Below are 144,179 nucleotides of genomic sequence, written 5' to 3'. Positions count from 1 at the left end.
GTGGCGTACGCTAGCAAGAAACTGCTTCCTCGAGAAAAAGCATATTCAGTGATGGAAAAAGAATGCTTAGCCATTGTATGGAGTGTACGAAAATTTGAGTCTTATTTATATGGACGAAACTTCACGTTGGAAACTGATCACCAGCCGCTTGTGTTTATGCACAGAGCGAAATTGTCTAATGGGCGAATTATGAGATGGGCCCTGGCTCTACAACCGTACAAGTTCCGAATAGAGGCGATTAAAGGCAGTGAAAATGTAGGAGCTGATTATTTAAGTCGAGTGTAAATAGGACCCGTCACGGTATGGAGAAAATGTTGATACATTATTCTTTTAGAGGGGAGTAAATGTCACAAGTGACATAAAGTTGTGTATATATTTTGCAAGTCATTCTTACTTTTCCTTTTGTTTTCACTATTTGAACCTTTCTTTTGTTTTAGGAAGCTATTGTGTGAAGCCAGTGGAGCAGAGTTGTTGTGTTGCAGAGAAGGATTGTGTGGTGTTTGCTGATTGGAGGAGAGGTATAAGAGTTAAGTTAGTGTGTGAGTTGCTGATTGGTGGAGAAGGATAAGGTGGTGATATGTGGATAATTGAGGGAATTTTGAGGTAGATGGAAATTGAGAGGAGACAGAGAAGGAGGGCTATGTTATGTTAAGCCAGAAAGGGATAGGTGAATATTGATATGAGAAACTAAGACGTACAGGAGAAGAAGTAATTGAATTATGGTGATATAGAGCTGAAGCAGAAAGGAAATAAAGAGATATACATGAAGTTAATAAATTGTGAGTTGGAGATAATTATGGTGATATAGAGTTGAAGCAGAAAGGAAATAAAGTGATATACATGAAGTTAATAAATTGTGAGTTGGAAGTAATACTATAAGGCTGTACTTAAATGTAGAACTGTTAATTGTTGAGATTACTGCAGATTAATTGAAATTGTGAAGGTAAATTGACGGAAGAAATAACTGTTGGAAACAGCCGAAGTTGTTGCATGTAAAGAATTGTTTGGAAATATTGAAGAGTAACGGGATTGATACTGATATTATTTTACGTGGAAAAGGAGAAAGAAATAATTGGTCGGGGAGCGGATTGCAGGGCAGAACGACATCAAGAAACATTTTAACCTTATATTTGATTTATTTATATGTCAGAAAATAGGAAGAATTATAATTGATAATACAAGCAGAACGGGAGCAGAGGCGTGGGAGTTGTTTATTTGCAGAATCGTTTTAACTTTTATCTTTCTAATTTGTTTTGTGTCAGCGTAGGAGAGAAGGCAAGAAGGAACGATATTGTGGACATTTATTATTGTTTAATTATTCATCTTGTGATAGTATTGTATTTGAAAGGGGGGTTTCGGGGATTTATTTAAAATAAGAAGATTGTTGATATTTTGTTTGGAAGGATTGGGAAATTTGGGGAATTGCATAAAGTTTGTGGGGAATAGGAACACGGTATCATTGTTTGAGAATTGGTTGGGTTTTTTTTTGTGGGTTTTTTTTGGGGGGGTTTGAATTATAAAAGAAAGAATTGGTTGTCGAAGATTATTATTAAATTTTACTTTTTACATTTATATGTGTACAGTTGTGGCTATTTACCGTTGTTCACCGTTGGTTACCAGCAATTACATGTCCGAAAGAGCCGTAATTGCGGCTGTGTGACAATACTGTATAAAAAGAGGGGTGAATTTGTGTGTTTTTTGTATTGGTTCATGCTTTGATGTAGCCTGACTTGCATGTAGGCCCTAGCATTTATTCTTTTGTTATTATAGACACAATATATATATGTTACCAAATTAATACCATTAATAAAATTAATTACTAAAATAAAAACGGAATATAAGCGTTATTTCATAGACAAAAAAATCTAAAAATAATGCATGAACTATAGGAAAACGCTATACAAAAGATACGCGCGCGCCCTCGGCGTGCGAATTCTTTGACACAAAAATGGCTTCTAATTTTCAATGTCGTAACTCTTTATATATATGGCTCTGGCTCCAGTGAGTGATGCCCGCCCTCATAAGGGCGGATGTATACATACTAAATAAGACTTGATTTAATAGATATTATACATGTCACATTAAATAGAATTATGATAATAGTTTTTGCAATTGTAAACTATTTTATAATACATATTTATTAACAAACTAGTGTACATTCACTTTTACAGACAATTATTTACTAACATGCTAAATTAGTTCACAAAAAAAGCCCAACACAGCAACACCAAAAATCAACGAATCGTCACCCAGCATGGCCTATTCTTTACCATTGCCACGTACTACTCTACGCCCGGTAAATTAAGTATTGTTTTTATGATATAAATTAGTATAAAATACATGTTATTAATAGGATACAATGTTAAATTTCATTAACATTTATTTGTTTGACCAGAAACAAGTTAAATATAGGAATATTATTAAACTATCCTTCGTGAAAACGCGTAAACACCTACACGCCCGGTCACGCTATCGTAGCGCCCGGTTGATGAAGCGAACTGTTTATACGGCAGTTTTTACTAAATAAATTGCAAGAAACGAACAATTAAATATCCAAACAGCATTTAACATGATGTTGGCATGTAGTTGATAACATTTTTTATCATGAAAATACTACCGGTGGTCCAGCCTTTGATTAGTGAAACCGTCACAAAAAGTTGTATACATCCCAGATACATCCACACTTATGGCGGCGCCCTACCACAGGGTGTATAGAAAGCGACGACCTCGAATTGGACGACCCCAACGACCCGGGCGACCTAGAATTGGACGACCTAGAATTGGACGACCCATAACACGAAACCGACGACCCCTATAGCCTAGCCTAGGCGTTAGGCCTAAGTGTAGTATAACATCCCGAAGCCGAACATAGCCAAAGATCTTTAAACTATACCTTATATAATACTCGCAAGCAAGCAATTGATTGAAAAAATACAGAAATATCGCCATTTGATACTGAATGTGTCGAAACGAACAAACGAACAGATATGGAACGCCAAGAGTGCATCATTAAAACTGCATTCGACTCGATTAGCACACGAAATATCATAAACATGGAAAACCAGGTCAAAACGGCCCCTTTTTCAGCGGCGGGTAAGGTTTGCTCAGTGGATTGGTCATTGGTTGGTCATTGGTATTTCGACAAACATATTAAAAAGAAATTCAAAGGAAATAAATATTATACATTACATGGTTAAACCATGGACGTATAATTACATCTTCTTCATATAACGAACACTATAGGCCTACCAAGCAGCGTGTTGCGAACATGTGCATGGGGAGGGCCATAAGAAAGCTTTACATTTCACATATGCATTGTATACGGTCAAACCTTACTCGCCGCTGAAAAGGGGGCCGTTTTGACCTGGGTTGCCATGTTTATGATATTTCGTGTGCTAATCGAGTCGAATGCAGTTTTAATGATGCACTCTTGGCGTTCCATATCTGTTCGTTTGTTCGTGTCGACACATTCAGTATCAAATGGCGATATTTCTGTATTTTTTCAATCAATTGCTTGCTTGCGAGTATTAAATAAGGTATGGTTTAAAGATCTTTGGCTATTTTCGGCTTCGGGATGTTATACCACGCTTAGGCCTAGGCTAGGCTATAGGGGTCGTCGGTTTCGTGTTATGGGTCGTCCAATTCTAGGTCGTTCAATTCGAGGTCGCCCGGGTCGTTGGGGTCGTCCAATTCGAGGTCGTCGCTTTCTACACACCCCCCTACCACATGGACAATATTACTGTTACAGGGAAAATCGCGGAATACTCATTCTTGTGATATATATTCTTTGAAGTCACCTATTATGGACAGAGCCATATATATAAAGAGTTACGACATTGAAAATTAGAAGCCATTTTTGTGTCAAAGAATTCGCACGCTGAGGGCGCGCGCGTCTCTTTTGTATAGCGTTTTCCTATAGTTCATGCACTATTTTTAGATTTTTTTGTCTATGAAATAACGCTTATATTCCGTTTTTATTTTAGTAATTAATTTTATTAATGGTATTAATTTGGTAACATATATATATTGTGTCTATAATAACAAAAGAATAAATGCTAGGGCCTACATGCAAGTCAGGATACATCAAAGCATGAACCAATACAAAAAACACACAAATTCACCCCTCTTTTTATACAGTATATGGCTCTCTGTGTGTTTTTGACACAAACTTTTAGAGACTCGTTCATCATTTCATTTGTAATAATTTGTCTTTATTATTTTAATATTGTTCATACCCTATTCAATATATTAACAAATATATCCACGACACTTTATTATTTTATTTAGTCATCAAAGCATGCATTATGAATTGAAAATATTACATAATTGTTATTAATAGGACGTAGTTATGGGATGTTTCGTTCCAAAATCAATCAATCGAACTTTATAATGTATTAGCGCACGCGCGCGCAATATTCTTTGCCGCAAGTACTTCTGTACGCTGTGCACATCGATATTTCACCGTAAAATGTGCAATTACATTTTTTTAAATATAAGAAAAAGTTTAAAGTATTTTCTTGCTCCTATACTTTACACGCAATAACGGAGACAAGTTTGACACAAATTGATCTGCATATCACGTGACTATAATCCAATGTCGTAACTCTTTATATATATGGCTCTGATTATGGACAAACAACAGCGCCCTCTAGTCCCTATTGTGGACAGAAAGTAACCTATTATGGACAGAAAAGTAACCTATTGTGGACAGATTTCACCAACCCTATTGTGATTTTAGGATTTTTTAGAGATAAACATTAATTGCGCCCTCAATAAAGTATAATAAAGTACGTCCGTGTGTGTGTGTACTGAAAACAAGTAGGCCCTAGATATTTTTCATTAATGTTACCTTATTTATTAACTTAACAACGATATTATACGAAATTCTTTAGAATGGCAGATTATATTCTTTGATCAGCATGGTTACACCTATCTTGGCCTAGGCTAGTAGGTAATTCGATATATCTAGGCTAGTACTATAGCTAGGCCCTAGGCCTAGTACTAGGATAGGCCCTAGTACTAGGATTCAGGGACGATGCGGCCCTGAGACGATTCGGCCCGGAACTATTCGGCCCACTTTTGATGGGACGATTCGGCCCACAAACGTCTCACTTTAGGCCTAGACCAAATTCATATTCATTTTTTTTGGTATTTATCAAGTTTTTAAAAAAGGTGTTTAACAATCCGTATTTTAATTTTATTGATATTGACAAAGTTGATATAATATAGGCCTATATAATAAATTACTAAAAAAACGTAATTAGTTATCCGCTTGGTATACCAAGCGGATAACTCCTTGTTATTGTATGGGATCAATAGTTTTTTGGTTATCCGCAACTTAGTTGCGGATAACCCATGTGATTGTAAATATCTTTTTTTTCATCTTCTTCTTTGTTGGTTATCCGCAACTTAGTTGCAGGATAACCCATGTGATTGTAAATATCTTTTTTTTTCATCATCTTTGTTCTTCTTTCTTTCCTGGATTTTTGTGAGCAGCATATCCCCTATTGCTTATGAATATATCTTTTGTATAACTTTGTCATTATATGGACATTTACCTGAAGTTGTGCACCTCCATATTTTGAATGACGTCAGAGTTGCGCAACGTGACTTACGCGCGATTTTATGAATTTCAATGATTAATCATAGGATAAAAAATGAAAGTAATTTTGTATTGACATTTGGTGAATATTTAAGTCATATAAAAGGCAAACTTTCTATGGATTAAAAATGGCATGTTTTACAAGAAGTTACGCGCGCACGCGCATTTAAAGTTTCAAAATGCGCAAAATTAATTTCTAATCAACTTTCTGCGCTGATCATGACATTTTGAGCATGTCAAAAATTCCCGCGCGTGCGAAAAATTTTGCGCGTAAGATGCGCACGGAGCATGAAAATCATGTTTTTTCTCTTGAATTGTGATTTCCCAGCCTTTCCTAGTCGTTTTCAAAAAGATTGACATAATTTCAAATTAAAATGACGTCATATGAACACGTTGATTTAGACAATTTGCGCGCGTTTTTGTTTAAAAAGTTACAAAATATTGTCAAAATAATGCCTATTTTGAATCTATTATAGCTCTTCAGGATCGAAGGTGACCCCCAATTTTTTTAACTTATTATGCAAGAAGATAAATTGTAGAAATGATTTCATGCAGAATTTTTACCTCTCGGATGTTATGACGTCATCGTATGGCCACACGCATGTAAAATATAGGATTTTTGTCTCTTTCGTTATTGCTCATCACATTCAACAGAGCGCATCTCGCTTATACGTATTCCATTTCCCCCAAGATTTTATTATTGTCTACGTCAATCAACTATTTTTCGCATGAGTTAAAAATATTTTAATTTTTATGACGTCATCATGTCTAAAAATGTAAATAACGTAGGACACTTATTTTTATCATTACAGTAAATTTTAATCTGTTATAGCTCGTCAGAATAAAAAGTGATAATCATGATTAAAACGTTTTCTGGAAGCTATTGGATTGTAGTTACGAATTGATGTGAATATTTTGCCAATTAGATGTTGTGACGTCATCATATGGCCAGTTTAATTCAAAAAGTCATATTTTCATCTCTTGCGTAAAAGTTCATTGCATTTAAACGAGAGCGCATCTCACTTTTACGTGCCCAAAATTCTTCAAATTTGTATTAATGTAATTATTTAGATAATCAGCTTCTAAAATAGTTATGTTTATATGTCAATTTGATGACATCATCGTGTTAATAATTGGATTTAAAAGATGGGTCTCGTAATTTCGTCTATGCTACACTGTATATAACATATACAGTGTATTCTGTAATATGCTGTATGCTACAAAATAGGTACAATTCAGCACTGTAAACATATTCATTTCATGTCATAGGATGGCATAGTAATTGTCGAGGTTCATAGTTTAAAGTATGAACCATTTGCGCGGATAACCCGAACTCGTCAAAGTGACGAGTTCAAATCTAGTTTTTCATCATCTTTGTTCTTCTTTCTTTCCCGGATTTTTGTGAGCAGCATATCCCCTATTGCTTGTGAATATATCTTTTGTATAACTTTGTCATTATATGGACATTTACCTGAAGTTGTGCACCTCCATATTTTGAATGACGTCAGAGTTGCGTAACGTGACTTGCGCGCGATTTTATGAATTTTAATGATTGATCATAGGATAAAAAATAAAAGTCATTTTGTATTGGCACTTGGTGAAAATTTAAGTCATATCAAGCGCAAACTTTCTATGGATTAAAAATTACGTGTTTTACAAGAAATTACGCGCGCACGCGCATTTAAAATTTCAAAATGCGCAAAATTAATTTCTAATCAATTTTCTGCGCTGATCATGACATTTTGAGCATGTCAAAAATTCCCGCGTGCGCGAAAAAAATTATGCGTAAGGTGCGCACGGAGCATGAAAAACAAGTTTTTTTCTCTTGAATTGTGATTTTCCAGCCTTTCCTAGTCATTTAAAAAAGATTGACATCATTTCAAATTAAAATGACGTCATACGAACACGTTGATTTATAACATTTGCGCGTGTTTTAGTTGAAAAAGTTACAAAATATTGTCAAATATATGCCTATTTTAAATCTATTATAGCTCTTCAGGATCGAAGGTGACCCCCAATTTTTTTAACTTATTATGCAAGAAGATAAATTGTAGATATGAATTCATGCAGAATTTTTACCTCCTGGATGTTATGATGTCATCGTATGGCCACACGAATGTAAAATATAGGATTTTTTACTGTTTCGTTATTGCTCATCACATTAAATAGAGCGCATCTCGCTTATACGTATTCCATTTCACCCGATATTTTAATACTGTCTAGGTCAATTAACTATCTTTCGCATGAGTTAAAAATATTTTAATTTTTATGACGTCATCATGTCTAAAAATGTAAATAACGTGGGTCACCTATTTTCTTCTTTACAGTAAATTTCAATCTGTTATAGCTCGTCAGAATAAAAAGTGATAATCATAATTAAAAGGTTTTCTGGAAGCTATTGGATTGTAGATACGAATTCATGTGAACATTTTTCAAATCAGATGTTGTGACGTCATCATATAGCCAGTTGAATAAAAAAAGTCGTATTTTCATCTCTTGCGTAAAAGTTCATTGCATTTAAACGAGAGCGCATCTCACTTTCACGTGCCCAAAATTCTTCAAATTTGTATTAATGTAATTATTTAGATAATTATCTTCTAAAATAGTTATCTTTATAAGTTTATTTGATGACGTCATCGTGTTAATAATTGGCTTTAAAAGATGGGTCTCGTAATTTCGTCTATGCTACCACTGTATATAACATATACAGTGTATTCTGTAAATACTGTAATATGCTGTATGCTACAAAATAGGTACAATTCAGCACTGTAAACATATTTAATTCATGTCATAGGATGGCATAATCATTTTCGGCGTTCATATATTTTAAACGTATGTGCATGTTGCGTTTGCGCGGATAACCCGAACTCGTCAAAGTGACGAGTTCAAATCTAGTTGGTTATCCGCAACTTAGTTGCAGGATAACCCATGTGATTGTAAATATCTTTTTCTTCATCATCTTCTTTGTTATTCTTCTTTCTTTCCCGGATTTTTGTCTACAGCATATCCCCTATTGCTTGTGAATATATCTTTTGTATAACTTTGTCATTATATGGACATTTACCTGAAGTTGTGCACCTCCATATTTTTAATGACGTTAGAGTCGCGCAGCGTAAGTTACGCGCAATTTTATGAATTTCAATGATAGGTCATAGATTATAAACCAAAAGTCATTTTGTATTGACACTTGGTAAAAATTTAAGTCATATCAAGGGCAAACTTTCTATGGATTAAAAATGACATGTTTCACAAGAAGTTACGCGCGCACGCGCATTTAAAATTTAAAAATGCGCAAAATTAATTTCTAATCAACTTTCTACGCTGATCATGACATTTTGAGCATGTAAAAAATTCCCACGCGCGCGAAAAATTTTACGCGTAAGGTGCGCACGGAGCATGAAAAACATGTTTTTTTCTCTTGAATTGTGATTTTCCAGCCTTTCCTAGTCATTTAAAAAAAGATTGACATCATTTCAAATTAAAATGACGTCATACGAACACGTTGATTTATAACATTTGCGCGCGTTTTAGTTAAAAAAGTTACAAAATATTGTCAAATATATGCCTATTTTGAATCTATTATAGCTCTTCAGGATCAAAGGTGACCCCCAATTTTTTTAACTTATTATGCAAGAAGATAAATTGTAGATATGAATTCATGCAGAATTTTTACCTCTCGGATGTTATGACGTCATCGTATGGCCACACGAATGTAAAATATAGGATTTTTTACTGTTTCGTTATTGCTCATCACATTAAATAGAGCGCATCTCGCTTATACGTATTCCATTTCACCCGATATTTTAATACTGTCTAGGTCAATTAACTATCTTTCGCATGAGTTAAAAATATTTTAATTTTTATGACGTCATCATGTCTAAAAATGTAAATAACGTGGGTCACCTATTTTCATATTTACATTTAATTTCAATCTGTTATAGTTCGTCAGAATAAAAAGTGATAATCATAATTAAAAGGTTTTCTGGAAGCTATTGGATTGTAGATACGAATTCATGTGAACATTTTTCAAATCAGATGTTGTGACGTCATCATATAGCCAGTTGAATAAAAAAAGTCGTATTTTCATCTCTTGCGTAAAAGTTCATTGCGTTTAAACGAGAGCGCATCTCACTTTCACGTGCCCAAAATTCTTCAAATTTGTATTAATGTAATGATTTAGATAATTATCTTCTAAAATAGTTATCTTTATAAGTCAATTTGATGACGTCATCGTGTTAATAATTGGCTTTAAAAGATGGGTCTCGTAATTTCGTCTATGCTACCACTGTATATAACATATACAGTGTATTCTGTAAATACTGTAATATGCTGTATGCTACAAAATAGGTACAATTCAGCACTGTAAACATATTTAATTCATGTCATAGGATGGCATAATCATTTTCGGCGTTCATATATTTTAAACGTATGTGCATGTTGCGTTTGCGCGGATAACCCGAACTCGTCAAAGTGACGAGTTCAAATCTAGTTGGTTATCCGCAACTTAGTTGCGGATAACCCATGTGATTGTAAATATCTTTTTTTTCATCTTCATCTTCTTTGTTATTCTTCTTTCTTTCCCGGATTTTTGTGCGTCGCATATCCCCTATTGCTTGTGAATATATCTTTTGTATAACTTTGTCATTATATGGACATTTACCTGAAGTTGTGCACCTCCATATTTTTAATGACGTTAGAGTCGCGCAGCGTAAGTTACGCGCGATTTTATGAATTTCAATGATTGATCATAGATTATAAACCAAAAGTCATTTTGTTTTGACACTTAGTGAAAATTTAAGTCATATCAAGGGCAAACTTTCTATGGATTAAAAATGACATGTTTCACAAGAAGTTACGCGCGCACGCGCATTTAAAATTTAAAAATGCGCAAAATTAATTTCTAATCAACTTTCTACGCTGATCATGACAATTTAAACATGTCAAAAATTCCCACGCGCGCGAAAAAAATTACGCGTAAGGTGCGCACGGAGCATGAAAATCATGTGTTTTTTTCTTGAATTATGATTTTACAGCCTTTCTTAGTCATTTTAAAAAAGATTTGCATCATTTCAAATTAAAATGACGTCATACGAACACGTTGATTTAGACCATTTGCGCGCGCTTTAGTTGCAAAAGTGACAAAATTTTGTCAAAATTATGCCTATTTTGAATCTATTATAGCTCCTCAGGATCAACCGTTACCCCCAATTTTTTTAATTTAATATAGAAGCAGATATGTTGTAGATATGAATTCATGCAGAATCTTTACCCCTCTGATGTTATGACGTCATCGTATGGCCACACGAATGTAAAATATTGGATTTTTGACTGTTTCGTTATTGCTCATTACATTAAATAGAGCGCATCTCGCTTATACGTATTCCATTTCCTCATATATTTTAATACTGTCTAGGTCAATCAACTATCTTTCGCATGAGTAAAAAATATTTTAATTTTTATGACGTCATCATGTCTAAAAATGTAAATAACGTGGGTCACCTATTTTCATCTTTACAGTAAATTTCAATCTGTTATAACTCGTCAGAATAAAAAGTGATAATCATGATTAAAACGTTTTCTGGAAGCTATTGGATTGTAGATACAAATTCATGTGAATATTTTGCCAAACAGATGTTGTGACGTCATCATATGGCCAGTTGAATTCAAAAAGTCATATTTTCATCTCTTGCGTAAAAGTTCATTGCATTTAAACGAGAGCGCATCTCACTTTTACGTGCTCAAAATTCTTCAAATTTGTATTAATGTAATTATTTAGATAATTATCTTCAAAAATTGTTATCTTTATATGTCAATTTGATGACGTCATCTTGTTAATAATTGGATTTAAAAGATGGGTCTCGAAATTTCGTCTATGCTGCACTGCATATAACATACAATGTATTCTGTAAATACTGTAATATGCTGTATGCTACAAAATAGGTACAATTCAGCACTGTAAACATATTTAATTCATGTCATAAGATGGTATAATAATTGTCGGCGTTCATATATTTTAAACGTATGTGCATGTTGCGTTTGCGCGGATAACCCGAACTTGTCAAAGTGACGAGTTCAAATCTAGTTGGTTATCCGCAACTTAGTTGCAGGATAACCCATGTGATTGTAAATATCTTTTTTTTCATCTTCTTTGTTATTCTTCTTTCTTTCCCGGATTTTTGTGCGTCGCATATCCCCTATTGCTTGTGAATATATCTTTTGTATAACTTTGTCATTATATGGACATTTACCTGAAGTTGTGCACCTCCATATTTTGAATGACGTCAGAGTTGCGCAACGTGACTTACGCGCGATTTTATGAATTTCAATGATTGATCATAGGATAAAAAATAAAAGTCATTTTGTATTGACATTTGGTGAATATTTAAGTCATATCAAAGGCAAACTTTCTATGGATTAAAAATGGCATGTTTTACAAGAAGTTACGCGCGCACGCGCATTTAAAGTTTCAAAATGCGCAAAATTAATTTCTAATCAACTTTCTGCGCTGATCATGACATTTTGAGCATGTCAAAAATTCCTGCGCGCGCGAAAAATTTCGCGCGTAAGATGCGCACGGAGTATGAAAATCATGTTTTTTCTCTTGAATTGTGATTTTCCAGACTTTCCTAGTCATTTAAAAAAAGATTGACATCATTTCAAATTAAAATGACGTCATACGAACACGTTGATTTATAACATTTGTGCGCGTTTTAGTTGAAAAAGTTACAAAATATTGTCAAATATATGCCTATTTTGAATCTATTATAGCTCTTCAGGATCAAAGGTAACCCCCAATTTTTTTAACTTATTATGCAAGAAGATAAATTGTAGATATGAATTCATGCAGAATTTTTACCTCTCAAATGTTATGACGTCATCGTATGGCCACACGAATGTAAAATATAGGATTTTTTACTGTTTCGTTATTGCTCATCACATTAAATAGAGCGCATCTCGCTTATACGTATTCTATTTCACCCGATATTTTAATACTGTCTAGGTCAATTAACTATCTTTCGCATGAGTTAAATATATTTTGATTTGTATGACGTCATCATGTCTAAAAATGTAAATAACGTGGGTCACCTATTTTCATCTTTACAGTAAATTTCAATCTGTTATAGCTCGTCAGAATAAAAAGTGATAATCATAATTAAAAGGTTTTCTGGAAGCATTTTTCAAATCAGATGTTGTGACGTCATCATATAGCCAGTTGAATAAAAAAAGTCGTATTTTCATATCTTGCGTAAAAGTTCATTGCATTTAAACGAGAGCGCATCTCACTTTCACGTGCCCAAAATTATTCAAATTTGTATTAATGTAATTATTTAGATAATTATCTTCTAAAATAGTTATCTTTATAAGTCAATTTGATGACGTCATCGTGTTAATAATTGGCTTTAAAAGATGGGTCTCGTAATTTCGTCTATGCTACCACTGTATATAACATATACAGTGTATTCTGTAAATACTGTAATATGCTGTATGCTACAAAATAGGTACAATTCAGCACTGTAAACATATTTAATTCATGTCATAGGATGGCATAATAATTTTCGGCGTTCATATATTTTAAACGTATGTGCATGTTGCGTTTGCGCGGATAACCCGAACTCGTCAAAGTGACGAGTTCAAATCTAGTTAGTTATCCGCTTAGTAGCGGATAACTCCTTGTAATCGTCCTGTTACTTTTTTTTTTTTTTTTTTTTTTTCTTATTTCTTTCTCCCTCATTTTTGTGTCTCACGTATCTCAAAAACTTGTAAACATAACATTTCATAACTTTGTCAACATATGGGCATTTACGTGAAGTTGTGCACCTCCTAATTTTGAATGACGTCATAGTTGCGCAACGTGACTTACGCGCAATTTTATGAATTTCAATGATTGATCATAGATTAAAAACCAAAAGTCATTTAGTATTGACACTTTGACAAAATTTAAGTCATATCAGGGGCAAACTTTCTACGGATTAAAAATGGCATGTTTCACAAAAAGTTACGCGCGCACGCGCATTTAAAATTTCAAAATGCGCAAAATTAATTTCTAATCACCTTTTTATGCGTTTCTTGTTCTTATTTCTTTCCCGTTTTTTTGTGGCTCACGTATCTCTAAAATGTGTAAACATAATATTTCATAACTTTAACAACATGTGGGCATTTACGTGAAGTTGTGCACCTCCTATTTTGAATGACGTCAGAGTTGCGCAACGTGACTTACGCGCGATTTTATGATTTTTAATGATTGATCATAGCTTAAAAACCAAGAGTAATTTTTTTTTTACCCTTTATGAAAATTTAAGTCATATCAAGGGCAAACTTTTAGTTAACTAAAAATTGCGTGTTTTACAAGAAGTTACGCGCGCACGCGCATTAAAAATTTTAAAATGCGCAAAATTAATTTCTAATCAACTTTTTACGCCGTTCATGACATTTTGCGCATGTCAAAATTTCCCGCGCGCGCGAACAATTTTACGCGTGCAGTGCGCACGCAACATGAAAATCATGTTTTTTTCTATTAAATTGTGATTTTTCAGCCTTTCCTAGTCATTTTTAAAAAGATTGACATCATTTCAAATTAAAATGACGTCATACGTACACGTTGATTTAGACCATTTGCATGCGTTTTAGTTGCAAAAGTTACAAAATATTGTCAAAATTATGCCTATTTTGAATCTATTATAGCTCCTCAGGATCAACCGTTACCCCCGAGTTTTTTAACTTAATATGTAAGCAGATATGTTGTAGATATGAATTCATGCAGAATTTTTTCCTTACGGATGTTGTGACGTCATCGTATGGCCACACAAATGTAAAAAATAGGATTTTTGTCTCTTTCGTTATTGCTCATCACATTCAATGGAGCGCATCACGCTTATCCGTCTTCCATTTTCTCCGAGATTTTAATATTATCTCGGTCAATCAACTGTCTTTCGCATGAGTTAAAAATATTTTAATTTTTATAACGTCATCATGCCTAAAAATTTAAATTACGTGGGTCATTAATTTTATCTTTATAGTAAATTTTAATCTGTTATAGCTCGTAAGAATAAAATGTAATAATCACGATTAAAACGTTTTCTGGAAGCTATTGGATTGTAGATACAAAATCATGTGAAAATTTTGCCAATCGGATGTTGTGACGTCATCATATGGCCAGTTAAATAAAAAAAGTCGTATTTTCATATTTTGCGTCATAGTTCATTACATTTAAAAGAGCGCGCATTAATATTTCACGTATTAAAATTTCTTCTACACGTTAATATGTTGTTGCTGAGATAATTTCCTTGCAAAATTGCTACCTTCGCATTTCATTTTAAAACCGTCAACATGTTAAAAATTGCAATAAATAGCGGGTCCCGTAATTTCACCTATTCTACATGTACACTGTATGTGATACGGATACAAATTATACTGTGTATACTATATATGAATCAAAACAATAGAATTCAGCAATAACAACATATTCTTCAGTTCAGGTCATAATGCCATAATCTTTTTCTGTGTGTAATATTTCAACGTATGATGTTCACGTGGCGTTTGTCGTGCGGATAACTAACTCGTCAAAGTGACGAGTTTCATGTCTAGTTGGTTATCCGCACTTGGCGGATAACCCCTTGTTATTGTCAGGATCTTTTTTTTTTTTTTTTTTTTTGGTTATCCGCAACTTAGTTGCAGGATAACCCATGTGATTGTAAATATCTTTTTTTTCATCTTCTTTGTTATTCTTCTTTCTTTCCCGGATTTTTGTGTGTCGCATATCCCCTATTGCTTGTGAACGTAACTTTGTATAACTTTGTCAAATGATTGGGCTGCAGCTGTAGATGTGCAAGAAACTTCATTATATGACGTTAGAGTCGCGCAGCGTAAGTTACGCACGATTTTATGAATTTCAATGATTGATCATAGATTATAAACCAAAAGTCATTTTGTATTGACACTTACTGAAAATTTAAGTCATATCAAGCGCAAACTTTCTATGGATTAAAAATGGCATGTTTTACAAGAAGTTACGCGCGCACGCGCATTTAAAATTTCAAAATGCGCAAAATTAATTTCTAATCAACTTTCTACGCTGATTATGACTTTTTGAGCTTGTCAAAAATTCCCACGCGCGCGAAAAAATTTATGCGTAAGGTGCGCACGGAGCATGAAAATCATGTGTTTTTCTCTTGAATTATGATTTTACAGCCTTTCCTAGTCATTTTAAAAAAGATTGACATAATTTCAAATTAAAATGATGTCATACGAACACGTTGATTTAGACCATTTGCGCGCGTTTTAGTTGCAAAAGTGACAAAATTTTGTCAAAATTATGCCTATTTTGAATCTATTATAGCTCCTCAGGATCAACCGTTACCCCCAATTTTTTAAATTTAATATAGAAGCAGATATGTTGTAGATATGAATTCATGCAGAATCTTTACCCCTCGGATGTTATGACGTCATCGTATGGCCACACGAATGTAAAATATTGGATTTTTTACTGTTTCGTTATTGCTCATTACATTAAATAGAGCGCATCTCGCTTATACGTATTCCATTTCCTCATATATTTTAATACTGTCTAGGACAATCAACTATCTTTCGCATGAGTTAAAAATATTTTAATTTTTATGACGTCATCATGTCTAAAAATGTAAATAACGTGGGTCACCTATTTTTATCTTTACAGTAAATTTCAATCTGTTATAACTCGTCAGAATAAAAAGTGATAATCATGATTAAAACGTTTTCTGGAAGCTATTGGATTGTAGATACAAATTCATGTGAATATTTTGCCAATCAGATGTTGTGACGTCATCATATGGCCAGTTGAATTCAAAAAGTCATATTTTCATCTCTTGCGTAAAAGTTCATTGCATTTAAACGAGAGCGCATCTCACTTTTACGTGCTCAAAATAAGTTAGTTATCCGCTTAGTAGCGGATAACTCCTTGTAATCGTCCTGTTACTTTTTTAGTTATCCGCTTAGTAGCGGATAACTCCTTGTTATTGTAGTGGATCATTATTTTTTTTCTGTATTATTCTTATTTCTTTCCCGTTTTTTTGTGGCTCACGTATCTCTAAAATGTGTAAACATAATATTTCATAACTTTGACAACATGTGGGCATTTACGTGAAGTTGTGCACCTCCTATTTTGAATGACGTCAGAGTTGCGCAACGTGACTTACGCGCGATTTTATGATTTTTAATGATTGATCATAGCTTAAAAACCAAGAGTAATTTTTTTTTTACCCTTTATGAAAATTTAAGTCATATCAAGGGCAAACTTTTAGTTAACTAAAAATTGCGTGTTTTACAAGAAGTTACGCGCGCACGCGCATTAAAAATTTTAAAATGCGCAAAATTAATTTCTAATCAACTTTTTACGCCGTTCATGACATTTTGCGCATGTCAAAATTTCCCGCGCGCGCGAACAATTTTACGCGTGCAGTGCGCACGCAACATGAAAATCATGTTTTTTTCTATTAAATTGTGATTTTCCAGCCTTTCCTAGTCATTTTTAAAAAGATTGACATCATTTCAAATTAAAATGACGTCATACGTACACGTTGATTTAGACCATTTGCATGCGTTTTAGTTGCAAAAGTTACAAAATATTGTCAAAATTATGCCTATTTTGAATCTATTATAGCTCCTCAGGATCAACCGTTACCCCCGAGTTTTTTAACTTAATATGTAAGCAGATATGTTGTAGATATGAATTCATGCAGAATTTTTTCCTTACGGATGTTGTGACGTCATCGTATGGCCACACAAATGTAAAAAATAGGATTTTTGTCTCTTTCGTTATTGCTCATCACATTCAATGGAGCGCATCACGCTTATCCGTCTTCCATTTTCTCCGAGATTTTAATATTATCTAGGTCAATCAACTATCTTTCGCATGAGTTAAAAATATTTTGATTTTTATAACGTCATCATGCCTAAAAATTTAAATTACGTGGGTCATTAATTTTATCTTTACAGTAAATTTTAATCTGTTATAGCTCATAAGAATAAAATGTGATAATCACGATTAAAACGTTTCCTGGAAGCTATTGGATTGTAGATACGAATTCATGTGAAAATTTTTCCAATCCAACGTTGTGACGTCATCATATGGCCAGTTGAATAAAAAAATTCGTATTTTGATCTTTTGCGTCATAATTCATTACATTTAAAAGAGCGCGCATTAATATTTTACGTATTTAAATTTCTTCTACACGTTAATATGTTGTTGCTGAGATAATTTCCTTCCAAAATTGCTACCTTCGCGTTTCATTTTAAAACCATCAACATGTTAAAAATTGCAATAAATAGCGGGTCCCGTAATTTCCCCTATTCTACACTGTATGTGATATGTATACAGATTACACTGTGTATACTATATATGAATCAAAATAATAGAATTCAGCAATAACAACATATCATAGTCTTCAGTTCAGGTCATAATGCCATAATCTTTTTCCGTGTGCAATATTCCAACGTATGGCGTGCACGTGGCGTTTGTCGTGCGGATAACTAACTCGTCAAAGTGACGAGTTTCATGTCTAGTTTTTTTTTTTTTTTTCTTATTTCTTTCTCCCTCATTTTTGTGTCTCACGTATCTCAAAAACTTGTAAACATAACATTTCATAACTTTGTCAACATATGGGCATTTACGTGAAGTTGTGCACCTCCTATTTTTGAATGACGTCAGAGTTGCGCAACGTGACTTACGCGCAATTTTATGAATTTCAATGATTGATTATCGATTAAAAACCAAAAGTCATTTAGTATTGACACTTTGACAAAATTTAAGTCATATCAGGGGCAAACTTTCTACGGATTAAAAATGGCATGTTTCACAAGAAGTTACGCGCGCACGCGCATTTAAAATTTCAAAATGCGCAAAATTAATTTCTAATCAACTTTTTATGCGTTTCTTGTCATTTTGAGCATGTCAAAAATTCCCACGGGCGCGCAATTTTTTACGCACGCGGTGCGCACGTAGCGTTAAAAACATATTTTTTTCTCTTGAATTATATTTTTCAAGTCTTTCCTAGTAATTTTGAAAACAATTTAGACCTTTTCCAGTTTAAATAACGCCATACGAACACGTTAAATAAGACAATTCGTGCGCGTTTTTTATGAAAAAGCTTAAAAAATCGTCAAAATTATGTCTTTTTTTAAACAGTCATAGTTTCTAAAGTAAACCGTGAACCGTTTATTTTTATTACAAAATCTAGAAGTTGATGAGTTGTAGATATCGGATCATGCATCGATAAGGCTAAAAAAACATTGTAACGTCATCGTATGGCCACACGAATGTAAAATATAGGATTTTTGTCTCTTTCGTTATTGCTCATCACATTCAATGGAGCGCATCACGCTTATCTGTATTCCTTTTTCTCCTAAATTTATATATTGTGTAGGTCAATCAACTTTCTTTAGCATGAGATAAAAATATTTTAATTTTTATGACGTCATCATGCCTAAAAATTTTAATTACATGGGTCATTAATTTCATCTTTACAGTAAATTTTAATCTGTAATAGCTCGTAAGAATAAAATGTGATAATCACGATTAAAACGTTTTCTGGAAGCTATTGGATTGTAGATACGAATTCATGTAAACATTTTGCCAATCGGATGTTGTGACGTCATCATATGGCCAGTTGAATAAAAAAAGTCGTATTTTCATATTTTGCGTAATAGTTCATCACATTTAAAAGGGTGCGCATCTATATTTTACGTATTCAAATTTCTTCTACACGTTAATATGTTGTTCCTGAGATAATTTCCTTCAGAAATTGCTATTTAAGTGTTTCATTTTGATACCGTCGCCATGTTAAAAATTGGAATATATGGCGGGTCCCGTAATTTCACCTATTCTACACTGTATGTAATATGTATACAGATTATACTGTTTGCATGTATATACTATATGACACAAATTGACAGAATTCAGCACTAACAGCATATCATATTCTTCAGTTCTTGTCATAATGCCATAATCTTTATCTGTGTGCAATATTCCAACGTATGACGTGCACGTGGCGTTTGTCGTTGTGCGGATAACTAACTCGTCAAAGTGACGAGTTTCATGTCTAGTTATTCTTCTTTCTTTCCCGGATTTTTGTGCGTCGCATATCCCCTATTGCTTGTGAATATATCTTTTGTATAACTTTGTCATTATATGGACATTTACCTGAAGTTGTGCACCTCCATATTTTTAATGACGTTAGAGTCGCGCAGCGTAAGTTACGCGCAATTTTATGAATTTCAATGATTGGTCATAGATTATAAACCAAAAGTAATTTTGTATTGACACTTGGTAAAAATTTAAGTCATATCAAGGGCAAACTTTCTATGGATTAAAAATGACATGTTTCACAAGAAGTTACGCGCGCACGCGCATTTAAAATTTCAAAATGCGCAAAATTAATTTCTAATCAACTTTCTACGCTGATCATGACATTTTGAGCATGTCAAAAATTTCCACGCGCGCGAAAAAATTTACGCGTAAGGTGCGCACGGAGCATGAAAATCATGTGTTTTTTTCTTGAATTATGATTTTACAGCCTTTCTTAGTCATTTTAAAAAAGATTTACATCATTTCAAATTAAAATGACGTCATACGAACATGTTGATTTAGACCATTTGCGTGCGTTTTTGTTTAAAAAGTTACAAAATATTGTCAAAATAATGCCTATTTTGAATCTATTATAGCTCTTCAGGATCGAAGGTGACCCCCAATTTTTTTAACTTATTATGCAAGAAGATAAATTGTAGAAATGATTTCATGCAGAATTTTCACCTCTCGGATGTTATGACGTCATCGTATGGCCACACGCATGTAAAATATAGGATTTTTGTCTCTTTCGTTATTGCTCATCACATTCAACAGAGCGCATCTCGCTTATACGTATTCCATTTCCCCCGAGATTTTATTATTGTCTACGTCAATCAACTATCTTTCGCATGAGTTAAAAATATTTTAATTTTTATGACGTCATCATGTCTAAAAATGTAAATAACGTAGGGCACTTATTTTTATCATTACAGTAAATTTTAATCTGTTATAGCTCGTCAGAATAAAAAGTGATAATCATGATTAAAACGTTTTCTGGAAGCTATTGGATTTTAGTTACGAATTCATGTGAATATTTTGCCAATTAGATGTTGTGACGTCATCATATGGCCAGTTTAATTCAAAAAGTCATATTTTCATCTCTTGCGTAAAAGTTCATTGCATTTAAACGAGAGCGCATCTCACTTTTACGTGCCCAAAATTCTTCAAATTTGTATTAATGTAATTATTTAGATAATCAGCTTCTAAAATAGTTATGTTTATATGTCAATTTGATGACATCATCGTGTTAATAATTGGATTTAAAAGATGGGTCTCGTAATTTCGTCTATGCTACACTGTATAACATATACAGTGTATTCTGTAAATACTGTAATATGCTGTATGCTACAAAATAGGTACAATTCAGCACTGTAAACATATTTATTTCATGTCATAGGATGGCATAGTAATTGTCGAGGCTCATAGTTTAAAGTATCTGCATGTTGCATTTGCGCGGATAACCCGAACTCGTCAAAGTGACGAGTTCAAATCTAGTTTCTGTATTATTCTTGGATCCTTCCTTCCTTTTTGTGAGTCACGTTTCTCTAAAATGTGTAAACATAACATTTCATAACTTTGACAACATATGGGCATTTACGTGAAGTTGTGCACCTCCTATTTTTGAATGACGTTATAGTTGCGCAACGTGACTTACGCGCAATTTTATGAATTTCAATGATTGATTATAGATTAAAAACCAAAAGTCATTTAGTATTGACACTTTGACAAAATTTAAGTCATATCAGGGGCAAACTTTCTACGGATTAAAAATGGCATGTTTCACAAGAAGTTACGCGCGCATGCGCATTTAAAATTTCAAAATGCGCAAAATTAATTTCTAATCAACTTTTTATGCGTTTCTTGTCATTTTGAGCATGTCAAAAATTCCCACGGGCGCGCAATTTTTTACGCACGCGGTGCGCACGTAGCGTTAAAAACATATTTTTTTTGTCTTGAATTATATTTTTCAAGTCTTTCCTAGTAAATTTTGAAAACAATTTAGACCTTTTCCAGTTTAAATAACGCCATACAAACACGTTGAATTAGACAATTCGTGCGCGTTTTTTATGAAAAAGCTTAAAAAATCGTCAAAATTATGTCTTTTTTTAAACAGTCATAGTTTCTAAAGTAAACCGTGAACCGTTTATTTTTATTACAAAATCTAGAAGTTGATGAGTTGTAGATATCGGATCATGCATCGATAAGGCTAAAAAAACATTGTGACGTCATCGTATGGCCACACGAATGTAAAATATAGGATTTTTGTCTCTTTCGTTATTGCTCATCACATTCAATGGAGCGCATCATGCTTATCTGTATTCCTTTTTCTCCTAAATTTATATATTGTGTAGGTCAATCAACTTTCTTTAGCATGAAATAAAAATATTTTAATTTTTATGACGTCATCATGCCTAAAAATTTTAATTACGTGGGTCATTAATTTCATCTTTACAGTAAATTTTAATCTGTAATAGCTCGTAAGAATAAAATGTGATAATCACGATTAAAACGTTTTCTGGAAGCTATTGGATTGTAGATACGAATTCATGTAAACATTTTGCCAATCGGATGTTGTGACGTCATCATATGGCCAGTTGAATAAAAAAAGTCGTATTTTCATATTTTGCGTAATAGTTCATCACATTTAAAAGGGTGCGCATCTATATTTTACGTATTCAAATTTCTTCTACACGTTAATATGTTGTTCCTGAGATAATTTCCTCCAGAAATTGCTATTTAAGTGTTTCATTTTGATACCGTCGCCATGTTAAAAATTGGAATAAATGGCGGGTCCCGTAATTTCACCTATTCTACACTGTATGTAATATGTATACAGATTATACTCTTTGCATGTATATACTATATGACACAAATTGACAGAATTCAGCACTAACAGCATATCATATTCTTCAGTTCTTGTCATAATGCCATAATCTTTATCTGTGTGCAATATTCCAACGTATGACGTGCACGTGGCGTTTGTCGTTGTGCGGATAACTAACTCGTCAAAGTGACGAGTTTCATGTCTAGTTTTATATTCAATTTATTACTTCGAAAACCTTGTTTATTTCGTGCATTCGCCAAGCGGCCAACAGAGGGCGTAACTTGTTTACCTCGTTTGCGTGACTAAAAAATGATCATTTTCGACAATGTGTTCAAAATGTTTGCTTTATTGCATCTTTATCCCTAGTAGTGCTACCCCATATTCTCTCTGAAAATAAAGTTCTGCTGTTAGTGTTATATTATTAATTTGGCCAGAAGGCCCCTGTCCTGCTTCCCAAGATAACCAGATAATCCACGGCCGCGTTTGAAATCGGTCATGTTTCGAATTGGCTGCTTTTTTAATCAGTTAGGTACCCAATATATAATTTATTGATATTCTGGAAAAAATGATAAATAATATAAATGATATAGGCCTACATTCCAAAATTTATAAATTTTATAAAATTCATATTAATTTCTCATTTTTGGAGGAATCTTCCTACATTTTTTATGTTTTTAACTTGCTGTATCCCAACACTTGCATGTTTTGTTCATAAATAAAATTAACAGTTGACAGAATATAAAGTGGATGTGTAAACAATACGCAGCCGCATAACAAGGGGGTCTTGTCAGGGAGGGGCAAACAGGGGCTGATCCTTCCAGACACAAAGTACTTGAGCCACAGCCCCCCCCCCCCCCCCCCCATGGTGGGGGGTGTGGCAAAGCAAATTTTGGTAAATGACACCCCTAGATCGTCGGAAATGGTCCCTTTCGCACATAAAATTTATGATAAATGGCGCCTCCAACTAGTAGTAGTTGGCCTGGAAATAACACTCCCATTTATTGCACAGAAATCAGCAAAATGATCGTACATTTTCTACCGTTAAAAACACAGGTGACATAACATTTGAACACTGAAAACCCAATCTAACATTGGATCCGCGCCTGGCAAAGGTAGTAATTTTTCCGGTTAGAAGACTAAAAGATTGAGTATTGGAGCGACAGCCAGCCACGAAAATGCGTTCGTTTTGCTGAAGGTGGCCTCACACGCACAGCACAGCGTCACAATTGTGTATGAGATTCCAAAAACCACAGTCAACTGATCGCATGTTAATGTACTGATAAGCAGTGCGTCTTCCCACGAGCTGTCAGTCAGGATTTTGTGTATTTCATATCATCTTACTTGATCATCATACTGTACTGTGACTCATTTGAAGCCATATCATATATCGTATATTTTATTCTTATTTAATATATTTTTTTTTTTTCTTTCTTCTATCCCTTCTTTGTATTTTATTTTATTTTTTTTACTTGTTATCCATTCCGATTGAACGCTTCTCAGCCCGGTAAAATCCGCCAGGGGGGTATTTCAAAATATTGGAATCAGTAATTTAAACCAGGGTGTTTATATTAGTTGTATAATATTACATTCCAGTTAATGAAGTAATTGGTGTTAATATACTAAATAACTAGATATCAATATCAATCAATATGTTATTACAAAATAGAACAAAAAAAGTAATTACAAGCATTTTAAAATAAATCAGTCTAACTTTAGGCATAATACTGTGCATGTTCACAAGTATTCCATGCATCGAGTACTTTAGTACACTTTGGACATTAACAATTTAATAACTATCATCGTCAAATTGACTTTCCACCTGCATTGAAATTAATATTTTGTCAATTTTTTATTTTCTTTTTTTCTCTAAGTTCATGTCAAGCAATTTCTGTAATTATTTCATACACATCTGTCTAATGAGTGTTCTTTTTGAATTACTTATCCTAATTTAGTAAATGTAACTTCAGATATTTGGGTAATCTAGGTTCTAGAATGATCTAATTACTTAATGTTAGTAAAAAGATAACTGGTATAGTAGATCGGAATGCCCGATAATTATAAAATGTATACACACTAGCTTCTATTATGTTGACTCGCGCAAAGGCAGCAATTGTCAGGTTTTTATTCAATCAATGACAATCAGTAATTTGCATATATATTTACATGTGTGACTAATCACTACAATTGCCACAATGGCGTTTCATACATATAAAAGCACAAAAATCAAAACGCTGACTGGTGGACTAACATAAAAAAAAAGAGAATAACTACAGACTTGGGGAAAGTCTAATATTTGGGCAACTAATCTTTGTATGGATATGTTGTAATAAAATGGTATTAGTATAAAGATATTCAAAGTTCATCCTATTTATTATCACTTTGGTGTGTACAATATTGACTGACTATTGACAAAGTTTATTATCACTGTTCGTAAATATAACCAAAAAAAATGTGATTGTACCGAACAGTAATAAACTGCTGTGTGTTCTATTTATTATCCTTGTTGAACATTAGAATACAATGTTAATATTAAATATCTCATATTTCACAGAGCAACGTAGGCCTAAAGACAGAAATAAATAAGTATTAGTTAAAAAACAAAGTATCTCTTTATTATATGTTGAAGATTCATACTGAAGACATTAGTAATACACACTTTTTTTTATAAGAAAGCACATTCATCAAATATAATCAGAATGGATGATAAACTGCTGCTGTGTATTGACAAGTTCACTGTATTCATTATCACTGTGCAAATATAATATCTCCATCAGAATTAATGCATCATATCATTAGCATCACTTCCTTTTATCACAATCACTATATATATATATACTAAAATAGAGATTGTAGTGTTGTACAACGAAATCTGTGATGTTTAAAAGGTTTACTAATTGGATTCATTATCTTTATTATCATTGTTGAACATTGAAATACAATGCTTAATATTAAATCTCTAAGATTATCTGATAACAAATTGTGTAGCAGGAACTCAATAGAATAATTATATAAATTTATTAGTTAGTTTTCTGTATAAATGCACTTATATTGAACTTTTTATCATTATAAATGGTCACATTAGTGTCACATTATCAACATAATCAGTTCCTTTTTACTAATTGGAATACACAGGTCATCTTCATTCAGTAACACTGGCATACAGGTCATCTTCATTCAGTAACACCAGCATACAGGTCATCTTCATTCAGTAACACAGGCATACATGTCAGCTTCATTCAGTAACACAGGCATACATGTCAGCTTCATTCAGTAACACCAGCAAACAGTTCATCTTCATGCAGTAACACCAGCATACAGGTCATCTTCATTCAGTAACACCGGCATACAGGTCATCTTCATTCAGTAACACCAGCATACAGGTCATCTTCATTTAGTAATGCCAGCATACAGGTGCAATTTAATTGTTGTAGCCTTTAATGCAAAGGTTTATGTCTGATTAATTATGTTTTACCTTTCATATTTTCAGAACAGAATGTGTAGGCTTACTTTTACACTAGAAGCTATCAGTATTAATAATTGTTAAATGAACACACTGTATGAAATGGAAAGGTACGTTTTTTTTTTTTCAAATCCAACAAAAATAACCAGATTAAAATGTTTGAATAGTTAGCAATACTTTAAAACTTTCTTAAAAAATTATGAAATCATAAATATTACAATTAAAGGGCTCATTCTCATCATATTATTATTTCCATCAATCGTCATTTTCATAAAATAATGTAATAATTCATTATTTCTTACATTTTAACAGGAACAAATTAGAAAAAGCTTTGTTGTCCAACAATGATTTGCAAACAATTAAACAAATTTGTAAGACGCAACCAGATCTTGTGAAATCTATCAATAAGGTATTTAAAACAAGATGTACATTATTTTTATAATATTATCAAAGAAGAAATTCTTTTAATTAAAGTTTAAAATTATAGAGAATGTAATTTTCTTTATTAGTTATTATAACATTTTTTTATATAATGAATTACAATTATTTTGCAATATCACACTAATGATGGAGGTATAACCTGCATGCACTGATTAACAACATTAGGCTCAAAATAATAATATAAATACACACTGATGATGGGGGTATAACCTGCATGTACTGATCAACCACATTAGGCTAAAAATAATAATATAAATACACACTGATGATGGGGCTATAACCTGCATGCACTGATTAACCACATTAGGCTAAAAATAATAATATAAATACACACTGATGATGGAGGTATAACCTGCATGTACTGATTAACCACATTAAGCTAAAAATAATAATATAAATACACACTGATGATGGAGGTATAACCTGCATGTACTGATCAACCACATTAGGCTAAAAATAATATAAATAAATCAAAGCTTAGCAGAATCTAAATGAAGCATACAAAACATGATTTTGTGAAAAATGTTAAAATGAGAGAAAAAGTAAAGACTTGATTACAACAAACCAAATACAAAACTAAATAGTTCATTTGATTTATGAACTGATTTAAAGTGTACAGTTACCTGTCAAATAACATAAATCTTTTATTTTCTCAATGAAAAATCTTCCTAATAGTAATCTACAATGTTATTTACATTTTTATGACCGTAAAACAAATATAAATTGCTCATTATTACTGTATGTACTTTAAAGATAACGATTGACAATGGTCTAATTAATTGTAAATACGAAATAAAATGGGACAACTACATTGACTATTAATAAAATAACAAACTAAAAAATGTTTATGTTAAAACAATAGAATCTGATTTCAATAAAAAAGAATTATTAATTGGTAATAACCTGCTCCCTTACAATAAAATACTTCTGTCAATCTATCACATACAGTATGAATATGGCCTTAAAAAAATACTTTTCCAACCGAGGATCTTTTTGTGAAAACATTTTGCACAAAAAGAAGAGAAATGTAAATAATCTTTAGTTTATAGTGATTTCCAAAATCTAAAAATATGAAATTATTCTTTTCAAACAGTGCAGTATCTTATCTGACGACTTTTTGGAAAAAATGATTCTATTAAAGTTGCCAGTTAAAATTTTACATACTAGTATAAGTGCCCACAGATGGTTCTCGAATACATAAACTTGTAAATAACTGAATATTGTCTAAGTCGCACTGTACACAAAGCAAATAAATACAGATATGATGGAATTTATGTAGTCAAATATAATTGTCATCCTGAGAATTACCTTAATTTTGTTTATTGCATGGTATTGTTCACCAAATTCCTGTCTTGGTACATTTGATGATGGGATGGTATAAGGCTTCATGATATGATATGATCTTCATCGAGGCAAATGATAAATTTGTTTTGATCGTCAATATAGTACACTGGTTTTCATTAGGTGTTAAAAATTAGTACCGAAAGTATGTACCAACTTTCTCTACCATTGGGTAAAAATTCTAGAAGTTGCACTTAATTTACTGAAATTTCCCATTACGTAAATTTATATATAAATTCATTAAACTGCTTATTGGCCTCATATTTTGAATATATGAACATTTGTTTGTACAATTTTATGAAATATTTATTTTATAACGTTCAAATTTTGTGATTGACATTGTACAGTAATTAGATTTTGATGATTACTTACATTAAGTAATAGGCTAACAATCACTAGATCTGATCCATGGTAATATATTATATTTTGTTTTCATTTATCAATAATGATAATTAGGATTTTATCACATTATTTAGCAGTAATTGTTGTTTTTGTAATAACAAAAAAAAAACCAATTTCACATAATGTCTGTTGTCAGTATTTATAAACTTCATGATTACGATTCCTTTCCAGAATGGGATGACTCTATTACATAAGTATCTGTGGATTGGAGACCCTACCTTAGAAATAGTGACGTGTCTCATTCAGGATGGGGCACCAGTAGCATTGCAAAATAAGGTAATGTACAGGGATTTGCTAGTGTGTCGGCTAACATTATATAGATATGCTGTGGTAAACCATTTAATGAGAGAAAAAAGTAAGCACATTAACAAAAATCAAATTTGATGTAACAAACCAAATAAAAATAGTAACTAAATAGTTATATATGATTTATGATAACTGATTTAAAGTGTACAGTTACCTATCACATAACATACATCTTTAATTTTCTTAATGAACAAAAAAATCTACTTTTTTTATATGTTCAGGTGAATCAATATAATTTTTTTTGCGTATTTTTGACTGTAAAACAACTATAAATTTGGTCATATGTACTGTAAAGATAATGATTGACAATGGTCTAATTAATTGTAAATATTAAATAAATTCAGACATCTACATTGACCAATAATAAAATAAAAAATGTTATGTTAAAAAAATTATTAGGATCTGATTTCAATAAAAAATAATTATTAATTGTTAATAACCTGCTCCCTCCCTTACCTTACAAAAAATTCTTCTATCAGTCTATCCAGCTAATTATGAACATGGCCTTAAAGAGATTTTTTCCCAATCTATGATATTTTTGTGCAAACATTTTGTATGTACCAACTTTCTCTACCATTGAGTAAAAATTCTAGAAGTTGCACACATTATTTAGCAGTAATTGTTGTTGTTTGTAATAACAAAAAAACCCAATTTTACATAATGTCTGTTGTCAGTATTTATGAACATCATGATTATGATTCCTTTCCAGTATGGTGACACTCTATTACATTCATATCTGAGGAGTAGATATACTGCACCTACCTTAGAAATAGTGACGTGTCTCATTCAGCATGGGGCACCAGTAGCATTGCAAAATAAGGTAATGTACAGGGATTTGCTAGTGTAATACATAACTGCTCCCTCTCTTACCCTACAAAGAAACGCATCTGTCCGTCTATCCAGCTAATTATGAACACAACTTACACCTAAATAAGTAAAACTCGCACTGTAAACAAAGCAAATAAATACAGATATGATTGAATTTATGTAGTCAAATATAATTGTCATCCTGAGAATTACCTTAATTTTGTTTATTGCATGGTATTGTTCATCAAATTCCTGTCTTGGTACATTTGATGATGGGATGGTATAAGGCTTCATGATATGATATGATCTTCATTGTGGCAAATAAATAAATTTGTTTTAAACATCAATATCTAATATCTAACTCAACTTAGTATACTGGTTTTCATTAGGTGGTCAAGATCAGTACCAAAAGTATGTACCAATTTTTCTATCATTGGGTAAAAAGTCTAGAAGTTGCACTTTATTTAGTGAAATTTCCCATTACCTAAATTTATATATGAGTTCATTAAACTGCCTATTATATTGGCCTCATATTTTTAATATCTCAACATTTGTTTGTACTAATAATAAAATAACAAATAAAAAAATGTTTATGTTAAAAAAATTAATAGAATTGGATTTCAGTTTAAAAGAATTATTAATTGTTAATAATCTGCTCCTTCCCTTACCTTATAAAAAAATGCTTCTGTCAGTCTATCCAGCTAATTATCAACATGGCCTTAAAAACATACTTTTCCAACCTAGGATCTTTTTGTGCAAAACTTTTAAAGAAAAATGTAAATAATGTTTAGTTTCCAAATCTAAAACTGTTTTAGCAATGCAATTTCAAAAAGAAAGGTAATATGAAATTATTCTTTTCAAACTGAATGTTTTTAAGAAAAGTTCCGTCTCTTATCTTTTTTATTTAAATTGTCTAAGTCGCACTGTACACAAAACAAATAAATAAATAAATTATGGAATTTATGTAGTCAATTATAATTAATTGTCATCCTGAGAATTACCTTAATTTTGTTTATTGCATGGTATTGTTCACCAAATTCCTGTCTTGGTACATTTGATGATGGGATGGTATAAGGCTTCATGATATGATATGATCTTCACCAAGGCAAATTGTTTAACCTAAATTTTTCTAATCATTATTATTTAATATTTATCTTAACTTAATTATGATATTGGTTTCATTGGGTGTTAAAAATCAGTACTGAAAGTATGTACCAACTTTCTCTACCATTGAGTAAAAATTCTAGAAGTTGCACTTAATTTACTGAAATTTCCCATTACCTAAATTTATATGTAAATTCATTAAACTGCTTATTGGCCTCATATTGTTAACATCTAAACATTTGTTTGTACAATTTTATGAAATATGTATTTTATTAATGTTCAAATTTTGTGATTGATATTGTACAGTAAGTAGATTTTAATGATTACTTACATTAAGTAATAGGCTAACAATCACTAGATCTGATCCATATTCTATTTTGTTTTCATTTATCAATAATGATAATTAGGATTTTATCACATTATTTACCAGTTCAGGTGAATCAATATAATTTTTTTTACGTATTTTTGACCGTAAAACAACTATAAATTTGGTCATATGTACTGTAAAGATAATGATTGACAATGGTCTAATTAATTGTAAATATTAAATAAATTCAGACATCTACATTGACCAATAATAAAATAAAAAATGTTATGTTAAAAAAATTATTAGGATCTGATTTCAATAAAAAATAATTATTAATTGTTAATAACCTGCTCCTTACCTTACAAAAAATTCTTCTATCAGTCTATCCAGCTAATTATGAACATGGCCTTAAAGAGATTTTTTCCCAACCTATGATATTTTTGTGCAAACATTTTGTATGTACCAACTTTCTCTACCATTGAGTAAAAATTCTAGAAGTTGCACACATTATTTAGCAGTAATTGTTGTTGTTTGTAATAACAAAAAAACCCAATTTTACATAATGTCTGTTGTCAGTATTTATGAACATCATGATTATGATTCCTTTCCAGTATGGTGACACTCTATTACATTCATATCTGGGGAGTAGATATACTGCACCTACCTTAGAAATAGTGACGTGTCTCATTCAGCATGGGGCACCAGTAGCATTGCAAAATAAGGTAATGTACAGGGATTTGCTAGTGTAATACATAACTGCTCCCTCTCTTACCCTACAAAGAAACGCATCTGTCCGTCTATCCAGCTAATTATGAACACAACTTACACCTAAATAAGTAAAACTCGCACTGTAAACAAAGCAAATAAATACAGATATGATTGAATTTATGTAGTCAAATATAATTGTCATCCTGAGAATTACCTTAATTTTGTTTATTGCATGGTATTGTTCATCAAATTCCTGTCTTGGTACATTTGATGATGGGATGGTATAAGGCTTCATGATATGATATGATCTTCATTGTGGCAAATAAATAAATTTGTTTTAAACATCAATATCTAATATCTAACTCAACTTAGTATACTGGTTTTCATTAGGTGGTCAAGATCAGTACCAAAAGTATGTACCAATTTTTCTATCATTGGGTAAAAAGTCTAGAAGTTGCACTTTATTTAGTGAAATTTCCCATTACCTAAATTTATATATGAGTTCATTAAACTGCCTATTATATTGGCCTCATATTTTTAATATCTCAACATTTGTTTGTACTAATAATAAAATAACAAATAAAAAAATGTTTATGTTAAAAAAATTAATAGAATTGGATTTCAGTTTAAAAGAATTATTAATTGTTAATAATCTGCTCCTTCCCTTACCTTATAAAAAAATGCTTCTGTCAGTCTATCCAGCTAATTATCAACATGGCCTTAAAAACATACTTTTCCAACCTAGGATCTTTTTGTGCAAAACTTTTAAAGAAAAATGTAAATAATGTTTAGTTTCCAAATCTAAAACTGTTTTAGCAATGCAATTTCAAAAAGAAAGGTAATATGAAATTATTCTTTTCAAACTGAATGTTTTTAAGAAAAGTTCCGTCTCTTATCTTTTTTATTTAAATTGTCTAAGTCGCACTGTACACAAAACAAATAAATAAATAAATTATGGAATTTATGTAGTCAAATATAATTAATTGTCATCCTGAGAATTACCTTAATTTTGTTTATTGCATGGTATTGTTCACCAAATTCCTGTCTTGGTACATTTGATGATGGGATGGTATAAGGCTTCATGATATGATATGATCTTCACCAAGGCAAATTGTTTAACCTAATTTTTCTAATCGTTATTATTTAATATTTATCTCAACTTAATTATGATATTGGTTATTGGGTGTTAAAAATCAGTACTGAAAGTATGTACCAACTTTCTCTACCATTGAGTAAAAATTCTAGAAGTTGCACTTAATTTACTGAAATTTCCCATTACCTAAATTTATATGTAAATTCATTAAACTGCTTATTGGCCTCATATTGTTAACATCTAAACATTTGTTTGTACAATTTTATGAAATATGTATTTTATTAATGTTCAAATTTTGTGATTGATATTGTACAGTAAGTAGATTTTAATGATTACTTACATTAAGTAATAGGCTAACAATCACTAGATCTGATCCATGGTAATATATTATATGTTGTTTTCATTTATCGATAATGATAATTTGGATTTTATCACATTATTTAGCAGTAATTGTTGTTGTTTGTATTAACAAAAAAAAAACCAATTTCACATAATGTCTGTTGTCAGTATTTATAAACTTCATGATTACGATTCCTTTCCAGAATGGGAACACTCCATTACATGACTATCTGTGGAGTAGAGACCCTACCTTAGAAATAGTGATGTGTCTCATTCAGCATGGGACACCAGTAGCATTGCAAAATAAGGTAATGTACAGGGATTTGCTAGTGTAATAGGCTAACAATCACTAGATCTGATCCATGGTAATATATTCTATTTTGTTCTCATTTATCAATCATGTCAATTAGGATTATTGACCACATTTGATTGATTGATTGATTTTATTTGATATTCATACATAAAAGTTAAAATATACAATGTATAAAAAGAATACCTGGATAACCCATTAAGTCGACAAAAAAGTAAACTTATTTCCAATGGGGTCCAATCCGTAATGACTGAAAAGTGAGTGGTTGGGCCTAGTACAATTATCGTTAAGTATGACTCAGTAAAAATGAAAAAACAAGAAAATACATACAAGACAAGAAAACATCAAAAAAACAATATTAAAAATAGCTTAATTAAACTGAAATACCAAGCTGTTCATTATTAAAATATTCTTTAAGTTTTATTTTGAAGGTTGCATTATTTTGTATTGATTTGAGTGAATTGGGGAGCCTGTTCCAGTCACGGATACCTAAGAAATAAAAAGTCGTATCATTAACGCCAGTAGCCTTAGGAGTGACAAAATTAAATGTTGTACCCCTGGTGAAATGGTTGTGATGATCAGAAATTAACAAAAAGTTATCCTTAAGGAAAGAAGGCGTATTAAAGTTATAACGAATTTTGTGAACATAATTTAATCTTAAAAACTTATTTCTGAGGCTGACATTAAGAAACCCAAGATCGGAAAGCTCTTTGGCACCTATGTGAGACCTCGGACCAACATTTAAAATGAAACGTGCCATCTTGTTTTGGGCAGTTTGTAATTTATGTTTAAGATTCTTATTGACACCGCCGTACCATGCCGAGGCAGAATAGTCAAATGTACATTGTATTAAAGCAGTGCTTAATAGTTTACGACATTTTTTATTCAAGCACGAACTTTGCCTATGTAAAAACTTCAACCTTGACTTAACTTTACTGATAACACTAGTTGCAATGATATCACATGATACATATTGGTCTAAATCAATACCCAAATATTTAACTTGCTTAGTACTTTTGATTCTACGGCCCATTAATTCTACAGAAAACTCTTTTACTTTGTTAAGCTTCGCTCTGCTACCAAAGATAATACTTTCGGTTTTGCCAACATGTAAAGATAATTTGTTTTCAGTTAACCAGTCCTGGCACTTAGCTAGGACAGTACTTAATTTATGAGCGATTTTGGTGGCATCGTGATGAGAATACAGAATCGTAGAATCATCAGCATAAAGCAATAATTGAACATCAGAATCAATACAAGAAGCAATATCATTTAAATAACATAGAAAAAGAATAGGGCCCAAGATGCTACCTTGCGGTACACCATGAGTAACTATAAGAGGTTCAGAGCAGGTACCATTCACACTGACAACTTGTGTGCGGTTAGCGAGATAAGATTGAAACCAGTCAGTACACTTAAAACCCATGCATTTTAGCTTGTTAATTAAAATCACATGATCGACGGTATCGAAAGCTTTTTGTAAGTCAATTAGAACCATTCCAGTAAGAAGGCCTTTGGACTTATTGTTTTTTAAACCGTCGATGAGATTTATGAGGTTGCTTTCAGTTGAATGGGCCTGCCGAAAACCGGATTGATAGGCATAAAGTATATTATTTTTGGAAAGATACCTTTCAACTTGTATAGCTACAGATTTTTCAAGAATCTTAGATACCGTAGGCAGAATACTAATCGGCCGATAATTCTCAACATTTGTTCTAGTATTTTTCTTAAATAGAGGGGTAACTTTAGCAGTTTTAAGATCATGAGGAAAACAATTAGTTTTAAACGAAAGGTTAATGATATGAGCTATCGGTTCAGCCAAGATTATCGCACCGTCACGTAAGAATCTTGAGGGAATATTATCTAGACCGACGCTTTTGGTTACATTTAGGCTTTCGAGTTGAGTTTTAACAAATTCTATGGTAACAGGCTCTAGCTTAAACATTTTTCCTTTTAATTTAACGTAGTATTTAAGAAGATCGTTAGTGGACATGGTGAAAAAACCTATGCATTTTGGGAGTTTTTTGACGAGTGTTGACGCAACATTCGTGAAAAACTCATTAAAACGAGAGGCAACGCCTTTTGGACAGAAAGTTTGTTTACCATTGTCATCGAGAACGATTTTAGTGTTTGTTTTACATTTCTTCTCGTATCCGAGCTGTTTGAGGGTTTTCCATAATTTTTTAGGGTTGTCTTTATTTTCATCAATCTTATTGAGAAAATAATTAGATTTAGCTTTTTTGATCAGCCGCTGAGCTTTGTTCCTAGAGGCACAATAATATTTGTATATATCTAGATTAGATTTATCTTTCTTGAATTGTTTTAAAAGTGTGTCTCTTACTTTGATTTTATCGGCAATTTCGGAGGTAAACCAGGGTGCTATGTTTTGTTTAAGTCTAACTTTTTTTATTGGCGCTATTGAGTCGATCACCTTAATGATGATATCTTTAAGAGTTAACCACGCGATATTTACATCGACATTATTAGTGACAACAGACCAATCGATATCGTTAAGTGTTTCAAGATAGTTATTTACATTATAGTTATTTACATTATTTAGCAGTAATTCTTGCTATGGTTTGGCTTGACAAAAAAAACCAATTTCACATAATGTCTGTTGTCAGTATTATACACCAGCAACATTGCAAAAGAAGGTAATGTACATAGGGATTTGCTAGTGTAATAGGCTAACATTAATTGTAATTGTTGTTTATTTTGACAAAAAACAATTCACATGTCTGTTGTCAGTATTTATAAACATCATGATTATGATTCCTTTCCAGGATGGTGACACTCCATTACATTCATAAACGTGGAGTGTATATACACCCATAACAAAAAGTCTTAGTAGATATAGCTCTATATCTATTAGCCTTATAAGTTATCGCCTTAATAGATATAGCTCTATTACCTATTAAGGTACCTACTAATAAGTAGATTTTAGGCAGATTTTAGATAGGTCCTAATAGGTTTTACCTCATTAGCATAATTCAAAACCCCCACTAATAGTGTTAGATAGATTTTTCACTATGTTTAATCTGTGAGTAACACAGTTGTATACATCTATCTATTGTCTACTTATAATAGCTATACAAAGGGCTACCAGCAACCTAATAATAGACATAAACAAACTGATAATAGCCAGTAACTGTTAATAAACTATCTATTTTATACAATAGATAGACTACCAGATAGCTATTAGAAATCTATGAGTGTCATATCTATCAACTGTCTACTTATAATAGCTATACTAGGGCTACCAATAACCTATCAATAGACTGTTAACAAATAATTAATAGCCAGTAACTATTAATCAACTATCTATTTTATATAGCTGAGAAGTAGTCATTCCATCGTTGACTCATTGAGTTAAAATTCTTAGTAGGTGAGATAAAAAGGTCTACTTAAAAACTATTAGGGCTACTAAAAATAGAGCTATTTCTACTTACGACTACTTAAATCTATTAATTTTTTTTGCTATGGGCACCTACCTTAAAAATAGTGACTTGTCTCGTTCAGCATGGGGCACCAGTAGCATTGCAAAATAAGGTAGTGTACAGGGATTTGCTAGTGTAATAGGCTATTATTCTGTACATCTGATTTGGTAAACCATTCTATTTTGTTCTGGTTTACCACATTATTTAGCAGTAATTTTTACTGTATTGTCTCATATATGGTACATCTGCAGCATTGCAAAATAGGGTAATGTAGGCTTACAAAGAATTGTCAGGACAATTTCACATTTTATTGTTATCCGTATTTATAAACTTCAACTTCAGTATCAATTAGCCTCCATATTAATCAATAGTATTACTACCTCAAAGAGCAGATTTAATCAGACTTACAGATATGGAATTCTCAAGTGTTTGATTTTTTTCACCTTTTTCTCTTTTTACACATAGCACATTCTAACAAGTTTGTTTTGATTTAGATATTCATTTATAAGTCAACTATAATTGTAATGTGTTGTTGCTTTAATATTTCATTTGTATCTGGATAGTATCCAAATATTATTTTCTTTGAAAGTTTATAGTAAAACTATTTGTTGTTTTAAATTATGACTCAAACATTTTAACACATCTACCTACTGTTCCAAAGTAAACTTTTATTCAATTTATCTCTCCTCCATCTTTCAATGTTGAAGGCGGTAGACTATAAACGGCAGCGCTTAAGTTTTGGTTTGGATACAGGAGTTATAGGTGGCGCACTGTACAAATTGATGTCATTTATTGGCAAATAGTAATTTGTATTTACGTCCTAATTTACAACCAATGTTAAAAATAGTAAATCTACGTGTTATTACGTGATGCTCTTTCATCCAATCTCTAGATGGTAAATGTTTGAGCCATGATATAATACTGTATGTATGTGATGCGTAATGAAGGTGTGTTATATTGTATATCAATAATTTCTCAAAACTACTAATAACTAAACCCATTTTTTTAATAGGATGGAAATACACCTGTCTCAGTTTTAGAAAATAACGGGCAGACAAGGGACCAAAGAAAAACTGAAATTTTAAACTTCTTTAAAAGTAAGTGAAATTTTAATTATTAAAATTTTGGAATCAACTAGTTTTCATTACAAACGATAAAGATTTGATTTCTCATCAAGTGAAGAAGAATGTCCAGATCAAAACTAGAAAATAAGCATTAAATGATATATGATTAACAGGTTTAGGTGGCAATAGATTAAATAATCCACTGAGATAGTAGTAAACATGAAAGTTGTGATATGTTGCAAGATGTAAAAACCTTATTTTTTATGATTTGGAAATAAATGCAAATAAATTAGAAAAATGATTTTGTCAATTGCGATAAAAGGAACACAAAAACGTAAACTTCAAAATTCCTTTGAAATAAAAATATTGAATAAATTAGGCCACACTTTACTTTTTTTTTAGAAGGTCTTTTTTCAAATCAAATCAATCTACTTATTCATCAATACATCAAAACAATACACATAACAAAAATAAAGAATAATAAATCTATTAATGAAGATGGAAGGGACCTCCAAGAAACCCCAAGGGGCTTGTGATAGTAGGCCCACTATAAACTAGTTACAAAGACATACAAAAAATAAATTAATAAAATTAATAAAAATGTATAGACAAATAGGCAATGATATTATCAAAAGGGGATGCACATTATTAAGGAATATTTGAACATTATTAATTTGCATATATATGTAAATGTAGAATATTTTTTTGTTTTTTTTAAATGTAATCTATTTTATATATAATGCTATTATTTAAAATTTGTAGTCGCATTCGAGGCAAACAATTTACGATAGGAGGAGATAAATATTGAATATAAAAATCTAATTTTCTTGTTAAATCCCATTTTTTGTTTCCATGATGAATGAATTTTCTCCACACATTTTTAAGCCAGCTTAAGAATACTATTTCTCTGTATGTAAAATTAAGCATCATACGTATCATGTATTTTACCTTGGCTCCTACAATTGTATTATCTTACGACTTCCCATACAAATAGGCACAAAATAATAAGTAATATTTGAGCATAAACGCTTAAATAATTGTAAAAGTTGTTATGAATTAATGAGCTTCAGTAGAGTACTTACACACAGAATAATAGAATATTGCATTCATATTTTGTTTCATTTTCTTTCCAACTTGTTACTTTTTTCTGGGAGCCTAGGCTTAAAGTTTTATACTTACAAGGTTTCCTTCCACACATACTATGTTTTATTAATTATTATCTTACAAGTTTATATAATTATTATTTTATGTATTTTTAATAGTGTGGAGAATATTTATTCAATATCTATTGAATATTGCATTTAATGAATTGAATTGAATTGCAAATATTTATCCTTGGCTTGGTGTAGGCCTACTAAAAAAGGTTGAGAATACAGAACAAAAACTGATAGTAATGTATGACAATGTTTAACAAACTTGTATATGCTAAGGAACTTTCTTATCCAATACATACAAGATTAAACCATTATGTAAGAGTTAAAAATATATTTCAAAGACCCATTCCCTACAAATATCTACGTTTTGTAAAAATAATGCATATATATTACTTTAAAAACATTAAACCAGGTTATTCCTTGTCTTAAATGTACGTTTTATGGTAATTTATAATAAAACTAGATTTGAACTCGTCACTATGGACGAGTTAGGTTATCCGCAGCGCAAACGCCACGTGCACGTCATACGTTAGAATATTACGCACAGAAAAACGATTATGCCATTGAAAAAATGTTAGTGCGCTCTCTATTTTGTGTCACGTCTAAGTATATACAGTTTACACTATATATTGTATACGTACTACATACAGTGCAGAATAGGTGAAAATAAGTGACCCAAGTTATTGACGCTTTTGGACATGATGACGTCATCACAATTTTTAAAATGGTATATCATGCGAAAGATAATTGCTTGGCCTAGACAATATAATTTATATTCGAATGGCCATACGATGACGTCACAATGTCCGGTTAGCCATATCGATGCATGATTCTATATCTACAACTCATCAACTTCCATAATATGCTAAGGTAGCTGAGGGCTTCATTAAAAAATGGCTCTTAACAGATATCGAGAAAAATCTTGATAACAACCAATATGGTTGCCGTAAACACTTTTCTACAACCCATAATTTGGTTGATCTACTAAATGTGTTCTATGAAGGTAGTAACATTCCCAAATCTGTTGGTCAGTTAGTTTTAACTGACTTTAGTAAATCATTCGATTGTGTTGACCACACAATAGCAGTTTCTAAATTAGTAACACTTGGCTGTAGACCTGAAATTGTACCGTGGTTAATTAGCTTTTTGTCAAACAGAACCCAACAAGTACGCTATAAATCCACATTATCAATGAGTGTTAATCTAACATGTGGCGTCCCTCAAGGCACACTCCTTGGGCCTATGATCTTTCTTGCTCTAATTAATGATGCCGTGCAAGACTCGCCATGTAAAACTTGGAAATATGTAGATGATTTGTGCATAGGACAGATAGTAAAAAAGGATGAAATTTCCTCAATTCAGAATGATGTTGCTTTACTGAATGTATGGTCTAATGAAAACAAACTAAAACTTAACCCAACTAAATGTAAAACTATGTATTTTAACTTTCAAAGAAATCAATATGAACATGAACCCCTTTTGATTGGTAATGCTACAATTGAAATCGTTAATGAAACTAAGTTACTAGGTTTATGGATACAAGCCAACCTCAAATGGGACCGTAATGTTAAAGAAATTGTATCCAAAGCCAGCAGACGTCTGCATATATTGTGTAGATTAAGAAAGTTCAATCTTCCGAAATTTGATCTTGTAGATGTATTTAAGAGTTACATAAGACCAAGTGTTGAATATGCTGTCCCAGTATGGCATTCTAGTCTCACTAAGAAACAAAGTGATATGATAGAATCTGTCCAAAAAAGGGCTTGCAGAATAATATTGTGTAATGACTACATATGTTATGACCAAGCACTCAATGATCTTTCTTTAGACACTTTATCTGATAGAAGGCGTAATCTATGCTATAAGTTTGCTCTGAATTGTTCAAAAAGTATTCATTTTGGAAAATGGTTTCCAGTGAAGAATGTAAGTAACATGAAACTAAGACGTGTAAAGTATCAACAACCCAAATGCAGAGTTGAAAGATATAGAAAAAGTGCAATACCATACCTTATCTCGCTTCTAAATGAATAATCATTATATACCACCCAGTACAGCTATGCAATTCTTATTGGTCCTTTTTGGTGTTTTTTTTAGGTGATCATTTAGAATAAAATGATCACCTATTGTTATTGTACAAAATCTTTATTGGTTATCCGCCTCAAGCGGATAAGCCCTTGGAATTGTAGTGTTTCTTTTTGGTTATCCGCCTCAAGCGGATAAGCCCTTGGAATTGTAGTGTTTCTTTTTGGTTATCCGCCTCAAGCGGATAAGCCCTTGGAATTGTAGTGTTTCTTTTTGGTTATCCGCCTCAAGCGGATAAGCCCTTGGAATTGTAGTGTTTCTTTTTGGTTATCCGCCTCAAGCGGATAAGCCCTTGGAATTGTAGTGTTTCTTTTTGGTTATCCGCCTCAAGCGGATAAGCCCTTGGAATTGTAGTGTTTCTTTTTGGTTATCCGCCTCAAGCGGATAAGCCCTTGGAATTGTAGTGTTTCTTTTTGGTTATCCGCCTCAAGCGGATAAGCCCTTGGAATTGTAGTGTTTCTTTTTTTTATTATTCTTCCATATTTCCGCCACTTGTTGTGTTCAGCTTTTCTCTGCAACGTGTTAACATAACATGTTGTAACTTTGTAAACATTTAGACATTTAACTGAAGTTGTACTGCGAAGCTTTTGGACGCTGTCAGAGCCACGTAGCGTAAGTTACGCGCGAATTTCTGAAATTCTTAAATTGATCATAACTTGGAAACAAATAAATATTTTTTAACGAAATTTTCAACCACGGTTGCTTCACATCAATTGTAAACTGTTTTATCGCTACCGAATTTTGTAACATTAGAAAGTGCGCGCGTAAACGGCGTTTGAAATTTTAAAATGCTTCAAATCATTTTCTGATTAAATTAGCGCACGTTTCAGGTCATTTTAAGCGTTTAAAAAATTCCCACCAGATGCGCACATTTTCACGCGCGCACGGCGCAGGGAACGCGTATGAGCCTTTATTTTGCATAGACTGTGTTTTTCAAACTTCAGTTAACAATTTTGCGTTATTTTATTCACTATTCAACTGGAAATGGCGTTACACGAGCACGTTAAACATGACTGGTTGCGCACGTAAAATGTCTAATAATTGTGAAAATGTTGCAAAATATGTCTACTTTTAAAAACGATACAGTTCATCAGAATGCAAGGTTACCCCCATTTTTTATTTTATTTTCTTGCAGTGTATGAATCATAGGTCTGATTTATTATAGTCTTGAATGCTAAAACGTGTTTGATGGCTACATTATGTGCATATTAAATATAATTTTTGAAATTTTGATCATCAAACAAACACTAACATTTTCAAAGAGCAAAACAATAAACATAACGTTTATCTTTTTACTTCACATTTTAATATATAAAACTTGAAAGTATGAACTTTCATAATATGTTACTGTTTAAAATGTGTGAAGATTTCATTATAGTAAAAATTATGATTTAGTTTGATAGGTAATAATCAACTTGCATCGAGGGGTTCACGACATACCGAATGAACGAGTAATTGTTCTTCGGATTTTCTTCAGCAGGTGCTCATATGGCTCGATGTGTAGTGCAACCGACTTTGGTATCAGAGGTACCGGGATCGAATCCCGTCACGGGAAAATAATTAAATAAAAGGATTTATTTGCTTATTACTCTGAAAGGGAGTTTTATTTTCGAATAGGCTACTTTTTGGAAAAGTCATGATTGAAAAGTACTTGAATGCGCAAGATACGTTTGTTGCGGGCGGATAACCAAACTCGTCCTCAAGTGACGAGTTAAGATCTAGTTATTGTTATTCTTCTTTCTGTACACTTTTTGTGTAACAAATATCTCAAAAAGTTGAATGGCAATGATCACAAAAATTACACAATGTCTTTCAAATACTTTAACTTAGACATAATAAGCTTTTCAGTGTGATCACTCATCCGTGACGTCACGTATACGCCATTTTGTGAAATCACATTATCAATCATATCTCCATATTTCATTATCACATATTAATGAAATTCACTACACGTAAACTTCAGGTCAAGCTAAAATATATTGGCAAATAAAAACTCGCGCGATTCAAGGTCATGCGCGTGAAATCGCGCGTTGAAATTTTAAAAAGCTCAAAATTAAGTTTTGATCAATTTAGAGCATGAAATAGGCCATTTGCGTGTTTCAAAAAATTACTGCGCAAAAACACATTTTTGCGCACGCGATTTTTAAAAAGCGTAAAAAAAAAAATTTGATGTATACATCACATTCTACTCACAATCCTTAGTACATTCTCCGACTTTGAGTCCATTCCGACTTATAATAACGCTATACGAGCACGTTAAAAATGACAAAATGTGCACATTAATTGTACAAAAGTGCTAAAAATGGTAAAAAATATGGCCTTTTTAAAATGAATATAACTCTTCAGAATGGCAGGTGACCCCCAATTTTTTTAACTTATTATGGAAGCCAATAAGTTGTAGATATAAATATATATACATATTAGACGTACAAAATGGTATGACGTCATCAAATGGCCACTTGAATTTAAAAATTAGTAATTTTTATCTTTTTGTGTGGATTATCACATTCAATAGAGCGCATCTCCGTTATTTGAGCCCGATTTTTGCAAAAATTTTAGTATGTACTTGCTCAATTAATTATCTTTCTCATAAGTTGGCAACATTTTTATTTTAATGACGTCATCACGCGTAAAAACTTGAATAACCTAGGTCGTGTAATTTCAGCTACACCATACATTTGAATATCTGATAGCTCTTCAGAATTAAAGGTGACCTTGAAGATTATAACTTATTATGAAAGCTGATGAAATGTAGATATGAATTCATATAAAAATTAAGCCTATTGGATGTTGTGATGTTATCATATGGCCAGTTGAAGTTAAAAAGTAGTTTTTAAATTTCTTTAGTCGAAGTTATACAAATTTTAAAGAGCGCGCATTGCGCTTCTACGTGTCAAATTCTCTTCCAATCCTTATATTTATTTGCTCAATTCATTATCTTTCGAAATTGTCATCTTCAAGTTCATTTTGATAATTCCATCATACCAAAAATTGAGAACACGATGTGGGTCCCGTAATTTCACCTATGCTACACTGTATATAGATATACAATATTGTATATGACACATAATAGGTACAACTCAGCACTATAAGTGTATATGCATCATGTCATAGGATGGTGTACATCAACTTTTTACGATCGTATGTTAACGTACATGCTTGTTTAAAAAATGTTAATTTCATTAAAATGATAAAAATGATCACCTATAATTCGTCAAAGTGACGAATTAAATTCTAGTTAGGTGATCATTTAGAATAAAATGATCACCTATTGTTATTGTATGAAATCTTTATTTTTTTAGGTGATCATTTAGAATAAAATGATCACCTATTGTTATTGTATGAAATCTTATTCCGCTTTATTTCTTTCTGTACAGATTTTGTGTGTCAATTATCTCAAAAAGTAAAATGTCAATGTTCACAAAAATTTCACAATATCTTTCAAATACTGTAACTTAATCCTAATAAGCTTTTCAGCGTGATCACTCAACCGTGACGTCATTTATATGCCATTTTGTGAAATCACATTATCAATCATATCTCCATAATTCATTATCACATATTAATGAAATTCACTACACGTAAACTTCAGGTCAAGGGTAAAAATATTAGCAAATAAGAACTTGCGGGTTTCAAGGTCATAAGCGTGAAATCACGTGTTAAAAATTTAAAAAGCTCAAAATTAAGTTTTGATCAATTTAGAGCATGAATTAGGCCATTTGCGTGTTTCAAAAAATTACTGCGCAAAAACACGTTTTTGCGCACGCGAATCTTAGAAAGCGTAAAAAATAAAATGTGATGTATAAATCATATTCTACTCACAATTCTTAGTACATTCACCGATTTTGAGTCCATTCTGACTTAAAATAGTGCTATACGAGCACGTTAAAAAATGACAAAATGCGCACATTAATTGTACAAAAGTGCTAAAAATGGTAAAAAATAAGACCTTTTTAAAATGAATATAACTCTTCAGAATGGAAGGTGACCCCCAATTTTTTTAACTTATTATGGAAGCTACTGAGTTGTAGAGATGAATTCATGTACACATTTGATGTACAACATTTTGTGACGTCATCAAATGGCCACTTGAATTTAAAAATTAGGATTTTTTATCTTTTTTTGTAGATTATCACATTCAATAGAGCGTATCTCCGTTATTTGAGCCCGATTTTCACTCAGATTTCAGTATGTGCTTGCTATATTAATTATCTTTATCATGAGTTGCCATCATTTTATTTTGATGGCGTCATCACGCGTAAAAACTTGAATAACGTAGGTTGTGTAATTTGACCTTCACCGTAAATTTGAATATCTCACAGCTTTTAAGAATTGAAGGTGACCTTGATGATTATAATTGATTATGAAAGCTGATGAAATGTAGATATGAATTCATATAAAAGTTAAGTCTATCGGATGTTGTGACATTATGATATGGCCAGTTGAAGTTAAAAAGTAGTTTTTTTGTCTCTTTCATAAAAGTTATACAAATTTCAAAGAGCGTTCACCGCGCTTCTACGTGCCAAATTTTCTTCCAATTGTTATATTTTATTGCTTAATTCATTATCTTTCGATCTTGTTATCCACAAGTTTATTTTGATAATGTCATCATACCAAAAAAATTAGAACATGATGTGTGTCTGTAATTTCACCAATGCTACACTGTATATAGATATACAGTATATACTGTACATAATGTATATGGCATATAATAGGCACAACTCAGCACTATAAGCGTATATAATAGGATGGCATACATCAACATTTTCCGATCGTATGTTAACATACGTGCATGTTTAAAAATATTAATGTCAATAAAAATGATAAAAATGATCACCTATAATTCGTCAAAGTGACGAATTAAATTCTAGTTTTTTATTTTTTTTATTCTTTCTGTACACTTTTTGTGTAACAAATATCTCAAAAAGTTAAATGTCAATGATTACCAAAATTTCACAATGTCTTTCAAATACTGTAACTTAGTCATAATAAGCTTTTCAGCGTGATCACTCAACCGTGACGTCATTTATACGCCATTTTGTGAAATCACATTATGAATCATATCTCCATAATTCATTATCACATATTAATGAAATTTACTACACGTAAACTTCAGGTAAAGGTAAAAATATTAGCAAATAAAAACTTGCGCGTTTCAAGGTCATTCGCGTGAAATCGCGCGTCAAAAATTTAAAAAGTTCAAAATTACGTTTTGATCAATTTAGAGCATAAATTAGGCCATTTGCGTGTTTTAAAAAATTACTGCGCAAAAACGTGTTTTTGCGCGTGCGTACATAGAAAGCTTAAAAAATACCAATTTTTTATACAAATTGCATCCTAGTGATCTTACTTAGTACATTCACTAAATTTGAGTCCATTCCGACTTAAAATAACGCTTTACGAGCACGTTAAAAATGACAAAATGCGCACAATAATTGTACAAAAGTGCTAAAAATGGTAAAAAATAAGGCCTTTTTAAAATGAATATAACTCTTCAGAATGGAAGATGACCCCCATTTTTTTTAACTTATTATGGAAGTTAATGAGTTGTAGATATAAATGTATATACCCATTAGACGTACAAAATGGTATGACGTCATCATTTGGCCACATGAATTTTTAAAATAGGGTTTTTTCCCATTTTGTCATAGACCACCATATTCAACAGAGCGTAACTCGCTTATCTGTGCTCGATTTTTTTTAAATTTTCAATATATTCTACCTCAACCAATTATGTTACTCATGAGTTGCCAATATTTTCATTTCGATGACGTCATCACGTCTTAAAATTTGAATAACGGTGGTTACGTAATTTCACCTACAACGTATAGTTGAATACCTTACAGCTCTTCTGTATTAAAGTTGACCTTGATGTTTATAACTTATTATGAGAGCTGGTAAAATGTAGATATGAATGCATATAAAAATTAAGCCTATCGAATGTTATGAAGTTACCATATGGCCAGTTGAAGTTAAAAAGTAGTTTTTTCATCTCTTTCGTCAAAGTTATACACATTTTGAAGAGCGCGCACCGCGCTTCTACGTACCAAATTTTCTTCTAATTGTTATATTTTATTGCTCAATTCATTATCTTTCGATATTGGTATCCACAAGTTTATTTTGATAATGTCATCAGTGCAAAAAACTTAGAACATGATGTGTGTCCGTAATTTCACCAATGCTACACTGTATATAGATATACAGTATACTGTACATAATGTGATATGACATATAATAGGCACAACTAAGCACTATAAGCGTATAATAGGATGGCATACATCAACATTTTCCGATCGTATGTTAACATACGTGCATGTTTAAAAAATATTAATGTCAATAAATTTATAAAAATGATCACCTATAATTCGTCAAAGTGACGAATTAAATTCTAGTTAGGTGATCATTTAGAATAAAATGATCACCTATTGTTATTGTATCAAATCTTTATTCTTCTTCTTATTCTTATTATTTATTTCTCTCTGTACAAATTTGTGTAACAATTATCTCAAAAAGTTAAATGTCAATGATCACAAAAATTACACAATGTCTTTCAAATACTTTAACTTAGACATAATAAGCTTTTCAGCGTGATCACTCATCCGTGACGTCACGTATACGCCATTTTGTGAAATCACATTATCAATCATATCTCCATAATTCATTATCACATATTAATGAAATTCACTACACGTAAACTTCAGGTCAAGGGTAAAAATATTAGCAAATAAAAACTCGCGCGTTTCAAGGTCATGCGCGTGGAATCGCGCGTTAAAATTTTAAAAAGCTCAAAATTAAGTTTTGATCAATTTAGAGCATGAAATAGGCCATTTGCGTGTTTTAAAAAATTACTGCGCAAAAACATGTTTTTGCGCACGGGATTTTTAAAAAGCGTAAAAAATAAAATTTGATGTACACATCACATTCTACTCATAATCCTTAGTACATTCTCCGACTTTGAGTCCATTCAGACTTAAAATAACGCTATACGAGCACATTAAAAATGACAAAATGCGCACATTAATTGTACAAAAGTGCTAAAAATGGTCAAAAGTAGGGCCTTTTTAAAATGAATATAACTCTTCAGAATGGAAGATGACCCCCAATTTTTTTAACTTAATATGGAAGCAAATGAGTTGTAGATATAAATGTATATACACATTAGACGTACAAAATGATATGACGTCATCAAAAGGCCACTTGAATTTAAAAATTAGTAATTTTTATCTTTTTGTGTGGGTCATCACATTCAATAGAGCGCATCTCCGTTATTTGAACCCAATTTTTGCACAAATTTTAGTATGTGCTTGCTCAATTAATTATCTTTCTCATGAGTTGTCAACATTTTTATTTTGATGACGTCATCACGCGTAAAAACTTGAAAAACCAAGGTCGTGTATTTTCAGCTACACCATACATTTGAATATCTTACAGCTCTTCAGAATTAAAGGTGACCTTGAAGATTATAATTTATTATAAAAGCTGATGAAATGTAGATATGAATTCATATAAAAATTAGGCCTATCGGATGTTGTGACATTATGAAATTGTCAGTTGAAGTTAAAAAGTAGTTTTTTTCTCTCTTTCGTCAAATGTATACAAATTTCAAAGAGCGCGCATTGCACTTCTACGTGTCAAATTCTCTTCCAATCCGTATATTTATTTGCTCAATTCATTATCTTTCGAAATTGTCATCTTCGAGTTTATTATGATAATTCCATCATACCAACAAATTAGAACATGATGTGGGTCCCGTAATTTCACCTATGCTACACTGTATATAGATATACAGTATATACTGTACATATTGTATATGACACATAATAGGTACAACTCAGCACTATAAGTGTATATGCATCATGTCATAGGATGGCGTACATTTACGATCGCATGTTAACGTACATGCATGTTTAAAAAATGTTAATTTCATTAAAATGATGAAAATGATCACCTATAATTCGTCAAAGTGACGAATTAAATTCTAGTGAGAAATTGTTTTTGTAAAAAAAAATGTTTCTTCGCAATTTCTTTCTGTACAGATTTTGTGTACCAAATATCTCAAAAAGTTTAATGTCAATGATTACCAAAATTTCTGAATGTCTTTCAAATACTTTAACTTAGTCCTAATAAGCTTTTCAGCGTGATCACTCATCCGTGACGTCACGTATACGCCATTTTGTGAAATCACATTATCAATCATATATCCATAATTCATTATCACATATTTATGAAATTCACTACACGTAAACTTCAGGTCAAGGGTAAAAATATGAGCAAATAAAAACGCCCGTGCACGTAGGGTCAAGCGCGTGGAATCGCGCATTAAAAATTTAAAAAGCTCAAAATCACGTTTTAATCAATTTAGAGCATGAATTAGGCCATTTGCGTGTTTCAAAAAATTACTGCGCAAAAAAAATATTTCGCGTGCGCGATACTTACAAGGCGTAAAAATTGCAATTTTTTATACAAATCGCATTCTACTCACCATCCTTAGTACATTCACCAAATTTGAGTCAGTTCCGACTTAAAATAACGCTATACGAGCAGGTTAAAAATGACAAAATGCGCAAATTAATTGCATCAAAGTGCTGAAAATTGTGAAAAATAAGGCCTTTTTAAAATGAATATAACTCTTCAGAATGGCAGGTGACCCCCAATTTTTTTAACTTATTCTGGAAGCCATTGGGTTGTAGATACACATTCATGTACACATTAGACGTACAAAATGGTATGACGTCATCAAATGGCCACTTCAATTTAAAAATTAGTAATTTTTATCTTTTTGTGTGGGTTATCACATTCAATAGAGCGCATCTCCGTTATTTGAGCCCGATTTTCGCAGAAATGTTAGTATGTGCTTGCTCAATTAATTATCTTTCTCATGAGTTGTCAACATTTTATTTTGATGACGTCATCACGTGTAAAAACTTGAATAAACTAGGTCGTGTAATTTCAGCTATACCATACATTTGAATATCTTATAGCTCTTCAGAATTAAAGGTAACCTTGAAGATTATAACTTATTATGAAAGCTGATGAAATGTAGATATGAATTCATATAAAAATTAAGCCTATCGGATGTTGTGATGTTATCATATGGCCAGTTGAAGTTAAAAAGTAGTTTTTAAATTTCGTTAGTCGTAGTTAATCAAATTTCAAAGAGCGCGCATTGCGCTTCTACGGGTCAATTTCTCTTCCAATCCTTATATTTATTTGCTCAATTCATTATCTTTCGAAATTGTCATCTTCGAGTTTATTTTGATAATTCCATTATACCAAAAAATTAGAACATGATGTGGGTCCCATAATTTCACCTATGCTACACTGTATATAGATATACAGTATATACTGTACATATTGTATATGACACATAGGTACAACTCAGCGCTATAAGTGTATATGCATCATGTCATAGGATGGCGTACATCAACTTTTACGATGGTATGTTAACGTACGTCCATGTTTAAAAAATGTTAATTTCATTAAAATGATAAAAATGATCACCTATAATTCGTCAAAGTGACGAATTAAATTCTAGTGAGAAATTGTTTTTGTAAAAAAAAAATGTTTCTTTGCAATTTCTTTCTGTACAGATTTTGTGTAACAAATATCTCAAAAAGTTTAATGCCAATGATTACCAAAATTTCAGAATGTCTTTCAAATACTTTAATTTAGTCCTAATAAGCTTTTCAGCGTGATCACTCATCTGTGACGTCAATTATACGCCATTTTGTGAAATCACATTATAAATCACATCTCCATAATTAATTATCACATATTAATGAAATTCACTACACGTAAACTTCAGGTTAAGGGTAAACATATTAGCGAATAAAAATGCACGCGCACGTAGGGTCAAGCGCGTGGAATCGCGCATTAAAAATTTAAAAAGCTCAAAATTACGTTTTAATCAATTTAGAGCATGAATTAGGCCATTTGCGTGTTTCAAAAAATTACTGCGCAAAAAAAATATTTTGCGCGCGCGATACTTACAAAGCGTAAAAATTGCAATTTTTTATACAAATCGCATTCTACTCACCATCCTTAGTACATTCACCAAATTTGAGTCAGCTCCGAATTTTTTTAACTTATTCGGGAAGCCATTGGGTTGTAGATACATATTCATGTACACATTAGACGTACAAAATGGTATGACGTCATCAAATGGCCACTTCAATTTAAAAATTAGTAATTTTTATCTTTTTGTGTGGGTTATCACATTCAATAGAGCGCATCTCCGTTATTTGAGCCTGATTTTTGCAGAAATTTTAGTATGTGCTTGCTCAATTAATTATCTTTCTCATGAGTTGTCAACATTTTTATTTTGATGACGTCATCACGCGTAAAAACTTGAATAAACTAGATCGTGTAATTTCAGCTACACCATACATTTGAATATCTTATAGCTCTTCAGAATTAAAGGTAACCTTGAAGATTATAACTTATTATGAAAGCTGATGAAATGTAGATATGAATTCATATAAAAATTAAGCCTATCGGATGTTGTGATGTTATCATATGGCCAGTTGAAGTTAAAAAGTAGTTTTTAAATTTCATTAGTCGTAGTTAATCAAATTTCAAAGAGCGCGCATTGCGCTTCTACGTGTCAAATTCTCTTCCAATCCTTATATTTATTTGCTCAATTCATTATCTTTCGAAATTGTCATCTTCGAGTTTATTTTGATAATTCCATCATACCAAAAAATTAGAACACGATGTGGGTCCCATAATTTCACCTATGCTACACTGTATATAGATATACAGTATATACTGTACATACTGTATATGACACATAATAGGTACAACTCAGCGCTATAAGTGTTTATGCATCATGTCATAGGATGGCGTACATCAACGTACGTGCATGTTTAAAAAATGTTAATTTCATTAAAATGATAAAAATGATCACCTATAATTCGTCAAAGTGACGAATTAAATTCTAGTTTCTATTTTAATATTTTAATGCTAAACTTGTTGAATGTTCCTGTATTGTATTTCTTGTGTAAATTGCCTCCTTTTTTATATATAATTATCATTGGTTTTATACTTTTATACAAATTTTAATATTGAGAAAATGTAAATATCTTTGTAATTCAGCTAAGGCTGCGATGATGATAGTGAAATAAATGAAATGAAAAAAAAATGAAAAAGAAATAATATGTAATAAAAAATAAACTTCATAATGTAGTTTAGAATCTATGACTGTTTAAAAAAAGGCATAATTTTGACGAATTTTTGAACTTTTTCATCAAAAACGCGTGCAAATTATCCAATTCCACGTGCTCGTATGACGTGATTTTAAGGCGCAATTGTTTAAAAGTTGGTAAAATTACTAGAAAAGGCTGGAAAAACATAAATCACGCGAAAAAAGTATGTTTTTAACGGCACATGCGCACGCGCGCGTAAAAATTTGCGCGTTCGTGGGAATTTTTTATATGCTCAAAATGTCATGAAACGTGTAGAAAGTTGATTAGAAATTGATTTTTCGCATTTTGAAATTTTAACGTAACTTTCTGTGAAACATGCCATTTTTAATCCATAGAAAGTTTGCGCTTAATGATATAACTTAAATTTTCACTAAGTTTCAATACAAAATGACTTTTGGTTTTTAATCTATGATTAATCATTAAAATTCATAAAATCGCGCGTAAGTCACGTTGCGCAAAACTAAAATCATAAAACGAAGTTTCTTGCATATCTACAGTTAGAGGTCAATCTTCTGACAAAGTTATATAATCTTATGTTGACAAGTATTAGAGATACGCTGCTGACAACATTCTGGGAAAGAAAGAAGAATAAGATAGAAAAAAAAAAAAGATCCTGACAATAACAAGGGGTTATCCGCCAAGTGCGGATAACCAATGAGAGAAACAATGCACTACCTAAGTAGCTCACGGTTTAATATTATAAAGTTTATTAAAATCATTAATAAACTCTTCTCAACTTTCTGATTGTACCAGACGTAGCCATAGCCAGTGGAACAAAGCAAATCGTTCACTTGTTTAGCCCAACAATGTTCATTTCTATTAGTTGAAACATGTAACATTTAAAAGGAAATCTATTTTTATCCATTTCAATGATTTGTAACCAATAATGAATAATAGAAATAAAGCAATCAATGTTTTAAGGATAGTCTGCCTAATTCTGATCCGACAGCCACGCTGGGTGTGCTGTTTCCAATGCCTAAAATAAATCTTAAAAAACGTGTATGTAAATGATCAATTTGTGATAAATTCGAAAAGCCCCATATCTCACTCCCGTAAATTAAAATTGGTAAACTTTGATGTCAAAAATGTGGTTCCATATATTCTCTGGTAGATATTTTGTTTTGCTGTAATGACTGACTTGATTGTAAATAGTGCGTTATTTGCTTTTTCACAATTGTGTTCAATTGTGTTATTCCATTGACCATTTGAATTGAAAACCACTCCCAAGTAAGTATACGATTTAACAACTTCCATTTGAATGTTTATGTAATACCATTTTTCATATTTTCTTAATTTTTCACCTTTTTTAAATACCATTATTTTTTATTTGTTTACATTTACATTTCTAAGACCCCATGTGTCACAAAATATTTCTAATATAATTATTAAATTTTGTAAGCCTTTTCTGTGTCTGCGAATAGTAATAAATCATCAGCATATAGCAGATGGTTTATAAAGCAATCCCTGAATGGTATTTTTGTTATTTTGATTTAGCTAGTAATTCATAAATATATTAAATAGAGATGATGGCAGGGGTGACCCTTGTTGTATTCCAATTGAACATTCAAATATGAGCGTTAATGAGTTTCATATTTTTACATGCGCTAATAATGGTGGGGCTCGAGTTATCTTTATTGTGTTTTGACAAACAGGTATAAAAACAAAATTGGTTACTGGTCATAAAACATAATATAAATAAAAACATTCAAAAAGTTCAAAGCATATTGAAAACTTACAATAGATGTTTTTAATCGCATTTCCTACTGCCAAATTCTGAATCATACCAGTTATTCATATCAGGATTAATTTATTTTCACTTTACCCAGTGAAACCATCCTAATCAACCGTATGTTGCTAGAAACGATTTAGATTCAGGGTCGCTGTCAAAAAAACGTTGCATAACGTCTATATGTTTAAGTTTTAGTTTCACAATTTTTTTTAGGACATAATTAATAACTGTAGTTGTTAACTGTATACATTTTAGTTAAAAATATACTTTATTATTATTATAATAGTATCCAGAATGAATGAGGTTTACCATTTTCATTTAAGTCGATTGCTTGTATATAGTCACCCACAAGCGGTGGTAAGGCTTTGCATCACACAGAGCCTTTATATAACCTTATACTATTGAAAAAAAACCCATTTTTTTTTTAAGATACCATATGACACTTCAAGAGTTTTGCCAAGCTGTGACTTTTAATATAGTGTTTTTTTATGAAAATATATAATATGTAATATTTTTGTTTTGGGTATTTTTTTAGATTCACCAAGTACTGCTGATGAGCAATTTCAAACACAATTTCAGAAACAGACAATTGACGAACAGAAAACAAAACTTCTTAAGCCAGAGAGTGGTGAGTTTAAGAATCATAAGAGCTGCTGTATGTTTTATGATTGTATCTAATATACAGTATAATTTACCAGAATTGTGATTAAAATGGGATTTTAGTAAAAAGAGAATTAAACGCTATAAATAAAGTCGAAAAGTGTGCAACTGATAACAAATGGAGAGATTTTTTTATCATAAATGAAACAATCAGTTGATTGTTTCCATCCAAAATACTGTAATAATGGAATGGAACTATTTTGTAAATTTATGTGGCATGCTTGCTAAATTTTTGCTTGATCGTTGATTTTTGTTGTTGACTTTAATTACTCCAGATGTTCTACAAATCTTAATCAATTTTCAGATTTTTCAACTGATATTGCTGCTCGTGAATTAGAGTATCAGGAAGCGTACAATGAAGCTTTGAAAGAAGGATCTGTCAAAGTCAACCTTGGAATGCTTAAGGTGATTGGACAGGAAGGAGTGGGTAAAACATGCCTCATAAATGCCTGTCTTGGAAAGATGTAAGTACTAGATGGAAAGTAAAATTGACATTACAAAATACATGCAGGTACTACCTAATTACAAATTGTCTATAGAACAAAGTAATAAATTTTAACTTTGTAGTTTAAAAAAAAGATAATTTTAATTGTTGACTAAATAACTGATTTAAAATGTATAACTACTACTGTTATCTATAATTAAAAAGAGAAAATGGCATTTTACAGCACTTAAAAATGACTGACATTTCAAATTATTATATATATCTCAGGTTTGAGAAAGAACACAACATTACAAATGGAATAGCAGTGATAAGAACAGCAAGCACAACATGGAAAGAGGCTAAATCTGATAGTGGTAAACATGAATAAAAATTAGCAATTACTCTTCCCATCATCATAGGCTATGTAACAATATTTATCTCATTATCATAGACACAAACAGGCCGAATGGAATTTAGTAAATGCATACAACTTCAGTAAGTGTGGTGTCATATTTTCACATACGTACTTTACAATCCTTGTTATTATCCTTTAACGCAAGCTACTGTTTGTTGATGTACTGTAATTGTAATTTTACTTTAATTAATCAATCAATTATTGTCACCTATCAATGTATCTGCTGTAATAATATGTGCAAATGTCTTTTTTCTCTAGGTAATCCTTTAAAACAGTATACAAAAATGGTCACTGACAAATTGAGAAAAAAGAAAACTGTAAACGTATGTCAATAATAGTGTAATAACAACATAAAATGAATAAAGTAGCACCTACAGGACTATTGCAAACCAGTCACTTAGGCTTTCTTTCTAAATGAATCAATGAGGCATTATGAGCAGCTTTTTCATTTTTTTTTCTTTTTTAATCCAATTTACTTAAAAAAATTATTTGGTTTTTTGTTTAAGAGTAAATAATATTAGTTTTCTCTTATATTAAATTGTAAACAATACTGTATTTAACTTGAATAAACATTTATTTCTTTTTTATATCCATTTATTGTTTTTATTTTATGTGTAGATTGACATGAAACCACCTACAGATGTTGATGATGATAACAATGATGATTACAAAACTGATGACAACAATGATTACAAAAATGATGGTATGTAACTTTCTCTTAAATTTTATTTATTCTTACATTTTTGTAGTAAAAGCACTAATAAATAAGTCTTGCAATTATCAGTTTGCAATATCTGTCATATTAAGTTCATAGTTATGTGAATTAGATTATTAATTCGATTTTCCAGTTTAATGTAACTAAAGAAGTATACAATTATGTTATCAGATTTATAACTTAGAGGCAACCTATTTGTGTAACAATTAGAGAAAACTTGGCGGCGGCCATCCCCCTCATAGACATCATCCACAGACTCTGTACATGCAGGCTTGGTGGGCATGTTTGATAAGTTTCTTAATTAGCAATGTTAAAAAAAGATGAACTAATTAAAACCGTAAAATGGGCTTTCAAACTTGCTTATTTTTTTTATGAAGCTAGAAGAATCAAAGTGAATTCACAGTCTACACCCACTATATAATATACATAAATATATACTGGGCATATACAAAAGTGCAGATTAATATTTTGTATGTATTACCGTATCCTTTCATATCTACCGTCCCCTTTCGCTCACCATCCCGGTAAGAAAGCTCACTATGATGATAATGAAGACAACTATACTCATAGTAACTTTTTTAACTGACTGATTAACTATGATAAATTAAAATATTAAAATAATGATGCTTGTGACGCCATTTTTGGAATGACCAAAACACTTGTTTCCACTACAGGTGCTGATGCAGCTACTCAAGCTGTTCCATTTGATACAGATCAACAATTAGATAAGGATGTAATCAAGGAAGTTGAGGAAAATAAGGAGGAGGTTTTGGAAGAAACATTCAACATCTGGGACCATGGGGGACAATTAATCTACCATGGTCTACATCGGGTAAGTTGGTTTCTGTATAGTTTGCATTGATTGTATGGCCAATGTATAGTTGGTCGTCTCCCGGTGTTCTGATCTGGTGGGCGCTGCACTGCTGGCTGCTGTTGGTCAGTGGAGGGCCTAATCTGAATTTCCTCACTTTCCAGTTAAGCTTGGGGACAACTATTAATACCTTTACCTCTTACCTTTATGAAAGTCTTTATTATATTAATATGTATTGTCCCCTGAAAAAAAATTCTTAAAAAATCTTTTTTTGAATATTCCATTTTAATGTAACATAATAGTTATCCACTTTGACCAAAAATTGGATAAAAAAAAAATGTATATACCTGACAAAATGTAATTTAAAGCAAAAAATGGTCAAATTGGCTGCCAGCCAATGGATTTTTATATTTTGTCATTTTATAAGTGAAAACATTATTTGTTTTCGTTTTTTTTTCTATGGAAGTGATTAAGTTTTTTTTAAAAAACAAAATATTCAAATTCTGATTTAATTAATCTTCATTTTTCATGTTTTTGGGGGACAATACATCTTTAAGGTCCATATATTAAAAATAATATTTGTTCATATGTTATCAGAAGGCCTTCAAGAATATTTTAATATTCTTGATTAAAATCAGTCAATATTTAAATATTTTTGCAGATGTTCATGACACTTCAAGCACTATATATTGTTGTGTTTGATCTCAGTAAACCCTTGGATGATCTTGCTACTTTCATTGATTCAACTGGAGTAAGTATTTCTAGAGCATGGCAGCAGTAAGGCATTGTGATTGAACAAGTCTTCTAATTTATAAGAACAGTTTAACTATTATAAAAGATTTAATATTTCATACCTTCCAGATAATGTTTTTAAAAACTAAGCATTTCAAGTTTAACTGTGGTTAATTGTTCTGTAATTTTTTTTCAGAGGAAATTTCAACATCATTGGACCAATCTCCAGTTCATATTATCTTACATCCTGTCAGTTTATTCTCATAGTCGTATTGTGAAAGAAGATGAGGAAAATGAAGTTGACCAACCAACTATCCTTATTGTGGGTACACATAAGGGTAAGCTTGGTGACACTGAAGAACAGCAAAATGATGAGGTAATTCTTCTTTTGTTTCTATATTATTATAAATAGCCACAACCAAAGATACATTGCAGTTGTAACTGTTTTTAAATATTACTTTAGATAAATTACAAAATTGACACATTCTTATTATGATATAGGCGTAAACTGTTATAAAATTATTTACAAACAGGCAGAAAAGGTGTTTAAAATTATTCAAGATGTGCTTAAAACAAAATCATATGGAAATCATGTCTACCACAAATATTTTGCCATTGAAAACAGCCAACCAACTACAGATAAGAGCTTTAGTGATCTCAAACAAGTTATTGATGAACTTATGAAAGCTTTAGAAAAGCCTTTTCCTTTAAAGTGGATGCGTTTTCGATGTGATTTACATCATCTAAGAGGAAAAAAACAGCCCTCCTTTTCTTTGTGTCCTTTAGAAGAGGTAAATGTTATTTGTTTTGTTTTGTTCTTTTTTTCAGAAAAATTATATTAATATTAAGTCGCAAGTATCTAAAAATAAAAAAGTTAACGTTTCTAAATATAAGTACCCTTTAATTAAAAAATGTCTATAGATAATTAGATTACAATATCCAAAATCATATTTTCATCTCAGATATTTGCTGCCATTGTTTTATTTATAAATTGTGTGTTTGAAAATAATAAGGTAATTAGCCATTGAAATTCAATATTTAAAACTATTTTTTCATGTAATACCCACATGTTACAAAAACTGAATATGATTTCATATTTTTTTTTTATTCTGAATAATACTTATTATTATTTCTTTTAGATCAAAATTCTGAAAAGTAAGAATGGTATTGTTGAAAAAGAAAAATACAAATCAGTCCTGCTTAACTTCTTGTACGATCTTGGTGAAATTGTTTACATGCCTGACAACAAATTATTAAGGGATAAAGTCGTGCTAGATCCATTGAGGCTGGTTGAAATTGTCACGAAATTTGTAACTGTGGTTCCCCCAAAATATCCCGTAAGTAGACTCATGTAATGTCTTGCATTGTAAAAACGTGTTACTGTAGTATAATTACTCCTGTTCTGTGTAATTTATTATTCCTTAGCAAAGAATTTGTCGTTGATATTATTTGATAGAGATGCTTAACATTTTCTATAGATAAAATAAAAAGTATGCTGTAAGGCATCATTTGCAATTTACTGTAATTTTTTTACAAGTTTTAATTATTTCACTTTTAATATTCTGCTTTCAATCTATTATAATTGAAGCTATAAAAGTGAATAGCAAACTAACTTGGAGTCATTTCACGGTTTAACCCTTTCACTGTGTGTGCCCAGTATTACAGGGTATAAACATGTCGTCCAACTGCATATAACTATCATTACTGGGTATGGTATTAAACTATTTTCCTGCACTACATGCGACCTCTATATTTTTTAATATCATCTTCTGTAATGATGTCATTTATGCATATTACCATTTTTTTACTCCAAAATGTAGACCAACCTTTTACCCACCACAAAAATTTTAACAAAAGGTTTTTGCAATTTATTAAAAATTACCTGTCTCAATGTTACGCACAGTGAAAGGGTTAAACCACAATACTGTAGTATACCAACACATGGTTCATTCATATTCTAAATGCTTACTGTATCTATTTCCGTCATCCTCACAACTGTTATAAACACAAAATACGATACATGGTTGATAGTTGGTGTTTTTTTTAGGCCGCTAAATTTAGAAGATCTTTTGATAAGCTTGACAAAGGCATACTGGAAGAAGACTTGTTGCGAAAATTATGGAAAGATAGTAAAGTTGATGACGGAAAGAATTTTGAGTTCCTTGTAGCACTGATGATTCAATTCGGTTTCATATGTGAGAGAAAGACAACCAACAGCCAAGATGTGGCAAGTACATCTATAGTAGGTTATGTTTCTTTAATCTTTCATTTGATGCATGTAAGATTTAGAATAAAAAGTATTATTCTAATAGTTTGGATTTAAATGTTCAGACAAAGTTTGAATAAACTTTCTAGTGAAAATGTCTAAATGATAGAGTATCTTTAGTTTGTAATAATAAGTAATCTAAATGGCATTGTTACGAATTAACAATTTCAGAAATCAGTTGGAAAACGATCCTTTTTTGTACCACTGCGACTTGCTATCAAGACAAGTCAAGTGAGACAAGTACCTGATGATTCACAATCTATCAGCAGGCCTATCTATTACGACTTTGAGGGATATCTGCCAGACGTATTGTTTCCGTATTTAATTATTGAATTCCTTAACAAATTTCAAAAGGAAGGAGTTAACCCAATACTCGCATGTAATTATGCAGAACTTTACCTCGACGAAAATCATCATGTGACTTTGTCTCTTGACAAATTTATTACTAAGAATGATGAGCGAAAGTTCTTGTTAAAGGTAATATATAATCTCTAATGTTTAATAAATATCACTAAATTATGAAAGTTAAATATTGTTGCTTAGTCTTTCCCTGATCTGTCATGTCAGAATCTACTTTAAATGCATATAAAACCAAAACTAAATTCTGATAACAAAACATTACATCTATTTTTTACTTTCTAGATGGCTATTAAAAGAACAGATTCTTTTGATGAAACGAGTAATGAGGAACCTTCAGCTGAAGCATGTAAATTGGTATGTATCTATACCAGTTACGTTATCTATCTGTTTGGAGGTAGTTTATGAAAATACACGTAGAAAGTTTTCTCCTCAATTTTTTGTCATGTTTGCTTGATGTCTGAAAATGTCTGCATATTTACAATGTATACTGATTTTAAAAACCAATTACATATTACTTTCCAACATTGCATTGTATAGTATAATAATGAATATTTATGAGATGGATGGTAAGAATATTTTATGAGTTGAAAGATTGACTGCACTATTTTTAACAAAGCAGAGCCGAAAATAGAGCAGTCAATGAATAACATATTCTCTCCATTCAACGAATACAAAACATTCATTATTTATTTTATAACACACCTATTTTTTATTAAATTTATCCATCGTAAGTCAGTGACGAATGTTAGGCCCGGGAAGCTAGATCATTTAAAAAGGCGGTGATCCAACTTTGGACACGGAGTAGAACCGTAAACAGCGTAAACAAATTACATTCATGTTCTCTTTTATTTTTGTAATTGAATTAGTAAGTAATTTTAATATGTATCTGCCTATTAAAAGATTTATTCCCAATTAAGTTTTCAGATTTACACCATAAATCTGAAAACATTGCCTGCCTCACATTACATAAAATGTCTTGCATTGTGAGCTACTGCATCATTGATGCTTTCATATTTGTTAAATTTATCAACATTAAATTTATATCTTCAGGTTTTGTCAACAGTTGAGAAGTCATTCGAGCAATCTAAAGATGGTGGTAGAAGGGGGATATCATTCAAGAGATGCATTCCTTGTCAGTGTAGTGATCAATTAGACAAAAAGCATTTTCAAATTCTTAAAGATTTCCAATGCAGGAAGTTAACGTGTACAGAAACTGGCAAGTCTGTTACAATGGATATCGAATGTTACAAGCGGCTGTTTGAATGTAAGAGTCATTTAATAAATTTATTTTTATTAAAGTACATTTTCATTAATACACTACTTTCTTCATGAAGGACTCCCACTCATCCCTACAGCACAGGAAACTGAAAAACAAAAGGCTATTTATGTTCTATAAAAAATTTGTGACTTATTTGTGCAAAAAAATGTGACATGTTTAAATAATTATAGAATAGAGAAAGAGGATATTGTACCTTATTTGAAAATAGACATATTTGATAATACTCTTCCAGTAGTAGTACAATATAACCATTATTGATAATCTATACATTGTTACAACATGCTGTTATTAGCTGTGATATCTTCATTACTCTTACCAATAGTAGTACTATCAGAATCATTATTGATAATCTATACATTGTTGCAACATGCTGCTATTAGCTGTGATATCTTCATTCCTCTTACCAGTAGTAGTACTATCAGAATCATTATTGATAATCTATACATTGTTACAATATGCTGCTATTAGCTGTGATACCTTCATTCCTCTTACCAGTAGTAGTACTATAAGAATCATTATTGATAATCTATACATTGTTATAACATGCTGCTATTAGCTGTGATACCTTCATTCCTCTTACCAGTAGTAGTACTATCAGAATCATTGTTGATAATCTGTACATTGTTACAACATGCTTCTATTAGCTGTGATATCTTCATTCCTCTTACCAGTAGTAGTACTATCAGAATCAATATATAATAGCAATAATGTCACTCTGCAGTGACAATACCTGCTAAATGTGGTGTTCACAAAAGTAAATTGTTGCCTATAAAACAACAGTTACATTTGTGATAACATGATCTGTCATAGCTTGCATCCTAGCATATAGTATGGAATGAATTATTGTTTTATCATTATTTCATTTGTTACAGCGGATGATGTTGGGACATCCGGTTCAAATCAAGGTATGTTAAATTTACTATAAATAATATTTGGGTAATACTATTACTCTACTAATTTCTTTAAGAAGAACTCCCTCTCTCTCATTATTTCAAATTTTTTTGTGTGTACTTATATTGATGGTATCATACTCATTTTTTCATTCCAGAAATCTCAGAGAATGAATTCCTGCAACTGTTAACTGATACAGCAGCATGGTTTGATGGACTTGGATATCTCAAAATATTGAAAGTTTTATACAAAGACCATCTTTCAAAATCGAATGTAGAGGTGGAAAGAGCTAGAAGTGTTTGGGATCTGCTACAGGATTTAAGAGCCTCAGGAAGTTTGAGTCCATCAAACCTTACTATTCTATATGACACAATAACAGTAACCAAGCAATTTGGCTTCCAGTCAAACGTTGAGAATCAACCTCCAAAAGATATTAAGGATCATGTAGTATCAATGTTGACACCTTTCAGACAGAAGGTTTATCAACTGGGAGTAGAACTTAAAGAGGATGAAGTATCAACACTTGCCAGGTTATTTAACAATATATTGGTAAAGACATATCAAGACAGCTGGAGTATGATTATGGACTTTGAACATAGAGGGATCATTGATAAGGATTTCACAAAGTTGGTTGAGTTTCTTAAAGTTTTAGAACAAAATGGAATGACAATGGCTAGGAAGATTTTCATTGATGGTTGGTTGGTTTATTTGTTTTTAGTTACATACATACATACATTAGTACATACTGTAGTACACTACAATCAAGTAAAAGTACTGTAACAAATTAAGAGAGCCAGTCACTAAAAATCAAACATTAGGTGGCAAGGGTCAAAATTTCGAATTGTCTCATATTTTGCACATTGGTAGACCTTGATGTAAGTAAACCTGATGTGTAGTTTGTTTGGTAAAATATCGCTTAGTTTTCGAGAAAATCGAAAAATAACGATTTTCGGCCAATTTTGTTAATTTTTGGTGTATAATTTACATTAAGTTTAACAGCCTCTGGAAGCCAAATGTAGCAACCTAGCGTTTTAATATTTTACACTTACGTTAACTAGCATCTTGACAATATTTTAGTAAAGTTTCAAAAAATTTGATAAAATTTAAAGATTTTTACTAATTAATTACTAATTAGCATATATAAAACTCTTAAAAAGTAGGTTAAAAACAAACACGTTTTTTTTCATGTGCGACGAATTTTTTTTAAATAAAAAAATCATCAATCTAAAGTTTAGATACTAATATTTATGAATCAAGTAAAAAAAATTTGGGGAAACTATTTTGCGCTCCGCGCCAGAGCCACAAAGTTGTAAGAAATTCAAAGATTTTATCTGTCGGCAAGATCAATCAGATGCACCTATTGTTATCTATTTAGCAATCTAAGTCGCTTTGAGCTAAACTTTTATTACGCGAAACAAAATTGAAAGATAAACTGAAAGTTCCTGGAATAATTTTGAATTAAGTTGCAATTTAAACACAAACTAAAAATACGTTTCTGGTAAAATTTCAATTACTAATCAATATACAAAATTAAGCAATTAACTAAAAATCACTCGCTTATTCTTTGTCAAACCACATTATTATAAATTATTCCATCCTCTCATAGTTTATAGGATAAAACTGAAAAACACATTTTGTTTTAACTTGTTATCGTTTTCCTGTTTGTCGAACCTGGTCGAACTTACTCAGCGAGAATGTTTCAAAACATTAACCACAGTAGACAAAACACTTTACTGCATATATTCGACAGACAACGATATCTTCATTGGCGTTGACAACGGAACTGAATTGTTATCCATTTTAGTTTATGTCTTACAATGTAAAGACGTGTTGAAAATAATTTTTATATATACTTATTGTCTGATGGCTTTAAGTTCAAACAAGATGGAGATTTCATGTTCTTTTAAATCGGTTGTTGGCGGAGCTTGTGGATTCGATAGAAAAGACCGCAAACAGAGCACTGAAGTCCTACCTTTACAAGCATGCCAGAAGGAAATCGCTGCACACAGACACATGTTTAGGTTTACGGGCATCGATAGTGAGGTAGACCTAATTCTTAGTCGAGCAGCCATGTTTACCTTGCCCGCTGATATACATAGTTGGACTGTTTGTCCCTTGCATCGATCGGAACTTGGCTTAGGTTGGTCTCGAGGAAATAACAACAGATGTAGAGTGCCGCCTGATCTCTCTAATCACATCCAAAGCAAAGGAAAGGGACCCAAGTGCGATAGGGGTATTAGCAAAGAAGATTCGCAACTAATATTAAAGAAAACAGGAACTTTCCTGCAAGTTGGTTCAGGTAAATATAATTTAATTTTTATATTTTTATATATTTAATGTAATTTAAACTGTTAAACAAAACCCTGTAAGTAAATGTTTTTACGCTTTTTATCAGGTATCTGTTCAACTTGCCGTAAGATGCTGAAGTCATTGTTACCTGTAACCTCGAACACTGAAACAAATAACCCTAGTCTCGTCGATCAGATGAGCGCACTAACAACTGTAAGTTAAAAAATACCGTACAGTATGACATTTATGAATACGCATTTATTGGCGGAAAGATTAAGTAAATAATGTGTTTCATGTTACTTTGTTCATTTTTTTTCGGATGTTGGTGGTAGGAGGTATATTTTCTGCATTCCCTGCCATTGTCATCATCATTTTATATATATCACGAATCAGTGCGTCAATAATTGAATCAAAGTCAGTAGTAATTTTTTACCAATATTATTCTTATTTTCAGGAAAGTAATAAGGATGAGTTTTACATGTCATTAGCCACTCCAACTTGTCAAACACCGGCGTGTGATGTTATGGATACTCAAATGAGCCTATATCAATTTTGCGATCCAACTTTTGCTTCAGCTACCTCAGAAGATGAATCAATTCAATCTACACCAAGAGAAAAATTAAATGCATTTCTCAATTCAAGGGACGTCAGTCCAATTAGATATCCTTTATCTGCACCGCTGGAGCAAGTTTCAGACCGTACTAAACGTTTCCACATGCGCAAGGCTCGTCAAGTTGTCTCTATGTGCCTGGAAGAAATCGCACCTGGTCAGTCGACTACTCTACTTGAAGGCTTATCAAGTGATAAAACCACAGAAGCTGACGAAAGAACCGATTCTTCTCTATTAGATGCTCTATCAGAATGCTATCTTCATACTAACCACTGGAGTACAAGACGTCAGATTTTATCGATCATGGTTGATAAGGTTACCTTCAAGGAACTGCAGAAATGGATACCTAACTTGACTAGATACCGTTTTAACGTGGCCAAACACCATTTATTGTTACATGGTAGAGGTTCTGTAATTCAACCTCTAAAGAACACTAGAGTATGCCTACAGCCAGGGAAAATTGACCACTTTGTTACCTTTATAACAAGTTCTCAAGTTATACAAGACTTGCCATTTGGAGAAAAAACTCTAAAACTTTCTACAGACAGAGTTATAAAAATCCCAAATGTTGTGCGTAATCTTATCCCAGAACAATGTATTCTTCAATACGAGAGTTACTGTCAAGAGAAGAATTTTCAACCTATGAGCCGCAGTACATTGCGTAGAGTTCTCAGTGTTTGTTCTGCTTCTGTACGCAAATCCTTACAGGGCCTTGATTATATCTCTGCCAATGGTGGAAAAGCCTTCGATGACCTGGAGAACATCGTTGATAAGCTGGGAGATTGCTATGAAATGGGTTTGACTTGGGCCAAACAAACAAACCAAAAACTTAAAGATGCCAAGCGCTACCTAAAAGGTGACTATAAGGTAATAACAATCTTGTTTAAATATCTTGATAACTGCTACAGTATAAATAGAAAAACAATATAATAAAAAAGGCAAAGTAGCGCGTTGTATGTTGCTCAGTAAAGCATGTAAGAAACATTCAAGACTAATTACATTTTTTATACAATTCCTTTTATATATTATTGCAGATTCACATTTCTAACCATTCTGAAGTTGCCGATCATTGTAGGGCGTATGCTCTTAGTTCTTGCGAAGACAAATATTACCAGACTGTCTGTGATCATGACCACAATGCAAGATGTGACAGATGTCGTATATTTCCAGAAGCTTTGTCTGAAATTCTTGAAGCTTTAAACGAAGTGCGCTGCTCTTCTGAAGAAAAAGATGACATGGAGTACGTAATTACACGGTCAGTCCAAGACATCGAGACGTGGAAGGCGCATATCTTAAGATCCATTAACCAAGACGCTGCACGACATGATATTTTAGGAGATTTGAATCCTGGTTGTGCCCTAATTGTTTTAGACTGGGCGATGAAGTTTGTACCACGTAAATACCGCGAAAGCCAAAGAGACTGGTTTGGAAAGCGTGGACTTCCGTGGCACATAACGGTCTTGACGAAAAAGAATAAAGATAGAGAGGTACAGATGCTTACGTTTGTGCATATTTTTAAATCTTGCAGTCAGGATAGTACTACTGTTGTGGCAATCATCGACGATGTGTTGAGGCAGCTGCCATCTATTGCACCCGATATACACTCTGTGTATCTGCGTCAAGATAATGCAGGATGCTACCACTCTGCCCTAACATTACTCTCGTTACCAAAGATAGCGAAAGAAACGAAGATCAAAATCCGACGTATTGATTTTTCGGACCCTCATATCAAAAATCACATGAATAAATATCTTAATTCAGGAAAAGATATTGAAAATCCAGAGCAGATGAAGGCAGCAATTGAGTCCTTTGGAGGCATTCCTGGAGTGAAAGTCATAGTTTGTGCTTTACCTACTGGTACTATTTGTGCAGCAGGGAAATGGAAAGGCGTGAGTCACATCAACAACATAGAGTTCGGAAGCAGGTCCATGAAGGTGTGGATGGCGTATGGTATTGGTGCAGGACAAAATCTACTTTTGAGTAAATTCTGTGTGCCCTCGAAACTACCCAATTTAATTCATAACAAGGATACAACGTCTGATCAAAATCAAGTATCATTTATTACAGTAAAAGCAAGAATACAAGCCAAGACATCTCATGAAGAACAAGCTGATATAAATGACGACGAACAAATAGAAAGTGAAGAAAGTCCTGGCACCCCCAGCAAACTGTTCTTTTGTCGCGAACAAGGTTGCATTAGGTCATATCAGAGATACTCTTCCCTAGAGAAACACTTAGATTATGAAAATCACAAGAACGCACTAGAACATGAAACACTATATGACAGGGCAATGAAATTATACGCAACACAACTAGAAGAGGGTACTTCTAAAAATCCAGAACCAACAAGAACCAACGATTTGCCACGGTTTGACATTGGCCCCGACCTGCAAATGGGCTGGGCGTTAAAGTCCTCTGCAAAAAAAACCCGATTTTCTGTTCCACAGAAAACCTACCTTATTGATGTTTTTGACGTTGGAGAGCAGACAGGACAGAAAGCTGATCCATGTGATGTCTCACGAGAGATGAGATCGGCCAGGCACAGCGATGGTTCACATCTATTTAGCAAGAGTGAATTTTTAACAGCACAGCAGATTGCAAGTTTTTTCTCACGCTTAGCTTAAAAAAGGAGGACAGATGCAGCCGTTCATGATGATGATGATGATGACGAAGATGATGATTACGATAGTATTGAAGATGGTGACGAAGTTCAAGAAAATGGAGACGATTCAAAAACGGAAAAAGAAAGAGAAATTCAAATTTTGTCGCAAACCGTACTGGACACAATAGGCTTGCAGCATCCAATAATGTTTGAAAGGCATAATATTTGTGAACTGAAAGCTCAAGAAAAACTCTCCAGATTCTCTTTGCCAATGTTGCAAGAAATGTGTACTTCTCTTGAACTTGATACCACAGATATAACCATAAAGCGCAAGAAGCCATACATTGATTTGCTGGGAAAGCTGGTTTCCACGTGCAGTTGCTCGATTGATTAAGGTAGCAACGAAGGTAAAACTGTGTCTGTGAGAATTCTTTAAAATAACAATTTAATATGTGGGACGATTCTGTTGTCTAAATTCTTAGTATTTTAAGTCGCGTTCTGTAAATTTTTAATAAAGCGAAGGGGTGAAACAATGGTAAAACAATAATTTATTGTTTAGGCCACGAATTATTAGGAAATTTCGCACGAGCACATGAACGTTAACGGTTGTCACCATTCTACTCATTTGCATAACAACAGAGTTCAGCGAACACTTGCGTTAACGTACTTGCTCGTTTTGATTTCGCGCTTCGACGGGAAGTGTAGAACGCAACACATGTGTAGCGCACGCAACATACGCCACAAGTATTGACACAAATCACGGAATACCTTGGGTTTAGAGACTAAGCCTAGCCAGGCATGTTTAATCATGTTTTGGTTAACGTTTTTCATTGACGCTATTTTTCAGAAATAAGGTTCTTGACGCACGTAACTAAAGTTTTTCGTAATGCTTGCGCACGCACAGATCAAGTTGTTTACAAAGTGGGCGGAGCTTGGAAAATAGCGTTAACGTGCTCGTGCGAAAACTCCCTATATGAGAAGATAAGAAAATTATGTTGTAAAGCCTGTTTTCCACTAGGCGAAATTATTCGCGCAAATCAAACATTTTCGCGTATACGCGCACGCCCAATGGAACACGTTGTTGATAAAAATAAACTGCGCATGCAAAAAATGTTCAATTCGCGAGAATAAATTCACCTTGTGGAAAACATAACAGGCTTGATGAAGCTAAGCGAGTTATAATGTTGAGCTCAGATAGTAATTGCTTAATTTCATCATGGGTTAGTCGTTTAAATTTTACTAGAAATTTATTTTTAGTTTGTGTTTATATTAAAACGTAAATCCAAATTATTCAGGACCTTTCAGTTTACCTTTAAAGTTTGTTTCTCATAGTAAAATTTACCTTAAATATGTAAATAGAGAACAATAGGTACATCCGATTGATCTTGCCGACAGATAAAATCTTTGAATTTCTTACAAATTTGTGGCTCTGGCGCGGAGCGCAAATAAGTTTCCCCAAATTTGTTTTACTTGATTCATAAATATTAGTATCTAAACTTTAGATTGATGATTTTTTTATTAAAAAAAAATTCGTCGCACATGAAAAAAAACGCGTTTGTTTTTACCCTACTTTTTAAGAGTTTTATATATGCTAATTAGTAATTAATTAGTAAAAATCTTAGAATTTCATCAAATTTTTTGAAACTTTACTTAATTATTGTCAAGATGCTAGTTAACATAAGTGTAAAATATTTAAACGCTAGGTAGCTACGTTTGGCTTACAGAGGCTGTTAAACTTAATGTAAATTATACACCAAAAATTAACAAAATTGGCCGAAAATCGTTATTTTTCGATTTTCTCGAAAACTAAGCGATATTTTACCAAACAAACTACACATCAGGTTTACTTACATCAAGGTCTACCAATGTGCAAAATATGAGCCAATTCGAAATTTTGACCCTTGCCACTAAATTACGAATATGTCTGATTTTTGGTGACAAGCACTCTTAAACATTTTAGGCAGATTCAAATTATTAGGATGTCCCTTTCTGTCTGCTGTTATAGTTGATTAAGGATATCAACCAACATTCGGTTAAATGGCAATTCAGCTGAATTGATGACAAGTTAGTAAAATAACAATAATATGCTCAATGAGTCTAATGAAAAATGAGCTGAACTGAAAAGTATGTTTGTATTCCATGATGTTATCCCTATAAATCAGATTGACTCAAACCTTTGGAACATAATAATAATCTGCATTTTAAATTTGTGAATGCCTCATAATTCCTGTAAAGCCCAGCATACCATTTGAGGGTCAAAAGACCGACTCTGGGGCTGATTCAGATCTTTACTATTGCAAGAGGATCATTAAGTTGTATAAGAAAGCCACAGGTTGACAGCGTACCCATCACCACCTCATGCCAATTTATGCAGCCGGGCACTTTTATAAACTTAAGTTTAGATTATGTGACTTCTGCCTATCCCATTAATAACTTACTGAAACTAGAGAATGCAAAACTCCACCTACAATATAATTTTCCTACACATTAAAATCTCTCCCTGAGAAAAGTGGTTTGTTTTTTCAGTAAGGTAATTTGGCCTAATTGCACTGCATAACAAATTAATGTGAATTTTCCATGGTTGAAATCCTGCCTCAAATTGGGCTGAAGAAGGGAGTCTTTTTTAATCATTTCTTTAATTATTTTTTTTAATAGTTTTTTTTGTCAATTTTGACATTTGACCCTGCCTGTTCAAAATTGAATTACCTTATGATGGATAATTTTGGCCAAATTTCAGTTTAAAAGTGTGGCCTGGCAGGATATATAAAGAAAACATTTATAGTAGGTTGTGACCTTGACCTTTCACGGAAGCATCCACCTACACAGAATGAAAAAAAAAACAAACAAGAAGTCACCAAGTAGTCTACATAATTAGATTTATTCTAAATAAGTCTTAAGTATATATGTCTTCTGGTATAGATGTGGCTTCTGGTGCAGGCGCATCTTCTGGTACAGGTGTGTTTTCTGGTGCAGGCGCATCTTCTGGTGCAGGTGTGTCTTCTGGTGCAGGTGTGTCTTCTGGTGCAGGTGTGTCTTCTGGTGCAGGTGTGTCTTCTGGTGCAGGTGTGTCTTCTGGTGCAGGTGTGTCTTCAAGTGCAGGTGTGTCTTCAGGTGCAGGCCTTTCGTCTGACACAGGTGAATGTCAAGGTAACTATCAAGGCACTAGAGCAACACTCTACAGCAAAAAAATATATTACTGTTGATATTTAGCCAGGAGTCTGACTTAGTGACAATTGGCATTTTATTATCACTTTTTTGTATACAATATTAAAATAGGCTAGAAATATTTATTACCTTTCATTGTTAAGTGATTGTAGTTGTTTATGTAGGGTTTAATCTAAATTGATTAAAATCTATATTTATCCGGCAACCTTAAAATTACTTGAAGTTAAAGTTTTTCTTTGACTTTCTCCAAATCTATTCCGTTCATTTCTTTTTCAAGTAGACATTATACATTAATCCTGTTTGTTGCTTATTGTTCACACAGTATCAGCTTAGATAATTAAACTTTCCAAAATGTTATCACAAATGTTCGTTTAAAGTTTATATGAAAGTTTCTATGTAATAGTCAGCAGTTATCGTATAGCATATACTTAAAGACGTATTGTCCCCCAAAAACATGAAAAATGAAGATTAATTAAATCAGACTTTGAATAGGTTATTATGTAGTTTTAAAAAAGTAAATCACTTCCGTAGAAAAAAAACGGAAAAATATGTTTTTACTTATAAAAATGGTTAAATTCAACCAAAAATCCATTGGCTGCCAGCCAATTTGACCATTTTTCGCTTGAACTTCCAGTTTTTTCAGGTAAATAATTTTTTTTTTATCCAATTTTTGGTCAAAGTCAATAACTATTAGTGACATTAAAATGGCATATTCAACAAAAAAAATTTAAAAAAAATATTTTTTCAGGGGGACAATACATCTTTAAATCAACAAACATCCAAACTATTTATTTTTTATTTAATCAAATTTATTTAATTTTAACATACTATTAAATGTTTTAGGTTTAACTGTGTTCATACTTTATTAAGGGTTAGGGTGTTTAATTGTTTAATTATTTCTCACTATATCTATTACTTAATGAGTTTTGTTGTTATTTCAGGTACGCATCATGGCGGGTAAGTATTTTCCACATATGTACTGTTATTTGATCAAATTAATTTTGTTAATAAATTGGCACTTTGTGTGTGTGATTTACAGAATACATTAAACTTTTATTTTTATTTCATTTATTTTGCCATATAGAATGTATAAAAAAACAATTAAAAGAAAACAAAATCAATAAAAAAGAAAAAGATTACTCTCTGCCTCCCCACAAAGGCAGACAGGATTACCAAAGCATAAGTAAACACTGTCTAGTGGCTCTCGTCAAGGTCAATACAGGGCTGGTGCTAATCAACTAAAGCCTGTTTTCTAGTCTACGTTATTCGATTTCAACACGATTGTTTGAACACAATCAAATTGAAAGAAACAACAATTTTAATGTTAATACTTTATTAGAATTTTAATTATCTAATTGTACCTTGTTATTTCTAGTCGAAAGAAAAAGAGACGTTGCAAGTTGTTATAAGGTATAGTATTTAACTTTAAATTTGTTTCTAATGTCATGCACTGTTTTTCTATTAAAAGACTAATAAAGTTTCAAAATGTAAGAAATCAGTTGTCTTTTTTCCTATTACAAAACCTATAAAATGCTTTTTGTTGTAGTCATTTGCAGTATTTTAAAACAACTTTAAATGAAAACAAAATAGAAAGCAATATTTTTAAAAAGATGAGGATTTATGAAATATTTTCTCTTTTAGATTACTGGTTGGTAGTTACTGTATATATGATGGATTAACTGCTGTTGGTGGCTGCAGTATCTGGTGTGTACATAAGAAAGTGACCAAGTCTCTTACTCAGTCAAAAAATGCAACAGATGACAGAAAAACAGTACATAGTAATTCACCAATCTAACAGTAGATTTCATACATTTTAAAGGCATTGTATGGATAATATTGAAGATAGATGTGAAATTATAAAGATGTGAAAGCCTAAGGGAGTTTTGACACAATGACAAATCACTAAAGATCTAGGGAGTTATTGCCATCTAAGTCAAATTCACAATCCGCTTCCACCACCCCTTTTTTATAAAAAACCAAATAAACAAAAAAAATATTTTCCCCTCAAAAAATTCAGCCATGCTTGTCAGATGAAACGACAACATTGATTTAAGGATTTTTGTGAAATACAGCTTTCTTAAAACAGAACTTTACAAATTTCAGTTTATTACCATTCCAAATTCTTTTATTGATTTTATAAAAAGAATCAAAAATGAAAATTAGACTTTTTAGTTTGCCTCAAGGAAATTGTGTAATTGACCAAAAAAGGACAAAAGAAAAAAGAAATCATTAAATGAAATAAAGTGGGTAATGCAATGCCAGTATTATGTATGTAAATAATAACTCATGTTTGTTTAGCTTGACATGCTGTAGTAGACAGTTGTCAACATATTGAAGCTGTAACTCAGTTGTCAATTGTGTACTCAATGCTGTAGTAGACAGTTGTCATCATATTGAAGCTGTAACTCAGTTGTCAATTGTGTACTCAATGCTGTAGTAAACAGTTGTCAACATATTGAAGCTGTAACTCAGTTGTCAATTGTGTACTCAATGCTGTAGTAGACAGTTGTCAACATATTGAAGCTGTAACTCAGTTGTCAATTGTGTACTCAATGCTGTAGTAGACAGTTGTCATCATATTGAAGCTGTAACTCAGTTGTCAATTGTGTACTCAATGCTGTAGTAGACAGTTGTCAACATATTGAAGCTGTAACTCAGTTGTCAATTGTGTACTCAATGCTGTAGTAAACAGTTGTCAACATATTGAAGCTGTAACTCAGTTGTCAATTGTGTACTCAATGCTGTAGTAGACAGTTGTCAACATATTGAAGCTGTAACTCAGTTGTCAATTGTGTACTCAATGCTGTAGTAGACAGTTGTCAACATATTGAAGCTGTAACTCAGTTGTCAATTGTATACTCAATGCTGTAGTAGACAGTTGTCTACATATTGAAGCTGTAACTCAGTTGTCAATTGTGTACTCAATGCTGTAGTAGACAGTTGTCATATTGAAGCTGTAACTCAGTTGTCAATTGTGTACTCAATGCTGTAGTAGACAGTTGTCAACATATTGAAGCTGTAACTCAGTTGTCAATTGTATACTCAATGCTGTAGTAGACAGTTGTCTACATATTGAAGCTGTAACTCAGTTGTCAATTGTGTACTCAATGCTGTAGTAGACAGTTGTCATATTGAAGCTGTAACTCAGTTGTCAATTGTGTACTCAATGCTGTAGTAGACAGTTGTCAACATATTGAAGCTGTAACTCAGTTGTCAATTGTGTACTCAATGCTGTAGTAGACAGTTGTCAACATATTGAAGCTGTAACTCAGTTGTCAATTGTATACTCAATGCTGTAGTAGACAGTTGTCTACATATTGAAGCTGTAACTCAGTTGTCAATTGTGTACTCAATGCTGTAGTAGACAGTTGTCATCATATTGAAGCTGTAACTCAGTTGTCAATTGTGTACTCAATGCTGTAGTAGACAGTTGTCAACATATTGAAGCTGTAACTCAGTTGTCAATTGTGTACTCAATGCTGTAGTAAACAGTTGTCAACATATTGAAGCTGTAACTCAGTTGTCAATTGTGTACTCAATGCTGTAGTAGACAGTTGTCAACATATTGAAGCTGTAACTCAGTTGTCAATTGTGTACTCAATGCTGTAGTAGACAGTTGTCAACATATTGAAGCTGTAACTCAGTTGTCAATTGTATACTCAATGCTGTAGTAGACAGTTGTCTACATATTGAAGCTGTAACTCAGTTGTCAATTGTGTACTCAATGCTGTAGTAGACAGTTGTCATATTGAAGCTGTAACTCAGTTGTCAATTGTGTACTCAATGCTGTAGTAGACAGTTGTCTACATATTGAAGCTGTAACTCAGTTGTCAATTGTGTACTCAATGCTGTAGTAGACAGTTGTCAACATATTGAAGCTGTAACTCAGTTGTCAATTGTGTACTCAATGCTGTAGTAAACAGTTGTCAACATATTGAAGCTGTAACTCAGTTGTCAATTGTGTACTCAATGCTGTAGTAGACAGTTGTCAACATATTGAAGCTGTAACTCAGTTGTCAATTGTGTACTCAATGCTGTAGTAGACAGTTGTCAACATATTGAAGCTGTAACTCAGTTGTCAATTGTATACTCAATGCTGTAGTAGACAGTTGTCTACATATTGAAGCTGTAACTCAGTTGTCAATTGTGTACTCAATGCTGTAGTAGACAGTTGTCATATTGAAGCTGTAACTCAGTTGTCAATTGTGTACTCAATGCTGTAGTAGACAGTTGTCAACATATTGAAGCTGTAACTCAGTTGTCAATTGTATACTCAATGCTGTAGTAGACAGTTGTCTACATATTGAAGCTGTAACTCAGTTGTCAATTGTGTACTCAATGCTGTAGTAGACAGTTGTCATATTGAAGCTGTAACTCAGTTGTCAATTGTGTACTCAATGCTGTAGTAGACAGTTGTCAACATATTGAAGCTGTAACTCAGTTGTCAATTGTGTACTCAATGCTGTAGTAGACAGTTGTCAACATATTGAAGCTGTAACTCAGTTGTCAATTGTATACTCAATGCTGTAGTAGACAGTTGTCTACATATTGAAGCTGTAACTCAGTTGTCAATTGTGTACTCAATGCTGTAGTAGACAGTTGTCATCATATTGAAGCTGTAACTCAGTTGTCAATTGTGTACTCAATGCTGTAGTAGACAGTTGTCAACATATTGAAGCTGTAACTCAGTTGTCAATTGTGTACTCAATGCTGTAGTAAACAGTTGTCAACATATTGAAGCTGTAACTCAGTTGTCAATTGTGTACTCAATGCTGTAGTAGACAGTTGTCAACATATTGAAGCTGTAACTCAGTTGTCAATTGTGTACTCAATGCTGTAGTAGACAGTTGTCAACATATTGAAGCTGTAACTCAGTTGTCAATTGTATACTCAATGCTGTAGTAGACAGTTGTCTACATATTGAAGCTGTAACTCAGTTGTCAATTGTGTACTCAATGCTGTAGTAGACAGTTGTCATATTGAAGCTGTAACTCAGTTGTCAATTGTGTACTCAATGCTGTAGTAGACAGTTGTCTACATATTGAAGCTGTAACTCAGTTGTCAATTGTGTACTCAATGCTGTAGTAGACAGTTGTCAACATATTGAAGCTGTAACTCAGTTGTCAATTGTGTACTCAATGCTGTAGTAGACAGTTGTCTACATATTGAAGCTGTAACTCAGTTGTCAATTGTGTACTCAATGCTGTAGTAGACAGTTGTCAACATATTGAAGCTGTAACTCAGTTGTCAATTGTGTACTCAATGCTGTAGTAGACAGTTGTCAACATATTGAAGCTGTAACTCAGTTGTCAATTGTGTACTCAATGCTGTAGTAGACAGTTGTCAACATATTGAAGCTGTAACCCAGTTGTTAATTGTGTACTCAATGCTGTAGTAGACAGTTGTCAACATATTGAAGCTGTAACTCAGTTGTCAATTGTGTACTCAATGCTGTAGTAGACAGTTGTCAACATATTGAAGCTGTAACTCAGTTGTCAATTGTGTACTCAATGCTGTAGTAAACAGTTGTCAACATATTGAAGCTGTAACTCAGTTGTCAATTGTCTACTCAATGCTGTAGTAGACAGTTGTCAACATATTGAAGCTGTAACTCAGTTGTCAATTGTGTACTCAATGCTGTAGTAGACAGTTGTCAACATATTGAAGCTGTAACTCAGTTGTCAATTGTGTACTCAATGCTGTAGTAGACAGTTGTCAACATATTGAAGCTGTAACTCAGTTGTCAATTGTGTACTCATTTATTTGTCATATTGAAAACCAATTGCTCTTACTATTTGAAAATGGACAGACAGACATGCTTACTATTTTTATATGATTACAGTTTAGATATCTAAAGTTACATAATTAGCATACACATTTTGATGGGTAGGATATGGGAACAAAAAGTGGAGTTTTTTCAAATATTGATACAGTATTTAGTTGTGGACAGGACAGTTAGAGATGCCCCTACAATCTTATTGTTTCAAAGTGTATATTGCAGCTATAAACATGTTAAAGATGTATTGTCCCCAAAAACATGAAAAATGAAGATTAATTAAATGTGGCACAGTGTGAAGGGCGTGTGGCGCAGTGTGTTGGACGTTCGACTACTGACTGGAGATCGAGGTTCGAATCCAACTCTCGCTGCATTGCTTGTATCCTTAGGCAAGATACTTTACTTACGTTTGCCTCTCTCCATCCAGGTGTATAAATGGGAACCCGGTTAGATCAAGACACAACTTTGCGCTGATTACTAGCTGCATCATGGGAGTATGTTTCCATACGTGTTTGATCCAAAAAATGACTGGGATAATAAGGTTTCACAACATTAGGCGCTATATAAATCCAGGATATTATTATTATTATTAAATCAGACCAATTTGACTATTTTTTGCTTTAAATTACAGTTTCTTCAGGTAAATACATTTTTTTCTATCCAATTTTTGGTCAAAATGGATAACTATTATGTGACATTAAAGTTGCATATTAAAAGAAAATTGTTAAGAATTATTTTTTTCAGGGGACAGTACGTCTTTAAAGTAAAATAATAATTTGATAAATGAAAAACATTTTTTTTAATCAAATTTATAAGGGGATGGGGTATGACAGCAGCAAATAGGTGTTTGATGGGGATAAAATGATACTGATGATAATAATGTTGCTATTTGTTTGTATTAATAACTACGGTAGTTATGATTAATGATGCTAAGTTGTATTTTAAATCAAGAAATCATGTAATAATTAGACCATGACAATCTAAGTGTATTGTGACCAAGACAATAATATTTTCCACTCAACAACACAATTTGTTGTGGATAAATCCAAAAGCTGTAGGAATCACTGTATTTATGGTACAGGGATTTTAACAACACAATTTGTTGTGGATAAATCTAAAAGCTGTAGGAATCACTGTATTTATGGTACAGGGATTTTAACAACACAATTTGTTGTGGATAAATCTAAAAGCTGTAGGAATCACTGTATTTATAGTACAGGAATTTTTACCAAAAATGACCAAATTGATAATGATGTTATTATATTAATGATGTGCAATTGTCAGTCTGTGTTTTCATCCTTCATGCTGCATTTTAGTTAAAGTGTGGCCTACTGTACTTAATAGGCCTAACAATAAATATAATAATTCAATTCACATTAATATTTTGTTCTCTCTTAGTTAAAGTGTGGCCTACTGTACTTAATAGGCCTAACAATAAATATAATAATTCAATTCACATTAATATTTTGTTCTCTCTTAGTTAAAGTGTGGCCTACTGTACTTAATAGGCCTACAATAAATATAATAATTCAATTCACATTAATATTTTATTCTTTCTAAGTTAATTATATAGTTTGTTAATTAATTTATGTTTTTTTGTGCAGAATTACAAAAACATAATATGTGTTCTGTTTTGTTTTTTGTAATTATTGCATATTATGCAAATGAGACCAGGTACAAGGAAGTAAATAATTAAATCCTTGCGCCCTCTAATCCTTCCCCTTACCACACTAGACATAGACACAACTTTGTTGAATCTCACTGTGCTACTAAACACCACTTCTCTAGCACTGTTCCTTATTTGATCCGGTTGTTAAACAAACAATTCTTAAATCTAAATTATTGATTGATGAATTGTTTATAGTGTTACATTTTTTTGTACTAAATTATATTTTTTATGAATACATTTTATGATATCTGTTTGTTGAAATGATTTGAAAAGTTTTTTCACTTTTAATTAAATTTTGTCAATTAAAGCTCAATTCAGTGTTTATGCTGCTTGTAATGCTTATATATTTGTTTTTTTTTTTTTTTTTTTCTCTTTTGTGGGGATTTTACCAACTTTTATTTCTTATAAAAATTCATATTTTTGTAAATAATATTTATCTTTATATAATATGCACAATTTTCATTAATATTTGTTTCTCTACTCTACTCAATTAATACAGATGTAAGTTTTTCTTATACATACATTAAGATATAATAATAATTATAATTATAAAACAAAATTATATTTTCATAACTATATACAAGTATTTCAACTCAAATATCCATAACAAAATAATTATAATTTTTAATTAATACCAATTACCAATATGTTATACTTCAAACATGTTCATAGCATTTCTTTAACACTTTCTTTTCACATGAACATAATTATAATTTTCTTATGGTATTATATTTTATACACATTAAATTTAAGTATAAATTGTTAATATACACATATAATTCCTTTATGAATGTATATTTCTACTTTAATCATGCTTTGATTCTTATGTAACATTCTTCTACATAAATTCATATAATAATTCATAGTTTTATCTAGTATAGTTGGTTGTTTGCAACATTATTTTATCTCATTTTTGTTAATAAATACTAATGAATGAAAAACTTATTTGTTTATTTGTAAGGATAGTGTGTTTGTTTGGAAGGTGTAGATTTTAACATCGAGGAGATCATTATATCAAAATGTACGTGCTTAGCTATTAAAAAAAATTCATTGTATTATTATAGGAATAGGAATAATAATATCCATTTCACCAATCCAGAGAGTAATTAATATTAATAAAGTTCTTCGATATTACACACAGCGATAATGTGTTACGTACACAAATGGTGATTGCGCCCTCTATAAAAAATAAAGTTTAATCACCCCAACAAAACAACCACTCGCATGAATATCCTTGAAGAATGTTAAACACAAGAAGTAAGTTTTTGTTTCATAATATTATCATACCATATCATATACGGAATTCTTTATACTGTGTTGGTTTAATGTCAGGTCTTTCTTCTTTTAATTTTTTGAATCTTATATTTGTATCCTAGGCTAGGCCTAGGCCTAATACTCTATATAATTGCTAGGGCTTCCCATTTTGCTAGGCCTAGGCTAGGCTACTAGGCCTAGGTAGGGAGACATTGCCTAGTAGTAGTAGTAGCCTAGTAGGCCTAGGCCTACTAGCTGGGGCAGGCCCTACCTCTAGCCATGCTCTAGCTAACAAAGGCCGGCGCTAATGCAGTTTCGTACCCACCCCTTAAAATTACTCAAAATCTGCAGCCAACCTACTCACGAGTTGTCTACATCATCCTGCATGCAATCATAAAATTGTAAAAAATCGATATTTTTTTAAAAATAACTATTTTTAATCAATTAATACTGAGCACCCTTCAGAAATACATCGCCAGCTTAGCTTCGCGAAAATCATTGCTAGGCCTGCCGATAAAAGTACGGAGGCCTCATAGGGCATCGATCTATAGAGGACGCTGTAATTTTTTATTCACCTTTGAAAATGAAAGACCTCTTTATTAAATACTTGGAAATAAGAAATCCAACAAAAACAGAAAGATATAATTTATTGAAATGTAATGTACAGGTGGTCGTCCATCCAGCCGAAGCTGATCATTAGGGACCCTCACAAAAATATAATTTGACAAAACAATAACACACAACACTCAAAATAAAAAGAATTTCTAAAAATTAACAACATAATTAAACACAAAATATTTCTTTATGAAAAAACTTAAAATTCGTTTCATGAGGAACATATTTGTTATAGCCATATATTATAATAAGACCATTACAGCGTCCGCTATAGATCGATGCCCTATAAGGCCTCCATACTTTTTTCGACATGCCTAGCGACGATTTTCGCGAAGCTAAGCTGGCGATGGATTTCTGAAGGGTGCTCAATTATTAATTGATTAAAAATATTTATAAATACAAAATTATCGATATTTTACCATTTTATGCTTGCAGAATATTGTAGACAACTCGTGAGTAGGTTAGATAAAGTATTGAAACAATTTTGAGTAATTTTAAGAGGTGGGTACGAAACTGCATTAGCTCCCAAAGGCCTACTAGCCTAGGCTTTTAACCCTAGGTAGTAGAGTAGTACTAGTAGTAGTAGGCAGGGAGGGAGTCTTCACAACTTGCTGTTGTTATTAATATATTAGTTAGAGAACAGACGTCAACTGCATTGGATCGGTCCCAAGCCCGTAGCCAGGGGGGTTCGTAGGGTTCGAACGAACCCCCTTTTCCTGAAGTGCCCTTTCAAACCAGAGAGCCTACTAGGCATAGGCCTAGCCCATATGATGATTTTTTGCCTTTTCTGTAGTATAGCCAGCAGGGAAATGTCACCTTTATTACTAAATAGCAAGATCGTATCATAAAATAGCTAATAATCCCGCCGTTTCCAGTGTATTTTCAAATTTATTTTACAAAGAAAATTCGTGATTTTACATCATTTGCCGACTCTGACTATGAATTATCCGGCCCCGCAGAAAAAAGTTAGTTCATTTTAGTTACACTGCGCATGTATTGCTTTCGTAGGGCCGGCAAGGGACGTTCGCCACGCGTGGGGTGTAGAGTGAAAGGCCAATTTACACAGACGAGCGGTAACGGTAAGCAGTAATTGTAAGCGAAAAACCGCGTGGCTTTTCCCATTTACACAGCGCCCAGAGTTCGCGAACAGAGTGGTGGAAAGTAGGTGCGTGTAGGCCTCGAGGCTAATGCATGTTATTACAGTCACTGCTGGCCTGGATGTGACTGACTGTCAGTAGGCCTAGCACACACAGACCTAAGTTTTAGAGGGACTTGTTGCCTAATAACGTACTAAAATGTATATTTTCTTTTCACTATCCTTATACGAACAATAAGTCACGTCGTAGGTGTTTGTATTTCTGAATAAAAAGAAGTTGCAAAACTAGGCTAGGGCTACTACGGCACTCGTATTTATTGTCGTCTTTGACTACTCGACGGACACAAAAAAAAGTTGTTGATAGATGACGTCATTTCAATCATGTCGTTGATTGGCCAGAATCCATAATTACAGCGGCTTTTTTTTGGGGTTTGCGCTGTGAAATCAGTAATTTTCCTAAAAATTGAAGTTTTTCACCCAAAAAAAGGCAAACTTAAAGGAATTTCAAATTTTTTTTCCCATAAATTGTCTCCCTATATAGTTATAGTTGTGTTCTAATAAATATTAATTGGTTTGAAGGAGGTTTGCACAGCTTTTTTGGGGGGTTTGCGCTGTGAAATCAGTAATTTTCCCAAAAATTGAAGTTTTTCACCCAAATAAAGGCAAACTTAAAGGAATTTCAAATTTTTTTCCCCATAAATTGTCTCCCTATATAGGTCTAGTTGTGTTTTAATCAATATTAATTGATTTAAAGGAGGTTTGCGCAACTTTTTTTGTTTTTTGCGCTGTGAAATCAGTAATTTTCCCAAAAATTGAAGTTTTTCACCCAAAAAAAAGGCAAACAATAAAGGAATTTCAAATTTTTTTTCCCATAAATTGTCTCCCTATATAGTTCTAGTTGTGTTCTATCAATATTAATTGTTTTGAAGGAGGTTTGCGCAGCTTTTTTTGTTGTTTGCTTTGTGAAATCAGTGATTTTCCCAAAAATTGAAGTTTTTCACCCAAAAAAAGACAAACTTAAAGGAATTTCAAATTTTTTTTCTCATAAATTGTCTCCCTATATAGTTCTAGTTGTGTTCTAATCAATAATAATTGTTTTGAAGGAGGTTTGCGCAGCTTTTTTTGTTGTTTGCAGTGTTTGCGCAGTGTTTGCGCAGTTTAGCAATACCCTTAATAAAAACAATATTTAATAGTGGGCCTAAATAATGTGTAATAATTGGAGAGAGAGATTCACTTCTGTTTTTGATGATTCTTTTCCCCGAAAAATGTCAACCATTTTGGTTACTAAAATACAGTAGAAAAACATGTGCTGTCATCCTTCCAGCTGCTGCTCTATCTTCTAGTATCATCGCGTGTGACAGCCCTTTGTAAACACAGCCAATTGACAATCAAATAACCCTTTTTATGGCACAATATTAACTTTAAAATGATACTTTGTAACTTATTATCAATGTTTTGTTGACTATTGCTTGTTAGATTTGTATTAGTGAAATATAGGTAAACAACTCCACATTTTCTGTCTGATTTTTTTTTTCCTAGCTTTAGGCTAGGCTGGCCCCTCCTACTCTAGCTAGTTAGGCTAAGCCTAGACCTAAAATAGTAGACTAGCCCAGCCAGGTTAAGTAGAACTAGTTGGCCAATGACTCTCAGCCAAGTTGGGACATGGCCTTATTTCTTGTTTTGTACGACTGTCTGTACTTGGGTCCTCAGACGAACGTAAACACATGGATGATGAGGATGTTTTAACGTTCATGCTCGACTCATTGAGGAGACCGGGGTTAACATTTTTTTTAAACCCACAAAAAAAGTAGAACAAAAAATTGACAAGCGTCGACCCTGCAGCTATACCCTCATCAATACACCGAGCCATCCATCTCGTTGGTCGAATCAGGTTTGTTTTACTTTGTATGAATGGAGAAAAAATATAAGCTTTTTAACCAACCAATCAGAACTGAGTGACGTTTCTATACTTGTGTCACCACATAACAAACAGGCCTTCCATGGGGCTTCTCTGATCTCACAACAAGCATTCAAACACAGCGTTGTGGTCTTTCATTTTCAAAAAACACAGTGTTGTGGTCTTTTATTTTCAGAAAACACAGTGTGGTGGTCTTTTGTTTTCAGAAAACACAGCGTTGTGGTCTTTCATTTTCATGATACATCAAATAACTACAATGCACTGTAAAGTTTGACGTGATGCATAAAAAACTACTGAACTTTTCTATTTAATACTGAAATTTATTTTAACAATTTGAGAACTTGCAATGCACATGAGTATGACAGTGGACCTATCTAATTTATAGGTCCATGGTGTGATAAAGAAATTGGTACACTCTTTAAAAAGTGTAATAAGGGATCATCTCACAGTGTGTTGAATGACTTGGTACTGTAGACCATGCACTGTGGCTGCTTTGTACAGTACATGCCATATCTGAATTTCCTCAACTCAGAGGATGAATGCCACTATACATTTATGATACAGTATTTGTCACAATTGTGTACATTAACTATTATTACATTATCAGATTTGTGATTTGTGATAATGCATGTGTACTGACAAGTATGTGTCATCTATTATCAGATATCAATTGTCTGGTAAAATTGTCAACTATATGTTGTCTTATGGTTACCTCATATGTCAAGTAGGATAATTGTAGGTGCTGTACTATGGCTAACTGTAAATCTGAATTCAGTTTCCATTTACACCGTCAAAAATACTTTTTCTTTTTTGTTTTTATTGACATTAATTTATTGTGCCTTAAAAGTTTCATTCATTCATTTATTTCAATATCATCATCGCAGCCTTAGCTGATAATTATTATACAGTATACTACAAAGGATTGTTTTGTTTTGTGTGTTAGATTGTGCACATAAGGCATGTGCATTGCACAAAATAAAACTGATAGGAAATTTAATTTCATTATACAATTATTTTATCTTAATTAGTCAGTAATAATAAATCAGTAAAACATTTTTTAGACTTAGAGCACTCTTCATACTAAAGGAGATTTTGATGTATAAGTTTCATCCGATTAACAAATGGTAACATGCATTGACAGTTGACAAACATTTTGTGGTTTTAATAAATGAAATAATTTATTATATAATATACTAGCAATTATACCCGCCCCAGGGCGGGTTTCAAAATTAGTTTAAAGCCTTCTCAGTACATAACACCCGACGCCAGTATCTCCGTATACGCACCAACCTCCACCCCTTAAGTGAAGGACCCAGTGAAGGATAAATTCAATTAAACTTTAGCTTCAAATTGAGAGGGCATACATAGCTATGATAGGCCTATGGCTTAAGTACGTTGTAAACTGTGTAAATGAGTAGGTGTCATATTGGCTGATAATTAAAATATGTAATGTTGATACTGCGGTCCCCCAGCCTTCTTTCTCTTTCTCATCGCAGCCACAATCAACAAACCTTACCTCCTCCCCTGGACAGTTCAAATGTAGGCCTAGTAAGTTTTCGTTGTACAATTCAATCATATAGGCCTAGGCTACTTCATTACGCCGGTATTTTCGCTCCTCCTCCCAACACACCCCAGAAACCGGGTGATGTTTTGAAGACGGTACCAGTACAAATTATGTTAGCCATCACTCCCACTCCAATTGCCATCATTTTGATACCCCATATGTATGGTTACGTGCAGAAACAGAAATTTGTATAACGAACAAACATCGAAAGTGGGGGTTTTGACCACATTTTGGTCCCTAACTTGGATCCTAGGTGGCAGATGATGTTCAAATATAGCTTAGAACATTCCCGGTACAATTGCGGTCATTTTGATACCCCATATGTAAGATTACGTACAGTAAGAAAAATTTGTATAACGAACAAACAAACAAACAAACAAACAGACGTACAAACTCTCTCACTTATAATATAGATATATATATATAGACAAGCAATTATACCCACCCCAGGGCGGGTTTCAATATTATTTTAAAGCCTTCTCAGTACATAACGCCCGACGCCAGTATCTCCCTATACTCACCAACCCCCACCCCTCTTCAATAACACCCCACCCCTCTTCAATAACACCCCACCCCTCTTCAATAACACCCCACACTTTTTTTTTTTAAACAAATTTTTCCCAGGACAAATTCAATTCAACTTTAGCTTCAAAATGAGTGGTATACATAGCTATGATAGGCCTATGGTTTAAGTACGTTGAAAACTGTGTAAATGAATAGGTGTCATATTGGCTGATAATTAAAATATCTAATTTTGGTATTGCGGCCCCCAGCCTTCTTTCTCCTCTTACCATCCCAGCCACAATTAACAAACCTTAACTCTACCTCAGGACAATTAAAATGTAGTAATTTTTTCTAGTACAATTCCAATCATATACTTTATTACGCCAGTATTTCCGCTCCCCCTCCTCCCTCCCAACACACCCCAGATACTGGGTGATGTGTTTAGGACGGTTCCAGTACAAATAATGTTAGCCATCACTCCAACCCATAATCCCTCAGTGGCAGTTTTCAAATGTAGTTTAAAACATTCCCAGTACAGTTTCAGTCATGGTGAAAAGCCCTACATCCCCACCCCTTGCCAGTAATTAATACTTTAACAATTTCCTACCACAATTCTGGTCAATTTGATAGCCTACTACCCCTAGCCTAAGCAAAATCCCACTATCCACTGAACCCCAACTCTCACACCCTATCTCCCAATCCCCATCTCCCACTAAATCCCCGGACTTTTTGAAATGTAGTTTAAAACCTTCCCGGTACAATTGCGATCATTTTGATACCCCATATGTATGGTTACATGCAGAAACAGAAATTTGTATAATGAACAAACATCGAAAGTGGGGAAAAGTGGGCCATTTTCACCACATTTTGGCCCCTAACTTGGATCCTAGATGGCGAATGACGTTCAAATATAGCTTAGAACATTCCCGGTACAATTGCGGTCATTTTGATACCCCATATGTAAGATTATGTGCAGTAACAAAAATTTGTATAACAAACAAACAAACAAACAGACAGACGTACAAACTCTCTCACTAATAATATAGACTAGCAATTATACCCGCCCCAGGGCAGGTTTCAAAATTAGTTTAAAGCCTTCTCAACACCCGACGCCAGTACCTGTCTATACTCACCAACCTCCACCCCTCTTCAAAAAAGGGCCCTAAAAATTATTCTTGGCCTTAATTACATTTCATATGAATTAGCTTTAGAATTTTTTAATTTACCTTTGCTAAAAGTCAGGCGTGATAATCTTGTACTGACTTTTGGCAAGAAGATGTCGAATTCGGACAAGTTCAGTTATTTGCTCCCCCCTATCCGTAGTATTCCTCGTGTTCTCCGAAGCAACGGCAAGGTCAAATATCAACAATACAAACCGAGAACCGAAAGATTTAAAAATTCACCAATCCCTACAATAATTAATTTGCTAAACAATAGTTCATGAGCCAAAGAGTCAGAGTGATATTGTTGTTATTTCATTTTATTACATCCTTTTTATTGTTATGTAAGTATTGTATAGTAATTTTGTAAATGCAACGTTTTTAGCCTTGCGGCTACCTGTTGTAAGTTTTATACCAGAATAAATAAAAAAATAAAAAAAAAATACCACCCCACGCCTCTTCAATACCACCCCCACCCCTCTTCAATACCACCCCCACCCCTCTTCAATTCGACACAGCTCCCCCCCTTGTTTGATGTTTACTGATTTTTTTAGGAGTTAGGGGGTTTTCAGCATTAAACTTGTCCAGTCTAGTCTGCCTTGTATATGAATGAGTGACTTGATGTCCCACGCTAGTTTTTAGCTTGAATGAAATGCGTGAATGGCTCTAGGCCTAGCTAGGACTAAAAGCGGATGGGATCGTAGTCCATGTTTAAATACAAGGTGCATGTATTTATGTCATTTGTTAGAAAATATAATGGTAATCAGTTGATTTTAGTTGTAGCCTTTGTAACAGTTGTATTTGTAGTGTAGTTAGGCCTTATTTATTCTGGCCTTTTTGTTATTGAAATCCATCTCACACATTGACGATACAAGATGTCAGCCTAGGTCAAACCTTGTTTCGTGTCATAGCAGGAAACGTTCTGATTGGATACAACGTTGACTTACAGTAACGTTGTACGCTAAAACGGTACTATCAACCGTTTTCCACTACAACGCTACAACCGTTGTACGACGCGTTGTACGCTAATCCCCAACTGTTCAGACACACATTCTTTTAGCGTCGTACGCTAAAACGGTCTAACGCTATGAGTCTGAACAGGGCCAATAGTTGTGTAAGATACAAACATTCCTGAGTTGTTGCAGCTAGTGCCATGTATTCAGATTCACATGATGACAGTGCTACTGTGGTTTGCTTCTTTGATTTTCAGGAAATAAGTGCACCACAATTATTTAAACTAAAACAGTAGCCAGTAGTACTAAGTCTGTCCTCTGGGGATGATGCCCAATCAGCATCACTATAAGCCATCAATCTTAAATTTTACTGTAACACAACTCATGATTAATTGTACCTTTGAGATATCTTGACACATGTTTAGCTGCCACCCAGTGTTCAATTTTTGGATTTGACAAATATTGTGACAACTTTGTAACTATCCAGCCTATATCTGGCCTGGTACATGTCATAGCATAAATTAAACTACCTACAACTTCACGATATTTTGTAGGGTCAATGGCCTCCTGGCTATTACATTCTAGTTTCTGTTCACATGGAGTAGACCTTGGTTTACAATCGGTCATTCCAAATTTGTCTAGCATTTTTGCTATATATCGACTTTGATTCATTTTTACGGAACCTTTGGATTGTTTAAAATCAATACCAAGCAAATATGAAAGTTTACCAAGATCTTTCATATGATATTTAGTTTTTAACATTTCTTTAACATTTGTCATCATGGACTCATTACTTGTCGCAATAATTAAATCAACAACCCATATGAGTAGTACAATCATCTCATTTTCTACATATTTAGTGTATACACAGTGATCAACAGGGTTTTGTACAAAATTATTTTCACATAGAAAAGTATGCAATACATTGTTCCAATTTCTGCCAGATTGTTTCAAACGATACAATGATTTATTTAATTTGTATACTAACTTTTAGAATTTGTAGGGACTTCAAAACCCTCTGCTTGCTCCATATAAATTTCACAGTCAATTGGAGCATTAATATAAGCAGTTTTCACATCCATCTGATGTAAAATCAGATCATGTTGTGCTGCAATTTGCATCAAAATCCGTACGGATGTCATACTGGCAGTTGGAGCAAATGTTTCATTATAATCTACACCTCTTATTTGGCTATACCCTTTTGCAACATATCTTGCCTTATAGTTCTTTGAACCATCAGCAGTTTCTTTAGTAGTGTACACCCATCGTCCTCCCACTGAATTCATACCTGTGGGTAGATAGATAGATAGAAATCTTTCTTTATTCTGGATATTCATTCAATATTTGTACATTGTTCTTCCTTGAAGTCCAGTTAACACTTACAAATTACAAATATAAACAATAAAAATGGAAAATTATGAAAACGTTTTTAAAGACTACAATATCACAAGAAGCAAGAGAAAAATACAGTTAGATCAAATTTTTAAACGATTGCAAAGTTAATGAATTTATAGAGCTGCGAATATCTGGTGAAAGATTATTCCAGAGTTTGACAGAGCGGTATTGAAATGTTCTTTTACCAGAATCATTATGCCATTTTGGTAAGACTAAAGTGTTTTTCGATTTGCTTCTTGTATTTAAATTGTGATAATTATCAATAAAATCATAAAAATCAATTAGGTAATCGGGAACAGTACCTGTTAAACATTTAAAGGTCATTATAAGAATATTATGGTCCCATCGTTGATTTATATGTTTCCAATTGAGTGATGTCATGAGATCATCAACAGGTGTTCTAATATCAGCATATAGGATAATTCTGGCAAGTCTATTTAAAACTAGTTAAAGTGAATATGTTATTTTCCTTAAGGGATTTCATTTCGTCTGCCATTGCAGTTTGCCAATACTTTGACTCTGGTGAATTAATAGCTTCCCTAAAAGTTTGAGGAAACTCTGAAATTTTGTAGCAATAATCAATATTGAATAATAATTGGTCATTATTGTCCTCTAAATCGGTAGCATAATCCTCAAGATACGCTGGAGGTTTTCTCTCCCGCCTTGAATACCTTACATTTTCGTTACCCGATTCGTTAATTACCCTTTGGTCCTCAGGCTGGGGTTCTAGATTGGATGGATCAGCAGTCTCCTGTATCCGATCAATATGAGATGAATTAACAGTTTTACCCTTATTGGAATCTAATGGAATGTAATCGTCATCATCGGTTTCTGTTTGGATCTGTTGCTCAACATTCTTATTTGTGTTAAATTTAACAATTCTATATTTCATTATCTTTCCACTCTCAGGGAAATATACTAAATAAGCCGGGCTGTACTTATCATATCCAACAAATATACCCTTAATACAACAATCATCTAATTTACTTTTGTCTTGCTTGTATGCATAACATTCAGATCCAAATACTCCCATGTTGGACAAATTGGGTTTTCGACCCGTCATCATAAAATATGGAGTTTGTTGTACACGATTGTTAAAACATCGATTACGTATATATGCCGCAGTTAGAATTGCATATGGCCAAAAATCTTTGCCTAAATTTGACTGTGCAATCAAACATCTACCCATCTCAAATAATGTTCGCCAGTTTCGTCCGGCAGTCCCATTTTGGTGAGGGGAGTAGGATGCAGAAGTATCGTGTCTTATACGATTCTTTGTAAGGAGTGAGTTAAACTCCTTTGAAGTGAACTCGCAACCATTGTCTGACCTAATACACTTTACATTTCCCAGTAGGGAAGAGTCTGCCAGAAACCTTTCTGTGGCAGATATAGTGTCACTTTTATTTTTCAAGAAGTATACAAACACAGCTCCTGAATAATCATCTGTAAATGATATGGCATACTTAAATCCCTCTCTAGAGACTGGGTCAATTGGTCCAGCCAGATCTGTGTGGACCAATTCTAGGAGTTTGTTTGCACGGACATCAGGCTTTCTATTTCTACTTTGCGTCATTTTACTAATAGTGCATATATCACAAATTTTGGGTTTATCACCTCTTCCCTGTATGTTCATACCATCTACTACATTAGGTAGTAGTCCGGACAATGATACACAAACTCGTGGTAGTTGCTTTAACCGTTCTTTATTCTTCGGTAAAGTCTGAAACACAAATAAACTCAATGAAAACATGCACAAGGCAGCACAGCTGCGTGTGCAAACAACCCCAAAATACAGCGTAGCAGATACATACAGTCAAACTACTACACGAGGGCTAGTCAGGCTTATAGTCCAGTAAAAATTAGGTTGAACCTAGAACAAATTGCAACAGAATTTTTTTTTGTTTTATATGGTTGATATGGTGAACATGAACATCATATCCAAAGTTTACCAAAATCGGACATCGGGAAGTGGGTTAATTAGCATAAATTCAAAATGGCCGCCATTTGCTATTTTAAAGCCCCATATCTCCTTAACGGTTGGATTTAGACCACCTAAGTGCATTACGAGTAGATATAAATGTGATATTAAACATTCTAATTAGCATATTTAAATTCCCATATGACGTACCTATGACGTCATATGCTAGTTGTGACGTCATATATAATGTTATAAATGCTTAAATGACATTATACTATGCGAACAATTTAGAAACTGCTGAAAAACAAGTTTCTTAACATTCTCCTTGTTGAAATGAACATAATTTTCAAATTTTATCAAAATCGGACGTCAGGAAGTGTGTTAATTAGCATAAATTCAAAATGGCCACTATTTACTATACCATTTTGAAGCCCCATATCTCTTTAACGGTTGGTTTTAGACCACCTAAGTGCATTACGAGTAGATATAAATGTGATATTAAACATTCTAATTAGCATATTTAAATTCCCATATGACGTACCTATGACGTCATATGGTAGTTGTGACGTCATATATTATGTTATAACTGCTTAAATGACATTATCCTATGCTAACAAATGTTGAAACTGCAGGAAAAACAATTTTCTAACAATTTCCTGTTGAAATGAACATGATATCCAAAGTTTACCAAAATCAGACTTCAAGAAGGGGGTTAATTAGCTTAAATTCAAAATGGCCGCTATTTACTATACCATTTTGAAGCACTGTATCTCCTTAACGGTTGGGTTTAGAAAGCCTATGTGCATTACGCGTAGATATATGTAAAAACTATTGAAATTTATCATTAAAGATGTATTGTCCCCCAAAATCATGAAAAATAAAGATTTTTAAAATCGGAATTTGAATAGGCCATTTTGCAGTTTTAATGAAGTTGTTCACTTCCATAAGAAAAAAAACGGGGGAAAAAATTATTTCACCTGTAAAAAGACAAAATAAACAGTTAAATTACCCAAAAACTCATTGTCTTCCAGACAATTTGACCATTTTTTGCTTTAAATTACATTTTTCTTAGGTAAATAAATTTTTTTCAGACCCAATTTTTTGTGAGAGTGAATAACTATTATGTGACATTAAAATAACATATTCAACAAAAAAATTAAAAAAAATATTTTTTAGGGGGACAATATATCTTTAAGTTTCCATTTACAAAATCTCATGAAAATAGTTATTCTACAAAACAGTATGAAAGGTTGTAATCATCAACTGTATTTCCGAAACTGATTTGTGTACTCACGCGCACATCTTGTTTTGTGTTTCCAAAACTACATCTTTTAGAACTTCATCTCTTTAAATTGGTAAAGGAAAATAAAACAATATTGTAATGGGTCAGGCTATTCAAACCTATCATTTCCACAAACTCATCTCAATTCCCCATCTCGGAATTGAGATTACACATAAAATGATAAATGTCATACTGTAGTTTTCGGTATAGTCAGCATCTCCATTCTGCTCCTTTCAAAGTTGCTATTTCATTGCCAGAAATTGCATCGGTTTGGTGTCGATCATTTATGAGACAACAACTTTTTATGACATATAATGTTTATCTTTTGAATGCTGTTTCCAAGATTCAATGAGCATATAACAAGGACATTAAATAATGTGCCAACAAGGATGAAGAACCATCAGTTAAAGACAGAAGAAGCAAAAAATAGTGGAATAATTGGTACTTAAAGAAAAACGCTCTGCACTTGCAAAGAAACGGAGGGATGAGATATATTCGAAGCAAGAACTGTTCAGACCAAAATTAAAAAAAGACATCAGAAAAGCCAATGAAGTAGACTTGCTATGCCTACATGTTTGTTTTAAAGTATTTTGACGGCGCCAACATTACATTTTCTATGTATGTACTTTGGATGGGAAACTGTGATCCAACTCCATATTTAGGATGGGGTCGAATTATTAAATTCCAGACACATTACAGAATTAAGAATCTCTTTTCTTTAAATATGTATGAGATATATATGCAGTTATAAAAATTTGCAGTTGCAGAAAATTAACTGGAATGTTCTATTGCATGTTGTGAAGGGTGGCCGAATAACTTCTGATACCCATGATCTTAACCTGGATGTGTTAAATGTTCTACTATTTTCATGAGATTAAAAACATCTTTTCCTACGGTTTCTATATTTTCTCCTTAGAATAATGCCAATTGAGCATTATTGTGACATAATATGACGTCATATGTCTTATGACATCATAGGTACGTTATATGGTAATTTAAATATGCTAATTGGAAACTTTAATATCACATTTATATCTACTCGCAATCCACTTAGGTGGTCTAAAACCAACCGTTAAGGAGATATGGGGCTTCAAAATGGTATAGTAAATAGCGGCCATTTTGAATGTATGCTAATTAACCCACTTCCTGACGTTCGATTTTGGTAAACTTTGGAAATAATGTTCATTTCAACAAGGAGAATGTTAGGAAACATGTTTTCTTGCAGTTCCTAAATTTTCGCATAGTATAATGTCATTTAAACAGTTATAACATAATATATGACATCACAACTACCATATGCCTCATAGGTACATCATATGGAAATTTAATTATGCTAATTAGAATGTTTAATATCACATTTATATCTACTCGTAATGCACTTAGGTGGTCTAAAACCAACTGTTAAGGAGATGTGGAGCTTCAAAATGGTATAGTAAATAGCGGCCATTTTGAATGTATGCTAATTAACCCACTTCCTGACGTCCGATTTTGGTAAACTTTGGAAATAATGTTCATTTCAACAAGGAGAATATTAAGAAACATGTTTTCTTGCATTTCCTAAATTGTTCGCATAGTATAATGTCATTTAAACAGTTATAACATAATGTATGACGTCACAACTACCATATGACGTCATAGGTACGTCATATGGGAATTTAAATAAGCTAATTAGAATGTTTAATATCACATTTATATCTACTCGTAATGCACTTAGGTGGTCTAAATCCAACCGTTAAGGAGATATGGGGCTTTAAAATAGCAAATGGCGGCCATTTTGAATTTATGCTAATTAACCTACTTCCCGGGGTCCGATTTTGGTAAACTTTGGATATGGTGTTCATTTGTTGCAATTTGTTCTAGGTTCACCCTATTTTTGACTTATCTTTACTGGACTATTATGGCCAATTAGCCGATTGAAACTCTTAACTGAATAGCCTAACAAATAATTTTAATATCTAAAGTCTAGAACATTAACACAACTTAAAGGTTATAAAACGTACGTAGTACTCCCACGTATCACTGTCAGAAATAAGAGAAATACAGTATCTACTACTAGATAGTAAGCGTGATATCTTGCTGACAATTCTGTTTACCACCAAAACAAATATTTACGCCACCAACGTCAAAGTTCGAAATCCGAAACACTCCCGCCTCGTGACAAATTGACATGAGTCACAGTACATAAAAGATTTCGAAAAATAACCACAACAAAGTGAATCTTAATTAAAATGCAGTAATTAAATGTTCACAACTTAAGTAGTTACATAATAAAAGCATTCCTTATTTAGAAGAAAACCCGTGGTTAAGTTCTCCCACAGTTGCAATCAAACACAACTTATGTACAGGCGGGTGTACAGGCCTTTCCTTAATACTTATATTTGATCTTTCTACAGTTTTAATCATGGCCTTCCGAACAAGATTGTCCTTCCCTGGCTTCACATCCATAACTATTCCCCGTCGCCAATGCCCTCGTGGTGCTGCAACTCCCTTTAATCCAGGTTCCAGTACTAGCACTAAATCTCCAATCTGCAAATTTTCTCTTGGGTGAAACCACTTTGAATGTTGTACTAATTGAGGTGGCATATAACACATCCAACAATCCCAGAATGCATGAACACGTCGTTGTGCGATGTCGACAATACTCTTCTGATTCGTTACCACTTCCGAGTTCGGTTGCAAGAGTACAGGTTGTCCATGTGGAAATAGAATATCATTACCAGTAATTGGCGGTGATTCAAGTGGATCAGGCCCATCCGGAAACAATGGTCGTGAGTTTATAAGATAAGTCACTTCACTCAAAATAGTCTGCCATTCAAGGGCACTAAAACGGCGATGATGGTAATCGACTACGGCATCCAGACCTTTACGGCAACTCCTTATAAGCGATTCGACAACTCCATTCATGTGAGAAGCGTAAGGAGTATTGAACTGCCAGTCGAAAGATGTATTGGTTTTCCTGAATTCCATCTTTAATTTTAGTTCGTCCCATGATTTGATCCAATCTCTCAACTTCTGCTGAGCGCCCACGAAATTGCGGCCATGGTCACTAAAAGCGGTTACTGGGTGGATCCCCCGCGAGCAGACAAATCGTCTCCAACCATTAATGAATGATTCTGATGATAGAGAATCCACCAATTCCAATGAGATAACTCGTGTGGTCATGCAGGTCACTATCAGAATGTTACCTTCAGTATTGGTATTACGAGTGAGCTTGATAGAAATTGGTCCAAAGAAATCAAGAGCTACGTTACAAAAGGGTGGTGTATGCGGATCGCCTCTAAAACTGGGAAGTTCTCCCATTTATTGGCTAAGTAAACTCCTACGTCGAGGTCGACAGAACATACATTTGGCAGCAATATCTTTAAACAATTTGGGTCCTCCGAGTATGTAAATTCCACGTTTAAATGTGCTTGCAACAGCCACTCGGTATCCCTGATGACCAATCGTCTTATGAATATATTTGGCAAACAACTCTACCAGAAATGATCCTCTACGAAGAAGAATCGGCCGTTTTTGTTGTTCAGGGATATGAAGCTTGTTAAGCCTTCCTTCGACCCTTATAATACCACTCTCGTCCACTTTAGGGTTTAGCTTTCTAGTACTCCAAGCATCCAAACGATCGTTCGCGGTGCGTTGAGAAACGTAGAAGAGTGAAAATTCAGTTTGCAATTCGTCGACAGTCAAAAACAGGGTTTCTGGTCGCCCTTTTAAAATGAATCGACGACAGTATGCTATTCGGTGAACCAGCCGACTCCAATTTGACACGGTGTTGACCAACAGGTCTTCAAATGTAGGCCTACATCTGACAGCTGTAACATAATTCGTTCTGCGCAGAGACTCCGCTGTATACTCCTTTACGACCATTTGTTTTAACTCTGTGTTATAGTCGGGTTCATAGTTTGGCCATTGGTTAGAACTTTGAAAAAGAAAATCTGGGCCTTGAATCCATTTCTGAAGGTCACTTGGGTATATTGGCTTGGTTAACTGATCCGCTGGATTGATGTTAGAAGGGATGTAACATAAGTCATCAATAAATGTTGGAAGCGTATCCTGAATCTCTTGAACACGAGCAGACACAAAAGGTTTGAAGGTCCTGGCGGGCGACCTAACCCAAGACAGGACAACTTTCGAGTCGGTCCAGAACTTACATAGACTAACATCCCACACTACTTCTAAGACAAGTTTAGCGAGTCGAGCCATTATAACAACCGCAGTTAACTCTAGTCTTGGAATTGATCTTTTCTTTAACGGTGCAACTAGAGCCTTTGCTATAACGTAAGTCAATTTAACTCCTGCTGGGGTATCCCAACGCAGCCAGATGACAGAACCAAATGCAGCTTTACTAGCATCACTGAAACAGTGTAACTGAGGGTAAGCAATAGAATCCTCAGGCGTTAGCTGACGTGGAATTTCAAATCCCAAAAGATGATTCATCTCCTTTATAAAACCTTTCCACATAGCTGTTTGCTCATCATCAAACACGTCGTCCCAATCAAGCCTAGCTGCCCAAATCTCCCGGAGTCCAATTTTATAACGAATGGTCACAGGGCTCAACATTCCTAATGGATCCCACAACCTGGCAACAAGACTGGAAACTTTTCTTTTGGTAAGTGGAGTCTGTTCTTCATCGAACTTATCAAGTTGAATCGTTACAGTGTCATCTAGCTTATTCCACAAATGGCCTAGAACACGTGTGTGTTTCTCTTCAGGGCACTGGTCTACCATCGGATGGTTAGAATGCCACACTTTTATTTCAAAAGATCCCTTTCTTAGAATACGAGTAACCTGCTCAACTGCCTCAACTGCATCATTCGGTTTTGTAAATGAGTCGGTTATATTATCCATGTACATACGATCTTTGATCCTAAGAGCCCCTATAGGATCTGAACCGGTGTTAGCCTCAGCAAGTAAACGAACGGCCATCATAGAAATGTCCGGTGCTGGTTTGTCCACAAACGGTAAACGCAACCACTGAAAATACCTAATCTCCTTTGAGGTATCACCAAATCGCCAGACAAAACGATGAAACTTTTGATCACGCACTGATAATGCAATCTGGTTAAACATCTTCCGAACGTCTCCAGCTACGGCAATTCCGTACTTCCGCCAGTGTAGAAAGCATGTCACAAGTGAGTTTAGGAAATCTGGCCCTTTGTGGAATCCGTCATTGAGACACAGTCCGTTAAACTTCGCAGCGGAATTCCATACAATCCGAATCTTTGTCGTCTTGTGTTGCTGATGGACAGCATGGTGTTGAAGGTACCATCCTTCATTTCTGTCTTCACTTGGCGTGAGCTCACGCGTATATCCATTGTCAAGGAGAGCTTGAATTTCATCATTGTATTCATTGATTTGCTTGTTTTTTAGCAACCTAGCCTCATGTGAAATCATCCTCGTCACGGCTTGTACTCTATTACAGTCTAGAGATTCAGGAAATCCATCCTTCCATGGCATTTCCACGGTAATGCGGCCCTTCTCATTTATTTGGAGATTTTTTCTACAATGTTTGATAAACTGAGATTCAGCAATTTCCTTATCTGTACATGTACACAAGGTTGTTGGTTTAACTCCAATGACATCGGATGTATATAAAAGCTGGGAGTCATCCATGAAATTTACGTTTGTGATGTGGCTGATGACATTGGAAGTTGGCTTTGGAATGGTTTGTCCGATGATTGTCCAACCTAGAGCACTTTTTGCCGCAGTTGGTGATGTATCAGGATCAGTTAATGAACGTATTGTTTTCAGTGGTGTAGTAAGACTTTGATAGTCGTATCCAATGAGTAAGTCAATCTCGGCTTCCTCCGCAGGCAAATGTTCTTTAACTACCGTTAAGTGAGGGTGTTCGTCAAAGATATCTTCGCCAACAGATGGGCTATCATGGGCAGGCTTTTGTACACTAATTGCAACCAAGTCGTATGCTTTCAGTTCCCGTAGTGGTCTGACTCGAAGTTGATACCTTGCACTGTTTTCTTGTACGATGCCTCCTCCGGCCACACCATAAGTAAATACAAAGGGCTGTCCGTTTAAGCCCAGCCTTTCAGCGGTGGAGCACTTGACCAGAGTGGTATCAGCACCACTATCAAAGAACGCAACAGCTTTCTGCCAATTGCCCTCGTTGTCTTCTACCTCAACATATGTAGTCGGTGAGTAGCGACGGCGTTCGGCATACCTCGTCGAATTCATTTTCGAAATTGTCTGGTTTGTTGATGGAGGCAAAGACACGAATGGATTTTGACTGGGTCCTGCAACAGTCTGACTTAGACTTGGGTTTGCTCCCGCCTGAGTTATCTGAGGTGAATTTATTGACGTTTGATCTAAATTCATGTTTGAAACAGTTTGGTTAGTTGATGCTGGCAAATATATGAATGGATTCTACTTGGGTTTCGTGGCGTACTGTTGGCCGTAGATTTGTGCTCGCTCCCGCCTGTGTTTTAGGTGACATTTGACTTTGACTGAAACCCTCTGTGTTGTTAATTCTCAAAGTGCGATTTGGTGGGCAAGCAATCAGTCGGTGGTGAAATAGCTGACACACAGAGCAGCGTTTTTTGTCATGTCTGGGGCATCTGAGCGCACTGTGGTTTGTACGAAAACATAGGAAACATCTTCTAGCTTCCATTATCATTAACCGTCTCTCTTCATTAGATTTTGAGTTAAAGATAGGGCACTTTATAATCAAGTGACGTGAGTGGTCAGTGCAGAAAGGACAATCATCCGTACTAGTTTCAGCACCTTTAAAATTAGATTTCGGTGGAAATTGGGTAGTATTTTCAAGTGTACTAATTTGTCCTGTAATGTGATGAGTAGATGCATTTTGATCGCCAAACATATGAGGTTGCTCTCGGCGTTCCCTTGCTTCCGTTTCACTTCGTAAGAATGAGATCAAACTTGGTATTGTCGGCTCATCTTGCTTTATCTGCCGCATATATTCGAAACTTAATTCAGCATCGATTTTCTGACTCGCTAGTTCAACAACTACTGACGATGAGAGCTCTAATTCTTTTCCAAGTTCACGCATTCGTCTTGCAAAGTCTGTGAGTCCATTTAAAACAGGTCGCATTTCCTTTGCTGTTGCTGACTTCATTGGCTTCATCATCTGAAGTGTCAGAATAACATCACGAACAATAGCTGAAGTCGGGACCTTTTCCTTCAGACGAGCCCAAGCTCCATTATCACCTTCAACCGAGCAGCAATCAGCAATATGATCTTGAATAGATTTGGGTAACGCATCACCATTGAGCAAAACCATCAATTTTTCTTGGTCACCTTTAATACCAGCAGATTCGAAGTATTGGTCAATTCGTACATGCCAAGAATGGAAGTTTCTTGGAGATCCATCCCACCGAGGGGCTGGGAGTCCTGGTGTTTTAATCGAAGGCTGTTTGTTGTCTGAGCCGTTTCCGTTCAATTTTATTGTAAGCTTTGCCACCATTTCAGACTGAGCTTTAATTAATTTTATCATCTCTTCATCCTTTCCTGCTGCAGTTGGCTCACCCTGGGAAGAATGAGCGGTTTGCTCATTCCTTGAAACCCTTCTGTACTCTTGATATTTTTGCTCCACGTCGTCAGCTGCTGACATTAGTTCTGCATGTAGACGTGTAGTAGTGTCAGTCTCATCAGGTGGTTTGACAACGTCCATAGCATCAAGTAAGTCGGTTATCTTTCGAATTTTTATTTGTATATGGTCGAATGCCACTTTAACCAGTTCCGGTTCGTCTCGGTCGAGAACACGGGTAAATCGGTCCCTTGCTCTCGTTAGATGACCTTTAAACGAACGGTGTTTGACCTCGAGCTCTTCGAAGCTGAGGTCGATGAACGTATTTTCCTCCATTATAAGGGATTACACTTTACTAGTCCGGACAATGATACACAAACTTGTGGTAGTTGCTTTAACCGTTCTTTATTCTTCGGTAAAGTCTGAAACACAAATAAACTCAATGAAAACACGCACAAGGCAGCACAGCTGCGTGTGCAAACAACCCCAAAATACAGCGTAGCAGATACATACAGTCAAACTACTACACGAGGGCTAGTCAGGCTTATGGCCAATTAGCCGATCGAAACTCTTAACTGAATAGCCTAACAAATAATTTTAATATCTAAAGTCTAGAACATTAACACAACTTAAAGGTTATAAAACGTACGTAGTACTCCCACGTATCACTGTCAGAAATAAGAAAAATACAGTATCTACTACTAGATAGTAAGCGTGATATCTTGCTGACAATTCTGTGTACAACCAAAACAAATATTTACGCCACCAACGTCAAAGTTCGAAATCCGAAACAGGTAGTTTCAATATATCATCATAATTACAGTGCCCTAAAACATTGTGCCAGCTTTGTAGGTCACAAGTCATATTAACTGAATCATCATTACAAGTATTTAAATAATATAATCTATTTTCCTTTACAATATTGAAAATAGAGCCATTAGGAGCCTTAAGTTGGGCTGAATATTTTCAAAATTAATTTGTGCTCCCTTATTGGCCGCAGCCTGAACTGACAAAATATCTTGTTTATATGAGGGAACATATAAAGCATTTTCAAGAGTGACTTTGTGTTGATTGCCATTTATATCATATATTAGAACATTAGCATCTCCCTTACCAATGACTACCCCATTTGTTTTAGTGCCATTAGCCAATTCTATGAAATGGGTAACTGGATTGAAGCTCTTATCAAGGTTTATAAATTTTGATTTATCATTTATGATATGGGATGTTGCCCCGCAATCTACTAATAAATTACCATTACATAAATTACTATTAATACTTGCTTTGAATGCAAATTCAACTCCATCCAGATGGGCTAGCAGAAAATGAGTGGATCATAATTCATAATGTTCTGCTTCCCCGTCAAAATAAAGTCGCTTAGAGTTTTTGATGCTGGGCCCACAACCTGTTGTATCCAGCTCGGCCATTTTAGGTTAGGTTCTAAGGACACCAACACTCAATTGAAATTAATTGCAAAAATAGTATTTCTATGCTATGTACGATATGTGCACAAAAGTATGTGCGCAGTGCAAACAATTTTGTTATGCTCAAAATTAAAGGTCTGCGAAATTGATTTTGAGTATTTTAAACACACCATTTTTATTTTATAAAAGAGGCATTCCACAGTAATTGCGACATAAGTTGACAATTTTAAAATTGTGTATTGTGCTGTACATAAATTTGAACATATTCAGATTCAGATTTGATTTATTAAGTCATTCATAGTACAATGATAATTGTTTTCTTGGCAGAAAAACACAAACAAAACAATACACACATAATATTTACATTCATGATCAACATGGAAATTAACAACTGATAAAGCAATATAAAATACAAATGACTTCATCTTATAAAATTTGCAATCATCTTAATTTGTACTATGAAACCTTCACTGGTCTAATGTTAGACACCAGTGTATTGATATACTGTAGGCTTATGAAATATTTTTGTCAAATACTAGTTTGTCATCTTTACCATTCCACATTATTCGCATTATTGCCTCGTAATTTAGAGTTAAATTGTGTTGTATCCTAATATTCGAGTAACATTTTATGTAAGTTTTGTATTTTTTATTATTACAAAATATGTTTTTGTATTACTGTACTCGGTAGATAATATACTGTATATAAGAATGAAGATTAGATTGATCACCAAGCTATGCTATGAAAACAGTTTTTCTTTCTATACTACTTGGTGTGTTTTATGCACAAATTTGACCTCTAAATTGTAGGTGCGTCTTATACACAGGTCACTTCCTCACGCACACCAAAAAGCCACACAAAGTTAAAACTACAGCAGTAGCCTACAACAACTCTTACTGTAGGCCTAGCTAGTTTTAGTCTTAGCCTTTCTAATTTTATTGCAATAATGTCTTGCCTAGAGGGTCGATTACTACATAGTGCATGAGATATTCTACCTAGGCCTTCACCTATTCTTTACTACTCTGAACTTGTGTGTGCATAGCTAGATCAAATAAAACACAATTATGGAAAAGTTCACTAATTACGGTGATCATCACATTTTAATTACACTTGATACTGTGGTTTATTAAATTACATCCCTATGTTAACAGTCACATATTTCTGTAATCATATAGACAATAGTTTATACATCAAGAGTCATCTAAATGAACTTGTTTTTAAAGTGCTAATAAGCTTCCCCTAAGTTCATATTTGTATATGTACAACCGTAAGTGCTGGCACATGGCTATTGTCTTACAGACTAGTATTGACATGCATTTTCATAATAGACATAGTTTAAAATTAATAATGATATTGCTGGTTTATTACCAGCCCTGGAAACTTATCATTTGAATTGATTTAAATTAAATGGTCATACACACAGTACAAGGTATATATTTAAATAATATGCAATTAGAGTCACTTAATTATGATTGTTATTAGACATAGATAGATAGGTTAAGCCCCACCACACAGTGCATTGTAACTGAAGAAATATGGGGATTTCCCTTTTCACAGACTGATTACAATGTAATAAATAGCTGGCTCAAACCAAACTGAAACTCATATATTGGGAAGAATAAACTATATTTAAACAGATTTTCTAACTGCAAAATTAGAAAATCTTTTGGTTTAAAATGTTATTACTAATTATAGTTGGTGGAGTAATTAATTTGATATCCAAGTCATTGCATTAAGATTAAAGAACATAATTCCAATTTATAGAGATAATAAATTATTTAATATTATATTATAATATTGTGGCTATTGTAATGTTAAATTTAACTGAGGCTAAATAACTATAAAAACAGTACTATGGGCAGATTTAGACTTTAACTTAAGATTTATTTCCAAGGAGTGAGTGGCTTATATTTATTAATTACCTCCTGTAAAGTACCATGTTGGCTGTATGATAAGTCTCGTGGTTAGTGTTCAATTTTACTTTCTCACAGACGTCCAAGATGATAGAGAGTTACTGCAATCTGTCAATATTCTTAAATAAAAGGATTGACCTATAATCTGATTGGCAAACACTAGACTTTATTGTTTTCATAATCTAGCCATCATTATTATTCAGATTTAAAAAATTAACAATTCAGTTATCATATTAAAATAATATATTGTTATCATCAACTAAAATGGCCACTAATCCCATAGTTTTACAATTCGTTTTGCAATTCAGATCTGTTTATTTCTTGAAATGTTGTGTAGAATATCGGCTATGTTTTGTTTTCAAACCCCAGTACTTTTTTATCATTATACCTTACTTTCTTCCACCTTCTTAGAATGTACACAAGGCCGTGATTATGAAAATGAAATTATTTGTACCATTCCACGAATATAAAAACATTCATTATTTGTTTTATATAACATCTAAGTAGATTCATGCATTTCATTTAAATTGTCATCTTAATAGGATTGTCCACTGAGTAGGTGTTGGCCATAGTGGTAAAACATATATTGCCCTTTGTTTTGCCATTGTCTGCTTACTAGAGGTGTCCCAAAGCTGGAGGTGTTCTACTGTAGTATACATGAAATGAATTAATATGCTTGCTGAATTAATTGCCATTTGAAGTCATTGCATTAATTGATTTAAACAAATTTATCACAAAAGAAAATAGTTATTGATTTTTTATTTCTTAGCATTATATGGCATGGTTGGTTTTTATATAATAAAATTATATTTTGTCAGATGAGAATATTCCATCTGCTATTACTGCTCATGGTACAGATGTTCAGGAAGTGTACGCTAAGGCATTGACTGAGGGATCTGTCAAAATCAATCTTGGAATGCTTAAAGTGATTGGGCAGGAAGGAGTAGGTAAAACTTGCCTAATCAATGCATGTCTTGGAAAAAAGTAAGTAGTAGTAGGACAGTGAAATTAACTATGAAATATGAGAGTTAACTATTAAAAAAATATGATTCATTTTAATAACCCTAATTCCCTAATATAGCAGCCTTAAAAGTAACTCAAGTTCACTAATGGTTTCAAATAATTTTCACTTCAAATTTAACTCCAAGCATAATGTTTACAGCACTTAAAAGTGACCCAAGTTCATTATTGGTTTCAACTGATTTTCACTTCAGATTTAACCCCAAACATGATGTTACAGATGGAATAGCAGTGATAAGAACTGTAAGCACAACATGGACAGAAGATCATGACGATAGTGGTAAACATAAATTAATTTAGCTTTTCATCCCTCTTGCTGTGAATTATGATAAACTATTGAAAGATAAACTGGAGATCAATACCACTACTGACACACAGTAGTATATTGTTGGATTCTATGTTAATGTTGATATGAACAGATTGTAACTGGCTGATTTCTGCATGATTTTTTTTTATATTATACGTATTAAATATTGTTACTCCTGATCTTTTCTGATGCAAAACATTTAATTGTTTGCTTCTTTCAGGATTGTATTTCATGCAATTTACATTATCAATTAGTTTGAAAGTGGTAACCTAATAATCAAATATTATTCACTTACATCAACCCAAGAACCTACAGAAATAATTAACTTTGTTTTGTTATTTTCAGGTAATCCCTCAAAACAGTATACAAAATTTGTCGCTGACAAAATGAGAACAATGACTGAAAAAGTATGTCAACAACATTTTATTTAAAACATTAAAATAATACAAAGAGCATTTATACTTTTTTTTTCGGAAAGATATCAATCTAGTGAACTAGATTAATATCTTTCCAAAAAAAAAATTACACTACCTGGATAAATGAGAATATTCATATCTGCATTTATACTATTATTACTAGCCTAAACTGAGAGGTTTGTTTTCTTAATGTAAATCAATGATTCTTTAACAAGCAAATCAAAAATAATGTGCTTTGGAAAGTAAATGTATTTTCTATTTAGGTAAAAATATTTAGAATATTTAAATCAATATCGCTCATCGGCGATGAGCTATGCTCGACGCGATTATGAGATCATGTTCCGAATATGAGCACTGTTTCAATAATTTAACAGTATGATTTATAAAGAATATTTAACTATTTATAAGGTTTGTTTTCATTATATGAGTTAGGTTGTTCAGAAACCACCTAAAGATGGTGATGAGTCTGGAAATATTGAGGGCCATGATGATGATATTAATGACAAACACACCAGTAGGAAAGACAACCACAGCAAAAATGATGGTCATGACAACCACAGCGAAGATGATGATCATGACAAACAGAGCAAAGATGATGATCATGACAAACAGAGCAGTCATGGTAATGATTATTTTTTGTAACTTTTAAAATTCTGTTTTTTTAAACAATAGTATTATGTAATTATTGATGATGAACCTTTTTAATGACTGTAACATGACATGTGCAATCCTGAGATTTGATCCCATTCACAATATAGTGGAGTTTATACTGTACCTTGATAGTGCCGTTTTAAAGCCATTAAATTGGGAGGTAATACTGTATCTGCTGTATTAATTAATTATTTGCAGTTATAAATTAATTGTTGTTTTTCTAATAGAAATATTTTTCAACTTAACTAAAGAACTTTTAGAAATTTTATTGTATATTTATTATGATTAAATGTGAGTAAAATAATTTAAAAATTACTTTACAATTTATAAAGATTATGACTAAAACAATGACAACTCAAACGTTGACTATAATGATTATGTATACAAAAACAATGATGAGAATGATTGTTATGAGTATAATATTGTTGGCAATTACAATGATGATGATGACAATGATTATGACAAAAACTACAACATTCATGATAATGAAGATGAAAACTACAACATTGATTATAATAACAAACAATAACAACAACAATGATGAATTTTTAATGACTATATAATGATGATAGTGATGATAACTATGATAATGAGATTACTACAATGGTGCTTTTTGCATGTGGAGTATTACAAAAAAAAATCTGTTTTAACTACAGGTACTGACATTCCATTTGATACAGAACAGCAGTTAGATAAAGATGTGATCAAGAAAGTTAAGGAAAATAAGGAAAAGACATTGAAAGAAACATTCAACATCTATGATCATGGTGGACAATTGATATACCATGGTATTCATCGTGTAAGTTATTTTAAGTGATGTTTTATTGGGGAGGTGTTTGGCGTTTATTCAATAAATACCATCCTAATTGGTATAATTAATACATTATTTTAGTTTAAACATCTTTTGAAACTAACTTCCATGACACAGTGGGCCGTTTTGGCCTAAGACGGAAGAAGTTTTAGACGGCTTGCAACATGGGAAGAAGTATATCCTATGGTCCTAATGAGACACAGATAGGGAAAAGTTATACAGACCTGCCAGCTTATTAAACAACTCGGCTATATATTGGGATTCACTTGATTTTAAACAAAAGGTCTTATCATCAGTTCTCCTGATGTAATTTTATATACTATTCCCCACAATATACTCCGATGCTTTATGAATATAATTAATTTGCAGTATGTATAATTCTTGTTTTGCTAACTACTATACTTTCACACTCGCGGTCCGAAAATAAACAAAAAACTAAAATGGCTATCGCCACCAACAGCCAACTTAGTTACAAGATGTTGACTCACCTTGAACCCGGAACTAACTTTATCGCCGACACTTAAAAATCTACCGATGCAACCAAACATTTCGTTTTAAAACCCTCCATGATATCTTCCTAAGAGAGAAATATGGAGCAATATCGTATAGGCCTGCTAAAATGTTGTAGAATATACCTATCGCAGTACACATATATTGACTGCTTAGAGGTTAAATATAAGATTTGACTTCCCCGAGGGAATGATATTATGTTCGAGGGAATATTTCCCGAAGCGCCACCTCGGGGATGTCTAATCTTATATTTTACCGATATAAAAGGCGATATCTGTTATATTACATAGCCAACAACAAGTAGAATATCTGCTGGGTCGGGTAGCTAGGCTAGGCCTCCTTTTTGTATTGTATGTAAACAAGCTGCCCATACACCTTGTCCTTACCTTTCGAAGAATAATATACAGATAATTACTAATTAATGATTCCTTGGCAACAAAATATTCACTAGCCTAGGTCGTTTAAATAATAACAGAAGAATTTCCATCAATAAGCCTACATTAACAATAATAATATTATTATCAGGTAGGCCGAATAAATAATAATTCGTCTTCTGCGATCGAGCCGAATCACCGGCCAGATGTTCAGTGCATCGCGCGCGTACCGGTTACTACTGTGAGTATTAACCAATCACAAACAGTCTTTCATCACATCTAGGGAGGACTAGTAACAAATGAGGGCGCTATGTATGCATAGTTTAAATAGTTTAGTTGATTAATTTCTTCCAGCAAGTTCCGTGGCGCAGCGCATAATTGTAATTGTAATATTTATTGCCATCCATATAAAAAATATAAAAAATAACAGATCAAACAATTTGCACAACAGTAATACAAGAAAAATAAGTTACAAAATATGGAATAGCAGAGGATAACCCTTTAAGCTCGAAAGCTTGTTTCAGAAGGGGTCCTCAACATAAAACAAATAATATTTACATAAAATTACAAATATAAAATATTATAACAATAATTTAGATATTATACAGATATTTTAAATGTAAGGTTTTAGAGAAAATGTAAATTTGTAAATTAGGTTTTGTTTATAAAAACGACATTTCATAGAAAAATATTTTAAATATGTACAGTTTATATTCAATTAATTTCAATTAACTTCAATTAACAATGTAATTAAATTTTTATTTTACAATTAAATATTGACTATTGGTACTAAATTGTCATTTGTGAAGCGTTGTCTTGTGATGGAGGGACAATTTCATCGCGAGTTCAAGATCCAGTAGATGACTTTTGTTTATTTACGAAAATTACACAGTCAATATCATCGTACTCGAGAATTTATATGATTAATGACAGGGACATGATAATTACGCGAAAATTACTCAGTCAATATCATCGTTCTTGAGTATATATACGATTTACGATCCTCGCAGCATTAGTCATGTGATGCAGTTTCAACCAATCACGTTTGCGTATTTACATAGGCTATGTAATATATAATAATAGTCTTTATTTATGTTAGGGACCACTACCGTTCATAGGCCTTTAAGAATATTAATAAAATATTTGAATAACAAGCACATTATTTTTTCCAGATCTTCGTAACATCAGAAGCACTTTACATCGTAGTGTTTGATCTCCGTATGAACCTTAAAGATCGTGCTATCGTCATTGATCCTAATGGCGTAAGTATTGTAAGACTAATTAAGGTATTGTAGTTGTTGTGCTGGAACAAGTCTTCTTGATAAGAAAAAAAAAGCATTTACTTTTTTTTTAATCAAAAAGGTAATTTTGTTCTGTTTTTGTTTTTTTTTTAGAAAAGGCGTCAACATCATTGGACCAACCTCCAGTTCATATTATCTTACATCCTGTCAGTTTATTCTCATAGTCGTATTGTGGGGAAAAACAAAGCAAAGGGAGTTCACAAACCAACTATCCTTATTGTGGGTACACACAAGGGGAAGCTTGGTAAGACTGAAAAAGAACAAAATACTGAGGTAAATACTCAACTACTAAAAATACAAGGTCTATAAGCAAATGTAAAGAAACTTAGTCCTGGAGTAGTGTATCAAGTAATTTTATTACTTAAGTCTAACCTGCGATTACTATAGTAGTAAGTAGTAGTACCGAGTCTATCATAACAAAGTTTTTGAATATTAATTAGAATAAATTACAGTAATTGACCCATGTTATGATATGAATATAAATTTTTTATTATTAGGCAAAAAAGGTATTTAATGAGCTTCGAGGTGCACTTGGAGAAAAACTGAAAGTACATGTGTATAACGATTATTTTGCCATCGAAAACAGTGAAGAAACAACAGATAAGAGCTTTAGTGATCTCAAAGAGGTTATTGATGAGTTTATGACAGATTTAGAAAGGCCTGTTCCTTTGAAGTGGATGCGTTTTCGATGTGGCATACATAATCTAAGGGAAGAAAAACACTTTTCTTTGTGTCCTGTTGAAGAGGTAAATTTAATTTATTGTTTTGTTTTTTTATTTTTTAAATATTTTTTTTATATATTTAGGCAAATTGCCAAAGATAACCATAAGCGAATTCATTCACTATTCTTCTTAAAGGTGGCAATCCTGTTCACAAGACAAACATACTTTTCAGTAGTAATTAATAGTATCTAAAAAAGCATAAACAAAAGATTTTTAAAAAACAATTAATATTAGTAAATGTGAGCCAGACCATTTAACGACCTAGTAATATTACATGAAATATTCATTGCTATGTTGCCATTCAGTGAGAACAATTTCTGTATATATCCCCCATGACACTGTGAGAGTGACGTTTTCCTTCAGATTCAACATTATGCAGTAAATTGTATCAAGTAAATGACAAAAAGTGACAGTATTTTGCGCACAACTTTTTTATATTGGTAATTGTACCTCAAAACATTTCATGTTATAAAGCAATGTTTCACAAACTATGGGCTGTGTTGTAAGAGCCTTTATTTTAACAATGCGCAGTTTACAACAAACAGTGTAAATTTGATGTTACGCAGGTTATGAGGGTGTGGTTTGATATTCCAAAAATGTGTAACATACCAACAAATGCATTGATATGTGCGACTAAAGTTTCAATCGGGAATCTTGTGTAAACTGTGACATGACACAGTGATATGTGCCGTGTGCATTATAAAGGGAAAACCCTGACGCTGCTCTGATTTTTTTCGGTGTCGTCAGCACAATTTTACCCTAAAAAAAATGTCAGCGCAATTTCCAAGGAGCTATGGTTCATATTCCTAATTTTCTTATCTCACTCCCAACCATGTGGGACTGAGGTGGCGGGCTCTTTTATTTATATGTGTGGTTGAAGTTTCGACCACGATGTAATGTAACGCAACACATTGACATGTCTAGTGTCTGCTATAAAGGAGAAATCTGTGGATCATCATCGGTGCAATTTTTATCCTCCAAAAACAAAATTACAAAACAATTCAAGGGACCTAGAGGTCCATATTCCAAAAATGTTCTTACCTCATCTCCAACCACGGTGAGGCTAAAGGTGGCAAATTCTTTTATAATACGTTTCTAACATTCAAGCTGGGTAGTTAGGCCGCAGCTTGGTATTGGGAACAGGATTTAGGCCACTAAATAAAAAGTTTGCGGAACACTTCTGTAAATGACAGAAATAATGTTATAAATGACATATACCTACAGTACCTATGATTTCATTTTTTTTCTTTAGCTCAAAGAGCTGGCAAGTGACAATGGTATTGCAGATGAAAACCAACTATCAACCCTTCTTAACTTCCTGTATGATCTTGGTGAAATTGTTTACATGCCTGACAACAAATTATTGAAAGATAAAGCAGTGTTAGATCCAATGAAGCTGGTTAAAATTGTCACTTCTTTTGTAACAGTCATTCCACTAGAAAATCCAGTAAGTAGGTTCATAAAAAATTTTAATTCAGTGTTCCTTGGGGAAATAATAGGCACATGTGAATTCCTATAGGTGCTGTAGTATCAAAAGCAATATCTGACAGCCACCTTATACAGTAGTTTAAATTTATATATATATATATATATTGTATATACATATGTAATTGCATCTGCTGTTCGATAACAAAATTATAATAAATGTGTGTGTGTGTGTGTTTTTTTAGCCGGCCATGTATATTGATGCCTTTGGTAAGCTTGAAAAGGGCATACTAGAGGAAGACTTGTTGCGAGAATTATGGAAAAAGCATAAAGTTGACGAAGGAAAGAATTTTGAGTTTCTTGTAGCACTGATGATCCAATTAGGTTTCATTTGTAAGAGGAAGACAACATGTAGCCAAGATTTGGGAAGTACATCTACAGTAGGTTTTGTTAAGTTTCCTTTTCTAACATGTTATGTCTTGCATGAAGCTAATGTGAAAAAAACGATTTTTTTATATGATACATAATTGGTAAAATTTTACATACAATTTCTAATTATTTGTAGCGTTATGACGTATTTTGATTAAACTTTCTGCTGAAAGATGTTTTTAACATGTACATGAAATTAGTTTTCTTAAAAGAAATTTAAATAGCATTTTTACAAATCAACAATTTCAGGAATCTGTTGGAAAGCAATCATTTTTTGTGCCACTACGCCTTGCTTTCAAGACAGCAAGTGAAGTGAAAGCAGTGCCTGATGAATTTCCAGCTATCAGTATCTATTACGACTTTAAGGGATATCTGCCAGATGTATTGTTTCCATATATGATTATTGATTTCCTCAACAAATTTCAAAAGAAAGGAGTTGACCCAATACTTTTGTATAATCATGCTGAACTTTACTTCGACCAAGATCATGATGTAACTTTATCTCTTGTCAAATTCATAACTAAGGAGAATGAGCGAAAGTTCTTGTTAAAGGTACTGTATCATTCAATATCTTGTGAATAAATCATAATTTAATCTATTCATAAACTCAAATTCAAATATCAAAACATCACTTTCCTTTTTTTCAGGTGACTATTAAAAGAACTCCTGCTCTTAATGAAACAAGTAATGAGGAACCCTCTTCTGAAGCATGTAAAGAGGTTGGTTATTATTTCATATCAGTTTGGAGAACTATATATTTTTTATAGATGCTTTGGTTGATTTTGAGATTGTTATAGTACGACATAAAAAAATAAAATAAATAAAATAATTTAAACATTTAAAATAATTTTTGTGTAATGCGTTTAGCCGTTTCATTGTCTTAATTTGTATTTGACGTTGTAATTCTGTAAATTGGTTTAGTTTTCAATAATTAAAAAAACATCTAAGCCCACTATTGCTAAGATCTACCATATCGTTAAAACTTTATTGATTTCAGTTAACGTTATTAATTAGAAAGCCACTCCGAGAGTGCATTCCTCCGCCTACTGTAAAATTCTCCTACATAAGATATATATATAGTTGTGTGTGTCTTAATGCTGTTTGTGATTTAGGCTAATTTCACTACAAGCATGCGTATGCGAGTTTGGTGTAATGGTTATGTAACAAGCCTTTCAATTAACAATAGCTTCAGTTGACTAACAATAGAACAGCAACGCGAAATTCAAACGAGTGAATTTGAAAAGAAATAGGTTTTTTAAACTACTCGCATCAAAAAACGTGCACATTCAATCAAATTATGTTTTAAAATTACAAATCACAAATTATAACTCTTGGACAAGTAGTTCTTGAGAAAATGCAATTTGCAGTTTACTTGTTACTTTAAGACTGCTCGCCGGCTTTTGAAAAATTCTGTCCTATCTTTTAACACTAGCAGGTCTGAAAAGTATACTAAAAAGTGGTCCAGAATTGGGCCCATGGTTCCAAATGGTCACAAAATTTAATGGAATGGTCCTTGACCACATATCTATTCATTTTGGTAAAGATCTTGTAATTACTTTTGAGTAATCCTGCTAACAAACAAACAGACAGACAGACAAACACACGCGATCGATTACATATACCTCCTTGGCGGAGGTAAATTAATTATGATATATAACATTGCTTAGTAACAATTGATATAAAAACATCTTTAAAATTTAATTATAAAATGATAAAATGTTAATATAATATCAATTTAAAGTACAAGCAACTTAAAGTACAGTTTTCACAACTAGTTGTTATTGACTTTTTTATTATATAACATTAATTAATCAATAACGACGTGTGCGCCTTACAAGCGGCCAGTCTGATCTGTTCTCCAAGTTTCTGTAAAATTACAGTTTCTGTACACTGAAATCTGTGTGTTTAATGCCACATCGAACTTTTCCTGGTTATTACTGACCGTTGTATATATTTGTGAAGATAACATCGTTGGTCTACTAGCGAAACTAATGTTCCGTTTTTCCTAGGCCAGTTTCGCTTGCCTTTCTACTCACATTCCTGTGCAGTCAGCCTTCGCGGTCAGCCGTATCCACGGTTCATTCAACATTCTTCGCCGGATTTGTCAACTACGGTAGGCCTAGGATTGTAGTAGTCGGCTTACTTCACAGAACCGAATCGTCTTATCATAACGGGTGTTCATTGACTTTAATTTCAACCTGTCAGTTCATCTATAGCGTCTATGATTTACTACGATCGTGATCAACTTCTCAGATTATCTGGAAACTTAAAGTCATCGTTGACTCCATCTGAAATTGACACTATAAATCGTTTGAATATCAATGCCTTTACCACATGCAGAGCATTCTCAACTCGAAAAACACATAGAGGAAAGAAGGCTGGTCGACGACGAAGCAAGCTTATCTCTGCCGCCTCTGAACACATCTCTCAACCTCGCGGACCTGTTTCCGTGGATACTGAACAATCTCGTAGTTCGAGTTCCATCTGTTTTGGACTGTGGAATGCACGTTCTTTAAGAAATAAAACTGTTCACATTTGTGATTTTATTTTGGATGTTGAATGTGACATTTTAGTAATTACCGAAAGTTGGTTGAAAGGTGATGCAAGTGACAACCACTTTATCGCGGACGTGAGTAACACCCTCCCAAATTTCGTGGTGTCACACGCGCCACGCCCTACAGGTGGACGCGGAGGTGGAATATGCATCATTTCGCACCGTGGACTCCAAATAACACCAAATGTTTCAACAAGTTTCCGGTCTTTCGAACATATGGATATCAAGATCACTTCCAATTCATCTGTAATTAACTTGATTGCAATTTACAGACCACCACCATCGACCAAAAACAAACTTACCTTTGACTTGTTCATCACTGAATTCTCATCACTTCTTGAATCAGTCTCTTGCACCTTGCACCAAAAACCTTCTGATTGTTGGTGATTTCAATATTCACACAGATGACCTCTTGGACAACAACACCAAGCGATTTGATGAACTGCTTGACACGAGTTGTCTTCATCAACATGTCCAAGGCCCCACTCACGTTAGTGGGCACACACTGGACCTTCTAATCTCTCGGAAAAACGACAACATAATAAAACAAACCACTGTCAAACAAGGACTACCTTCCGACCATATGGCTGTCATCAGCCTGATGGATTTATCACATCCTAAACAACCAACGCGGACAACCTCCTTCCGCAAACTTCGTAACATTGATCTAAATTGTTTTGTCGAAGATATAATGAATTCCCCGCTCGTCTGCGCACCGGAAGATAATGTCTCCGATCTCGCTGACCAATACAATAATGTATTGCAGTACATCCTTGACCAACATGCTCCGTTAACAACTAAACTGGTCACCATTAGACCACAGGCACCATGGTACACGAATGAACTCCGTGAAGCGAAGTGCGTGAAACGGAGATCAGAACGCAGAATGTTGAAATCTGGTTTGGATATCGACAAACAGAGGTACAAGTTGGAATGCAAAGCATATAAAGATATGCTAGATCTAGCAAAATGCAATTATCATCGCAATGAAATCGCTAATGCGGATGACAAGAACCTTTTCCGCATCATAAGTAAACTGTACTCGGTCGATTCTTCTCCTGTTCTGCCGAAACACACATCTTCAATGGATCTCGCAAACCAGTTTGGCTGTTTCTTTAATGAAAAGATTCTGAAGATTTGCAAGAAACTTAACTCCATAAACACTCCACTAATAACTGTCAACGTTGACGATTCATGTAATAGTAGTTTCGCTGAATTCGAGCAAACATCAGAAGATACGGTACGCAAAGTCATTGCTGAAAGCGCATCTAAGTCCAGTAGACTTGACCCAATTCCAACATGGTTACTAAAAAACTGCATTGACGCTCTACTACCGCATATCACTAAAATCGTCAACATGTCGCTGTCATCAGGTACTGTACCATCTGCATTTAAATTGTCCCTCGTTATTCCACTGTTGAAAAAGCAAAATCTCGACTCCAACGTCCTACAAAATTATAGACCAATTGCAAATCTTCCCTTCCTTTTCAAAGTCTTGGAAAGAATTGCAACTGCTCAGATAAAAGCATATATGGATGAACATTTCCTGTTTTCAAAAGTCCAATCAGCCTACCGCCGCTTCCACTCAACTGAAACCGCTTTATTACGTGTTACAAACGATCTACTACTTGCTTTAGACAAAGGTAATGAAGCGGTACTTATTCTACTCGACTACTCCGCCGCATTTGACACTATCAATCATGATTTATTATTTCAACGTCTTCAGAAAAGATACGGCATAAGCGGAACCGCATTGAAATGGTTTATTTCATATTTTGAGAATCGTAGACAAGCAATCATTGTGGGTGATTCGATGTCTGATGAGTTCGCTCTACCCTGGGGTGTACCGCAGGGATCCGTAAAAGGTCCACTCGATTTCATCTTATACACTGGACCACTCAGCAACATCATTGATTCCCACCCGGAAGTTCGTCATATGATCTATGCAGATGACACTCAACTATATTTAATCATGAAACCTACACATCATTCTGAATCTGTTAACAGCCTTGAATTATGCATCACTGATGTTCGCTCATGGGCCATTCAAAATAAACTCATGTTCAACGACTCCAAGACTGAAATGATCCATTTTCATTCAAAGTTCCGTGAGGCATCATCATTTCCTTTGGTCCATATCGGAGATACTAGTGTCTCTACCTCCAGCTCAGCCAGAAATCTTGGCGTCCAACTAGACAGCAGCCTCGGTTTAAAAGAACACATTCGTAATGTTTGTCGTGGTGCTTCCTTTGGAATTTACCAGATCGGCCTGATTGTACCTTGACAAAACATCAACTGAACGTCTTGTTCATGCTTTTGTTTCATCTCGTCTTGACTGTCATAACTCGCTTCTGTACGGCCTACCAACTTCTTATCTGTCTCCTCTTCAACGAATCCAAAATTCCGCCGCAAGACTTATCACTGGCACTAAACGACATGAACATATTTCTCCCGTTTTTTGTGACTTACACTGGTTGCCTGTAGTTCAGCGCATTCGTTTTAAAATCCTGTTGCTGACATATAAGGCCATCAACGGATGTGCTCCAGCCTACATATGTGACATCATTACTCCGTCAACCAACTCTTCGCTTCGTTCATCCTGCAGACTTCTTCTAAAACCTGGACCCCGTTCCAGAACTCGGTTTTACGGTGATCGTGCTTTCGCTGTCGCAGCCCCAAAACTCTGGAACACTCTACCCCTCGAAATACGCTCATCAAAATCTGTAATCACATTTAAAACTAAACTCAAAACTCATCTCTTCAGAGAAGCATAATCACACACTACTACTTGCACAGATCTTGGAAAACACAGCGCTTTGAAACCTTTGTCTCTTGCGCTTTATAAATGTTATTTATTATTATTAATAACAAATGATTTATAAAAACGTCTTTAAAAATTCACTTTAGAATTGTATTTTAGATATTTTATTTGTTATTGTTTTAGTTTTCTCTTTTATTGTATTGTAAATTATTAGTGAACACAACATTTTAAGAATTTGTGCTGCTGATTCAAAGTTGCTACATAGTATAGTTTTAATTGCAGTTTGCCATTCAATTTATATTTGTAGGTATTGTTAACGATCCAGAAGTCATTTGCACCTTCTAAAGATGGTGGTAGAAGAGGGATTCAATATGAGAGATGCATACTTTGTGAATGCAGTAATACATCAGAAAAGAAGCACATTCAAAATCTTGAATATTTCCAGTATAGAAAGTTAAAATGCACCACAACTGGTGCGACATTTTCAATGGATGTTTCACGTTACCAGCGGCTATTTGGAAGTAAGAGTAATATATATATACATACAAGTTTATTTTCATTATTTATTTGACCAATAAACAATAAACTAAATGATTATTATTTAATTTAATTAAACAAACACATACAAATTAGTAAATATCTTCAATTTGCTATTAGCTGTGATATCTTCATACCTCTTACCAGTAGTAGTACTGTTAGAATCATTATTGATAATCTATACATTGTTACAACATGCTGCTATTAGCTGTGATATCTTCATTCCTCTTACCAGTAGTAGTACTATCAGAATCATTATTGATAATCTATACATTGTTACAACATGCTGCTATTAGCTTTGATATCTTCATTCCTCTTACCAGTAGTAGTACTAATAGAATCATTATTGATAATCTCTACTTAGTTAAAATATTAAAATATTAACAATCTATTTGTTAATGTCAAGATAGTTAAAATTCAAAAATGTGAATGTTGAAGGTTCAATATTATAAAACTATTTATTTTTTTTATTTGACAAGAGTTTAATATGTTGGCTGTTAAGTTTGAATCTCATTAGGATGCAACACAAGAATGTAGGCACAACAAGTAATTTAACCAATGGCAAGTGAATAAGCTCAGATGAGCTGTGCATTGCACTTTGCTGGACCCAATGGTGTCCACTCAACTAATATTTTTTATTTTATTTGCAGATGAAACAGAAAGAAAAAGAAGAAATTCAGATGAAGGTAATTGATTGAAATAAGTAGATAAATTTTGCAAAATGTTGTACTTTTATGGACTCAATGATATTTAATTATAATAAAGTATTTGCCTTTGTTAATGCTGTGCTGCCCTCAATGACGATTGTTTGGATCTCTAGGATGCAACACAAGAACGCAACACAAGAACGTAGGCACAACAATAGTAATTTGACCAATGACAAGTAAAGGATTGGATAAGCTCAGATTAGCTGTCGCTTGTTGTAGATTACTTGCATAGCAATTTTATCTTTGTGTCTCAAGTGATTATAGTTAAACATGGTATGCAGTGCTCCTCCCCTCCCTTAATAAACACTCAATTGATACTATCAGCTGAATCTGTCATAAGTAGGCACTTTTATAAGCAGATACTTTTCTGGACCCAATGGTGTCCACTTACAGAAGGTTCAACTAGTGTAATATTTTTCATTTTATTTGCAGATGAAATTGGAAAGGGAAGAAAAAGAAGAAAAAGAGACCAAGGTGATTGAAATATTATATATCAGATAAATAGATTATTTAAAAAAAAATTTAAATTGTAAAAACTATGTTTTACTTTTATGAATGATAATTAACTAGTATTATAACATGGGTTCAAAGATGTATAGTAGCCAATCATTGTTACAACATGCTGCTATTAGCTTTGATATCTTCATTCCTCTTACCAGTAGTAGTACTAATAGAATCATTATTGATAATCTCTACTTAGTTAAAATATTAAAATATTAACAATCTATTTGTTAATGTCAAGATAGTTAAAATTCAAAAATGTGAATGTTGGAGGTTCAATATTATAAAACTATTTTTTTTATTTGACAAGAGTTTAATATGTTGGCTGTTAAATTTGAATCTCATTAGGATGCAACACAAGAATGTAGGCACAACAAGTAATTTAACCAATGGCAAGTGAATAAGCTCAGATGAGCTGTGCATTGCATTTTGGTGTGCATCCATGAGATACTTTGCTGGACCCAATGGTGTCCACTTACAGGAGGTTCAACTAATATTTTTTATTTTATTTGCAGATGAAACAGAAAGAAAAAGAAGAAATTCAGATGAAGGTAATTGATTGAAATAAGTAGATAAATTTTGCAAAATGTTGTACTTTTATGGACTCAATGATATTTAATTATAATAAAGTATTTGCCTTTGTTAATGCTGTGCCGCCCTCAATGACGATTGTTTGGATCTCTAGGATGCAACACAAGAACGTAGGCACAACAATAGTAATTTGACCAATGACAAGTAAAGGATTGGATAAGCTCAGATTAGCTGTCGCTTGTTGTAGATTACTTGCATAGCAATTTTATCTTTGTGTCTCAAGTGATTATAGTTAAACATGGTATGCAGTGCTCCTCCCCTCCCTTAATAAACACTCAATTGATACTATCAGCTGAATCTGTCATAAGTAGGCACTTTTATAAGCAGATACTTTTCTGGACCCAATGGTGTCCACTTACAGAAGGTTCAACTAGTGTAATATTTTTCATTTTATTTGCAGATGAAATTGAAAAGGGAAGAAAAAGAAGAAAAAGAGACCAAGGTGATTGAAATATTATATATCAGATAAATAGATTATTTAAAAAAAAATTTTAAATTGTAAAAACTATGTTTTACTTTTATGAATGATAATTAACTAGTATTATAACATGGGTTCAAAGATGTATAGTAGCCAATCAGATGCGCTGAAATGAATCACATGGCGCTCTTTATTTTTTCACTGTCATGCGATCACTGAAGTGGAAAAAAAGCATAACACCACTGCGTGTAAATCATATGGCAGAGTATTACCGATCGTGCTAGGCATTGTACCATTTTCTAGGCTAGACGGTGATTTGGTCGGCAAGCAAAGTGGTGATTGCTGCTCCTTAGGCCTTGTCGGTGATTTGGTCGCCGAGCAGAGTGGTGATAATAATTCATAGACCCATGTTGTAAAACAAATAACGCACAATTCTAAGTTTGTGCGTTACTGGAGATGCAACTCTCTGGTATTAAAAATGTTGTGCAACATACACCATTGTAAATACCCTCAAGTTTGCCGCATCTCCTCTAACGCAGAAATTTAGACTTGTGCGTTTATTTGTATAATAAATTATTTGTCTTTGTTAATATCAATGAATTTTATTTTAGCATAAGATGGGTACCATGATTTATTCTGAGTGCATACATGTTCTAGAAATGGATATGTGTATATGGCACGTCATTGTGAGAGTCTAACAAATACGCAGAGTATTTATATTATAATATCATGGACTTATAAAGCTCTGTATGTTGTGAAACCTCTCAAACAGTAGAAAATTGAGGAAAAAAAACTAAACCCAAACCTAAGTATGTGATATGCCCTTGCAATGTGTGACTTGGCCCGTCATCCCCGACTCGAGTGCTTCCTACCCTAGTAAACAGAATATAACTATAACAAGATATCAAATTTATATTCATGAAAGTGTTTTGGTATTGCGACTCGTAAACAAGCTTAAATTTGGTAAATCACAAGGTCAAGATGGTATAACTTCTACTATGCTCAAGATAACTGCTACATTTATTGCTGAGCCGCTTTCAAAATTGTTTAATTTATCCCTCTCAACCGGTACCATTTCCAATGACTGGATGAAGGTCAACGTAATTCCTTTCCATAAATGAATTGGTATAGACAATTTTAAGTAGCAAATTTATATTAATGGTGGTTTTCATCGCTGTTGGTTTTGATCGAATAATAAAAATTAAAATGATGAAGGAAATAACAGAATGTGATGATGATCTAAAACACTTCAATGGTTTATAAAATACTTTGCTGCTTTTATTATAACATTTGAACATGTGATAATGTGCTGTTGTGTTGGCAATATAGAATTTGTATAGCATCCATTGAATTCATTTCATTTCATTCATTTTTTTCATCAAAAAAAAAAAATTATAAAACATGTAAAGATAAAATGCATAAAAGATGAAAAGGATCAACAACAAAAAGCTAAAAGCTTGTACAGGGTTGAAGACCTAAAACAGCTAATAATATAATAGGAAATATACAATATTTTAAAATATATATATATATAAAGTAACATTATTTCATTATTGTATATTTTATTTGTTACAGATGATGTGGGGACAAGTTCAAATCAAGGTATGTTATATTAGGCCTATGTGTCGCTAATGTGATGTGCCCACATATGGACATGATGATGTCATATCACTACCATATTTGGGTATATCACTCATATTTGGGCACATCACACTTTTTTGTCAAATTTGTTTGATAGTGTAGACAGAGAGCTTTCAAGTTCAATATTGAATATCGAAACGTAGCAGGCTATAGGCGCTTGACCTTTGACAAGATCGCCTAAAATTTATAAATTATACTTATTATTGTATATTCAGGAATAGCCGCTCCATAATCTCTTTGCTTTTCTTCTTTATATCTATATTTTATATTTTTAAATTTTTTAATTTATACTAACAAATATATTTTTATTAATATTATAATCATAACAATAAATATTTGTTAAAATATATATAAAATATTATTTATCGCATAATATACAGTCTAGGATAATTATTTACGGAACATCATTTGGATAATAGAACAAATCACATATCTACACATAATCAAACATCATATACTCTATCTCTAACAATATTTCAATCTTCTATCGACTAAAGCTGAAGTATAGTCGTTATCTCGGGACCGTTCTATGGTCACCACCAGGTAGGCTTACTTAATCAAGGCTTCTATGAATGGATGTACTGGTTGGGAGCAGAAAAGCTAGTAGACCATACCCGGTACCGTTTTGATTACGATCAATCGGGAAATTACCTCACGACATCACACTTTTTATGTCAAACAAGTTTGATAGTGTATTAGTAATGCACTACTTTCTTAATGATCAAATCTCGATCATCCAGTGTAAAAGTGCCATGTATATAAACAAATCCTAACATACTTTAAACATATACTTCTCATTTTTATCATTTTTAGGTAGTAGTGATGAGGATGAAAGAGAAGGAACATCACAGAGTCACCAACAAAGTGAAGGTAAGATACTAGTAGATAAAGATAGTGATATTGTGGAACAATCTTCCTGATCCTATTAAAAATGCATCCACTATCTATTTCAAAACCCATCTTTTTTCTTTGTAATTTCTTTCTGTTTCTTCTGTCAGCGCTTTGGGACAATCTTTTGATTGTATAAGCGCTTAATAAATCGAACAACACACACACACACACACACACATAATGATGATGAACAAGATTATAATAATTTTAAATTAAAAAATTTAAGTTGATTATAATGATGATGATAATATACTCTCTCTAAAATTTATGATCATATTATTATAGCACCAAGAATATAATGTTGATTATTAAGTTTAAAACTAGACTTGAAAGTGATTTGTGCAAACCCAAAAAAAAAATGTTTGTGAAAATTTGTCATGTTCAAGATTTGTGGTTATTTTTTACCTGTTGGAGTTTTTGCGACGATAGCTTTCCATATATGATTGCATCAAATGACGATAGTACTGTACTTACACCAAATTTAGAATTGTTTATGGTCATCATGGTCGAGATGGCAAAGACAATTAGACTCATGTAACAGATGATCGGGTCTAGGCTAGCCTATAGCTAGTAACAGGGGTACCCATTCAGTAATACTAGTACTATACTAGTTTACTACAGTAGTACTAGCAAGGCCTATCCTGCGTGGGACACATAGTATCATCACAGACGCATTCAATTCGAACCTGAACTAAATAAACTAGCATTAACACAAACGCATAAAATCAACAGTTCAATTGAGAAATAGTTTTACAGCAATGCATTAATCTTTGTTGGGAACACATTGGGAAAGCAAAACCAAGGACATGCCTCTACCCGCCCGTGGCTTACGTACCAGCCTAGCTATGGCTGCCTTCAGCCAACTACTGTCAAGTCCTTAATTTTAATTGTTTAATATACCAAAACTTGCCACATATAGCCAAGTCTAGAATGACACACATGTGACTGTCAATTTTTCCAGAATTTACAATATCAAATTTTCCAAAGTTTACCATAGTTTGATATTTATTATTGAACTTGATCTGAACCTGACATAATTCCACAATATTTTTATTTTGAAATAGTAGAGTGGAGAGAGAACATAACACAAATTTAACATTTACCTCAATTACTTTTTAATTTGTTTAATTTTTTTATGCTTTTACATTTTTTTGATATTCTATACTTATAATTAAACAAACAAATTATTTTCATTTTGGAAACAATAATAAAAAATAATAATAAATGTGCTATAATTTTATTTGCAGACAGGAACACAATTGCAGAATCGAAAACTTGCGACAATTTCCAAGATCTAAAAGCTGGTCTCAGTGGATGCTTTGACGGTGAAAAATACCATTGGCTAAGATTCCTACTATTTTCTCACTTGAGTGTCAGTGAAATTAAAAATCCACATTTCAATGGACATGAATTGCTCAATGCACTTGAAGACAAAGGTTTCATCTCATCAACCAATGTTAACTTGCTGTTAGAGATTACAAATACATCTGAAATCCAACAGGCTAAAAATCTTGTATCAAAGTATATGACAGACAACAACATTCAGAATAGATATACTGGTAAAGCTAAGTTGTCACCTTACAGGAAGCGACTGTTCAACGCCCTGAATCAAGTTGACCCAGATGCATTACATAATGTTACTGCTTACTATAAATTGACAAAATATAACTTCTCCAATGTATGGGATGCAGTTCTCCGTCTGGAGATTGAGCAAGAATTATCTGATGATTTAGACAAAATACAGATGTTTGCAGGTCGTCTTAGCAAAATAGCAAGAGACATACTACTTGGTAATGATATGTTAATAACATTACTAACTTTACTCTTCTTTAAGAACTGTAATAAAATATATTGTTATTGACTCGTTCATTCTTTAACCAGTTTACATTATAATTTAACCAAAATTAAATTTGGTTAAATTTTAATCATTAAAATTAGTAATGTCATTAACTGATTATTTACAGGCAATAATGAGAAGAAATAAGACAGCATCATCAAGTCACCAATGTGAACCAAGTGAAGGTAAATTATTCATAAATATTATGCAAGATTGGGAGATAAACATAAAAATTACATGATTTTAGTATGATTATTGACAAGATGATAATGACCAAGTAGTAATGAGGATTACTATGAAATTTATGATTTAAAACACAAAGAATATATTATGTAGAATATTAATATAGGAATAAAAAAATAAGAGTGAGTAGTTTTGTTTTATACTATAGTTGTTTCTAAAAGCTGATTATAGATAGAAAATTATTGAATTATAATTATTATGTTATATCATCATATTCAAACAATGATTATGATTATTAAACAATAATTATAACAATGCTGAATTTGTTACTTAAAATTGGAAATGATTTTGTGTTTTTTCGTGAATTTTTATTCATAAATCTTATCTACTTAATTTATTTCCTGAAATTGGAAATGATTTTGTGGTGTTTCATGAATTATACTGCAATCATATTCAAATAATGATTATGATTTCAACAATGATCATGATGCTAATCTATTGAATTTATTACATTGGAAAATATTGTGGTGTTTTATGAATTTATATTTATTATTCATATTCTTAAAAAAACAATTACAATTTCCACAATAATTATGATAACTGTTATACTAAATTTATTGATACTGTTTTTCATTCGTATAGATCTCTCAGAGGATGATGATGAAGACTTAAGTCACAGACTTAGCCCAATGATGCAATAAACATGGTCATTCTATTCACACAAATGTTAGATGATGTTAAAGTGTTGAAAACTGGAACCAGTACAATCTACCTGTGAACTCTTTTATCTGCCAATTGAGTAGTGATTTGGTTGCAATGTAATGTTAGCGTGTAATACCTCAATGTACAAAAGCATACTGTAGATTCCCTGGTATCCCAGACTTCAAACACACTAGTTATTGTCTGTGGTGTTTTCTTTCCAAAAAAAAATTGCTGTCCCCTTATAATAGGATTAATCAACCATTTGGCACTCTCAAACGTGTTGTCCCTTTAATAGGGTTGTCCCCTGATTAGGAGTTGGCTGTAGTGTTGAAACATATATTTCCCCTCGTTTTATGAGAAAGTTTCCCCTGAATAGAGGTGTCCTAAAGAAGGGGTTTACTCCAGTAATAAAGAGGAGGGGTGTGTCCCCTGAATAGGGGTGTGTCCCCTGAATAGGGGTGTCCTAAAGAAGAGGTTTACTCCAGTAGTAAAGAGGAGGCGTTCTACTGTTGAAAGATTTATTATAAGATTTCAGTGTACTAAACGGTACATGAATGTTAGTAACAAAAATAAGATGACAAAACAAAATAACAATACTGGAATATTACAAAAAATAACAGTAGACCTACAAGCATGTGGGTATAGAACATTGCTACTGTTCCTGCAGGCATTACATATTGCTATATTTAGAGATAAGACCATTTTAACTGTTTTTATATTTTGTTGTGCATTTATATTAGAGTCTCTAGGTTGAGATTACAGGCAAATCAAACGACAAACATACATTTTTTGAATAAGAATTGAGTTAGGTAAGAAGAATATGTGCTACCTCAGACCTCAATGCCATAAAAGAATAATGGATTAATAAATGAGTTGTAGATTATAATTAGGATGTCTTGAGGAACAAAATATCTCAAATTAAATAATATGCCTATTTTTTTTTCTTACATTTTAATAAATATGAATATTATTTTTCCATGAAAGAAATTTATCAAACAAGCCTTTATCTACTTCATTGATTACATTCTATCCAATTAAGAGATCCAATTTTGTTTGAAATGTTTCTTCTGTTTTGAAAAATAATCCAAAGGTCAAAGTCCACTCTTGATTCCCCTTTTTATTAAAAACAAAAATTTTCCCCTAAAGAAATTCAACCTTGCTTGTCAAATGAAACGACAACATTATAGTACAGTACAGTAAATGGACAGAGTTTAAATATTAAAAATAAAGAGGAAAAATACCTAGGAACTGGAAGTAGTTGAAATGTCTTCCAATTTTTTGTTTAACTTCAGAGAACCAGTTAATTATATAGTTTGTTAATTTATTTTTTTTATATGCAGAATTGCAAAAACAAAACGGGACAAAAATATATGCAAATGAGACCAGGTAAACGGAAGAACAGAATCAGAGCCATATATATAAAGTCATAACTATATATGTATATGGCTCTCAACAGAATTAAATCCTTGCACCCTCTAATCTTTCCCCTTACCATACTAGACATAGTCACAACTTTGTTGAATCCCACTGTGCTACTAAACGCCACTTCTCTAACCCTGTTCCATATTTGATCCGATTGTTAAACGAACAATGCTTAAATCTAAATTAATGTTTGATAAATGATTGTTTATAGTGTTCAATTTTTTTGTACAGTAATTATATTTTTTATATGAATTAATTTTTAAATGTCTGTTTGGTAAATGAAATGTTTTATATTTTGATATTTTTTTACTTTCAATTCAATTTTGTAAATTAAAACTAAATTCAGTATTTATGCTGCTATGTTTTATTGTTATTCATATTTTTTAATAAATACTAAATTATGAATAAAAAACATATTTGTTTATTTGTAAGGATAGTGTTTTTTGAAGAGAGAGATTTTAACATCGAGGAGGTCATTATATCAAATTGTACGTGCTAGCTATTGTTAAAAATGTATTGTTTATTATAGGAATAATATTATTCATTTCACCAACCCGCCGCCGGAGATCGAGTAATAAAGTTCTTCGATAATATTGCAGCGATAAAATGTAGACAAATTGTGATTGCGCCCTCTATAAAAAATAAAGTTTATCACCACCCCCCAGCCCCCCTCCCCCATGCCCACCACACGTTTTTATATATATACAGAAGAATGACAAAAACAAGAAGTAAGTTTTGTTTCATTATTATCATACCATATCATATACGGAATTCTTTATACTGTATTGTTTTAATAGCAGGTCTTTATTTGGATCTTATATTCGTATCCTAGGATATAGGCCCTACCTAGCCTAGCTAGCTAACAAACTATTCTAGGCCTAGGCTTAGCCATCTACGTACTGACTACACTACTACTAGGGGCCTACTACTAGCCTAGCCTCTAGGGGCGCTAGTTCCGTTTCGCACCTGTGTTTTATTTCGACTCCAAGTGTGTTAAGGAACTTTATCCTCAATATCACACCTTAGAATTAGACTTACTTACGTACTTTTAGTTTTACAATGGAGAATCACAGAAAAAGTAACAAATAAATCCTTTTAATTTAGATGTGTTTCTTGCACATGGGCGGTTTGTGAATTTCACCTAGGGCCTAGGCCTACTCCATGTTCAATATTGACGTTTCTATGGAGCGCCAAAAGAGCAACTATATAAATAGAGGGCTAAAAAGGCAGTGGAATGCGCATATTTAATGCATTTATTGGTGAAAATTACGTTCAATTTCAATATATTTTGTCAATGTCAATACAACTAAAATGTTATTGTTACTGTTGAAACTGTACATGGTTTTCGTTGACTTTTAAGAATAAAAATCGACAATTTCATCATCATAAGATGTACTGTAGGTTTATCGCCGTGGCTAAAGATACGGTACCGTATCCTAACTTCCGTACGGTAAAATTACATTACGTCATAATCAGCCAATGGGGTGCTGGTGTGTGATGTCATTGTATAAGGACTTTGAATTTTTGTTCATATCGCAAAAACAGTGATCAATCGCATTTTCTTGCTATTATCGCCGTCGTGTGATGACAAAAACTAAATGTAGCCTACGTCTGTTATTATTATTGAAAAGCCAAAACATGTTGATTTTAATTCTAGAATACAGAAAACTGTTTCAAAAGAGGCCTAGGCCTACTTACTATAACCTCATTATGTGAGTTTGTGTAAGGAAAGCGGTGCCATGGAAGCTGCATGTGTGCGCTGATTTCTGTGACTCAGCCCTGGGCTACTGTCTAAATCATATTATTTGAGGGCCCCTTTATTGTCCGCATTTGCTTGTTGTTTATGGTCATCATCTGTAAACAAAGGTTAATAAAAAATATAGGCCTAAATACTGTAGGCCATTTGGAATAAAAATAAAACTCTCATAGTAACTAAGGACGAATGAACTAGACGCAACACAATTTCCAACATTGAATTATAATTCCTTTACTTCTAATTTGGCTATCAACATATCGGATTAACTACTACTGTATGTTGTATAATGAAATAATATTTGAGATTGAGTGCATGTTTTAAACGCTTTATGAAACGTCCACCAACCACATGAACTTGCTCTATTACTACATCATTGACGTTGTCGCCCGTTATTAAACGTCTGGATTCAACATTACTAGGTCTAGCCCCGGGACTGAGTCACATAATCGGCGCACACATCCATGCAGCCTGGCGCCGCCGATAGACATTCTCTACAGACGCTATATGAAAAAAAATCCAAAGTCCTTATACAATGACGTCACACAAGTACCAGCACCCCATTGGCTGATTATGACGTAATGCAATTTTACCGCACCTTTAGTAAAGAGAAGTTAGGATACGTTAGATCTTTAGCCACGGCGTAGGTTTATATACCTCAATGATCTAAATAATATCCCTCTTAGTCATAGTCCCGGGCATGGACTAATTAGATGTAGGGTCGGTTAATGTTCTTTGAAAACCGCACATTATCAGCAGTAACATGTAACAACTTTTTTATTGACAAAAAAATTGGAAATTAAATGTGTATTTCATAAATAGATGCATTAAAAGTAGACGCATTCCACTGAATTTTTAACCCTCTATTATAGTTGCTCTTTTGGCGCTCCATAGAAATGAAAATATTGAACTTCGTGTACGAGAAACACGTAAAATCATGAGGCCCAATTCTAAGGTGTGGTATTCACAATAAGTTACTTAATAAATTTTTAGTCGAAAGCAAGTCGAAATAAAAACAGGTGCGAAACGGAACTAGCGCCGGCCTAGGCCCTAGAGGCCTAGCTAGGGTCAGGCCTAACCTTCTATCTAGGCTTACTAATCTCTCTAGTCTCTTGTACTAGGCTAGACTAGTTAGGGGTGCAATAGACGGTTGATCGGGACCACAGACGATCAGGCCCAGGCGATCGGGGAGCCCAATAATGTTGTAAGACGATTGGGACAAGAGACGATCGGGCACAAAATAAAAATGTATGGTCTAAATGACTCTTACAACTCAAATCAATAAACAATTTTTGTGCTACCGAAGCCATCTTGCAGACAAACAGTCGTGACCAGCTGAGCGTAAAAACGGTGAATATATATATCACAAGAATGAGTAATCTGCGATTTTTGCATTAGAAATTTGTAACAGAGCATGGATGCCCGCGGATGTATACAGACTAAAGAAGACTTGATTTGTCATATTAAATAGAATTATGATAATATTAATATATATAAATTTGATTTCTTTTAATTTAATTTATATTGTTACATCGTCATTAATTGTATTTTTGTGAGGGTCCCTAGTGCTCAGCTTGGGCTGGATGGACCACCCTCATAAAATATTGTTGAAATAAAAATAAATAAATAAAACATTTAATAAAACATATTTAATAACAAACTAGTGTACATTCACTTCTATAGAAAATTATTAAATTAGTTCACAAAGAAAGACCGAACCACAACAACAAACATCAACCTAGCGTTACTCAGCAAATTAAGTAATGGTAAATTAAGTAATGTTTTTATGATATTAATTAGTATAAAATACATGTTATTAATAGGATACAATGTTAAATTTAATTAATATTTATTTTTTCTACTAGAAACAAGTTAAATAGATATATTATTAAACTATCCTTCGTAAAAACACGTCAACAACAACGCGCGCGGTGGCACCTGGTAGTTGACGTGAACTGTTTATTCAGCAGTTTTTACTAAATAAATTGCATAAAACAAACAATTAAATATCCAAATAGCATTTAATATAATGTTAGCATGTTAGCAGGTGGTCCAGTCTTAGATTAGTGTGACCGTCACAAAAAGTTACATACATCCTGACTTATAGCGGCGCCCTACCGCATGGGCAATATTACAGTTACAGGGAAAACTGCGGATTACTCATTCTTCCGATATTCTTTAATAAAAACAAAAATAACATGCGTTTTCAGGGGATTTCAGAACACCATGTTAATTAAAGAATCGTACCTCCTGAACGGAGGATTGTATTTAAACCCGCACTGTAAAGAATGTCTGACCACCTGTTGAAATACATTAGCATTAATGCTTTAAGTCTCTAAAGGTAGATCCAGGACCAGGTAGTTAGATGTGTAGTTAGATGACAATCACTATCATCAGGCCTAAATATTGGTTTACAAAGATATCATTCGCCTTTTATTTTGGTATATTGTATGGCGCGCCACAATCTATCTGCTATGCCATGCTTTTGATTATTTTAAACTAGGGCTAGGTAGTGCCGTTGTTAACCCACTCACTATAGTTCGTCCTATTCATTATCACTTTGGTAATAGTAGTGTACAATGAAAGTATATTTTATTATCACTCTGTGTAAATATAACCAAAATTGTAATAGTACTGAGAGTTATAAACTGCTGTGTGTTATTATCTTTGTTTAACATTAGAATACAATGTTAATATTAAATCTATGGTTTAAGATTATCTATAACAAATTGTGTAACAGGAACTCAATAAACAAAACAAACAAATCATTAATAACAATTTCTACCCTGGTTTTCTGTATAAATGTTATAATTAACTTTTTAAGGACAAATTGTGTAACAGGAACTCAATAAACAAAACAGACTTTTAATCATTAATATAATAATACATTAATATTAATTTCACTTTTCTCTGCAGGAACTCAATAAACAAAACAAACAAATCATTAATAACAATTTCTACCCTGGAGTTCTGTATAAATGTTATAAGGAACTTTTTATCATATTGTTATTAATGATTTGTTTGTTTTGATTATTGAGTTCCTGTTATACAATTTGTTATAAATAATCTTAAACCAGAGCAATATGTACAAAAAATATATTTAGATTATAAAGATAATAAATGTTTGCTGAAGTCTTATGACTGTATATAGCCTCTGCACCAGACCAGATCAAATGTGAGATAACAAATTACCTATCAGAGGTCCCTGTAGCCCAAAAGAAGATTAACCAAAAATAAGACCAATTTTGACAAATATAGTGACCCATGAAACCCAAAGAAGAGAGCTCAATCAACCAGATCTAACATGGGATACCACATAAGACTAAATTAAGGTATTATGAATACCTGTTTTAACGTGTGCGGACTTGTATCAGTAAGGATGACACAATTGCAGCAAATGCATAAAATGTCTTTAAAACCCAATTAGTGATATGACTGGAAACCTTCTTAAACAAATTAATTTGAAAAAAATAAAAGTTACAGAGTTATTTGTCTAAAAAATATAATTTGTTATAAACTAGAAATCTAGCTAGTCAACAGCAAATACAGTGTGTGGTATGTTTAGACAGTAGACACTAAAAAAAAAAAAAAAATTTGTATGGGAAATCTTGATAGCCTAAATACTTTTGGGAAATTAGAAGGTGACCCAATGCAAACTACACAAGTTTAGAAGAAAATAAAGTGAAAAGGCTTTGCCACTATAGCTACGTTGAGAAACACCCTCATGACATTATTTTAAAGAAATTTAATTTCTTTATTGTAGGAACAAAACCCATTTTGAGTAAGAAATAGAAAAATATGAAACTAGAGAACTAAAAGAGGATAAATTATGTGTTTACTAATTTTGCTCTAGATAACACACTCAATTTTTGACAATTTCATAGCTAAAACAGTTTTTTGTCAGAGATTTTTCTTATGAAAGAAATTAATTGTTCAGTAGGAGTTCGATCAGGAATTGTGTTTCAGAATCTTTTTAGCCAGGGTTGTTTTTGTACTTGAGAAAAATGTTATGCAGATTGTCAACAAGCTTACATTGAGAAAAACAAGGGGTCTGATTATTGTTAATGACTTGCTTTGTGTTTGCCTGTTGCCCCTAGATACAGGCAAACAAATCCTCAAAATCATTATCGTTAGTTTAATATTAACTTTGTATTTAAACAAAAGATAAAGTAAAAATCATCTGATTGTTTGAAACATGTATAAAGGTTATAGAAATGTTTGGTTATTACTTTATGATCCATTTATTAGTAGACTAAAATGCACTGCTTCCCAAAGGCTGTTAGACAGGGTATTTGTGTGGGGTATTGTACTACCTTACTTTATGATCCATTTATTAATAGACTAAAATGCACTGCTTCCCCAGGGCTGTTAGACAGGGTATTTGTGTGGGGTATTGTACTACCTTACTTTATGATCCATTTATTAATAGACTAAAATGCACTGCTTCCCCAGGGCTGTTAGTCAGGGTATTTGTGTGGGGTATTGTACTACCTTACTTTATGATCCATTTATTAATAGACTAAAATGCACTGCTTCCCTAGGGCTGTTAGTCAGGGTATTTGTGTGGGGTATTGTACTACCTTACTTTATGATCCATTTATTAATAGACTAAAATGCACTGCTTCCCCAGGGCTGTTAGTCAGGGTATTTGTTTGGGGTATTGTACTACTTTACTTTATGATCCATTTATTAATAGACTAAAATCTACGATCTTCATTCTAAATATAGTATCAGAACGTTCAATCGGTCGCTCAAAGCGATACTCTCTGCTTTTTACAGCAGCATTTTTTAGTACGCGCGCGAGGGTGGCTGCCGCGTCTGACGACGATAAAACAGTAATTAAGATCGTGTACCTGGATTTTGTGTCACGTGACATGAAACATAATACTCTCTAGCTCTAAACTGCTCACATGTTTTTCCCCTCCAAATTCTGGTCGGGCCTTTTCTTTACTGGAATATATATTTATTTTGCATATATTTTGTTGGTGTCCTAGCCTAGGTGTCGTTGTTTTATAATTCGCTAACCCAAGGTAGGCTAGGATTAAATAATTTATAGTGTAGGCCGCTGGCCGAAACTAGGCATAGACTATTAGAATTAATTATAATTATAGCCCCGACTCTGCGTGAGCTGAGGTCCACGGGCCCAATGTCGTCTCGTCGGCGGATTTCCGTCCAAATTAGCTGGGGCGGATCCAGGGTGGGGGTCCACGGGGTCCGGACCCCCCCCCCCCCCCCCTAAATTTTAAGGGTGCCCTTTTTTTAGAGGTTCAATATTTTATTCGTGTGACATATTTGTGTGTATATTAGTATGCACAGAGTAGGCTACATTAACCCCAAAAATAAAAACAGAAATTTATCACAATGCGCGCGATGTTAAGTTACGGCGGCCGATCAAAGAGCATCCAAGAGGTGGTGACGCGTGATGATCTCTACTTAGACTTCTAAAAATAGATCGTTTCACATACTACAGAGGGCGCATATAAAATTTTTACGATTCAACCCCGCGTACGTTTACCATGCTATGTCATTGACGCGATTATTTGTCCGTTGGTAAACACATTTTTATGTATTATTCTGAAAATAATTGAACTGTAAACATAATTCTTTTGAGTATTTGTTTATTTACATATCATTCCATCAGATCAACTATTTTTTATTTCCATTACATCCAACCAAACATGTAAAAAATGTAGTTAAAATATCGTACTATCTAGCGCGTACGACCATACGCGGTAGATTGTTTACTAAAAAAATCATCGAATGGTCCAGTGACCTTACACTATTCAACCTTGTTTTTGTAGTTGAGCCTCTCATGACCTGGGATTTGTTTGTCTTCCTACGCCAAGATAATATAGTTCTACAAGCCATGTGCTTTTTTCTCTGAGAAATATTTATTATAAGTGCCAAAAAAATGTTTTTTTCTCGATATGAAGCCTTTAGTATTCAAATCTTTTAAAGAAAAATCACACATACCATAAAGAAGGTCTTTTATTTATTTCATTTTTGAAACAATATTTGTGAAAATTACGTGAGGCTCAACTACAAAACCACCATTTTGTGATATGATGTCATCGTAAGCCAATCAAAGCTGAGCTTTCCCGTGATCGGCAGAGCTCACGGTTGAATGATTTTGGATTCTGGCTATTTGATTGGTGGACGCGAATCACCCACAGCGGAATGTTTTCTCTCGCGTGTACCGAGAAGTCACGTGATCTCTCTGTACTGAACGTTACTACACAAATTTAGAGCAATGAATTTGTACGAATTCCGTTAAATAAACAACTCTATATATTTTATAAACATTCAATAACATATTTTATTGATATTTCCAATGTTGATATATAAAAGAAATTACTATAAAACGTAATTATATGTAATTATTTTAGCGAAAAATGGCGCAATTTGTTCGTTCGTGGCTAAAAACGATCATTTTCGGCAATGTTTTAGACCCTATATTTCAAAAACTACAAGTCAGATTTTTGTAATTCTTTCTTTATTGGAATATTGAAACAAAATACCAACAGATAATGTTGGTTGAAAAATAACAACTTTTAATTTTGCATCGTTATCCCTACTAATAAAGTGTCCGGCGAACTAGAAAGGTGCCATTTATCATGGATTTTGCGTGCGAGAGTACCATTTCCGGCCATCTAAGTGTGTCCTGTAACAAAATTCGCTTCGCCACAACCCCCACCATGGGGGGGCTGTGGCTCAAATACTCAATATCTGATGTGCCCTTTTTATCGGCGGACCCCCCTCTCAAAAATGTTTGGATCCGCCCCAGATTAGGATAACGATGCGTAGGGGACGTCTACTATCTTTAGATAGGATTTTAATTAGCAAACAATACATTGTTTGTTTGCATTGTCCATGCTTCTAAAGGTGATGAAAATGGTGTTTACTAACCCTACGAACCACCCCTACCACGATCGACGCGTAGATAATTATAACAATACTTCGTAGGCTACGTTCAGAGAACAATGACCTACTATGAATTTTACGTGCAGCAGAGTACCATTTCCGGCCATGTTTATTCTTGATAAAACTGGTAACGTTACACCTATTATATCAATAAATAATAATAATAATAAAAAACTTTATTTAATCACGGTAACACTTGTTCACCTCAATGGTGTTTTTCGACAAGGCCGTAAGACATTATACACTATTTAGCAATTAAACAATTAACAACAAGAGTTTAACTTGACAATGACAATGACACTTAATACTAAAGATATTAATTAAATTATTAATAAGGATTTAACCAAAAACTGAAAATCTTAATTTACACATCTACATCAATATTAAATTACAGTATTAAAACAAATTAGAATTTTAAAATTTGTAAAATCCAAATCGTACAAAAGAGTGAACACCAATATTAAAGCCCCCTTCCCTACGTTTTTTAGATCTAATTTAAGATCACAAACTATATTTAATGTAAAAATAATACTATATGGTCCTATTGCGATAACTTTTTTCGTCTTTAAACGGTTAAAAATGTGAAAAATAAGTCGATTCTAATAATTATAGCGGCCCGCTATAAATCCCAAAATGCATTGCGCGCGGATTGATATTTTTGTTTTTCACCTGTAATTCGCTCACTTTTCGATCGATCGTGAGGCCAAAACAAATGGAAGACTCCTAACTTTTCCGCGAAAATACCGGGTTTTCCCCAATTTGTATCAACGGAGTCTGGCAAAAATAGAAAGACAATTAATGCAGCAACTATACAACGTCAGGATAGGTATATAGCTAGCGTACGATGTTCGTACGTTACCGATGTTTACCAGCTAGGCCTACAAAACTAAGCCTAGCTAGGCTAGGCCTAAGACCGTCCACGAGAGGTCGATCACCGCGAGCTACTTAGGTAGTGCATTGTTTCTCACTTTTTATCATAATTTACCATAAAACGTACATTTAAGACAAGGAATGACATGGTTTAATGTTTTTAAAGTGATATATATGTATTATTTTCAAAAAAACGTCCAAAATTGCAGGTAAGGGGTCTTTAACATTAAGAAAGTAATTACTTACAAATAAATGCTCTAACATATTAACCTTATTGAATTGAAAATCTTAAATACATTTCTGACATCATATAATTTGAACTATAGTATACTTAAATATAATGGTAATCATATATTTTTTAATTTTAATTTAAAATTAAAAGATGTTTTTACATTTTTTATGTCATCACTTAGTTCATTCCATAATTTAGCACCTCTATAAGACAGGCTCCGTTTTTTATAGTCCGTTCTAGGTTTAGGTAGCATTAGTTGATCTTGAGATCTTGTGTCATAATGATTTTCTTTGATATGAAATCTGTTTATTAGGTAAGTTGGTGCTAAATTATTGGTAATTTTGAACATAGTGATGGCTTCATTTATATACAAACGTTTCTCAAGATTATCAAAGTTAAGGCTGTGCAAGGCTTCACTACTAGAATCACTTCTACTTTTCTTAGTTATTATTTTGGCAGCTCTGTTTTGCATAACTTGAAGTTTGTTACTTTGTAGTTGGTTTGAGCGTCCACAGACAACATGGCAGTATTCAAAATAGGGAGCAATTAACGATTTGTACATTGTACATTGAGTATTTTTTGGTCAAATAGAATTTGCTTTTTTGAGGTAGTAAAGTCCTTGCAGTGCCTTACCTTTTACATAGTCAGTATGTTTATTCCAAGAGAGATTATCATCAATAATCACACCAAGGTGTTTACAATGTTTGACACGATTTAGCTTTTGACCATCAATATTTACATTTAAATCAATAATTTTTGAAGTTTTTTGTGAAGTACTTATAATCATATATTCAGTTTTCTGTACATTTAAACTAAGTTTATTTTTAATGAGCCAGTTTTTAATACTATTTAAGTCAACATTTAGAGCTTCAATTACATCATTAATATTGTCAGATGAGTAATGAATAGCTGTATCATCTGCATACATGGAAACGTTACTATTTTGTATATTTTGAGGCAGATCATTAATATAAAGTAAGAATAGTAATGGGCCTAGAATAGACCCCTGTGGAATGCCACAGGTACTTTTACATGTGCTTGACGAGACACCATTTACACTTGTAATATGATTTCTATCTAGCAGGTAGTGTTTTATCCAGTTTATTACATTATCTTGGAGATTGAAGGATTTTAGTTTTTTAAGTAGGAGCTCATGGTTTACAGTGTCAAATGCTTTTTTTAAATCAATCATTGCAATGCCTATATACTTTCCTTTATCAATGGATTCAAGCCACTCTTCAGTTAAATTAAGGAGAGCAAAAGTGGTTGAGTATCCTGGTCTAAAACCTGACTGATGCTCATATATCATATCATAGGAATGTAGATAGGAATAAATTTGGTCAAAGACTACTCTTTCAAGAATTTTAGAGAGAACAGGCAGAACCGAAATAGGTCTGTAGTTGCTTCTTTCAGTTTTATCACCACCTTTATATATGGGACAGATTTTAGCACTTTTCCATTTGGCAGGGAATGTTGATGTTGAGAGAGATAAATTTATTAAGTAGGTGAGTGGATACACAATAGAATCTTTTGCTACATTTATAAGGTAGGCTGGAAGCATATCATTTCCAGTTGCCTTTTTTATTGAGATAGAAGTTAATAGTTTATATACATATTCACAGTCAATATTTTCAAAGTTAAATTTTTCGGGATTTTCAACATTTGTGTTTTGTACAAAATCATCATTATTTACATTAGGAATTGTTTTAGCAAGGTTTGGTTTTAGCATGACTTTTCTTTAAAGAAATTTAATTTCTTCATTGTAGAAACAAAACCCATTTTGAGTAAGAAATAGAAAAATGTGAAGCAAGGGAATTAAAAAAGGATAAATTATGTTTTTAATAATTTTTCTGTTTATAACATACTCAATGTTTGACAATTTCATAGCTAACACAATTTTTGTCAGAGATTTTTCTTATGAAAAAAAGTAATTGTTTATTAAGAGTTGATTAGGAATTGTATTTCATCTCAGAATCTTTTTAGCCAGTGTTGTATACTTGAGGAAAAAGATATGCAGATTGTCAACCAGCTTACATTGAGGGGCCTGATTATTATTAATGACTGTTGTGTGTTTGTGTTGTCCTGTTGTCCCTAGATACAGGCAAACAAATCCTCAAAATCATTATCATCAGTTTAATATTAACTTTGTATTTACAAAAGATAAAGTAAAAATCATCTGATTGTTTGAAACATGTACAAAGGTTATAGAAATATTTGGTTATTACTTTATGATCCATTTATTAATAGACTAAAATGCACTGCTTCCCCATGGCTGTTCAGGCATTATTTCTCCATGGTCAGGGTATTTGTGTGGGGTATTGTACTACCTTACTTTATGATCCATTTATTAATAGACTATTAAAATACACTGCTTCTTCCCCAAGGCTGTTAGGGTATTTGTGTGGGGTATTGTACGGTAGTAGAACAAAGACAACATTCACAACACATATATTTTTTGGTTTAATATTTAGTTCTGTAGTTATAATTCTTTATATTTCACATGACAGAAGATTGTAAAAATCTGTTGAATCAGTAAGTTTGTCTAATAACTGCATAAACATAATGTCACATTCATTTTGGTAGATATACACCAGGAGTAGATCCAGTATTTAGAGGGGAGTGCTAATAATAGACTGGGGAAAGAAGCCTAGGCCCCGTGGTTATATTACCTGCATAACATATTGCCAAAGTGGTAATTATTAAAGGCATAAAAAGAAAATCTAGGCCTGTATTTTTCCTGTAATACTAAATCAGCATGTTTAGATAAAGTAATAATAATAATAAAATCTATTGATTAGCAAGGAAAGTAGAACGTTTTGTCCACGCCCTTTTGGAGTACATCTTACAAAACTTGTAAAAAAAAAAACCAGAAAAAAAATATATAAAGTTTCCTCATATAAAATGGCAAAATAAATGGTCAAATTTAACCAAGAACCCATTAGCTCAGTGGCAGTCAATCTATATATTAATGCTACAAAAATATTCGCGTATTTTACGTATCTCCTTTAAAACCACTGAACGGTACATGCTCACATTTGGCAGACTGATGTTTATTGATAGGCCGCACACAATAGGCTATGTCACTTTCCTGAATTTTAAGGATAAACACTAAAAAAATGGGAAAAATTGCAGTAATTTGACATCTCAGCGACCATGTTACATCACTGTATAAACTACGCAACCTCCTTTGTGTACCACCATGTACGGATCTACAAATACCATGCCGGGCAGTCTTTATTCAACCGTATCGAATGATCGCGTTGTTGAAGTTTTAATTAATTACACCTATTCTTTGAACAGAATGATTTTGTAATTCCTAGTCTTGCATTTTTCGTATATGTCCCTATTATTAACTATGGTGCATTTTGTTGTAATAATTATTAATTGCTGATTGCTTGCCATATAATACATGGTAATATCAAGTTAAAATTTCTGGGTTTTTTTTCTCTTGTCACATCCCTATTCTATAATGAGTCTACTCTTTTTTCTAACATACGAAAACCAAATCTTAAATTGATAATTGATTTTCGGAAGAATAATTACATGAAAATCGAAAATGATAAATTTGGATTGTGTCTGAATAAATACTTGGGTACATTTTTAGATGATTAAAAAGACAAACGCATTATTAACCAGAATACTAAGTACCAAGTACCAACTACATCTAAGCATAACATAATATTTAAAAGTATCATCAAAACTGAATCACACCGATATAATCGACTATCTTGCAACATAAACATTTTTTACACATGACCACTTTTTTTCATTAAGATTAAAGAATATAGGTTACAGTCGTAAATTCATTAATAAACATATACAATTTAAACACAATATTATGCAAGGTATTATTAACAACCACGAACACTTACTCAACAACAAATACAAAATACAATACGTATTTTATAATGACAGGAAGCTTAAACAAATATGCTGCACAAGTAAAAGATTACATAACAAACTTACAGCGTATCACACATATTACATTAAGTTTTAATATTATACATATATTGACTGCTTATAGGTAACTATAAGATTTGACATTCCTGAGGGAATGATATTGATATTTTGCTCGAGGGAATATATATTTCTCGAAGTGCAAGCCGAGGGAAATATAATTCTGGAGAGCAAAATATTATTCCCGAGGGGATGTAAAATCTTATATTTTACCGATATATAAGGCACTATCTGTTATATTATATAGCCAACAACAAGTAGAATATCTGCTGGGTCGTGTAGCTAGGCCTCATTTATGTTAAAGCCTGCCTAGTTAGGTGTTGCGTTTACCTTACCTTGCGAAGAATAATATACAGAAAATAATACTAATTAATGATTACTTGGCAATAAAATATTCACTTACCGTATTCCCGGAGTATAGGTCGACCCCAAGTGTAAGTCGACCCCCAACTTTGACCTAGAATATCGTAGATTTTGGTATGACCTGAATATAAGTCGACCCCCAAAATCGGCTAATAACACAACTTACTTTGAAGTTCAAAGAGGGCTAAAAATGTATGAAATGTGGTTGTTTTGTTTATGTTATTAAAGTGTAATCAATAATATTTATAAGACAATCGATGTTTACTTGCTTGGTTTTTATTTATTTACTTCTTGGGAGGCATTCAGGTGTCACACTGTCGTAATAATAGTCTTCTTCGAGGCGAATCACCGGATGTTCAGCGCGCCGCTCGTACCAGATGGTACTGCAGCGAGTATTGACCAATCACAAACAGTTTTTCGTAGCATCTATACCAAAATGAGGGCGCTATGTATTCATAGTTTAAATAGTTGAGTTATTTCATCAAGCGGAAAATGTCGTCTCGTGATGATGATGTGGACATCGCAATTGTCCCAGTAGATGACTTTTGTTTATATATCGCCAAACGCGAGTGTTGGCACACGCAAATTACACCGTCAATATCATACTCGAGAATTTACAGGATTTTATAATATGTTTAATGACAGAGACACGATAATCACACGAAAATTACTCAGTCAATATCATCGTACCCGAGGAAATATATGATTTATGATCCTCGCAGCAGTAGTCATGTGATGCAGTTTCAACCAATCACGTTCACGTATATACATAGGCTATGTAATATTATACAGATATTGACTGGTTAGTTAACAGCAATATGTCTATTGTGCTTGAAAATGAAGTGAAAAATTTTCTTAGGATAAATTTCTGATCAAACAGCGTGGCTTGTCAAAAATAATAAGGAATTTACCTTCAAAATCATCTCAGTGTAGACCATTTTTCGTGGGGGGGGGGATTGAAATAAATTATCTGATATTATCGCAATGGTTCGTGTACATGTTTATTGTATCTATTAATATTAAATCTATGGTTCTGATAACAAATTGTGTAACAGGAACCAGGAAAGAGTAAAATTACAAAGAAATAATTATCTGATATTATCGCAATGGTTCGTGTAAATGCTTATTGTATCTATTAATAGAGTAGAGTAAAGTTGAAAAAAAATAAATTTCAAATTTCTCTGCAGGAACTCAATAAACAAAACAAACAAATCATTAATAACATTTCTACCCTGGTATTCAGTATTGCTTTCATTTTGTAGCTTACAGATATTTCACAGTAAAGGAATACTCAGTGTATAACAAAATCAATGGCCATAAAGATAAAATAAAAAAGTGGACATAAATTGAAATAAAAATACGTTTCTGCAGAAACATGAATTGTTAAGTTGTTTTCATGTTTAACAATACAGTATACCAAACCAATATATTGGTAATTGTGAAAAAATTGCCCCTAACCAAATATCGTTAATTCGTACTCCTATATTATGGGATTTCAGAAGTTCAGTAAATTTTTATAAAAATGCAAAATAGTACAGAAGAATGTACACAGCCCTGTTTTACACCTTGTTCAATATTAAAATAATCTTTACATATATCCCCAAATTTTATAAACTCTTGTACATTTGTGTAAAGTGCATCAATCATTTTCTAGTGTACATCACTTCTATAGAAAATTATTAAATTAGTTCACAAAGAAAGACCGAACCATCAACCTAGCGTTGTTACTCCGCATGGTCTATTCTTTGCCGCGTAATAATCTACGCCTGATAAATTAAGTAATGTTTTTATGATATAAATGTTAAAGATGTATTGTCCCTTTGACTAATTCCAAAAAAATAAAAATAAAAAGATTTCGAAAAAAGGTGGGTCATTTTGAAGTATCATAATAGTTATTAACTTTCACCAAAACTTAGTCGAGAAAAAAATCATTTAACTGAAATACAGACGTTTTTTTGTTTTTCGATCAAAACATATCCCATAATGCAACACGCTTGTTTGGCTACTCTGTATGCATAATCATAAATCATAAAACTTCCTCGTGATCAACCGTGACGAGTTGTAAACAATCCTAATTAGCATATGCTTAATGCATGCTGGTGGTTTGAAATCTTTGGTTACTATCGCTCGCAACGATTTTCCAGGCGAAATGTTAGGTTTAGGTTAGGTTAAGGCAACCTCGGTCGGACTGTCGTGTCCTTAATTAGAGTGTCTAGGTAGGAGGTTGTAGGACGCCCTGGATTCCGATGTCCATGTTGTGGTCTCCATAGAATGAGGTTTGAGATGATTTTCTCTCTGCTTTAGAAATAGTGCCCAGCAAATCTCAATCTTCTCTTTTTGATTTTCTCTGAGATGGGAGGAAGATCACCATATAGCTCTTTGTTGGTCAACCTTTCTTTCCAGCTGAAATGTAATCATACAAAATGTAATCAAACTAATTTACCTGTTAATTATGTAAACTTGTTGTTTTTGGCTCGAATTTTCGACTTAAAGTGAATAACTTTAATATTACTTTGATATGGCCAATTTAAATTTAGAATATTTTGACCTTCATTTTTTGTGTTTCAAGCGACTATACATCTTTAAATTTAATTAATATTTATTTTTTCTACTAGAAACAAGTTAAATAGATATATGTTATTAAACTATCCTTATGAAAACATGTCAACAACAACGTGCTTTTTATTCGGCAGTTTTTACTAAATAAATTGCATAAAACAAACAATTAAATATCCAAATAGCATTTAATATGCTCTTAGCTTGTAGTTGATAACATGTTTTATCGTGAAAACACTGGTGGTCCAGGTTAGATCGCCATCACAAAAAATTATATAAATCCCAACTTATAGCGGCGCCCTACCGCATGGACAATATTAAAGTTACAGGGAAAACCGCGGATTACTCATTCTTCTGATATTCTTTAGTAAAAACAAAAATAACATGAGTTTTCAGGGGATTTCAGGACACCACGTTAATTAAAGAGTCACACCTCCTGAACGGAGGATCGTATTTAAAACCACACTAAATATTGGTTTACAAGGATATCAGTCACCTTTTATTTTGGTATTTGTATGGCACGCTACAATCTATCTGCTATGCCATGCTTTTGATCATTTTGAACTAGGGTTAGGTAGTGGCGTTATCCCACTCACTAGTTCATCCTATTCATTATCACTTTGGTAATAGTAGTGTACAATGACAGAGTATTGAATAAGTTCATTTTATTATCACTCGCTGTGTGTTCTATTTATTATCTTTGTTTAACATTAGAATACAATGTTAATATTAAATCTACTGTTTAAGATTATCTGATAACACATTGTATAACAGGAACTCAATAAACAAAACAAACAAATCATTAATAACAATTTCTACCCTGGGTTTCTGTATAAATGAACTTTTTATCATATTGTTACTAATGATTTGTTTGTTTTGATTATTGAGTTCCTGTTATACAATTTGTTATAGATAATCTTAAACCAGAGCAATATGTACAAAAAATATATTTAGATTATAAAGATAATAAATGTTTGCTGAAGTCTTATGACTGTATATAGCCTCTGCACCAGACCAGATCAAATGTGAGATAACAAATTACCTATCAGAGGTCCCTGTAGCCCAAAAGAAGATTAACCAAAAATAAGACCAATTTTGACAAATATAGTGACCCATGAAACCCAAAGAAGAGAGCACATCAACCAGATCTAACATGGGATACCCCATAAGACTAAATTAAGGTATTATGAATACCTGTTTTAACGTGTGCGGACTTGTATCAGTAAGGATGACACAATTGCAGCAAATGCATAAAATGTCTTTAAAACCCAATTAGTGATATGACTGGAAACCTTAAACAAATTAATTTGAAAAAAATAAAAGTTACAGAGTTATTTAGCTAAAAAATATAATTTGTTATAAACTAGAAATCTAGCTAGTCAACAGCAAAGTAAAAGATTAGGTCTGTTTTAGAATACAGTGTGTGGTATGTTTAGACAGTAGACACTAAAAAAAAAAAAAATTTATGGGAAATCTTGATAGCCTAAATACTTTTGGGGAATTAGAAGGTGACCCAATGCAAACTACACAAGTTTAGAAGAAAATAAAATGCAAAGGCTTAGGCACTATGAGAAACACCCTCATTGTCAGAAATACCCTCATGACATTTTCTTTAAAGAAATTTAATTTCTTCATTGTAGAAACAAAACCCATTTTGAGTAAGAAATAGAAAAATGTGAAGCAAGGGAGTTAAAAAAAGAGGATAAATTATGTTTTAATAATTTTGCTGTATATAACATACTCAATGTTTGACAATTTCATAGCTAAAACAATTTACAGATTTTTCTTATGAAAAAAAGTACTGTAATTGTTTAGGAATTGTGTTTCATCTCGGGGTATGTTCAGACTC

General features: G+C 33.0%; 4 protein-coding genes across 4 annotated transcripts in view; all 4 read left to right on the top strand.

The window, feature by feature from the left end:
- The window catches only part of LOC144837118 (uncharacterized), a 4,755-nt gene extending 4,470 nt beyond the window's left edge, over positions 1-285 (top strand). The window contains exon 1 of the mRNA XM_078692124.1: positions 1-285. This exon is cut by the window's left edge and continues 4,470 nt beyond it. Within this exon, the coding sequence (XP_078548250.1) occupies positions 1-285 (285 nt within the window).
- Positions 286-36,991: 36,706 nt separating this feature from the next.
- On the top strand, positions 36,992-124,255 carry LOC144838165 (uncharacterized). The gene is made up of 24 exons (XM_078693525.1): positions 36,992-37,006; positions 37,592-37,676; positions 54,348-54,440; positions 54,777-54,936; positions 104,182-104,267; positions 104,640-104,701; positions 105,143-105,332; positions 106,018-106,160; positions 108,229-108,318; positions 108,451-108,630; positions 108,855-109,103; positions 110,332-110,526; positions 110,750-110,944; positions 111,183-111,485; positions 111,581-111,652; positions 116,556-116,769; positions 117,925-117,966; positions 118,509-118,544; positions 118,985-119,026; positions 120,578-120,604; positions 121,457-121,513; positions 122,782-123,324; positions 123,473-123,556; positions 124,197-124,255. The coding sequence occupies exons 1-24, from the start codon at positions 36,992-36,994 to the stop codon at positions 124,253-124,255; spliced, it is 3,222 nt and encodes a 1,073-aa protein (XP_078549651.1).
- LOC144837116 (uncharacterized) lies at positions 55,150-72,797 on the top strand. The gene is made up of 18 exons (XM_078692122.1): positions 55,150-55,270; positions 55,570-55,634; positions 55,930-56,014; positions 56,701-56,858; positions 57,499-57,588; positions 57,766-57,945; positions 58,103-58,360; positions 58,709-58,906; positions 59,617-59,811; positions 60,007-60,312; positions 60,478-60,549; positions 61,246-61,459; positions 62,347-62,379; positions 62,523-63,059; positions 70,822-71,013; positions 71,973-71,988; positions 72,407-72,441; positions 72,673-72,797. Exons 1-17 carry the CDS (start codon positions 55,150-55,152, stop codon positions 72,438-72,440), a joined length of 2,754 nt encoding a protein of 917 aa, XP_078548248.1. The 3' UTR covers position 72,441; positions 72,673-72,797.
- LOC144837117 (uncharacterized) lies at positions 64,180-68,260 on the top strand. Its single transcript, XM_078692123.1, has 5 exons — positions 64,180-64,664; positions 64,761-64,867; positions 65,109-66,131; positions 66,299-67,803; positions 67,894-68,260. Exons 1-5 carry the CDS (start codon positions 64,229-64,231, stop codon positions 68,258-68,260), a joined length of 3,438 nt encoding a protein of 1,145 aa, XP_078548249.1. The 5' UTR covers positions 64,180-64,228.
- Positions 124,256-144,179: the final 19,924 nt, after the last annotated feature.

The sequence above is a fragment of the Antedon bifida genome, chromosome 3, assembly GCF_963402885.1.
Source record: "Antedon bifida chromosome 3, ecAntBifi1.1, whole genome shotgun sequence".
NCBI lineage: Eukaryota > Metazoa > Echinodermata > Crinoidea > Comatulida > Antedonidae > Antedon > Antedon bifida.
This window is presented reverse-complemented; position numbering and strand designations above follow the sequence as displayed.

Excerpts from the sequence above, each read along its gene's own strand:
- LOC144837117 (XM_078692123.1), top strand. The coding sequence starts at position 64,229 with ATGGCTTTAAGTTCAAACAAGATGGAGATTTCATGTTCTTTTAAATCG. Across the intron at positions 64,665-64,760 it reads TTTCCTGCAAGTTGGTTCAG|GTATCTGTTCAACTTGCCGT; the intron begins GTAAATATAATT and ends GCTTTTTATCAG. Across the intron at positions 67,804-67,893 it reads CGAGAGATGAGATCGGCCAG|GAGGACAGATGCAGCCGTTC; the intron begins GCACAGCGATGG and ends AGCTTAAAAAAG.
- LOC144838165 (XM_078693525.1), top strand. Across the intron at positions 104,268-104,639 it reads AGAAGATCATGACGATAGTG|GTAATCCCTCAAAACAGTAT; the intron begins GTAAACATAAAT and ends TGTTATTTTCAG. Across the intron at positions 110,945-111,182 it reads ATTTGGGAAGTACATCTACA|GAATCTGTTGGAAAGCAATC; the intron begins GTAGGTTTTGTT and ends CAACAATTTCAG.
- LOC144837116 (XM_078692122.1), top strand. The coding sequence starts at position 55,150 with ATGACTGACATTTCAAATTATTATATATATCTCAGGTTTGAGAAAGAA. Across the intron at positions 57,946-58,102 it reads AAGAACAGCAAAATGATGAG|GCAGAAAAGGTGTTTAAAAT; the intron begins GTAATTCTTCTT and ends ATTTACAAACAG. Across the intron at positions 63,060-70,821 it reads TAGGAAGATTTTCATTGATG|GTGTGTTTTCTGGTGCAGGC; the intron begins GTTGGTTGGTTT and ends CTTCTGGTACAG.